At 39.1% G+C, this 144,179-nt stretch overlaps 7 protein-coding genes, 2 long non-coding RNA genes and 1 pseudogene across 13 annotated transcripts in view; 8 read left to right on the top strand and 2 right to left on the bottom strand.

The window, feature by feature from the left end:
• Positions 1–21,792, top strand: part of thbs4b (thrombospondin 4b) — a 24,174-nt gene extending 2,382 nt beyond the window's left edge. The window contains exons 2-22 of the mRNA XM_047373643.1: positions 4,690–4,890; positions 5,735–5,985; positions 6,086–6,188; positions 6,345–6,427; positions 6,512–6,563; positions 6,645–6,796; positions 9,918–10,055; positions 12,970–13,047; positions 13,156–13,308; positions 13,402–13,506; positions 13,581–13,688; positions 14,445–14,604; positions 15,404–15,522; positions 16,603–16,655; positions 16,734–16,927; positions 18,102–18,280; positions 18,985–19,033; positions 19,118–19,314; positions 19,406–19,578; positions 19,812–19,951; positions 21,010–21,792. Coding sequence (XP_047229599.1) covers positions 4,690–4,890; positions 5,735–5,985; positions 6,086–6,188; positions 6,345–6,427; positions 6,512–6,563; positions 6,645–6,796; positions 9,918–10,055; positions 12,970–13,047; positions 13,156–13,308; positions 13,402–13,506; positions 13,581–13,688; positions 14,445–14,604; positions 15,404–15,522; positions 16,603–16,655; positions 16,734–16,927; positions 18,102–18,280; positions 18,985–19,033; positions 19,118–19,314; positions 19,406–19,578; positions 19,812–19,951; positions 21,010–21,068 — 2,747 coding nt within the window. The 3' untranslated portion in view covers positions 21,069–21,792. The remainder of the gene's footprint in view (positions 1–4,689; positions 4,891–5,734; positions 5,986–6,085; positions 6,189–6,344; positions 6,428–6,511; positions 6,564–6,644; positions 6,797–9,917; positions 10,056–12,969; positions 13,048–13,155; positions 13,309–13,401; positions 13,507–13,580; positions 13,689–14,444; positions 14,605–15,403; positions 15,523–16,602; positions 16,656–16,733; positions 16,928–18,101; positions 18,281–18,984; positions 19,034–19,117; positions 19,315–19,405; positions 19,579–19,811; positions 19,952–21,009) is intronic.
• Positions 21,793–26,148: 4,356 nt separating this feature from the next.
• LOC124873024 lies at positions 26,149–45,201 on the top strand (annotated as a pseudogene).
• On the bottom strand, positions 34,840–38,218 carry LOC124873132. Its single transcript, XR_007039451.1, has 2 exons — positions 37,915–38,218; positions 34,840–36,109 (listed from the first exon to the last, which is right to left on the bottom strand). It is a non-coding gene; the product is annotated as an uncharacterized LOC124873132 (long non-coding RNA).
• On the top strand, positions 38,366–40,687 carry LOC124873133. Its single transcript, XR_007039452.1, has 2 exons — positions 38,366–38,651; positions 40,457–40,687. It is a non-coding gene; the product is annotated as an uncharacterized LOC124873133 (long non-coding RNA).
• Positions 45,202–56,616: 11,415 nt separating the features above from the next.
• Positions 56,617–60,084, top strand: zgc:122979 (uncharacterized protein LOC641576 homolog). Its single transcript, XM_047373654.1, has 4 exons — positions 56,617–56,913; positions 57,418–57,676; positions 57,890–58,437; positions 59,188–60,084. Exons 1-4 carry the CDS (start codon positions 56,806–56,808, stop codon positions 59,419–59,421), a joined length of 1,149 nt encoding a protein of 382 aa, XP_047229610.1. The 5' UTR covers positions 56,617–56,805; the 3' UTR covers positions 59,422–60,084.
• A 1,283-nt stretch (positions 60,085–61,367) lies between these two features.
• Positions 61,368–66,711, top strand: hwa (huluwa). 2 transcript variants are annotated; one of them, XM_047373656.1, is made up of 3 exons: positions 61,368–63,675; positions 65,224–65,419; positions 65,669–66,711. In XM_047373656.1, the coding sequence occupies exons 1-3, from the start codon at positions 63,085–63,087 to the stop codon at positions 65,833–65,835; spliced, it is 954 nt and encodes a 317-aa protein (XP_047229612.1). In that variant the 5' UTR covers positions 61,368–63,084; the 3' UTR covers positions 65,836–66,711. The 2 variants fall into 2 exon arrangements, with proteins under 2 accessions (XP_047229612.1, XP_047229611.1); XM_047373655.1 differs by having other exon boundaries at positions 62,781–63,675; positions 65,221–65,419.
• Positions 66,712–70,107: 3,396 nt separating this feature from the next.
• On the bottom strand, positions 70,108–76,773 carry atp5fa1 (ATP synthase F1 subunit alpha). The gene is given in 12 exon segments (XM_047373651.1): positions 70,108–70,340; positions 70,415–70,565; positions 70,644–70,788; positions 70,859–70,966; positions 71,045–71,156; positions 71,158–71,240; positions 71,351–71,651; positions 72,372–72,538; positions 72,646–72,819; positions 72,990–73,159; positions 73,256–73,331; positions 76,620–76,773. Coding segments are annotated over 12 exon segments (1,626 nt in total). The 5' UTR covers positions 76,680–76,773; the 3' UTR covers positions 70,108–70,261.
• Positions 76,774–77,232: 459 nt separating this feature from the next.
• LOC124873129 (homeodomain-interacting protein kinase 1-like) lies at positions 77,233–85,317 on the top strand. Of its 2 annotated transcripts, none has more exons than XM_047373653.1 (9): positions 77,233–77,279; positions 77,974–78,186; positions 78,267–78,449; positions 78,560–78,738; positions 78,888–79,011; positions 81,283–81,393; positions 81,634–81,717; positions 81,810–82,150; positions 84,955–85,317. In XM_047373653.1, the coding sequence occupies exons 2-9, from the start codon at positions 77,995–77,997 to the stop codon at positions 85,268–85,270; spliced, it is 1,530 nt and encodes a 509-aa protein (XP_047229609.1). In that variant the 5' UTR covers positions 77,233–77,279; positions 77,974–77,994; the 3' UTR covers positions 85,271–85,317. The 2 variants fall into 2 exon arrangements, with proteins under 2 accessions (XP_047229609.1, XP_047229608.1); XM_047373652.1 differs by lacking the exon at positions 77,233–77,279 and adding an exon at positions 77,753–77,886.
• A 16,412-nt stretch (positions 85,318–101,729) lies between these two features.
• On the top strand, positions 101,730–117,076 carry c8h18orf25 (chromosome 8 C18orf25 homolog). Of its 3 annotated transcripts, XM_047372582.1 has the most exons (5): positions 101,739–101,968; positions 104,711–105,596; positions 112,761–112,931; positions 113,339–113,450; positions 113,542–117,076. In XM_047372582.1, the coding sequence occupies exons 2-5, from the start codon at positions 104,786–104,788 to the stop codon at positions 113,729–113,731; spliced, it is 1,284 nt and encodes a 427-aa protein (XP_047228538.1). In that variant the 5' UTR covers positions 101,739–101,968; positions 104,711–104,785; the 3' UTR covers positions 113,732–117,076. The 3 variants fall into 3 exon arrangements, with proteins under 3 accessions (XP_047228540.1, XP_047228538.1, XP_047228541.1); XM_047372585.1 differs by lacking the exon at positions 112,761–112,931 and having other exon boundaries at positions 101,742–101,968; XM_047372584.1 differs by lacking the exons at positions 112,761–112,931; positions 113,339–113,450; positions 113,542–117,076 and adding an exon at positions 107,562–109,919 and having other exon boundaries at positions 101,730–101,968.
• Positions 117,077–120,213: 3,137 nt separating this feature from the next.
• Positions 120,214–140,231, top strand: rnf165a (ring finger protein 165a). The gene is given in 9 exon segments (XM_047371766.1): positions 120,214–120,630; positions 120,633–120,869; positions 130,556–130,859; positions 130,937–131,062; positions 131,207–131,333; positions 136,276–136,380; positions 136,534–136,629; positions 136,742–136,842; positions 138,381–140,231. Coding segments are annotated over 9 exon segments (1,302 nt in total). The 5' UTR covers positions 120,214–120,542; the 3' UTR covers positions 138,499–140,231.
• Positions 140,232–144,179: the final 3,948 nt, after the last annotated feature.

Below are 144,179 nucleotides of genomic sequence, written 5' to 3'. Positions count from 1 at the left end.
TATTTAACATCTGTGTATTTGTTAACACCTGAATCCAAACACCTGTGGATGTAAGTGTGAGCACTCTTGTGTATATAAGGTTTCTCCATAGAAATATGCAATAGCGAGTGTGAGGAGCCACAGACCTGCCTCCTGACCCGAGACAGACATGGAGGAGATTTGAGCCACAGACATCCAAAGGCCCCCTGAGAGCAACACCTCCCCGAGAGAAGAGCAGAGGAGAGCCCCAGGAGAACCACTCAGCCACAGTGCAGAAGTCACAGACCCCACCAGCAGCCATATAAGCCGGAGCGGATTCACCCATGGATGCAGAGACATGAGACCCTGGGGCACATCACTCCCCAAGCAAAGGCCCGACAGAGCCAGGGGGCCCAGGCCCCGGCAAGCAGCCAGTGGGCCCAGCCCCAGACGTCGAGAACCACCAATACACCAGCGGGCAGAGACAGCAGCCACTGGCAGGGAGTGTGGCCCGGAGGAAATAAGCCCTACATTTGGTGGGGTCCTAAACTGATTCAGGAGAGGGAGCAGCCCAAGACCCAACCTGAGACAAAAACAGGCACACACAATGACACAATCCCACCCTCATGCGTACACATAAAAACACACCCACATACACATAAAAACACCCACACACCCGACGTAAAGACACATAACAATGAACGTCGTACACTCACTCCCCATACATACTCTATACTACCAGGTCCAGGTAACCAATACCCCACAGGGGCAACCAACTCCTGGACCCAGGATGTGGTCCCCTTCCTTCCAGGGTGGAGACAGGCACACCGCCCCAGCACCAACCCAGACTAGTGCAGGCACCGCCCGAACACGAGCGGCCCAGACCCCAGCCCACAACGACCTCCATCCCTATCCTGAGAGGGGACTACTTACAAAATAGGGGTCTAGCTGGTCCAAACGAGCCTGCCAACCAAAACCGTACCAAAATGAAACAGTCCTAACCCCCCAATGAATTCCGATCTCAACCCCATGAGCCCACCACCCTCCATGAACCCCAACATGAATCCCGCCACAGGGCCACCCCCAACCAGGACACAGATATCGAGCACATGCACACAAACTCAAATGCCATGAATTCCTTCCCCACAGGGGCACACCCCGACACATGAGCTCCACCCTCGAAAAGCTAATGAAAACACATCCACACAGCGCAAGCTCCACACACAACCCTACTCGAAGCATTCAATCAACATCAATCCTTAAGAGAAAGGGAGATAATCTAAGTTGTGGCAACTACAGAGGAATAAAGTTGATGAGTCATACAATTATGCTATGGTAAAGAGTAGGTCAGAAAGACATCAGAAGTAAGCATCGGTGAGAAGCAGTATGGTTCTCACTGATGCCAAGACAAAGTACTGCAGATGCAATATTTGCCTTGAGGATGTTGATAGAGAAATACAGAGGTCAAAGGGGGTTGCATTGTGTTTTTGTAGATCTGCAGAAAGCATATGACAGGGTGCAGAGAGAAGAGCTGTGGTATTGTACGGAGTAGCAAAGAAGTATGTTAGAGTGGCACAGGACATGTATGAGAGCTGTAAGACAGTAGTGAGGTGTGCTGTAGGTATAACATAACTATTAGTGATTTCTAGCTACCATGAAAACAAAACTTCAGCAATAAGTTACTGCCGTCAGTTTTATTCTGAAAAGTTAACATCACAGAGTTGTTATAAACATATACATAGGTAAAATCAATTATGACCATATTCATCCTTTAGAACATCAGTGGTGAGCTTAATGATATCTATTTTAAAATGTCAATTTTTAATATACTAGGGTGGCAGCTCTCAATAAAAAAGCTACAAATTAGTAAAAATGTAACTAGTATATGTATTACCAGGAGGAATAAGGAAACAAACTTGATTTTTCTTTACAGACCTAAGTTAAAATAATTTTTTTATTTGATCTATTTTCATGCATATTCTATTCAAAACATTCAGTGAATGTAATGAGATCTGACATTTCAGTTCTAGTTTGTTGGATGACCTCACCCAGAAAGATGCAGATGTAGACCCTGCATGCTAAAATATTAATATAAGGCAAAAGTTAATGCATTAAAGTCTCTTGGCTGGACCCTGTAAGTAAGTGAATGTGTATTTCCCACAAATTTTCACAAAAGTGACTTAACTCTGACACTTTCGAGCAAAAAAGTGCAAAAGACAGCCTAGAGTTTTATATCACGAAATACATTACAGTCCATTTTCATTGGCCAGGCTGGTAATTGCCTAACAAGATGTCGCACAGTTTATGAAAAGTGTGATTTATTTCAGTCATTACAGTTACAGTGTGACATCATTTTAAGAAAAAAAAAAGAATAGAAACAATACAAATTTATTTAATTCAAAAGCTCAAATAGTCCCGGCCCTGAAACACTGGACCAGCTCTACACCCTCTACAGGGTACTCGAGGGTTCATTGGAGTTTGCCCAACCGGTCCACATGTGTTTTGTGGACCTGGAGAAAGCATCCGACTGTATCCCTCGTGATGCCCTGTGGGGGGTGCTCCAGGAGTATGGAATCGGAGGCCCTTTATTAGGGGCCATCCGGTCTCTGTACAAGCGGAGCAGGAGTTTGGTTCGCATTGTCGGCACTAAGTTGGACCTGTTCCCGGTGCATGTTGGACTCCAGCAGGGCTGCCCTTTGTCACCGGTCCTGTTCATAACTTTTATGGACAGGATTTCTAGACGCAGTCATGGGACGGAGGGGTCTGGTTTGGGGACCAGAGGATTTCGTCTCTCCTTTTTGCAGATGACATGGTTCTGCTGGCCCCCTCTAGCCAAGACCTACAGCATGCGCTGTGGCGGTTCGCAGCCGAGTGTGAAGCAGCTGGGATGAAGATCAGCTCCTCCAAGTCCGACGCCATGGTTCTCGACCGGAAAAGGGTGGCTTGTCCTCTTCAGGTTGGAGGGGAGTTATTGCCTCAAGTGGAGGAGTTTAAGTATCTTGGGGTCTTGTTCACGAGTGAGGGAAGAATGGAGCGGGAGATCGACAGACGGATCGATGCGGCTACCACAGTAATGGGGGCGCTGTGCCAGTCCGTTGTGGTGAAGAGAGAGCTGAGCTGAAAAGCGAAGCTCTCGATTTACCGGTCGGTCTACGTTCCTACCCTCACCTATGGCCATGAACTTTGGGTCATGACCGAAAGAACGAGATCCCGGATACCAGCGGCAGAAATGAGCTTCCTCCGTAGGGTGGCCGGGCACTCCCTTAGAGATAGGGTGAGGAGCTCGGCCATCCGGGAGGGGCTCGGAGTAGAGCCGCCTCTCCTCCACATCAAGAGGAGCCAGTTGAGGTGGCTCGGGCATCTATACCGGATGCCTCCTGGACGCCTTCCTCGGGAGATGTTCCAGGCACGTCCCACCGGGACGAGGCCCAGGGGACAGCCCAGGACATGCTGGAGGGACTATGTCTCTCGGCTGGCCTGGGAACGCCTTGGGCTCCACCTGGAGGAGCTGGAGGAGGTGTCTGGGGAGAGGGACGTCTGGGCATCTCTGCTGAGTCTGCTGCCACCGCGACCCGGTCCCGGATAAAGCGGAAGACGACGAGTACGAGTACGAGCTCAAATGCGAAGAATTAGGCAAGCAGTAAACTGAACTTTTTTTTCTATTTGCTTTCTTAATAGTAAACTAACCATGCCTGATTTATGTGCCACCTCTAAGGGAAGAACATGACTGGATTGCTTTATAGCTTTGAACTAATGTTGTTTTATGGAGCTTGAAATCTGAGGTTAATCGGTGGGGGAGAAATGAGGTACTTTCTTGGCGTGTCTTGTAAACGATACCACTGACCCTCCAGTGCCTTCTGTCTGGAAGACTCATGAACAACACAATTCTGTGCATGATGCGTGTAGATGTTTATAGTGTAGAGTTTCACTAAAGGCCAATTGCATACATTAATGTTTCTTTGTTATTTTATTTTGTTAGCCTGGTTTGATTCTACCATAAACAGCTTTTTCACTAGATTTTCATATACAGAAGTAACTGATTTTTCCTAAAAGGTTATCAAAATCATACATTCAGCAACTTAGTGCTGTTTTGTGGCATAGATATCTGTACCATGGATTAGAAATATATGCGTGAAAGAAAAAGAGAGAAGAGAGTTTTCATCCAAGAGAGTCGGTAAAATATTGGCCAGACTCTGAGACCATTTGGGAGTAATTTTGCCCCCACACAACGGATGCCCTTGTTGACATCTTTATGGTACTTGTGGATTCATGATGTGTGCAGATGGTGGACTAAGGATTCAGTGCCCATCCTTCTGTGGTCTACACAGCTCCCAAGTTACTTTATTAAAAGGAAACTCTAACCGGAAACATACGTTTCAATATTTTATTCTTTGTCTGCATTGTTTTCCAAATTCTGCTATGCCTCTGTCTGTGCATTAAAGAAACATTCTAGACCCAGGAAGTTTTATTAAAGACCCGCCATTAGATAGTTAAAAAAAGAAAATGATTTGAGTGAACAGCTGGATTTGCTTTAAGCCCTATCTTTATGTGGTTTCTTTGATCCTGCCAGGTCAGAAACCACAGAAAGCTCAGAAAGCAACAAACACCGTGTCATTTTCCTCAAATTCTTGTCGACTCAAAAAGTGTTTACAGCTGAATGTGGCTGCAGGTTGCAAATATTCATACCTCATCATCTACTTCTTCCTTACTTCATTTCTCTTTCTCTGTCAGCAATCTATGATCTGCTCACCTCGCCTGACTGCTTGCCAGACCTGCTGCAAGGAGGTTTGGCTGAACAAGGGGTGAACGAGGCTTTCATCTTAACCACCTTCAAGATGCAGCCAAAGACTGGAACCACTGTGTTTGGCCTGTTCAACCCAAGAGACAACAGCAAGTATTTTGAGTTCACTGTCATGGGGAAGCTCAACCGAGGTAAGAAACAGGAGCTTACATTGTAAAGCTGCGCCAATCAATATTTTTTTATAAATAATTTAAATTGTTAGACTTCTAATTCAATAGTTTCCAAACTTGTATCTGTTGACCCAGATATTACAACAGTAAAAAAGACTTGTAACCACAACTATCAATTGAATACTGTTTGATTAACCACTGAGCCAATAAGAAAGTGGGTAAATGCAAAACAAACACCGTCAACACAATCACCTCTTGCAACATTTATAGCAAAACAACAGTTTTGCCACTATTATTTGTTATTTAATTTGGTTTGTCAAGGGGCTCTCAAGACCCCACACTTTCTTTATTTCTTACCCTAATATAAGGAACTGCTGCTCAGCGTAGTATAATATACACATAAAAAAATATTTTTTTCTTTAAATTGTGAGAAACAAACTTCAGAATACTTTAAAAATCTGAATCAAAGACCAGAAAGAAAACCTGGTACAGGCAATTTTAGCCTTATGCTTAAGGTTAAAAGTAGACCTCATTTAGGCATGAGCCAATGTTGTTTAGCCATGAATCTTATTTTGTCATATTTTATTTGTGTTTAAATAAATAAACCTGCTTCATCTAAATGGGTTCTGAGCTAATAATTACATTTCCATCTATCTATCTATCCATCCATCCATCTTTAGCAAAATGTGTTGCTTTAGCCTATGTGTCTATTGACAGCATATTTTGATCATTTGTAGCATAAACAAAGAGGGAAAAAAAGTAAATTGTGCAACATGTTGGCATCTTACTGCTGTTGTATGAAAGTAAATTATCTCATATTTTCTCCTCTTTTTTCTGTCTCTTACTCTGTTGTTACTTCTCAAAGCTGTGTTACGTTACATGCGGACTGACAAAAGAATGAGCTCCATTAGCTTCAACAACTTGGTGCTGGCGGACGGCCAGCAGCACCGGCTGTTGTTCCACCTGAAGGGGCTGCAGCAGCAGGGGCCAGGTGGGGTGGAGCTACATCTGGACTGCAGGCTGGTAGAGACGGTCCGGGATCTTCCTGCTGCCTTCCAGGGTTTGCCAGCGGGGTACGGTATGGTGGAGCTAAAGACAATGCAAGCCAGGGAGCAGGTGACCTGTCACTTACCATAACTACACACCATAAACGTTCTCTCTCAAACAAGATTAAAGACAAAAACAGAAATCAAAACCTTTTATTTTGCTCTAACAGGAGAGCTTAGACGAACTGAAACTCGTGGTTGGGGACTCGTTTGAGAATGTTGCATCATTACAAGACTGTCATTTTCAGCAAAGGGATTCAGTTCAAACTTTAGGTAAGAATCTATTTCTGTAGTAATTGCCCATGAAGAGGTGCTAAATAATTCCCTTGGCAAGATTCTTGGTAATAAATACAACATCCAGGATTCAGCTGATGAGCATATCTCCAATTGTTGTTCCAGTTAAGCAAAATAACAGTCTCTTTCTCATAGGGGTCAATACAAAGCAGCTGTCAAGTCAAATGCTGGAGTTAACAAAGGTGATAAATGAGCTGAAAGATGTGCTCATTCAGCAGGTAACTTATTTCAAACAGTCCCTACAAGTCTTCTTCATCCCTGAATACCTGCAGCTGACCTTCTAATCTGGCAATATCTTTCAGGTGAAGGAAACAACTTTTCTTCGAAACACTATTTCAGAATGTCAGGCTTGCGGTAAGAACATTTCCAATCAGTTTCAGTTATCAACAACAGATATAGTGTGATACCACTGTTTGTTTTGAATGTTATTTCAAGGTCTGGGTGGAACAGAGGTGGTGAAGCCGAGATGTGCTCCGGGTGTCTGTTTCCGGAATGATATGTGTATAGAGACAGAAAACGGCATTGAGTGTGCACCCTGTCCAGATGGATACACTGGAGATGGCTTTAACTGTGATGATGTTGATGAGGTAAAGTTGACCAAAATTGTTTGTCTGTGCCTCTTCCCCTTTGGAAAGGGGCTTTAGTTTTGCCCAGCAGAATAAGGTTAAGAAGCTGTTGAACAAGGAAAGGGCCAGCCACCGGTGTCAAGGTATCAAAATCGCAAGACTTTTTCTGAATATATGGACTAGAGACGGATGCGATGCTGCACCCTTTTTTTACTCTTTTACATTGCACTTGAATTTATTAAAATAAGTTAATATATTTAAATAAATTGAAATAACAATAAATATTGGGTAAATTTATTAAAGTGACATATTTTAGCAGCCATTGCTTTTCTGTTGTGATCATGTTACACATTGTTGTTTAGATTTCCATCTAAGTACCATAATTTTGTGAAACAAAGTATTATTACACCCCTTGTCACACTATTGTCTATCTGCCTTTCATTTCAATGGTGTAGAAAGACATAATGACATAGGAATATGATGCTGAGGCATCACTTACCAAGCATTTAACACTATACCATATACAGTATACTATATATAGGCTGCCACAAATATTTTGGACATGACAAAGAATTCTGCTGTATTAGCACCACAACTCTTAATGTATACAGCATATGTGCAGTTGTGCACCACTGCTACAAAACTGGAACAAACTGTGGCTCAGATATTACACAGTGACCTAATGATAGTACAATGCTAGATGCTGCAGATGCTTTACTTACCTCTGAATGCAGGATACTTGAAACTGAGGGTGAAACTGACAAGATGACCTACCTTATGATCAGTTTGGATTCTGAGAATCTTATACTGGCTCATGCTTGTTGATTACATTCTGGTTCCTTCACTATTATCATTTTTGTAGGTCTTTATATCTATTACTGATGCACGTAAACAAAAAAATCACCTTAAAATAGTAAAGAGTAAAGAGTTAGTGCTTAATCCACTTAAAGGGTCATCCATATATCAAAGCAAACACCTTAATAGTCTTTCTGGTACCAGTATATTATAAAAATAAATTAAATAAATAAATAAAAATAAAAAAATAAAAACAAATATATATATATAAATATGTTGTGACTATGAATCTGAATATATTATTTAATATTTAATATTAATACTTTAATATTTTATCAAATTATATTTCGGTCTGTTAATGGTTGTCCTGTGAATACCAGCCAAATAAGGCGATGGTATTAGGACAAAATTGAAAAGGGTGAGCCAAGCTCTGACGTTATTGAACAGCAAAACTCCGCACACACATGGAATGAATTCACACAATTTCTTAAAATACAAGAATTTATTAACAAAAATAAGTCAACTCAAGATCAAACATATTTCAATCAACAAACTCTTCTCCTTGCTAAAACAATCCAACTAACTACCAAGCAGAATTAAAGAATAAAGAAGACTAATGGGCTATGTACAATATAAACAACTGGATTAAAGATGGTTGAAACCATGACCGAAAAAGTGATGCAACATTACCATGCAATGTTTATGTTTGAGAACCAAGAATTATCTTGAAGAATCTGGAAATGAAGTTAAGTTCATCTTGGAACTGACTTAGGCAATAATCAGTTCACCTTTAGACAACCATTCACAATGCAAGATTAGATAAAATATTTTAATAAAAGAATGTTTAAAAGAATGACCTGCTGAATAAAACCAACCTTCTGGATGACTAATTCTCAACGGTGTCTCATTAGCTGCCTTTATTTATAAAAATAATATTTAAAGAAATATTATTAAGGAAATAGTAAAATATTTAAGGAAATATTTTGGAAATGAGCCAAATCTTTTTGGAGAAATGGGGCTTAATGGTGTTTACTTAATGGGGCTTAATGGTGGTTATCAAGTTTAGTAAAATAATGTTAGGTAACTATTATTTACTAGATTGAAACTAACAACCTTTCTTGGTAAATATTCTTTAGCAGGCAAGCAAGTGTTCTTAGCTGTTAGCAGTTAAAGCTAACAAAAGAAGCTGATAAAATACCGTTAATAAAAGGGTTAAAATGCATAAGTGCGGACAGCGCGTTATGATATATTTTCTGTGTTTAAAATCACCCTTTAAATAAAGTTTTTCTTAACTTTCAAAACACAAACACAGAACGCAAAAGTGAGCACGTGTGCTGCAGATAGCCTGCTAGCACTAAGATAGCAGAGTTTCACAAAAAAAAAAACTTCATAAAATGAAAAACGTTTAGATCCTTTCATCCTAAATCACTTCTCTCTGCCCAAACCTAACCTCTGAACCATGCTGAGGAAAAGCTGTCCAGGGTCAACAAAAGGTTAGCTACAGCTAACCTCCTCAGCTGTGGGGAGTGGCTGCCGTAACCACGGAGATGCGGCTCCTGTTGTCCTCCTTTCAGAAACTGCTTCACTGGGCTTGAGAAAGTCAAGCAACGCTTGTACCTTAATTTACCCCTTTTTATGAATGAATACCGGATACACGAACAGTAATTCATCCGTACTTAACTTAGTGCATATGATTGATGATCACACCCTTGGATCCAGTTGAAGAGTTATGTCTGTTTGCCAGGAAAGAGACATTAGCACGCTGTCTCTCCTGCCAGCTCCGCAGCGGGGTCCAGATGGAAGAGACAGGATGTAGCAAGAGCGGTGCTTTTATTTGGACAGTGACGTCACATGAAGTCCGCAGTTACCCCGTTTCCTGGCTGTGCCGGAAGTAGGTTAATGCATTTTATTTGGAAAGTTCCAGAAATGTCTGTAATGGCCTTTCAAGTTGCAACCATGGCTGTAGTCCCAAAACACACACATATATATATATATATAAGTAAATGTATTTTTTTGGACATATTAAGGTACTCTTAAAGGGAGGTAGAAACAGAAACTGTTTAGAGGAACATCAACATGACACATAAGGTCTGATGAGACTTCAAGGTCCCTAACATGGCTTAGAGGTAAAAGTACTGGAAAAAGATGGAAGTTCTGAAATCTTCTGAACATGAGTAGAAGAATGTGTATGTGTTTCCCTGTTTCTGAGGGCTGGCCCCCTCAGCCTCTTTTTTTCCCTTTCATTAGCAAACAGGTCATTGGGTCCAGAAACGTTTAGAGAGAAGCCCTGTGAGGAACACACACATTTCTGCTGCTACAGCAGACTTCATGTCCTCCTTTTCTGCAGTGCCAGTTTAACCCCTGCTTCCCTGGAGTAAAGTGCGTTAACACCGCTCCTGGCTTCCGCTGCGACGCCTGCCCACTGGGTTACATCGGCCTGCCTGTGGAGGGCGTGGGCATTGTGTTTGCTCAAACCAATAAACAGGTATGGATTAAACATGGAGGGACTACCTAAATTAACAACCACTATGTTTTAAGAAAAGGAGTGTGCTTAAAAGCAAAGCAAAATGGAAAATTGAAAACTTGAAATAGGTTTCCTAAGTTACTGTGCTTTAGAGCTCTGTGTAATATTTACATGTATTTATTTTGGTTGTTATACTTCATAAACTTTGTGAATGATGTCTTGAAATCTAAAATCATTGAAAATGCTCAGGTTTTTGTTATTGCAAATCAGTTAAAAGTTGAGCTGAGCTGTGTTTTTAAGAATTTCGGTGCATTGTAGAATTATCCATTGCAGGTTTGATTAGTCTAAGTATTTTAGATTTTGAACAATAAATATTCAAATGCTTTCAAGGCTAAAGCAAATTGTGAAAAAGATTTGTGTTCAACTGTTTTGATAAGTTTAACACTGACATGAAATTCTAAAACAGTTGTCAGCTTTAACATTAGCAGTCAACTCTTACCCAGTGACAGCACAGCACAGAGTTTACGACTCATTCATCTCTTGTCTGTCACTGTTTCTTGATGTGTTCTTGAAATGTTGCCAGATAAACAATATTAAAGTGTTGTAAGCCTTTGTAACTGAGTGCTGTCAGCCGACCTGAAGAGAAGTCTTTACTCTGTCAAGACAACAGGACAAAAACTACTTCCTTTGTTCGTTCAAAATATGAGTCTCAAACATAGGTTATGTACAGGGTTAAAGCCCTTTCTATAGCACTCAGATACACATCATACTCATATTAATAGCTCACGCTTATTTAACAGACAATGTCATGATGTCAGTAACTAGCACTTGCAAGGTAGATTTCACTTAGATGATAAATATTGTGACATTTTAATATCACAGGATCTCATGCCATCTCAATACACCCCTCTTTCTCAGTATGGAAACCTTTAGAAAGAACTACATTACAGTCAGCTGTCTGACGATGACTTAATAAATAAGACAGACAAACAACAGCTTTATCATTTCTATAATAAAGAACATTTTCTGGTTAACAATCCGAAACTCATAGTAATGCATTGATAGTTGAAGTACTGTTATTGCTACTATGATTGTTTTTCTGAATTGTTTTAATAGTATCACCCGGTACTGCCCTTAAGACAAATTCAAGGTTTGGGGCACTTTTCATTGGCTTTGCTTTTCAAACATGGAGGCTACAACAACCATCACACAACAGTAATTGATAGACATAATTAATTTTTTTATGGAGGACCTCGCCCATGTTGAGGGACCTTACATTTTCAGGTAATCAGTTTTTTCCAAAAAATAAACTGAACAGAGTATAATGATCATATTTTAAAGTCTAACTACTACTGTACCTCACTGAACAGTTTTATGGATGCAGCTACCAAAGATGGAAAAAATGATCACAGTGATGATGAAATATCCGGTCAGAATTTTACATTTGGATTTAGAAACAGAATGCAGTACGACTGTAAAATTAAATAGTAGGTATGGTGTTCTATCACTAAAGACAGATAGAGTTATTACATATCTCTCTGTGACATTTTTCTTAGACTACAAAGATGTAGACTAAAGAGACGATTTGCAGCTTTGTGCCAGTTATTGCTATTATTCTGCAAACTTTATAAGTAATGACATTTAAAATGTTTTAGTTGCTTAATTATTATATTGTAAAGATATTAAATACAACTGCGTGTAAAACCAGCGATCACTGTTTAGAATTAAAATGAACTGCACAAAACCTAAGGAGAAACCTTTTGGGTCCGAAAAGAATTATTTTGTCTTTCCTGCATTGAGATGAAAAAAAAGTCTGACCCATAGATATTTTTAACACATAGATTCAGTGACTGTAATGGACTATGTTGAAGTGATTATACTAAAATATAAAGCTGTAGGTCATCAACATAGATCCTGAGAGAAAAGTTATAGTTCTCCATACCTAGGAGGCCCATGTATATCTAGAATAAAAGTGACCTGAGAATGGAGCCTTGAGGGACCCCTTATGTGATCTTTGTTTTTTTTCTTTTAAATGAAATGAGCAAAAAACACAAAGTGGTCTCTAAACCAGTTTAGGACAGTACCAGACAATCTTACCCACTTTTGAAATTGTTCATAAGAATGATATCAGCTGAGTCAAACCAGGCACTCACATCCATTAAAGCCAAGGCAGAAGTTTGTTATGCTTTTCTGTCAAGGCATGAGTCATTTAAAGCCAATACCACAAACAGTGGTATCACACTATACCATGTAGTTTCAGTATTGCAATGTGGTCAAAAACCTGAACAAAGGCATTAAAGAGGTTGTTTTTTATTATAAAGGAGTACAATTGTTTATAAACTGCTATTTCAATAACCTTTGCTAAAATTGTTTGGTTAGATATAGGCTTGTAATTCCTTATTATAGAGGCATTAAGGTTAGACCTCTTAAAAAGATGTATGGTCACTGCAAGGGCATGTGGAAAATGTTGCAAACAAAGATATGCAAACTTTCTGTAATTTCATATGACGTCAGTTAAAACAATTTATATCTTTATAACACTAAATAATTCGTTTTTGATTAGCCATTTGTCATTTTAAAGACTGACTTCTATCCGATTAATGTATGCAGCGGCACTTGCATTTGGTGTTACACTTGTTAGAGTAAGGCCAGTATTGTCAGAAATCAAACCCTAACACACAAGTTACGCCATTTTTAATCGAACTGATATATGTAGCCATATTATAATATAAATCTGGAGCTCAAATATTTATGAAGTTCTGTTTTGAATATTAACTCTGTAATTTGTTATTTGCTGACTCAACATAGGGGAATACTTTTTCCTGAGCATTTTTAGACGCATTCATAACTGAAACAATGCATTTTGTAGAATCTGTCACAAGACCAAACACTATAATTAATTTCAGACTCATTCAATTTATTCTACCCAATTCAGGTCTGCGATGACATTGATGAATGCAAAGGACCTGACAATGGTGGCTGTACTGCAAACTCAGTCTGTCACAACTCTGTTGTAAGCCTACACTCCAACCAATACTTCTGGATCATGCTGGAGATTCTCCTCATTTTGATTTACTCTTCTGTTAGAAGTCATTCAGAGTTGCCCTGATTCTCTCCACAGGGCTCCTATTACTGTGGCAGCTGTAAATCAGGATTCACAGGAGATCAGGTGAAGGGCTGTGAGCCGGAGCTCAGCTGTGGAAACAGCCTGACCAACCCCTGCGACATCAATGCAGAGTGCATTCGAGAAAGAGATGGGTCTATTTCTTGTCAGGTAGGATAAAAGCCCACTTTCTTACTCTCAATCTGTGTGACCTGTTGGCATATTTGGTGGTCTTTCTGAAAGGTGTTTCATTTGCTTTGTCAGTGTGGAATTGGCTGGGCAGGCAACGGATACCTGTGTGGGAAAGACACAGACATTGATGGATACCCAGATGAAAAACTCAAGTGCAAGGATACAAACTGTAGAAAGGTTTGTGAAGTGGACGTCTGTTGCAAGTAACAGGAAGAAACGTATACTACTATTTAACTGTTTTGTCTCTGCAGGATAATTGCATCTTCATTCCTAACTCTGGTCAAGAGGATGCTGACAGGGATGGTCAGGGAGATGCCTGTGACGATGATGCAGATGGTGATGGTATTCCAAACGAGCAGGTCAGTCAAAATGTTGCTGTAATTCATCTCATTAAACAACCATCAGCATTTTTTTTTACAATTCATTAATGCCCCCTTTACTCAAATACCTGTAAACTAAATTTGGTGTTAACCTATTATCTGAAGGACAAACTTAAGTCACGAAGCAGCCAAGAACCTCATTGTAAGAGCAGCAAGAAAAAGCAATTGTTGAAACACAGCAATACGAAGTGCCTTATCTCCAGCATGGATGGTTAAGCTGGTCAGAGTTGACAGGAATGTGGATGAAGCTAAATACAGGGCAGTACCAGAAATTATTTCTTACCTGTAAGACATTAGAACCTAAACAACAATGGCCAAGTCAAACTCCAGACCTAATTCCAGTTCTGAATCTTTAAAGTATCTGTTCATAGACGCCCTCCATCCATCCAGCCTGACCAGGACTGAGCTATTTTGCAAAGTAGAATGGGCAAACATTTTGGTGTCTCGAAGTGCAAAACTGTTAGAGACATATACTGACTGACTTATGACAATACACACCACACTTTTTCTCATTTTATTTTATTTTATTGTAGTCCAATGAAAACTTTATTGGTCTATCTCATAAAATCCCAACACAATATAATTGATATTTGTGATTGTAACCCGGAAAAATGTAAAAACCATTCAGGTAGGGGTAGGAATACTTTTTGGAGAGAATTTAGAACAATAGAATTTTTTTAACAACTGCTGTTGAGCTCAAGTCAATGAGACCTCCATGTGCTCTGTATGTCTCAGGACAACTGCCGGTTAAAACCCAATGTGGACCAGAGGAACAGTGATACAGACAGCCACGGCGATGCCTGTGACAACTGCCGCATGGTAAACAACCCTGACCAGCGGGACACTGATGGAGACGGCAAGGGAGACGCCTGCGATGATGACATGGATGGAGACGGTATGAAGAGAAATTACATCACTTACACATACGCTTGCATTATATAACTAACATCACTGAAGGCTCTTAATGTAATCTGCTCCGTCTTCCATGTTCCCACATAAATGTTCTAACATTAATTTATGAAGACAAAAACATGCAGATATGGTTGTTCCATATCTCTCCAAATAATGTTGTCTAAATGCGTCACTGGAGAGTACTATGTGGGATTCATAAGCAAGCAGAGGCGGAAGAGTACTGCAAATGGGGAAAAAATAAGTCAAATCCAATTGCAGACTGACCCAAGAGCAAAAACACACTTTGATCATTCACTGGTATGATTACACCTCAAAAACCCCTGCAGGACAGAAGATAGCTTGTCTTCCTCTACTGCTGTTTGAGCTGCTTGACCTTTGTAGGTTTGTGGTGCAGCTGCTGCCTCCCTGCGATGAATAAAAATATTATCAGACCACAAACTGCATAAACTTTACAGCAAGTGCACCAGTGCCCCCAAGTGGTCAACATACAAAGAACAAGATAAACTATTTGGACAATATATAACGTGAATCATTTTTCAGTTAATTTTCCTCTTTGACTTACCAGTATGGCTTTCCCCCCAAATACATGCTTATAACTGCATGAGTGAAATCCATTCAATCCATAAATCATTGCAGCTTTGTGCTAAAGATGATTTAATTAACATTTCTTTTAACATATTTATGACAAGGATTATATTATTAGTGAAATTTATTTGACAGAGAAGGTGTTTTTTTCAGGCTGTAAAATTATGTGAATTTTACTGTGTGTGATGGGTGATTAGGTCTGAAGAACTTCTTGGACAACTGCCAGCGTGTTCAGAACAGAGACCAGCTGGACCGGGATGGAGACGGAGTTGGAGATGCTTGTGACAGCTGCCCTGACATCCCAAACCCAAACCAGGTTGAGTAAAGTCGGATGGATATGACCCATAGGGCAACTAATTCTTCACATAAAATCCAAAATGCCTGTAGTGTAGAAGGTCATTTCATATAAAAGCATTGGATATTTTGTCTTGTTACAAGCACACACTTTAATGTATTTTATTTGTATTTTATGTGGAATATCAACACAAATTACTACTTAATTGTGTATATAAGACTTACAACATTTTTACATTAGTGCAGTAGTACTGAGCACCTATTACTGTGAAATCCAATTCTACCAAAAGCTGTCAGAAATCACCCAGTTAGTAATGGAAGCAACCTGTGTATCATTTAATCTCGGTATAAATGCAGTTTTCTGTGATGATCTGTGGAGGTAATCTAAAACTGCTCGTCAGCTTGAGCACACCATTTAACCCACCATGAACAGTATTAACAGGACTGAGTTGATGGGAAAATAGATGGAGCTAATGACAGGGTAATCACTGAAAAAAAACTGTTAGAAGCTGAAAAGGACTTGACTGCAGTGGAGTTGTAGCTTCCAGCAGCACAGTCTGAGCTACAATGACATAGCTTAAATAAATGTGTCAGAATGACCTAGTCGAATGCAGACCGATATCCAATTCAGAAGCTTTTACAGATGTTCTCCATCCTGTCTAACTGGGCTTGAGCTATTCTGCAAATAAGAATGAATAAGCGCCTCAGTCTCTACAGTAGATGTGCAAAGCTGATGGAGACATAGACCAAAAGACTTGCAGCTGTGAATGCTGCAGGTGTTTTTTCTACAGTTAGCTGTACGCAAGATTGGCTCACTGGGGCCGAATACAAATACATGCCACAATTTGCAGATTTTTTGTTGTAAAAGTATGTTAAACATGTGAAACAATGTATCATTTTCCCTTCCACTTCACTGTTATGCACTACTTCTAATGGTCTATCACATGAAATCTTAATAAAATACATGAGTTTGTGCATTTATTGCAAAAAGGTTTAAAGGGTATGCTCTGCTTTTGCAAGGCACTGCATCAGCAACAGGGGTCCTTTTGATACAGAGGTAGTGTGTTATGTGTCGCATTAAAACCTTTTCTTTCTCTTTCAGTCTGACATTGATAATGACCTGGTTGGAGACTCATGTGACACTAACCAAGACAGGTAATAACCCTGTCAGAATATGTGCTTCTATTAGGTTTTTATTTTATTGTTATTAATGTCATGTCACTTCTCCTGTAGCGATGGTGATGGTCACCAGGATACCAAGGACAATTGTCCACTAGTAATTAACAGCTCCCAGCTGGACTCTGACAAAGACGGGCTAGGAGACGAATGTGACGATGACGATGACAATGATGGGATCCCAGACATTTTACCACCAGGGCCAGACAACTGCAGGCTGGTGCCTAACCCTGACCAGATTGATGACAACAGTGAGTCTCAGCAGATGACAAATAATGCAGTTCACAGTGAAATCAGTGCAGTCTTTAGATTGGTATGGCATCCTAATAACCGTGTTTCTGTTCAAGAAAAGTTTAACATGCTTATCCTTCCTGAAATGTAGCTGGTTGCCATTTTTTGTTCCTTCCTCTGTGCTCCAGTTTTACACCCACACAGATCAGGCGCTGGCAGCCTTGAGCATATTAAGCTGCGATTAAGCAGGAGTAAGAGCACAGTTTTTGCACCTCAAATATTTGCCAATTTCATAAGTTGCTGTGACATTAGTCTCGTTAAGTGGTCTTCGAGAGGAGCTGAGTGTCTTAAAATTAAATGGGTCAACAATGTTTTGATGGCAAAGTTCAGAAGTGCAATGCAGACAGAAACTTTGAAGATGTTCTCTAGCATTCGAACAATATTCTTGAATTTAGTTTGAATCACCATCTGGCCCTAACACATTAGCTTAGCTTTTATTGCATGTTTTTTATCAGTTCTAATCTCAAGAATAAAGACTTTGGGAAGTGCTGAACATATTTTTTTGTTTTTATGTGAGAACAGCTACATCAACTAAAAGATGCAAAGGTAAACTCTGGGCTGCGTGCAACACTGCACATCATAATAACCCCCTTCAAGCACTGCCATGTTTTAATCAGCACACTTCACAGATTCTAATATGACTTTGTTTTTGTTACACTAAGGCGTCCGAACACGTCCAAACTCTCGACAGATGTCACTGAGTAATCTGCGCGCATGGATTGCAAAACTGAACGCACAATTTATCAAACCATGCAGACGGATTGCAGAAACTGAGAGCACATGTTTAGTAATTTGTGCGCACAGATTGCAAAACCGAGAGCATAGTTTAGTAAAGCGTGAGCACAGATTTCCACCGGCTTAGATTTTTTTTACCCGCTGACACTTGCCGGGCTCTGTACTATTACTATTACTGTACTATTGTATTGTCATAAACTGTGATAAACTTAAAGTGGCTGAATAACATGTCACTGTATCCTTCCTGTCTAATTGAACCCCTGCAATTGATACCAGTCAAACATCCTGATGAGAAAATTCCTTTAAGAAAGAAATTAAGAGACAAACTCATCTTGAGGATTGTCAAGCAACAGTTTGTGTTTTTTTTACTTAATTTCCCTCCCTGCTGATGTTCATCAGATGATGGTGTTGGAGATATCTGCGAGTCTGACTTTGACCAGGACAAAGTGATTGACCGGATTGATAACTGCCCTGAGAATGCAGAGGTCACCTTGACAGACTTCAGAGCCTACCAGACGGTGGTGCTAGACCCTGAAGGAGATGCCCAGATTGACCCCAACTGGGTTGTCCTCAATCAGGTGAGGTTGTTGTCTTTGGAGACTCTTAACGTGGTCTAAATTAAAGCATCCTTATTGGTATTGCATTATAAGATTATGCTGTTGGGGAAGGAACTGTCTTGTAGTGAAGGATTTGCAAAAACAAATGCTTGTTGAACGGACATCTCCTTTCTTCATGTTCTCTCTTTTACTAAAAGCTGCATGAATTTTTGGTTAGGACTGATTATGTTTAACATGTGCATTCTCTGTATGTCTGAACTAAGAAATATGGTTGAAAGAGAGATGCCCTTTCTTCCAAAGAAAAGAAAACATTTAAGTCTGTCACAAAACTCTTTGTAAACGTTTATGGCAGAATTTGTTATGGTCTGATGACATCAAACTTGAACTTTTGACCATAATTCTGAAAGGAAACACAAACAAGTGTCAACTACTGTCTAATATTGCCAAGTCAATGATGTGTGATGCTGACAGACTCCAACCAAAAAAATAAAAAATGAATGCTGAATCAGAGACCAATGGTCCTTCAACAAATTATTAGTTTTAGGGTTTGCAAGCTAATAAGGCCAAGTTGTTCCAGTTTTTTTGCTTTTCTATATTTTTCCCTCTGACAGATTTGTTTGTTTTTGGTTGAATTGAGAATATATATATCTATATAGAGATATATAGATATATCTATATATAAAGATATAGTGACTAATAATCATATCTGCCTTGTTTCTACACAGGGAATGGAAATAGTTCAGACCATGAACAGTGACCCCGGACTTGCTGTTGGTAAGATGCACATACTTTCTAAGTTAATGATAAAATCCCATCTGAACATGAATAGTATCTTATTTCATTATGTTCTTATGTCAGGGTACACTGCTTTTAGTGGAGTCGACTTTGAAGGGACCTTTCACGTGAACACAGTTACTGATGATGACTATGCCGGCTTCATCTTTGGCTACCAGGACTCGTCGTCCTTCTATGTAGTGATGTGGAAGCAGACTGAGCAGACTTACTGGCAGGCAACCCCTTTCAGAGCTGTGGCTGAACCCGGCATCCAGCTTAAGGTGAAAGCAGAGGCATCATACAGTTTTTCAACTTTTGTTGTGTGTCTGTGTGTCCGCTCTCATGTCTGTTATCATTATGACTGTGTTTTAGGCTGTAAAGTCTAGATCTGGCCCTGGGGAACACTTGAGAAACTCACTGTGGCACACAGGAGACACCAACGACCAGGTGCGTCTGCTGTGGAAGGATCCAAGAAACGTCGGTTGGAAGGATAAGGTTTCCTACCGCTGGTACTTGCAGCACCGTCCGCAAGTCGGATACATCAGGTATGATGAACATTTTCTGGTTTTGTGATAGAATCTTTTATTATATTTCACTTTTTTCTGTGAGAAACAGAAGAATACCTTTGACATAATAAAGCTCTTTTGATATCACAGTTGTAGACGCAAAGTCATGTAATTGGTTGTCTGGACAGAAATATATATTGAGCATTCATATTGATGGGACAGCCAACATTATCATGTGTCAGTCAAAACATTTATCCTTTTCTCTTGCTCAGAGTGCGGTTTTATGAAGGAACTCAGCTGGTTGCAGATTCAGGTGTGACTATCGACACGACCATGAGAGGAGGGCGACTCGGCGTGTTCTGTTTCTCACAAGAAAACATCATCTGGTCCAATCTGAAATATCGATGCAACGGTACACAAATACATACACTTATACATTATAGGTTTTCTGTAAGTTTATGTAATAGTACACCCAGGGTTACTATACATTCTGAAAAAGTCTGGAAAATTTTTAAATAAGCTTTTTTATTATTATTTTTTTACTAACTTTACAAATTAAAGTAGATTTAAATTGTGAGTTATTGACTGAGAGATCACAGGTAAATTAACACTCATTCAAAAGTAAAAAAGGACTAAGTCACTACTTTGTTGGCCTCTAATCTCACTGAGATAGAGGGTTTTACACTAAATCAGTGGTTCATAAACTGATTTAGATTCCAGACGCAGCCTTCAAACTGCTATTTTTACAGAATAAACGCATTAATGGTATCACGCGGTGCCTAAAAGAATCTTTATTTAAAGTACAATAATCTGGTCAGGATTTAACATGCCTAAAAGTCAATTTCGAAGAAGCTCTTTTTAAATTAGTACTAATACCAAAGCAAACAAACAGAAATGCCAGGGAAACAGGGTATTAGTCCTTCACCCCACTGATCAGGCTAACTTGATCGTTGTGTTTTTTTATCATTTCTATAACATAATAAAACCAAACTAGGTATTTTTTTTAACAAATATGCAGAATGTTTTAAAATTTGAATTTCAAAATTTGAGTCTGGAAAGGTATGGAGTTTTGAACTGGAAAATATGTAGGAACCCAGAATACCATAAACCGATATAATTCAATTCAATTTATTAATACAACACAAAAGCACATAAATATCATATCAAGGCACTTTATAATGCAAACATGTCCATGTACAGTAATACAATAGAGTTTAATTTAATTAACAATACCAGCTGGTATGCATCTAAGGCAGCCCAGCAGATTGCTTTGAGTCATTACATTTCTTTAGTTGAACTTTTTGGTTTTTCATTTTCTAAATAGCTTCATAGCCAACACCAATGCTCTGCTCAGCAGCTCCAACATACCTTTTTCTTTGACCTGTGTCTGAGAAAGTATTTTGTCTGATCTTGCTTCAAAAAGACTATTTTCAGCTCCCCTCATGTTTTGTGCACTTACGTTTCCTGCAGATACCATCCCAGAGGATTTCCAGGAGTTCAGCGCTCAGCACACTGTTGACCCAATTTAAAGTCAAGACTCATAGATGCCTCCAAATCTTAAAAGAGTGCATTTCTGTGATGTTGTATCTGTATGTATATGAGCATGGTGACTTTTGTGTGCCTGTGTATTTTTTTAACTATGTTGCAGATACAGAAACACGTATGACTACAATCTTGTCCTGTATGTTCCTATCGTTATGCCCTTTTTTTCAAATCTGTATCTAAAATGAGATAAATGTTTGTATTATTAAGAATGATGCAGTTTATACTCTTTGCACCAAATATCAAAAGAATAGAAACATGCCCCAACTAATTTGTAAAGCTGTACTTCAGAAGAAATTACAAAATATGCTGCATAACCACATTTTGACCTATTATGAACCACATTATGATCCTTTGATTAAACATTATTTTATCAACCACTAGTTTTTCTTTAATATACTGTATCTTTGTCTCCAGCGGATGGCAGGTGTAATTTGTGGTTGTGCAAGAATATTCCACATAATAGACCATTTTCCCTTGGCCTTCCTTTTCAAAACGTGACAAATGAAGTTCAAAATATTACAATACACCCCGCCTAGGGGCATTAAGCTTTTTTCATTTTCAATTGTACATTCTGCACAATGGAACAACATTTTTTTTATTAAGTAACACTCAGCATTTTGTGGGTTGCTCCACAAAAAGAGAAAGGTTGTCGTGCGTTAAAAGGTCAAATTCCCAATAAAGTACCTTGTTTCAAGAGGGTGATATTCACTCTGCTTGTCATGATGTAGAGTTGTTTGGTCTTTGGTTTCGGGGTTGTTCCTCATGTTTTTCACTGTTCAAGTTTTGAATCATGTTTCTGTTTATTTTCCTGGTCATGCTTTTGTTTTGTCGTCTTGTTCATGTTTTGTCAAGTTTGGTTTTCGGATCTGGTTATGCTTTTGCTTCATGTTTTTCTAGTTTGTGTTCAAGAGTCTCTGTTTTGCTCCAGTCACGTTTTGTTCTGTTAATTAAGTTTATTCAGTTCACCTGCTTCAAGTTAATCTGTCTCCTTACTCCACCTGGTTTTCACGCCATATATTCACACCTGTTCTGTTTGTCTTCGCGGAAACATCTTGCTCTCATGCTCATGTCTTATTTTTTGATCATGCCATGCCTGTCTTGCCTGCCCGTTTGTTTTGTTCCTGCCTCCTGTAGTGAGTGAGTTTTCGTTATTAAATCTTTTTCCCTTACCATCACGCTGCCTGCTCGTCTGCATTGTGGGTTCCAATTCCAAGTAAACCGTGACAGAACCGTGACACTGCTTCTCAGATGTGCTTTTGTTGTTCTCCTGAGTCCTACTTTCCTACGCTGCATTTTAACCATTCTGATACGGCCACTGTCTTGTTTGTCATATGCTCACAATTACTTTTTAAATGAAATGGTAGGCTAAAAAATGTTATCTAAAAATTACAGCTAGAACCAGATATTTACACGTGACTATTTTTCTCTCATTTTCGGACATTACATCAGACTAAACCTAATGTGCTTAAGGTAGTTAGGATTACCTTTTTATTTCAATTGTTTTCTATTCCCTATGGATTGAAGTGTTTTGCCTTTGTGACCATCTAAATGTTTGAAGGAAAAAATCGGAAACTTGGAAGCCATAGAACACCATCCCCACTGTAAAGCATGGGAGTGGTAGCATCGCGTTGTCTTGTCGTTTTGCTGCAGGAAGAACTGGTATTCATCACAAAATAGATAGCATCATAAGGAAAAAACATAATGTGGTCATTTTTAGGTGACATTTTAAGACCTCAGCCAGGAAGTTAAAGCTTGGGTAGAAATTAGAGTTCTGAATGGACAATGACCCTGAGCATACCTCCAAATTAGTTACAGAGAGGTTTAAAGACAACTAAACAAATGCCTTTGAGTGACCATCACAAAGTGCTGATCTTAATCTTATAAAACAAATATGTGGCCAGAGCTACTGTAAACATTAGCATAGTAAATATGTTTACATTACTTACAAATGTGTGTGTTATCCTGGCAGCAATGGGGTTTGTCTTGCCTTGTTCTAACCTTTTAATCATCGCTCTGGCTTGTAGCGAGCATCTAATGATTCATGTTAAAGACTTGGTGACCTCAGTATGTCACTATTTCAGCATTTAACTAAGATTGAGCTTTGGATATTCTTTGAACCTCATTACCATCTTCTGCACTGTGGGTGCAAGGCAGATAAGCCTGGGTCCTCATTCAGCTTTGTTTTTTTAAACTTGTGGCGGTTTAAAACTTTCAACGACTGCTGTGACTGAAGATATGGGCAAGCTCTGGCAAGCAGCTGTTTTTTGTAACCCTATCCTGACTTAAGATCAAAACACGTTTACCTTAATGAAATGGCATGTTCTCTGGTCTTTCCAATTTTGAAGTGTGGCTAAAAAAATTGTGCCTCTCTATTATATTTAAACAACATATAAAACTGAGTCATGTCAAACTAAAGGCAGTTTCCATAATATTTTGAATAGCCTGAAGAACTATAAAGAAATAGCCATTGCTAGGTCAATAATGTAGTAAAACAAACAGCTATTAGTGGGTTGCCCCCAGCTCCCCCACCACCCCCACCTCCACCCCACCCCAGTGAATAACTTTAATGGTCGATTTATTTATATATGTTTTCTGTGTATTCTAAGGCTTTTTACTATAAGGTATTTACTATAAATCCAAGTGTACTGACCAGTTAATGAAAAAAATGTCCTAGAGCATCTCTTTAGTCCCAGTGGGACTATGGAAACAATAGCCACTGCTTTGCTTAGTCAGGATATCCTTTTAATAGCTGATTATCTGCAGCATGGACCTACTTTGTTTTCAGCTTCTGGCAGGGATTGTACAGAAAAGAGGCAACAATACACAATCTTGAAATTAGCTGATAGTTAAAAGACCTGTATTTTCATCATAAACAAGAAAAAGGTAAGGAAGAAGGTCTGTTTTGGTTTTTGACATGACACTGACAGAACATACACGTATGCTATTTTTTCTAACACCTTAGAAATTGCTTTGTAACCATTTTCAGACCAATGGATGTCAATGACTTTGATTCTTATTTGTTCTTGAATTTCTTTAGATCAGGGAATGATATATTGCTTTTTGAAGCATTTTAGCCTAGTTTGCATTGCCAGATGGGCTTTATTTAGGTATTTTTTTTTTTATTCTACAGGTTTGATAGTAAACTAGACTGGGAATGGCTAGTGAAACTGAACCCAGCTTTCCAAAGAATTAGGTTAATCATAGCTATGGCCAGGTTGGTTTGGATAGCTTTTTTCCTCTGATAAATGAAAAAAATAATCTGAAAACTTCTTTTTTTGTTTAATCAAAAAAATCTTTGTCTGACATTGATTTTTTTTTATAATGTGAAACATTTATTTGTGAAAAATAAAAAACATCATGAGAATTTTTTTCCCCAGCACTATATTTGAATGAGTAGTACCCACTCTTTCTCACGTGACTCTGCTGTATGTTTTAGATATTTATCAACTAATAAATCAGACTGGCTTCATTTTGTGAATATGAACAGAATGTTTAGATCAGTTTCATATTTACTGGTACAGGTTATTAGATCACTTAGTTTTAGTCAAAAGTTAAATTAATGCTGTTATTTTAAGCAAAGCACTGTCTCAAATACTTATTTTGAATTTAACATAATTGAACATAAACATGTAAAAAAAATCTGCAACAATAACCCAGTCTCAATTTAATAGTAAAGTTGTCTGATATTTTGCTTGTTAGAGAACTGTTCATCAGAGCCACTTATGATCATACCATTTTTATCACCTTTTAGAGAGTTCTGTTGAATAGCTGCCATATTTGTTGACTCTGGATGGATGTTTTGCGCTGTACATCAAGAGGTTCACTGCTCCTTGAACACACACAGTTTGTGTGCAGAAATCTGTGGCTGAGGATGTAGCAGTGCGAAGCTTCCTCAGAAAAGTGCTTTGATCATTCTTCAAAATAAATCATAAAATAAATTAAAATCAAAAATAGGACAGAAAGGACTGAGAGAAAGAAATAAATGCAACAGATGGGGCCAGAGGTTCGGATTCCAACACACACTTCTCCGCTGGAGTCATTTCTACTTCAAGGAGCATAAAGGGAATGATCTTCACACAGAGTGTCCCAGATTGTGTGCACTTGTCAACTATTTGAGGAATACATGGGGTGGATTAGACACTTTGACAACATCTGGATATCTGTCTGTCCGTCCGCCTTCTTTCCTTCGTCCTACACGTGGGATCACTCATACCAGAGTGTTAACTGAATAAAGTTTAAAAAAAGTATATATAAAATAAAGTCCTCTTATTTTCAATTAACTAATAAGGAAAGTATTGTTATTTAATCTGTTTTGTTTTGTTTTTTTTATCCCACTGGGAATGATTTGTTTAATTGCATTTTTATATGTCTACATTTTAAAACAAATGTATCAAGGTTAAAAATTGCATTGTCAACATTGTCACTAATTTTATTGTGATGTTTTAGAAGCCAAGAGCCCCATGGTATCTCTACAGGAGCTGCAGAGATCCATGGCTTAAGTGGTGCTAGAATCTGTTGATAGGACAACTATTAGTCATGGACTCCATAAGTAAGACCATTATGGAAAATAAGTAGGAAGAAAATCATTGTTGAAAGAAAGCCATAAGGAGTCCTATTCCCAGTTTGCAACAAGGGGACACAGCAAACAGGTGGAATGTGGTTCTCTAGTCAGATGAGACCAAAATTAAACATTTTGGCCAACCTGAAAGACAGTATTTGTGGAGGAAAACTAACAATGCACATTACCCTGAACACGCAATCTCCATGGTAAAACATGGTGTTAGTATCATCATGCTCTGAGGATGTTTCTTTTGCACAGGGACAGGAAAGCTGGTCAGATGGATGAATCTAAATACAGGACCATCCTGGAAGAAAAATCTGTTAGTCTGTAAAAGACATGATACTGTGTCCACCAGGTCTATGACGCTAAACATACATGCCAGGGCAACGATGGAATGCTTTAGATTAAATGTGAAAGGTGGTTTTGGAGTATATTGATCTGCATCATTTGTCACGTTAAAGAGAACTGCTATGAATACAGTGATCGTATCATATCTGTTGTATATGGGGTAAGAACGCTGTCAAAAACAATGTGTATGTAAAGAAGGAAATGTGTGCATATTAGTCAATAGTAAGTAAACTCCAAAAGAGGTATTGTATATTTTCTCTATAAGAATACAAAATAAAATGTTACAGCTTCAAGAAATTACAAACACAAAGTTCAAGTTGTGGATTATTCTTTATGAATACAATATGCTATAACAGTTTGTGAATACGATTTCTTTTCTTTGAGAATACGAATTTACATCAGCGACTTGGCGTCACGTGATCTCAGGATGGTTAGTGGAGCGTAATTCGATTTGCGTTGCGTATGCACTGTCACACTCCTCACTGCCATTAAACGTAATGCCGGAATGGGAGGTAATTCAGTCTAAAAGGAATATTAGGAACAGAGGGGAGATAGGGAGGAAATCAAGAGTATTATAAATAAAGCATTGTTCCTATTTTTATGAAATACAAAACTAAATTATAGAATATAGTGGGTGGAGTTATACAATGATGTACAGTAGGTGGCAGTATGCACCTCTGAATTTGTTGCGAACCGCCAGCAGAAGAAGAAGAAGCAGCAGCACTAGCGCCAAAAGAACGGACCAAGAAACTACGGTACAAAGCCAGGTAATGTTAAAAAGTTTATATATGTCTTAATGTCGTTAATGCTCTTGGTCCCTTCTTTTGGTGCTGTACAGTACAATGTACAATGATGTACAGTAGGTGGCGCATACTGCCACCTACTGTACATCATTGTATAACTCCACCCACTATATTCTGAGCCTGAGATCACGTGACGCGAAGTCGCTGATGTAGATTCGTATTCTCAAAGAAAAGAAATCGTATTCACAAACTGTTATAACATATTGTATTCATAAAGAATAAATCACAACTGTAAACTTGAACTTTGTGTTTGTAATTTCTTGAAGCTGTAACATTTTATTTTGTATTCTTACAGAGAAAATATACCTCTTTTGGATTTTACTTATGCACAATTATTGACTAATATGCACACATTTCCGTCTTTACATACACATTGTTTTTGACAGCGTTCTTACCCCATAGTTGTACTGCACTGCTGTTTGGTCTCAGACCAGTCAATGTACCTTAAAGCCTATTAAAAGGCTTTTATAACTGGGCCTGAAAAATGGTTGATTTCATCACTGTTACATTTTAAGTAAATATAAATTATTCTAAATTTCAGCTATATTAAGTTGATTTTAAAATGTTTAATTAGACTTGCACCTGAGCCACTTTGTCAATTTGTTGACAGACTGGAAACCTCCAGTCAACAACAGCTGCCACATGTGGAAACTGTAAAGTTCCAATTGTAAAACATATTTTGCTAAAAAGTTATTTTCTGTGAAAGGAACCAACCTGTGGAATGGTCTTCCTGCTAATACTAAGACTTTGACTAGACTGTCCACTTTCAAAAACCAAACAAAATCCTGGCTCATACAGCAGTGTGGTCATGTCATATGAAATGCTCGCGTTTGTTTGATCTTGAGTGGATGTGTTAATTTTATTACAATGACTTTATTAGTGCTAACTGGTTTCTGGACATTCCTGATTGTATTGTAATTGTTTTTACTTTTTACTTATTTTAACTGTTAAAAGCCCTTCAAGGGACAGGTGTTGCGAATTAGCCATGGGTATAAGCACTATGATACAGGCATCAGATTATTTTGTATATAATGATCTATGTTTATTGTATCTGTCCCTACCAAATAAATAAACTAAACCATAGGGAGGCGATTTTTGCAGGGCTTCATGGATACAATGGAACTTTGGTTAGTATGCCGATGGCTGTGTTTTCTCCCAAGTCAAACTGGTACTGGGGGCTTTTAGTACTAAATTTGTTCATGTCCATGTTGTGGTAAGTTAAGAAAAAAATAGATTTTCTGCAGAAGGAAAACGGAGAGTGGAGAAAGTGAGAAAAAGAAATATAACTATGCACAAATATGTGTGTTTTGGTTTCAAGTTCAAGCATTGTATCAGTCTTTAAGATTTTTGCATAAAGTTCCACCTTCCAAATCCAATTTAATTATAAAGCACATTTAAAAACAGCAAGTTTACCAAAGTGCTGTACATACTAAAATAAATGAATAAAAGATAAAGCAAGACATCCAACATACATTTAAAACACAAAAAAATATAATAGATACAATAGAAGAGCATGCCAACTCACAACTGATCAAATGCTATTCAGAAAAGAGGCTTAAAAATAAGAAGCGAAGATGCCTGTCTGACGTTTAAAGGCAGTTCATTCCAAAGTTTGGGAACAATTACATAAAACAACAACAGCAATTACAGGCTAGATCTCCTATAAATTGTTGCTCCGTTTTTAGGACAACTAAAAGTAGCTGGTTGGCTGATCTAAGCGCCTGCGAAGGAAGATGAGACAGGAGAAAATAGCTTCTCACATAAACATTCCCATTACTAAAGCTGTATAGTGATCCAAAACATATGGCCAAATGAACACAGAAATGGTTCACCACATAGAGAATCAACTTTTTGCATTGGTATTTCAGTACCCTGACCTAAATCCTTTAGAAGACCTGTGGGGTGGTCAAAGATCCCTCTCTCTGTATACTCCGACCTTGTGACACGTTATAGTACAGTACTATCGGCAGGGGTGAAAGTAGTTTTAAATTCTTGCCGGTACTCAGGGGCGGAGCTGGAGGGGGGCTGGGGAGGCACTGGGGGCATATATATATATATATATATATATATATATATATATGTGTGTGTCCAGGTCAAAGCTCAAACTAATTAAAACGTATCAATATTTTACTTTACTGTATGCTGTCTGTATAAGGCAGAAATTAGAATAACTTGACAATGTAGAATATATATATATCAATTGTTAAAGAGCTGCCATGTATGAAACAATGATAAACCATTTTCTGATTCAGAACTTCTTCAGTTTCTGTCTTTTCTTTGAGCAAAGAAGTTATTGTTCACTGCATTGGGGTCAAGTTTTGATTTCATTTAAATTAAATATTTGACAGTTTGGTTGTTTTCCCGGTTTTTATTTAAAAGTCTGTAGATGGTAAGTGATATATTGTTCGTCCTGTCCTAATGCAAGGGGCGTTTTTGTATGTCTGTGCACCACCTGTGTAAAATTTCCCAGTCCATTAAATCTAACGCACCGATCTCCTTGGCAACCGTTCTGTATTGGGGGTAAGTGCGCATGCGCTCTCGTGTAGTGTATGTGAAACCTCTGGTCATAAGCTGTGTTGTTGTAATTCAGCAAAATAATATGAAACACAACTAGTTACTCTCCCTTTGCTTTTAACTGGGTTAAAAAGCGAAAATATTCGGCCCCCTTGAACTTTTCAACCTCTTGCCACATTTCAGGCTTCAAACATAAAGCTATAAAATTCAAAGTTTTTGTGAAGAATCAACAACAAGTGGGACAAAATGGTGAAGTGGAATGAAATTTATTGGATGTGTCAAACTTTTTTAACAAATAAAAAACTGAAAAGTTGGGCGTGCAATATTATTCGGCCCCTTTACTTTCAGTGCAGCAAACTCACTCCAGAAGTTCAGTGAGGATCTCTGAATGATCCAATGTTGTCCCAAATGACTGATGATGATAAATAAAATCCACCTGTGTGTAATCAAGTCTCCGTATAAATGCACCTGCTCTGTGATAGTCTCAGAGTTCTGTTCAAAGTGCAGAGAGCATCATAAAGACCAAGGAACACACGAGGCAGGTCCAAGATACTGTTGTGGAGAAGTTTAAAGCTGGATTTGGATACAAAAAGATTTCCCAAGCTTTAAACATCCCAAGGAGCACTGTGCAAGCAATCATATTGAAATGGAAGGAGTATCAGACCACTGCAAATCTACCAAGACCCGGCCGTCCCTCTAAACTTTCATCTCGAACAAGGAGAAGACTGATCAGAGATGCAGCCAAGAGGCCCATGATCACTCTGGATGAACTGCAGAGATCTACAGTTGAGGTGGGAGAGTCTGTCCATAGGACAACAATCAGTCGTACACTACACAAATCTGGCCTTTATGGAAGAGTGGCAAGAAGAAAGCCATTTCTCAAAGATATCCATAAAAAGTCTCGTTTAAAGTTTGCCACAAGCCACCTGGGAGACACACCAAACATGTGGAAGAAGGTGCTGTGGTCAGATGAAACCAAAATCCAACTTCTTTGACCACAATGCAAAACAATATGTTTGGCGTAAAAGCAACACAGCTCATCACCCTGAACACACCATCCCCACTGTCAAACATGGTGGTGGCAGCATCATGGTTTGGGCCTGCTTTTCATCAGGAGGGACAGGGAAGATGGTCAAAATTGATGGGAAGATGGATGGGGCCAAATACAGGACCATTCTAGAAGAAAACCTGTTGGAGTCTGCAAGAGACCTGAGACTGGGATGGAGATTTATCTTCCAACAAGACAATGATCCAAAACATAAAGCCAAATCTACAATGGAATGGTTCACAAATAAACGTATCCAGGTGTTGGTATGGTCAAGTCAAAGTCCAGACCTGAATCCAATCGAGAATCTGTGGAAAGAGCTGAAAACTGCTGTTCACGAACTCTCTCCATCCAACCTCACTGAGCTCGAGCTGTTTTGCAAGGAAGAATGGGCAAGAATTTCAGTCTCTCGATGTACAAAACTGATAGAGACATACCCCAAGCAACTTGCAGCTGTAATTGCAGCAAAGGGTGGCGCTACAAAGTATTAACGCAAAGGGGCCGAATAATATTGCACGCCGCACTTTTCAGTTTTTGTTTGTTAAAAAAGTTTGACACATCCAATAAATTTCATTCCACTTCACGATTTTGTCCCACTTGTTGTTGATTCTTCACAAAAAAATTTGAATTTTTTATCTTTATGTTTGAAGCCTGAAATGTGGCAAGAGGTTGAAAAGTTCAAGGGGGCCGAATACTTTCGCAAGGCACTGTAGCAGCGAGCAGACAGACATTTAACGTAGCGGTGCTCGTTTTATACCCTGGCTGTTCACAAAAACCTCAAGCTCCGAGGGGAGAGAAGTAAAGCAAGAGCATTGAGGCTCCAGCATAGCAGAACAGTTCAGAAACAATTTGGAATGAGGGAAAAATAACTATATTTATGTTTTAGACTGGCTTTTGGTAGCGGATCTGATGTTCTTTGTGTGCTCGTGAATTTTTGCAGCCCTAACTGGTTCTGGATGACGGCTTCAAAGCAAACAGCCATTCTTCCCTCTTCCCGGTACTGCGTACCGGCGCAGAATCTTTTAGTGGTACGCAGTACCGGACCGTACCGGCTCACTTTCACCCCTGACTATCGGTAAATAGGGGTTGTACCAACACTTAACATCTGTGCGGAGCGCCGTCCATACTTAGTGACAAGGCGCCACTAAGTAGCCTATGGATGGCACTTTATAAACAACTAGGTCATGTTTTGACCACTTTTGTTTCTTTGTTGCCAGCCCTGTGGTCTCCAGTACTTTGACCTACATTGCAACCAAATAGGACCTCCCAGTATTCACTTTGCCCTTTAATATTTTGACTTGCTTACACATCGTAGCAACAGAAGCCACTCACCCATATTTTCCCGAAGTATGTACTAAGCTCACTATATGCGTATAGCTGAATTGTCTCGGATGGTCTCTATTTTAAAAGAAAGTGAAACTCTTTTTGCACCTTTAGGTAAAAATGCAGCCAAACGTACATCTGCATCATAATGACATACTTGAAAACCTTAATATACCACAGGTAGATAAATAACTGCACATAATCTAAATTACTTTAGCCATTTTGTCGAATCAACTCGGATGCACAGTTTTTGTTTTTGCAGCTACTATTGTCAGTGCCAATTGGCATTGGCCAGGTGTTTGCCTGCAACAGTCCCTGAACTGCATGTCTCATCCTCCTGGCCCTGCTGCTGCAATGCTCTCCAGCTTTCTGTTTAAATACCATGTTGGGCTCTGCTGCTGGCCTGTGCACTGGTAAATTATGACTCTGAGTCATTTACAGAAATCTTGATGAATGGTGTAAAGTTTGGTGTAGTGAAATACACCAAAATCTGTTTCCTCAACATGTGTAGAGTGCATTTTTATTTTATAAACATACTTTCAATAGAGTATGAAAGTTACAGTACCTTGCAAAAGTAGTCATATCTCCTTCACCTGTTCTTGTTTCATTTCAACTGGAAAACGTCCAGTTTATTTAAAATAAAGTTCTGTTGTATTTAAGTCCTTTTTTTGTTTTTTTTTTACATAGACCAAAACAAAATATTTCATACTTATGAAGTCGATGGAAAAGCAAACTGTAACGGATTGTACAGAGGACCAGAAATTCCAGCCGGACACAACAGATCAAAATCAAAAGGTTTATTGAAAGCTCTGGGTGACGTTTGGCAGGTAATCACCAGCAGCAGGATCAGGAACCTCTGAGGGTTCAGAGCCGGGAAGACTGATTCAGGTGACAGGATCTGAGAGAGAGGCTTGAATCGGTGGTCAGGGCACGGAAACAATGTCATGCACAGGAGAGAATTTAAGTGCACCCTTCCATCAAACATTTTGACAGGTGGGCGGGACTTCCGGTGAGGGCGGGACTTCCGGTGGGGGGCATATGGGCGCCATGTGGTTGCCATGTGGGCAGGGGGGGTGTGTCCAAGGGGCGTAACAGTGGATGTTGATTGGTTGTCGTCATTAGGGGCGATACCTTAAATGAGTCAATTAAAACACAGGGGTGTGTTTAAGGGTGTTACGGGGAAGGCCTTAAATGAGCCAATTAAAACACACAGGGGTGTGTTTAAGGGTGTTATTAATAATCTGTATGTTTTTTTCAGGCGTTAATACATCTAAAAAACAAAACAACAAAAAAAAGACATGCATCCTTTTATATTTTTAAAGGTATAATCAACTTAATGTTGACCTATCACATGAAATCCTAATAAAGGAACTGTGTAACCTGACAGAATTGTAAGTTAATTTTTGCTTTACAGCAGGACCTATTTGTTGAATATATGAGCCAGTCTAAATCCGTTCAAAATAGAAAAGACCTAAAAAAGTAAATAAAAAAAAATTGTGCTTCACTACATCGATGGAACGAGAAAAACCTTCAGCTTCTGCGTCAACATACTGGAAAAGCAGCTGAAATAGGTAAGACGAATATCAGATTAACAGAAAAAAAAAAGAACATCAGTATACTGTTTCCAAGTTATAAATTAACTAGCAATGATGTGTTTGTTTTGAATAATGAGAGACTCCATTTTAGGAAAAAGGAATGATAATTTAAGTTACCTGTAGCTTTTCTAAAAAACATTTTACTTTTTCATCTTAGAGTTACAGGGGGTTACAACTGTTAGGGGCAATGTCAGGAAAGGGGCAGTTACGTCTGTTTCTTAGATAACATATCACCTTTGAACTCAAGAAGGGTTTTGGTCTTAAAAACATAGGCAGCTGAAATAGGTAAGACGAATATCAGATTAACAGAAAAAAAAAAAGAACATCAGTATACTGTTTCCAAGTTACAAATTGACTAGCAATGATGTGTTTGTTTTTTGAATCATGAGAGACTCCATTTTTAGGAAAAAGGAATGATAATTTTAGTTACCTGTAGCTTTTCTAAAAAACATTTTTACTTTTTCATCTTAGAGTTACAGGGGGTTACAACTGTTAGGGGCAATGTCAGGAAAGGGGCAGTTACGTCTGTTTCTTAGATAACATATCACCTTTGAACTCAAGAAGGGTTTTGGTCTTAAAAACATAGGCAGCTGAAATAGGTAAGACGAATATCAGATTAACAGAAAAAAAAAAAGAACATCAGTATACTGTTTCCAAGTTACAAATTGACTAGCAATGATGTGTTTGTTTTTTGAATCATGAGAGACTCCATTTTAGGAAAAAGGAATGATAATTTTAGTTACCTGTAGCTTTTCTAAAAACATTTTACTTTTTCATCTTAGAGTTACAGGGTTACAGTTATTCTATATCCCAACTGTTAGGGGCGATGTCAGGAAGGGGCAGTTACGTCTGTTTCTTAGATAACATATCACCTTTGAACTCAAGAAGGGTTTTGGTCTTAAAAACATAGTCTTTGCAGTTGAGAGATAGAGGGGAGTACAAATGTTTCTGTACCTCTTAAAAAATCCAGATTGTCGTCATCCTCAAGCATTGACAGTGGATCAAAAAGGTGGTTTCAGGTTTCCAAGACTTGAGCTATCACCAAAAAAGTAATAGTAAGATCATTTAAACCCTCTAATATGCACTCAAACACAATCTCCTAAAGCAGTATACATTTCAAACTATGGCTCTATTAAATTTAATAGAATATGCATGGTAATCTCTGTTTAACTATAAATGACTTTTTTAAAGAAAATGAAATTGGAGTGCATCAGATTGTTAAAAAATTCTTCAAACTGTAAATAAGATAAATGTATACTATTAATAATGAATATTGTTTTGTACATAGTCCAGATTTATTAATCTATTGCATCACACAAAAGCAGAGGTCATTACAAGTTACTTTATTCTTTTAAATGTTTTTGTTTTATTATTATTGAATGGTTGTTGCATAGTCGTAACCAGGGTCTATTGAAAAGAAAAAACATTATAGTTGTTTTGTAGACAAATTCTTTTTATACACTCAAGCACACAATTTTAATCAGTTATCAGTTTTGTATCAGTACAAGGATGTTTTTTTCTATGCTTCAATAGTACTCAGTGCAGAATTCTGTTTTTGCAGTATAATTTTGACAACATTCTGAAGATTCGCATTCTTGTACATAGTATAATTGCAACGACAATCGTTTTGGAAATTCTTTGAAATGCTGTGTGTACTGATTGCTGTCGCTTCATTTAAGAAAAATTGTATCTGCTAAATTTCTATGTCACTGACAATAAACATTTATTTACTTTGTGTATTTTAAACTGGTTTCTTATTCCTGTCATTTTTACATCTTTACAGTAAGTAATCCTCTATATTTAATTTCATTTTGAAACTTTGTTTTGTATAGACACCAACTTTGGTCATGTTGCAGTCACTTTGTAGTGTCATCTATTGTCAAAACAACTTCTGTGCATTTAGAAAGTTGTATACAATTGATTATATTTCATAGAGTGCATAATATTTTGGATCCATGCTTTTGTGTGCATTCTGCTAAGTAAATGCAATAAACAGATTTCTAGAGTTTATTCTTGTTTTTAAACTTGATTTACAATAACTCAATTGACTGTGAGAGTCAGTTGAGGTATTAGTATTTTTTAATGCTATTACAATTTCTTTACACAACTATTTAGCATACACTAAATTGCTAAGCAGATATATTAGAATGCACATGCAGTACTTTTACATAACACACTGGGATTTTAAAAACAAAACAGCAACCCACACATGGCTTAATTCTTCCCTCTCAAACTTTTAAGTTCTAAGGTTTTTCATATTTTGTACATATCTAGTAATTATGGTGTATGTTATTTTTCAAACTTTTTCACTTTGAATTAATATTTGTTTAGTAAAATCAGTGGTCTAACTTTTTTACGATTAAGGTTAGATTTCAATTCAATTCAATTTTATTAATTTTAGGAATATAGCACCAGTTCAGAGCAAATGTCATCTCAAGGCAGATGATAAAACAGAGAGTTCTAAGCATGTAGCTACAGTGGTAAGTAAGGACTCCATATTAACAAGAAAAACCTCTAGTAGAACCATGCTCAGTATAAGTGGCCATCTGCTGTGATTGGCTAGCTTTAGAGGGCAGAAAGTAAACAGAAAAAAAAAACACAGAAGCACCAGTCCAGGAGTAGTTTATTTGGGAAAGAATACAGCACACACCGTTAGTGACATCACTAATACCATTAGTAGTTCCATCTAAGAAACACAATAAAACAAGAAAGCACTGAGCCAGTAGTAGTATCAATGGGATAAGAAAATTAAGAGTAAATACCTGCAGCAATAGCTCACTGGCATTATCCTTGAAAGAGACAGTTAAAGACAAAATCCCTAGGCAGAGTGTATCTTCTATGAAAACAACAAGAATGAGAACATACACTTTATTAGATTATGACACACAACACAAATACACCACACAAAGGTTTCTATTTACTCCTGCAATTTCTAGTTATGATTAAAGTTCCTTGTCAGGTTAAACACAATTTTGTGGCCTCACACATTTAAGATAATAAAAGGAATAGAAGTGTTGCACATATATTTATTCTGAACTTTTGTTATTTTATTTAGAGAGCACTCACATGTTGCATTTCTAATTTAACAAATAAATATTAAAATCGTTTAGAATTTCTTCCTTTAGGAATTTCTTTCTTTAGGAAGTGGCATAGAGAAACACTTTTAGAATTTTGACATTTTCTTATGAAGAGATGGTAAAAAATATGAGGACAAGTAGAAGGAAAACTGCAGAAACAGAATATCCACATGCTCTTTCTAGTATTTTTTTAAGGAAACATTGAACTAAAGCAGAACCATCTGCTGGAAGAGGTATGGACAGTAGAGGCAGACAAGCCATTTGGGTGCTTTCTACCAAACTGGTTTGTGTGGCTTTAAAAATGTTTTTTATTGTTGGCATTTGCCCTTTGCTTAGCTAGATGAAAGAACAATGAGCAGGTTAATGGAGACCATTAACATATAAAAATATAGTGACAAGCATGTTCATGTTATTTTTACTTGTAACTGTTTTTTTTTTAAGATGAACCTAATAAGCTATTAAAAACAAAAGCAATTCAACATAAATATAATGTCAAATAAACATTGGTATAAGACAAAATTATTGTCTCTTGTCCAACTGCTGTTTATTTCAATGCCACTTACCTCATAGTATATATATGTCAATAAACTGATCTACACTTCAGAGTTGTGCTGATTTCAGTTTAACCTTCTTGCTCATCACCAACATTGGATATTTTGAAACCTTATGAAGTTAATAAATACTACTTGAAAAGGTGTGTGTTACTCTTCTGCAGTGTAGTTTGACATTTTTAATCAAAATGTTATAAAAGCCGATAAGTGGTGTTCTCAAACGGCACTTGTGAGTTGCTCAGTAACAAAACCAATTACTATTTCTTAATTCTATTTAGAGTTACCTTCACTGGTATGACAAAAACGTGTTTTTATTATTGAAATGTCATTAGTTCTTGACTAATTCTACAAACACATTCTGAAGTTTCAAATAATTTCTATAAATGAAATATACAACATTTGCTTACAGTTAACTGACTACACACCAGAATCAGGACATCTCTTCATAGCTTATAATGTTAGGCATATGTTGTACGCAGACCATGTCAATTACTATTTTCACTTAATATTAAAAGTTCTAAAAATTACATTAGCTTAGGAATTACCCTAGCTAATCAGCAACATTCACATTTGCCAAGTTATTTCTTCGTAAATAAGAATCATGAAAATGTGTTTTTTCAAAGATATCACACCTTATAATCCCATCACACTATTGAGTATGAGCCTTTTGTTTTTATTGCGTTAGAAGACATGATTCCACAATAAAATAACACTAACCAATCCTCTTCCTTACAGTTGGGCCAAAAATTATTCATATCCTGGAAAGTATAGATGTATATTTTTTTTCATTTAACTGAGAAGTTTGTTTCTCACATAAAAGGAAAAAGGCATCTCTCCAATGACAACAAAATAATTAAAATCTTTATAAAAAAATTGGCATGTTAAAATTTTTTTATGTTCTCAGTGTACATCCACAATGCTGAAAAGGAGTGTTTAAAACGTGGCAGAAGTAGTGGCAGAAGACATTTTGATGTATCCTAAAATCTCTTTAATGGCCTCATGTTTAGATTTACCTATCACGTGAATAGGATCCCACTACGGAGGCGAGAGCTGGTGTAAAGCAGCTGGTCTCCAAGCACTCTTTCTTCTCTGCCCCTCAATGTGTTGCAGTAGCAGGGCTTGTAAAACAAACCAAAAGTGTCTGAACCAATATAATCAGCACCTCTCTGACAGCATTCGTTTTTACTTCACTGTATGGCCATAAAAGTCGCATCTGAATTTGAACACAGCAATAGTGAATGACATCCGTGAATCAGTAATTCTGTGTTTAATTAATCTGTGGTTTCAAGGACTTTGATGTGTGACACAAAAAACGGAATTTTGAAACTGGAATTGAATTTTGGAATAGAAAATGAAAGTTATCAAATGGAATTTTCAATACATAGCAAAGCAATTTTCAAAGCAAACAAATTCAGTTTAAAAGCCAAGGAATTCAGTTTCAAAATTCCGTTTTTTTGTGTCACACATCAAAGTCCTTGAAACCACAGATTAATTAAACACAGAATTACTGATTCACGGATGTCATTCACTATTGCTGTGTTCAAATTCAGATGCGACTTTTATGGCCATACAGTGAAGTAAAAACGAATGCTGTCAGAGAGGTGCTGATTATATTGGTTCAGACACTTTTGGTTTGTTTTACAAGCCCTGCTACTGCAACACATTGAGGGGCAGAGAAGAAAGAGTGCTTGGAGACCAGCTGCTTTACACCAGCTCTCGCCTCCGTAGTGGGATCCTATTCACGTGATAGGTAAATCTAAACATGAGGCCATTAAAGAGATTTTAGGATACATCAAAATGTCTTCTGCCACTACTTCTGCCACGTTTTAAACACTCCTTTTCAGCATTGTGGATGTACACTGAGAACATAAAAAAATTTTAACATGCCAATTTTTTTATAAAGATTTTAATTATTTTGTTGTCATTGGAGAGATGCCTTTTTCCTTTTATGTGAGAAACAAACTTCTCAGTTAAATGAAAAAAAATATACATCTATACTTTCCAGGATATGAATAATTTTTGGCCCAACTGTAAGGAAGAGGATTGGTTAGTGTTATTTTATTGTGGAATCATGTCTTCTAACGCAATAAAAACAAAAGGCTCATACTCAATAGTGTGATGGGATTATAAGGTGTGATATCTTTGAAAAAACACATTTTCATGATTCTTATTTACGAAGAAATAACTTGGCAAATGTGAATGTTGCTGATTAGCTAGGGTAATTCCTAAGCTAATGTAATTTTTAGAACTTTTAATATTAAGTGAAAATAGTAATTGACATGGTCTGCGTACAACATATGCCTAACATTATAAGCTATGAAGAGATGTCCTGATTCTGGTGTGTAGTCAGTTAACTGTAAGCAAATGTTGTATATTTCATTTATAGAAATTATTTGAAACTTCAGAATGTGTTTGTAGAATTAGTCAAGAACTAATGACATTTCAATAATAAAAACACGTTTTTGTCATACCAGTGAAGGTAACTCTAAATAGAATTAAGAAATAGTAATTGGTTTTGTTACTGAGCAACTCACAAGTGCCGTTTGAGAACACCACTTATCGGCTTTTATAACATTTTGATTAAAAATGTCAAACTACACTGCAGAAGAGTAACACACACCTTTTCAAGTAGTATTTATTAACTTCATAAGGTTTCAAAATATCCAATGTTGGTGATGAGCAAGAAGGTTAAACTGAAATCAGCACAACTCTGAAGTGTAGATCAGTTTATTGACATATATATACTATGAGGTAAGTGGCATTGAAATAAACAGCAGTTGGACAAGAGACAATAATTTTGTCTTATACCAATGTTTATTTGACATTATATTTATGTTGAATTGCTTTTGTTTTTAATAGCTTATTAGGTTCATCTTAAAAAAAAAACAGTTACAAGTAAAAATAACATGAACATGCTTGTCACTATATTTTTATATGTTAATGGTCTCCATTAACCTGCTCATTGTTCTTTCATCTAGCTAAGCAAAGGGCAAATGCCAACAATAAAAAACATTTTTAAAGCCACACAAACCAGTTTGGTAGAAAGCACCCAAATGGCTTGTCTGCCTCTACTGTCCATACCTCTTCCAGCAGATGGTTCTGCTTTAGTTCAATGTTTCCTTAAAAAAATACTAGAAAGAGCATGTGGATATTCTGTTTCTGCAGTTTTCCTTCTACTTGTCCTCATATTTTTTACCATCTCTTCATAAGAAAATGTCAAAATTCTAAAAGTGTTTCTCTATGCCACTTCCTAAAGAAAGAAATTCCTAAAGGAAGAAATTCTAAACGATTTTAATATTTATTTGTTAAATTAGAAATGCAACATGTGAGTGCTCTCTAAATAAAATAACAAAAGTTCAGAATAAATATATGTGCAACACTTCTATTCCTTTTATTATCTTAAATGTGTGAGGCCACAAAATTGTGTTTAACCTGACAAGGAACTTTAATCATAACTAGAAATTGCAGGAGTAAATAGAAACCTTTGTGTGGTGTATTTGTGTTGTGTGTCATAATCTAATAAAGTGTATGTTCTCATTCTTGTTGTTTTCATAGAAGATACACTCTGCCTAGGGATTTTGTCTTTAACTGTCTCTTTCAAGGATAATGCCAGTGAGCTATTGCTGCAGGTATTTACTCTTAATTTTCTTATCCCATTGATACTACTACTGGCTCAGTGCTTTCTTGTTTTATTGTGTTTCTTAGATGGAACTACTAATGGTATTAGTGATGTCACTAACGGTGTGTGCTGTATTCTTTCCCAAATAAACTACTCCTGGACTGGTGCTTCTGTGTTTTTTTTTTCTGTTTACTTTCTGCCCTCTAAAGCTAGCCAATCACAGCAGATGGCCACTTATACTGAGCATGGTTCTACTAGAGGTTTTTCTTGTTAATATGGAGTCCTTACTTACCACTGTAGCTACATGCTTAGAACTCTCTGTTTTATCATCTGCCTTGAGATGACATTTGCTCTGAACTGGTGCTATATTCCTAAAATTAATAAAATTGAATTGAATTGAAATCTAACCTTAATCGTAAAAAAGTTAGACCACTGATTTTTACTAAACAAATATTAATTCAAAGTGAAAAAGTTTGAAAAATAACATACACCATAATTACTAGATATGTACAAAATATGAAAAACCTTAGAACTTAAAAGTTTGAGAGGGAAGAATTAAGCCATGTGTGGGTTGCTGTTTTGTTTTTAAAATCCCAGTGTGTTATGTAAAAGTACTGCATGTGCATTCTAATATATCTGCTTAGCAATTTAGTGTATGCTAAATAGTTGTGTAAAGAAATTGTAATAGCATTAAAAAATACTAATACCTCAACTGACTCTCACAGTCAATTGAGTTATTGTAAATCAAGTTTAAAAACAAGAATAAACTCTAGAAATCTGTTTATTGCATTTACTTAGCAGAATGCACACAAAAGCATGGATCCAAAATATTATGCACTCTATGAAATATAATCAATTGTATACAACTTTCTAAATGCACAGAAGTTGTTTTGACAATAGATGACACTACAAAGTGACTGCAACATGACCAAAGTTGGTGTCTATACAAAACAAAGTTTCAAAATGAAATTAAATATAGAGGATTACTTACTGTAAAGATGTAAAAATGACAGGAATAAGAAACCAGTTTAAAATACACAAAGTAAATAAATGTTTATTGTCAGTGACATAGAAATTTAGCAGATACAATTTTTCTTAAATGAAGCGACAGCAATCAGTACACACAGCATTTCAAAGAATTTCCAAAACGATTGTCGTTGCAATTATACTATGTACAAGAATGCGAATCTTCAGAATGTTGTCAAAATTATACTGCAAAAACAGAATTCTGCACTGAGTACTATTGAAGCATAGAAAAAAACATCCTTGTACTGATACAAAACTGATAACTGATTAAAATTGTGCTTGAGTGTATAAAAAGAATTTGTCTACAAAACAACTATAATGTTTTTTCTTTTCAATAGACCCTGGTTACGACTATGCAACAACCATTCAATAATAATAAAACAAAAACATTTAAAAGAATAAAGTAACTTGTAATGACCTCTGCTTTTGTGTGATGCAATAGATTAATAAATCTGGACTATGTACAAAACAATATTCATTATTAATAGTATACATTTATCTTATTTACAGTTTGAAGAATTTTTTAACAATCTGATGCACTCCAATTTCATTTTCTTTAAAAAAGTCATTTATAGTTAAACAGAGATTACCATGCATATTCTATTAAATTTAATAGAGCCATAGTTTGAAATGTATACTGCTTTAGGAGATTGTGTTTGAGTGCATATTAGAGGGTTTAAATGATCTTACTATTACTTTTTTGGTGATAGCTCAAGTCTTGGAAACCTGAAACCACCTTTTTGATCCACTGTCAATGCTTGAGGATGACGACAATCTGGATTTTTTAAGAGGTACAGAAACATTTGTACTCCCCTCTATCTCTCAACTGCAAAGACTATGTTTTTAAGACCAAAACCCTTCTTGAGTTCAAAGGTGATATGTTATCTAAGAAACAGACGTAACTGCCCCTTTCCTGACATTGCCCCTAACAGTTGTAACCCCCTGTAACTCTAAGATGAAAAAGTAAAATGTTTTTTAGAAAAGCTACAGGTAACTTAAATTATCATTCCTTTTTCCTAAAATGGAGTCTCTCATTATTCAAAACAAACACATCATTGCTAGTTAATTTATAACTTGGAAACAGTATACTGATGTTCTTTTTTTTTTCTGTTAATCTGATATTCGTCTTACCTATTTCAGCTGCTTTTCCAGTATGTTGACGCAGAAGCTGAAGGTTTTTCTCGTTCCATCGATGTAGTGAAGCACAATTTTTTTTATTTACTTTTTTAGGTCTTTTCTATTTTGAACGGATTTAGACTGGCTCATATATTCAACAAATAGGTCCTGCTGTAAAGCAAAAATTAACTTACAATTCTGTCAGGTTACACAGTTCCTTTATTAGGATTTCATGTGATAGGTCAACATTAAGTTGATTATACCTTTAAAAATATAAAAGGATGCATGTCTTTTTTTTGTTGTTTTGTTTTTTAGATGTATTAACGCCTGAAAAAAACATACAGATTATTAATAACACCCTTAAACACACCCCTGTGTGTTTTAATTGGCTCATTTAAGGCCTTCCCCGTAACACCCTTAAACACACCCCTGTGTTTTAATTGACTCATTTAAGGTATCGCCCCTAATGACGACAACCAATCAACATCCACTGTTACGCCCCTTGGACACACCCCCCCTGCCCACATGGCAACCACATGGCGCCCATATGCCCCCCACCGGAAGTCCCGCCCTCACCGGAAGTCCCGCCCACCTGTCAAAATGTTTGATGGAAGGGTGCACTTAAATTCTCTCACAGGGAGGCAGATTTAGGCAGGCGGATCCGAAAGAGCGGTAGTCAGAAGCAGAAATAAGGTCGATGCCCAGAAATTAGAAGCCAGGGAGATATCCAACATCGGCAAGGCAGAGCAGAGGAATCCAGGAGGCAAAAACTGGATCAGGATCAGGCAATCAGACAAGGAAGGAACGCTGGAGGAACGCTGGACATGTACTCACATTAAGGCTTTCAATAATCTGGCACTGTTTGTCTGCCAGCCAGCGTGCTGTTTATAAAGCCAGGTGAACAGGTGGAGTGGGTGAGGTGTGATTAGGGAGCTGGCTGAGAAGAAGCAGGTGAAAGCAATCATCAGAATAGCTTCAGCACAGAGATGATCAGCAGGCAGACAGAGGCAGTGCAGACAAAACAGCCCAGAATCATAACACAACTGAATATTTTACACATAAAATACCTGAAAAGCATTGTCTATAAATATGTCTGCCGTGCCATCTTTGGCTGCAATTATATCTCTACCAGCTTTGTATGTCTAGAGACTGAAATTTCTGCCAATTCTTCTTTGCAAAATAGCTTAAGCCTTGTCAGAGAAGACATATCTGTGAACATTACTTTTTTAAGTCTTGCCCAGATCCAGAACCGAATTTCAGTCTGGACTTTAACTGGGACATGCATATTGTTGTTGTTCTGCTAGAAGCTTAACCTCTGTCCCATTTTAAAGGATTTGTTACTTGGTAACAGATTTTCTTCCATTGTCATCTTGCATTTAGCTCCATCCATTTTCCACTTAACTGTAGAAAAGCATCCCATCAGTACAACCACAATGGTTTCCAGTGGGGATCGTGTGTTAATGGGGATGTGCAGTGTAAGTTTTCCTCCACACATGGTCTTTGGAATGGAGGCTTAAAAGGTTACTTATCTGACCAGAGCACCTTTTTCCACATGTTTGTTACATGTCCTGTAGCACGTTTTATACAGGATTTCATATAAAGTCCATTCAAAATTGCATTATTTTTGCCACTCTCCCATGGAGGTTGGAGTGTGCTAATAGTTGTTTGCAGATTTTCCACTTGAGATTTGAATGTCTGCTGCTCCAAGCCCCACCTTTCAAATTTCTATGAGTGAAAAATTGGTAAAGGTGCCCAAAAAGACTTGCTGTGATTAAAGCAAAAAGGGGGTTCTGCTAAATATTCATTCAGGGGGCCTGAATACATTTGTGCACAATGCTTTTCAAGCAATGTACTACTTTGTGTTGGTCTTTTACAAAAAATCCCAATAAAATACATTGACGTTTTTGGTTGTACCAGGTTTGATACCTTTGCAACGTTCTTGCAGGACTTACATCAGCTGCTTCTCACAAGGACATCTACTCGGGACTTTGTGGACATTACAGTGTGCTGTCCTGCATTGCTGTTGGAGGTATCTCTTATGGTTTAACATGGGAGACATATACTGGCTCTAATGTGGTAAGACTGAAAATTATGTTTATTATTCTTCATCAGGCATATAAGTAGAAAACGATATAATAAAATGTGTTTTTAATGTTTCTTTTTTTAGCACTTTTCAGTGCATATGTGACTTCAGTAATCTCAAAACTAATGCCTGTGGTAAGTTAGAACGTTTCTTTCTTTTGGAGACTACCCACAGACTTCCTCTGCAGATGTCTCTAAAACAATGTGTCATGCTCTCCCACTTCTGTCATATCCTATTTCAGCTTGCTTTACCGCCTGCACGTGGCCTTTCTGCCTGTCAACTCTCATCTTCCTCCTTCTTTCCTCTGAGAACCCGGCCATCTGCAGGCTGCCTCGGTCTGCCATTTCTTACCCTGAGGAAAACCGGCACTACCTGAGACAATTAAAGATGCCAGAAAAGGCTATGAGGAGCAAGCAGGGAGAGCTTACACTGGAGAATGGAGGAACGAATTGTTAGCCAGAAGTGGAGAATGATTATAATGAATATGTATAAGAGACGTTATTTTACATCAGTAGGAATGTAGCTGTAGCTATTGTGTTGTTCAGATTTTCTTCTTACATAACCAGATCAGTTACATAAAAATGAATGTTTTATAGAGGAAAAACTGTTTTGCACACAACACAATACATCTTCTACGCTGCAGGGGGAGGCACACACCAACAGAAACTAGATAGAAACTGGATAGAAATTTTGCTGACTATAATAGCAAGGGAAATTTAAATATTATATGTAAAATTATTAACCACAAATTGTTTTCATTAATTTAATTGAGCAAATAAAGTAATTTCTATTATATGCAAAAAATGTAATATATATATATATATATATATATATATATATATATATATATAAGGCTAACAATAGGACAGGAAGTGTGAGCATTCGTCTGCTCACAAGAGCACAGTTGTGGTGGTTGCCTGTAGAAAATATAAAATTCAGTGTTTCATCAGTGCAGACAGTAAGCTGAAGAGGAGATTTTCCAAATTGCTCCCCCTGCAAAAGCCCCTTCTCACTGCCAGCTAATCCATCACCGCCTTCTGTATTCCTATTTGTCCTCTTGTTTTCCTGTCATTTCTCTTTGTCTCTCTCTCTCAGTTCAACCAGTTTTTAAGAACCCTTTGTGTCACTTTTCGTTTGTCATTTTCTTTATCCATTATCTGTCTTCCTTTCATCTCCTCTGATGATAACAATCCATCTTCCTCTTTCAAGGAAAACAAAAAGATTTCAATCTTTTTGAAAAGAAGATGACAGGCAAGATGACATCATGAGCTCTGTCTGGGTCAGTGTTTGCCTTTATATTTGCCTGTGCATGTTTATGTGCTATCTGTACCGCCATTTGGCTGTCTGTCTGTGCACCTGGTGCACCGAGATGCACAGCTGAAGTCTGGAGAGAGTGAAATATCAGAGCCAGTCACACTTACAGAAATGTGTGGGAGCTGCAGCATGCCTGGGGGAGAGAAGGTGTCAGACATAACAAGGGGATGCAGTTGAGCAGCTTATTTTGTCTGTCTAATATATGTTATTCTCTTTGTGCCATTTTAAACGATGTTTGATTTATTTGTTGCCCTTTGAAGGGCAGGGTGAGGGTTGGGAGTGAGATGATGTTGGATGAGGTCGGTGTCACATACTCTGTGCCCGTGCTGTGTTCTCACAGCAGGGTAAGTCACTTTTTCCGAGTCCCCTGTAGGAAGCACTTGCTGTACCCACAAAACATAACAGCAAGGTATGACACCAGTCTGCTTAGGGATGACCCTTCTTCATTTACAATGTCACCCACATATTAGTAGCTACAACAACTGATGTATTCTCATAGAGTTTGTCTGCTTCACTTTCTGTCAAGAATAGTATATAAAAAGAACGGGCAAACCATTGCAATGTTAAAGACAAAACAGCTTACAGGGGTTGGACAATGAAACTGAAACACCTGTCATTTTAGTGTGGGAGGTTTCATGGCTAAATTGGACCAGCCTGGTAGCCAGTTTTCATTGATTGCACATTGCACCAGTAAGAGCAGAGTGTGAAGGTTCAATTAGGAGGGTAAGAACACAGTTTTGCTCAAAATATTGAAATGCACACAACATTATGGGTGACATACCAGAGTTCAAAAGAGGACAAATTGTTGGTGCACGTCTTGCTGGCGCATCTGTGACCAAGACAGCAAGTCTTTGTGATGTATCAAGAGCCACGGTATCCAGGGTAATGTCAGCATACCACCAAGAAGGACGAACCACATCCAACAGGATTAACTGTGGATGCAAGAGGAAGCTGTCTGAAAGGGATGTTTGGGTGCTAACCTGGATTGTATCCAAAAAACATAAAACCACGGCTGCCCAAATCACGGCAGAATTAAATGTGCACCTCAACTCTCCTGTTTTCACCAAAACTGTCCGTCTGGAGCTCCACAGGGTCAATATACATGGCCGCGCTGCTATAGCCAAACCTTTGGTCACTCATGCCAATGCCAAACGTCGGTTTCAATGGTGCAAGGAGTGCAAATCTTGGGCTGTGGACAATGTGAAACATGTATTGTTCTCTGATGAGTCCACCTTTACTATTTTCCCCACATCCAGGAGAGTTACGGTGTGGAGAAGCCCCAAAGAAGCGTACCACCCAGACTGTTGCATGCCCAGAGTGAAGCATGAGGGTGGATCAGTGATGGTTTGGGCTGCCATATCATGGCATTCCCTTGGCCCAATACTTGTGCTAGATGGGCGCGTCACTGCCAAGGACTACCGAACCATTCTTGAGGACCATGTGCATCCAATGGTTCAAACATTGTATCCTGAAGGCGGTGCCGTGTATCAGGATGACAATGCACCAATACACACAGCAAGACTGGTGAAAGATTGGTTTGATGAACATGAAAGTGAAGTTGAACATCTCCCATGACCTGCACAGTCACCAGATCTAAATATTATTGAGCCACTTTGGGGTGTTTTGGAGGAGCGAGTCAGGAAACGTTTTCCTCCACCAGTATCACGTAGTGACCTGGCCACTATCCTGCAAGAAGAATGGCTTAAAATCCCTCTGACCACTGTGCAGGACTTGTATATGTCATTCCCAAGAAGAATTGACGCTGTATTGGCCGCAAAAGGAGGCCCTACACCATACTAATAAATTATTGTGGTCTAAAACCAGGTGTTTCAGTTTCATTGTCCAACCCCTGTATATGCTCTGTGATGGTCACATATAAATGTGAAGCCAGCTGTTTTCTTATTGGTCTGCTTGTTTATGATTGAACTTTGACTGTTCAGTTTCAGGAGTAGAGGCAGAAACATAGTTTGTTTTTGCTGTTTCAAAGACACATATATTGTCTTTTTCAAAAGTATTCATCTGCATTCACACACATACACTACATACCTCTGGCAAATTTAGATTTATTATTATTTATTATAGGTCTTTGAAACTTGCTAGCAAGTAAGACTCTACTATTTCGAAGAATCCTTTAATCCAAAGTTGACTTCAATCTGATGTTAGTATATCCGTCGGTGGAAGAACAACCAAAAGTTAAGTTATAATCTGGTGTGAGTGCATCCAGTGTTAATATCACGGGGGTGATTAAGACAAGCTGTCCTAAACTTTCTTTCTGAGCTTCGGCAGAAAAGGAATCTGAGCCTTTCCCCAGAAGAGACAATGTCTCTAATCACGTTGAGTGAAGCGGTTCCTACTTCCACTGCCCCGAGAGTAGATGGCATAGGAACCACAGCATCACACACCTTCCAGCTTGCTGGTCCGGAGAGCATAAGCTTCCCCAAGCTGCTATTGTGAGCAGTTTGCTTTTTTTATTGCCTTCACCATGCAACCCAACTTCTTTGGACCTTCTTTACTTCCGTTCATCAGAACGGTTTTCCCAAGAGGTGGTGTCTGGACAGAGAAAATACATTTAGGATAAAACAATCTAAATATTTGTAAGAGAATGTGATTATTGATTATAAATATTTATCAAAAATATTATTTAAAAATCATAATTCATAAGAAATAAATTCTAACCAAAAATCATTTCTTTCAAATAGCGATCAGAGATACACTCTTTTGGTATGATTATTGATAATTATTATGGTTTTCCTGTACCTTGCTTAGGGACAAATATGCAAATATTAGTGTGAGTACACGTACCTGTGAAAGTGTTAGCCCCTCTACAGATTTTGTTTGTTACCTTTTTGTCACATTTCACTCTTTTTAGATCATAAAACTAATTTTAGAATCAGACAAAGATAACCAGATAAAATACAAATGCAGCCAAATTATTATTTATGAAGGGAAAAAAAGTTATCCAAACCGTCCTGGCTTCATGTGGAAAAGTATTTGCCCCCTAAACGTTTTTTGAGCCATTCATCAGTAGTGTGCTTTTGATTCTCAACCTGCTACAAAATTCACTTGTGTTTGAGTTTAGGGTTATGAACTGATGTCTTGACGTTCGCCTTCAGGATTTACTGGTAGAGACCAGAATTCATTGCTCCATTAATTACAGCAAGTCATCCAGGTCCTGAAGCAGCAAAGCAGCCCCAGACCTCACAGACCCACCACCGTGTTTGATAATTAGCATAATGTATAATTTTTCTGAAATGCTTTTTTAGTTTTATACTAGATATATTGGGAGGCAGAAAAAAACAATTATTTGTAGAAATCACCTTCAAACCCTTTGCAGAGTGACATATGTCAATTAATATGTTTCTCACATGTTCTTGAAGGTCTTTATATAAAGATGTGATGATTTTTGAAATCTTTCAGCATCTTTCATCTGGTGAGACGGGTTCTAAGTGATTTCTTGATTCTAAAACGGCTTCTTGCTTTTACTCTGGCTTTCTTTGCCAGATATGAAGTATTGTTTTATGTTCTAAAAGCAAAAACTGTATGTAAATATTTGAGCTTATGTGTATAATTTTGACCCTCTTGGGATAAAGGCAAATCAACATTAAATTAAACTTCTGAACGCAATTCCTGTCTCCCTTTTTTAATTCTAAGAAGGGGAAACTCTGAAATTAGCCATTTAGTCAGTGTATTCATAACTACTTGGCAACCATTCTAACCAGCTGTTGTCTCATGGTTTTCATGCCTTGCTTTTGTCTCATTTTTTGAATACATATTTTTTTTTAAACTGGTGAAATGTATAAATTTCCCTATCTTAAATCAAGGGTTCAAAAATTGATGAGTCATACAAAATAGGTCAAATAATTGGTACAGTTCACCTTACAAAAAAACTCAAATTCAATCTGCTGATGTGCCCATAATAAAAACATGAAATGTGCTGTGAGATTTAATTATAACAATAAAAGAAATTCTAATTGATACAATTTGTCTATTAAGTATTTTTTCTGTGGATATGAACTGGAAAAATATGTAACTGTGAGTGTCCAAACATTGTCAAAGTGATTTACTAAATAATGTTTTTAATTTATGAAGTGTATAAGCTAAACAGATTTGGTTTGATTAGATAAATACAATTACAGCTATGTTCTCGGGAATAAAAAAGTGGAAGAACAATCAAACAAAAATTGGAGCCTGTCAGTGCTGTGAAAACAGAATGTGTGAGAACAGTAAACATGATGAGAACAACAGGATGCATGTGAGCCTTCTCACCACCCAACAATAACAGTGTCACTGCAGCTTGATGCTTTAAGCGGCATTCATTCCTGTGAGACTGACAGGACACTTTGTGCTTCTGCGAGAAGGAACGAGATTGTGTGAATGTGTTAAAGGAAAGGGAAAAAAACAGGCCAAATGCAGCCAAACGGTTCCCGTGGGCTGAGAGAATAAATGTCGCTCGTTCTGATTCACTCCATCCTTCTCGATCTGCGAATAGCATCCGAGAGCTGCTATCTGGCGCATGACGCTCCGGGCTGATCATGTTTCAACCAAATTTGTCTGCTGTTTCCTGTAAGACGAAAGGAGAATCCCCAGGAAATTCCATCTTCCATTGGAGGAAGCTTCACGGAGGAGGAAGTATTACCATTTATGTATGCTCCCTGTGACTATGCCGCTCAGAACCATGACTATGGTACAATGTGTGTCATAATCCTGTAGTATGTGTAGTGGTGCCTCAAATAGAACTGCAGACTTCAATTGGAGTAAAATGGCACCAAGGTAGAAGCTGCATTTTATCAGTGTGTGATTTTCATATGCTGACAGTTTTATATTTATCACAAAATGGTTTATTCTCTATAATTTACTTGTGTTGGAACTTTTGCTTCAATTAAAAACCGTAACTGCCACTATTTCATTATTCATGCTCCAGTATTTAGTATTATTCATTATTTTTTGACATTATTTTTGCACAATGGACTAAGAAATAAGCTGATTCAAGTCCTATTTACCTGACAGATTACAAAATATGCAAGTAAATGGCACATTGTCATCTTCTGCTACAGTGAATTATGGTGTCCCTCAGGGTTTTGGCTTAGGTCCAACTCTCCCCTCACAGTGGAATTGAATTGAACTGACATGAATTAAAGGAGTATAAAACAAGACCGATACTGAGGTTAGATCTTTTTATTACAAATGATTCAAAAAGGATAAATGTTTTGTGTTGGGTTTTTTTGTTGCAAGAATCTGATGATTGTTGTATAAAGAGTGAAAACAACCCTGTTGAACTGCAAGAGTTGGATATTTTTTCTAAATTAAATAGGATATCTAACTACAGGATTGAGGATCTCCTTAATCCTGCCATCATGCATTCCCTGGTGGAAACAGAGGCTGGGGACTCGGGGTTGGACTCTTTCATCACCCAGGCTGAAATCACCGAGGTGGTTAAAAAGCTCCGCGGTGGCAAGGCTTTGTGGGTGGATGAGATCCACCCTGAGTACCTCAAATCTCTGGATGTTGTAGGGCTGTCATGGTTGATACGCCTCTTCAACATTGCGTTGAAGGGTGACCGGAGGGTGTGTTCCAACTACAGGGGGATCACACTCCTCAGACTCCCTGGTAAGGCCTACGCCAGGGTATTGGAGAGGAGAGTCTGGCCGATAATCAAACCTCGGCTTCAGGAGGAGCAGTGTGGTTTTCGTCCCGGCCATGGAACACTAGACCAGCTCTATACCCTCTACAGGGTACTCGAGGGTTCATGGGAGTTTGCCCAACCGGTCCACATGTGTTTTGTGGACCTGGAGAAAGCATTCGACTGTGTCCCTCATGATGCCGTGGGAGGTGCTCCTGGAGTATGGAATCGGAGGCCCTTTATTAGGGGCCATCCGGTCTCTGTACGAGCGGAGCAGGAGTTTGGTCCGCATTGCCGACACTAAGTCGGACCTGTTTCCGGTGCATGTTGGACTCCGGCAGGGCTGCCCTTTGTCACCGGTCCTATTCATACCTTTTATGGACAGGATTTCTAGGCACAGCCAAGGGCCGGAGGGGGTCTGGTTTGGGAACCAGTGGATTTCATCTCTTCTATTTGGAGATGACGTGGTCCTCTCTAGCCAAGACCTACAGCATGCGCTGTGGCAGTTCACAGCCGAGTGTGAAGCGGCTGGGATGAAGATCAGCTCCTCCAAGTCAGAGGCCATGGTTCTCGACCGTAAAAGGGTGGCTTGTCCTCTTCACGTTGGAGGGGAGTTCCTGCCTCAAGTGGAGGAGTTCAAGTATCTCGGGGTCTTGTTCACGAGTGAGGGAAGAATGGAGCAGGAGATTGACAGACAGATCGGTGCGGCTGCCACAGTAATGGGGGCGCTGTGCCGGTCTGTTGTGGTGAAGAGAGAGCTGAGCCGAAAAGCAAAGCTCTCGATTTACCGGTCGGTCTACGTTCCTACCCTCACCTATGGCCATGAACTTTGGGTCATGACCGAAAGAACGAGATCCCGGATACAAGCGGCTGAAATGAGCTTCCTCCGTAGGGTGGACGGGCACTCCCTTAGAGATAGGGTGAGGAGCTCGGCCATCCGGGAGGGGCTCGGAGTAGAGCCGCTGATTCTCCACATCGAGAGGAGCCAGTTGAGGTGGCTCGGGCATCTATACCAGATGCCTCCTGGACGCCTTCCTCGGGAGGTGTTCCAGGCACGTCCCACCGGGAGGAGGCCCAGGGGACGGCCCAGTACACGCTGGAGGCACTATGTCTCTCGGCTAGCCTGGTAACGCCTTGGCCTCCCCCCGGAGGAGCTGGAGGAGGTGTCTGGGGAGAGGGACGTCTGGGCGTCTCTGCTGAGTCTCCTGCCACCGGAACCCGGTCCCGGATAAGCGGAAGATGACGAGTACGAGTGATTAAAAAATTAAGACAGAAATTGGTCAGGATGCCTACCAGGATCCTGAAGGATCTGCAGGATTTTCTGGTTTGTACTGGTTGTGTTCTACATGTCACAACAGTCACCGGTGTTCTCAATATGACGTGGAAGGATTTGTAATGATCAGAAGAAACCAAGGTTAACTGTTGGTTGCGTTTCCACTGTGTTGTTTGAGGCACAACAAAGCATCACTAAAAGAATACCATTCTCATAGTGAAACATGGTGGTAGCATCATCATGCTCTTTGAGGAGTTTTCCTCATATACAAAAACTTGATCTTTTTGTCAAGGTAGAAGAAATCCTGAATAGTTCAAAATTTCAGTCAGTTTTGACAGAAAATCTTCAGATGTCTGCTACAAATCTGAAGATTTCTTTTTGAAATGTCAGTCTCTGTGACTGTGACAAAACAAGATTTTTTTACCATTATGGTGAACTCAAGCATACCTTCAAATCAACAAAAGAATTACCTGCATGAAAGTAAACTTTTACCAGAGTTTGCCAGAGTTCAGACCTAAATCTGACAGAAAATCTGAGAAATCACCAGAGGAGGAATCTGGACATGAGCTGTTGTCCCAATCAAAGAGATCTGGAGAAGTTTTGCAAGGAGGAGAGGGCAAATATTGCCCAATCTAGATGTGGCATGCTGATAGATGCCTACAAACAAACACCGACTGATGAAGACTGAATGCTGAAACTGAATCAAAGGTGCTTAAACAACATTTTGTTAAAGGATATGAAAACTTATGCAACCAGATTGTTGCAACTTGCAATATTTCTCTCTAACAGATTTGTATGTTTTTTGTGGAATTTTGGAGATTAAATGTCACAATAAAGATGAAAGTTTTGAAAAGATTTATCATGGTCTTATCTACAGCATTTACTCCACAGAAACCTTACATTTTTAACATGGGTGTGTACAGTTTTATGTGCACTGTATATAGTTTTCTTCACTTGTAAACCCCTACTGAATTATGCAATAAAACAACTAATGTAGAGTTAAGTGCATCAGTGGAAGTTACCCCACAACATATGGTCTATTCCACCCAATCCTGTGATTGATGAGATTGTAATAATTGTGCTGACATTCCTGTCTGCTCCTCTGCCAGTATTAATATCTGCTCATTTTACCCTCCACCAACAGCAAGAACATTTAGGTGCTGTTTATAGTTTTTTTTTACATTGATTTAAAGTAAAATTGAAATGCATGTTTCTTTTTTTCCTACACAGTTCCTAATTTTCATGAGCTTAACATTATTATGTCTGGAATACATTTAAATTAGTTTGCACGATACCTGTCAGCATCTCAAAATTTCACACATCACAAAATGTCCACATTAACATCACCAACCAGTTTTTTTTTTAACACATTGGGTTAGATAACATGGAGCTGGCTTTTTACTCCTACAGCTGCTTTTTGTCAAGTGGCCCGTGTGCGTTGCTTTGCCTTCATTTTCATCCAGCAGCACCATTTTATGCTGTCTCTCGTAGGCGGGAGCATTTATATAAACACCTGCTTGATCCATTGCTTTCTATGAGAAGCTGCAAACTTCAATAGCTCATTTGAGCTGCAGACAATAGACTTTCATTTTTGGTGACTGGAACATTCTAACATTCTAATTCAATTGTGGTTTTTGTGTGTGTCATGAAGTCCTGGGGATAATATTAAATCTGATTTAATCCAGGAAAGTCTTTTCTGACACATTTCGTAAAATTATTTTTTTTTACATCTATTAGGCTTATTCTGGGGTTATTCTACTGTGTTTACGTCTACTGATGCACACTGTTCTCCTGGCTTTAAAATGTATGTTATGCCTTTATGTTGCACTTAAGTAGCTTGTTATACCTCATAATACAATTGTTTTGACTTAAAGAGCTTTTACAGAACCAGTTAGTGGCACATATCTGATTTTCTAACACTTATTTTTATCATCATTCAGAGAAAAGGTATAGAAATAGGTAAATCATTGCATAACCCCTGTTTTTTTTTCTAGCTTGCCATTTATAGTGAGAAATTGTGAGGTGAAAGCTACAAGAATGCATAACAATTTTGCCAAGGAAAAATAGCTCATTCTCAACAAACCTCAAACTTTATTCTTGAATCTGTATTAATCTAACAATATTGTATGTGGCAAATTAACACACACTCAGCTGTCATTTTGTCAAGAACACCTGTTCAGTGATGATAACTGCTCTTCTAAATACTATGGGGCTGTGCAAAGTATTGGGAACACTGTCAACCACTACAGTCTTAATAGTAATTAAAAAAAGATTCTCTAAGAATATTACAAAATCTGGAAGTGCACAGGATTTGCAAAGGTAGGCAATGATTTACTACCACTTTGGACCAACGGTGCATGTGTTCTTGGTGAGTAGTTGGATTTCTTATTTAGTGCATTGCAAAAATATTCACATCTTTAGGGTTTGTTTCTACCAGCATTATAGAGACCAAGGGTTTTGCCTATGATTCTTTAGAAAATTGCTCAAACTTGGACAGAGAGCATCCACGAATAAGCAATAATCAAGTCTTGCTATAGATTTATGGTTGGATTTAGACCTGGCCTTTGAGTTAGCTGTTTAAACACATAAATGTCCTTTGATCTAAACCGTTCCTCAACATATAGCCAGGACCTAAACAAGCAGGACTGTATGTTTATGGTTGTTGTACTCTCAAAAGGTGAACTTCCACCCCAGGCTTAAGCCTCTAAAAGGTCTTTTTCTAGGAGTTGCCTATATTAAACTCTATCCACCTTCCCTTCATCTCTGACCATCTTTGCTGTCCATGCTGAGGATGCTGAATTAGGGTGATGTGCAGAGTCAATTTTCCACTACACATAGCATTTTACATGTAAGTCAAATATCAACTATTGTGTCTTAAAATTAGAGTACCTTATTTCACATGTTACCCGTGGTCCCAATGAGGCGTGTGATATACTACAGATGGGATCTTCATTTTGTTTTTTAACAGTTGCTACCTTCTATCATCATTATCCCATCTGAATGATCTGGTTGATCTCTGCAGCTCTTCAGAGTTACCATGGGCCTCTTAGATTTTTCTCTGATTACTGCCCTGTTTGTTTGGCCTATCAAATTAGGCAGCTGTCACCTCTTTGCAGGTTTGTACTTGTGCCATCTTTCTTTATTTGTTGATGATGGATGAAAAATAACTCTGTGAGATGTAAGACTCTATGCCTGACTTGTCAGCTGTGTTCCTCGGACTTCATGGTGTTTGTTCACTAATATTCTCGAAAAAACCTCTGAGGACTTCACAGAACAGGTGTATTTGTACTGAAATAAAAGTGTATGCAAGAGAACTCTATCAACTAATTAGGTTACTTCTAAAGACAGTTGGTTGCGCTGGGGATAATGTCAGCATAGGGACTCCCGTCTATGAAATTTTATTACTCAGGAACTGTCTGTGCAGACACAGTGTTTCCTTTTTTTTCTCCAGTCTGTTCTATCTAAAGAAGAGGACTCGGTGTACCGAGTCGTGACTGTCTGCTCCGGTCTGCCTTCAAGAACTCCGGAAGCAAGTCTCGAGAAGGGAAAGGAGGCTGCAACATCCGCCTGATCATCGCGCGAGCACCAATGGCCTTTCACCGAGCACACTGAGCACACCGGCATCCCGTGAGGAAATGGGCGGTCCCGGGAAAGCTCGACCGGGCTGCGTGGGCGGCGGAGGGGACGATAAAAGGGAGCTGCGGCAGCGGTATTTAAGACAGAGCCGATCAGATCTCAGACAGGACGGAGCTTAGAGAGCCCGGAGCAAACCGAGCGATTTCAGCACCACACAGCCAGTGGACAGCGACACGTAGCAGCCCTTAAAAACAAACAGCAGAAAAATCTTTCCATCATGGTTCTCATCTGGACCCAGTTCGGTGTGAAGCAAAAGAATGGAAATGTCAAGTGCAAAGTGCGAGTTATGCACAGGGGTGACAGCTCCGGATCGTCATCATCAGCGGTAAGCACAGTTTTTACAAAGTTTATTCCATGTATTTTAAAGTTGTATGTCATTCTCTGTCATAGTCAGTACTCCACCGGCATCTTTAGGATATGCTGTCATTTCATTCACTCACATGCTAGAAACGCGGATTCCCCAACAGCCAATCGCTGCAGAGATTCTCCGTTGTTGGGGGAAAGTCTTTTGCTTCTAACGATCCCCTCACAAGATTTACCCCCCTCTTTCTCACGTTGGGTTGAGGATCAGCCTATGAAATTCATGTATCTTCCCAGTAGCACGAGATAAGGGTGTTTCCCCTCAGTTATTGCTAGAGGTGATTTTCTGGATATTTATAGATTATACACTGCGGTTTGCATCAGTTATTCAGTTTGGAATTATAGTTCATGGACAGGTATCATTAACCACTAGTCTTATAAATAAATCAAATTAAACGTCACTACACACACATCAACATAGAAGGAATGGCAAAGTGGTCTAAAAGCTTAAATCTTTGTAAATCTGCAGGAGAGCACCAAGTCTGAGCAGGATACACCCTGCCTGTCCATCAAACCCGCAGGCAAGGACTTCTACAAGGTCCTGGGTGTCTTGCCTGAATCTAATGAAGATGAGATCAAGAAAGCCTACAGGAAGATGGCCCTCAAATTCCACCCGGACAAGAACAGTGACCCAGATGCAGAGGAGAAGTTCAAAGAGATTGCAGAGGCTTACGAGATCCTGGCCGACCCCCAGAAGAGGAGCATTTATGACCATTTCGGAGAAGAAGGTGAGCAGATGTGACTTGATGTACATTTTTGAATAGTTTCAATCAAAACTGCCATCAGAGTTTATGGATAAAACTTTCATGCGCAACATGTGCGTAATAACAGCTGTGAGAAAATTTTATTATTCAAGCTGCAAAAAGATGTCTCTTCTTGGTTTGGCAGAAAACATGTTTTAAAGATTTGTCTTAACTTCTTCTCTTTTCTATTTCCTTTAGGCCTTAAAAATGGAATTTCAGCAGGCCAAGGCAACATTTTCCGCCACAATTTCCAAAATGATCCCCATGCCACCTTCTCCTCCTTTTTCCACAACTCCGACCACTTTGACATCTTTGGCAGCGACCCGGATGGCGATGACGACCTCTTCAACGCCTTCCGGCGGTCCACCTTCACTCACCTGGGTGGCTTTGCCGACAATGAGGCCGGCCTGCGGAAGGGTGCAAGGCACCTGTCTGGCGAGGCTGTGGTTCACGACTTGCCGGTGACCTTGGAAGAGGTGATGTATGGCTGCACAAAGCAAATGAAGATCACACGCAGCCGCCTTAACTCCGATGGCCGGAGCCTGCGGACCGAGGAGAAGGTGCTGAACGTTGTGGTGCAGAAAGGCTGGAAGGCTGGAACCAGGATCACCTTCCCCAGGGAAGGAGATGAGACACCCAACAGCCCCCCTGCTGACATCACCTTCATTCTCAGGGATCAAGACCACCCACAGTACAAAAGAGATGGGTCCAACATCATCTTCACAGCCCAGATCACCCTTAAAGAGGTACGTTTTCTGTTAGTTAGAGTCCACATAAACCATATTCTAAAACACTCAACAACTCAAAGAAAGGCTACAATCTACCACCTTTTGTTCTTGAAATTTTAAAGAAAACAAGAACTGACAATCATCCTTAGCACACAAACCTTAAACCACTCTTAATGCAGTCCAGAGACAGAACACTGTGTTCCATTTTGGGCATCTGAGCCCCCCACTCACAGTTGGCTGACAGACCCACACAAACCGAGTGGCGGCAGTCTACCAACACTTCCGTTACCTCAGCAGCCCCTGCAGAGTGAGAGGGAAAAAAGAGCTAAATTTAGCCTGCTTGCTGACTGCAACCACAAATCGCACTTCAGCCTCCCTTACGTTCGCTGCAGCCTCAACAAGCCAGGGAGAGAGAGTAAAAGAGACAGTTCTACAGCCTCGTTCTTTCTCAGCCTCTCAGTTCCACCAACCCACGCATAGATTACCAGAGCAACAGTCACAGAGACTGACATTTCAAATAGCTCCTCCGTCCTCCCTTGGCTCCCTATCAGTCACTGAAACACTTGACTCCCACACACAGGCGCAAAATAGAACGTCGATTATAACATCTGTACTACTGTTGTATAACTCAGAAAATCCTTTCACAAGTACACATACATAATATTGATCAGTTACGAAACTGTGCATGCTCCCCTTCATTGATTTGGAAGCTAATATTGACAACAGGCCTCCAGAACTAACTTTATCTCTCCCTTGTTTTCTCTCCAGGCTCTCTGTGGATGCACACTCAATGTCCCAACACTAGACAACCGCATGATGCCTCTACCATGCAGCAACATTATCAAGCCAGGCGAGGTCAGACGACTGAGGGGCGAGGGTCTCCCACTACCCAAGAGCCAGTCCCAACGGGGCGACTTGGTGGTGGAGTTCCAGGTGCTTTTTCCTGATAGAATCCCACCGCAGTCCCGCGAAATCATCAAGCACAGCCTAGGACAGTGCTAGCCTGCTCCACTTCTATTTGACACAACCTCACTATGTGTCTTTCTCAATTCTCTAACACACCCTTGCCTACGGTGCTAATATCAAAACCAATCACAACCTCTTATTGTGTTTTGGAAAAGCAAGTAGAGCTCAGTTGTAAGTCAAACTGGACTTTGGAGAGGAGACTTTCTGTACTCCTAGGACAATGCACAAGTTTTGGTGCCACATGAGTGAAAGTTTCTTAGCTGTGTGACGCAAGCATTCATTCAACAGCCTTCTCCTAGATGAAAAGGTGTACCTGTACTGTTATACTTGCAAGCTTATGGCAGGATATCAGTGTGTGATTTAAGTCTGTATGGACTTTCTTAAACCTGAAAGGTAGAAACAAGTGAAGAAAAAAACACCTTTCTTCTTTTTCTTCTTCTTATTCTTATGGTTATATGGTGCTCATATGACTGATATTTTGCATTGATTTATTACAATAGCAAAAACTACTTGTGTGCAAAGTTCTACTTTGTGTACAAAATGAAAACATTTTGTCTCTAAAAGAGATTCTCTTGTCAAATGTTCTATTGAATGACTAGAAACGTTTGTATACATTCTTCAATAAGAGCTGCTGATGTGTTCCTACTTTTTTCTTCAGCATGAAAAATAAGATAAAATAAAATAAAATAAAAACACAAACATGACTGTTGTTTTCTATTGTTGTGTGTACAAGAACCTAAATGACTTACACTATATTGCCAAAAGTATATGTCTTCCTGCTTTTACATGTATGTGAACCTTGATCACGTCCTATTCTTAATCTATAAGGTCCAATTTGTTGATGCACCCACCATTGCGAGCAATAACAACCTTAACTATTCTGTAAACATCTTCAACAAGGTTTAGGAGTGTGTTCATAGTTAAGTTGAGAAATCAAGAATTGCAGCCTCTGTTCTAATTCATCACAAAGGTGTTCAAGAAGGTGAAGGTCAGGACTCTGTGCAGACCAGTGAGGTTTTTCCACACCAAACCTCATTCAATGGCAGCCATGGAAATGATTGTAACAACATAATTCATTGATTTGGAGGTGTAACCCAATACTTTTGGCAATATATTGTATATAGGCATAGACTTATAATACTTCTTCATGCTCCAACAGATTAAGTCTATAAACAAATGAACATGGAGACCTCCTTCTCTGTTCACCAAAACACATTCATGTCAATGTTGTAAATTAACTTAGACCTACAGTACAAATATTTAGATTCAGTTTTAGGGCCTTAATACATAAACCAGACATGATTTAGAACTTACAACTATTTACAGGTAGAGTGCTCCTTTTTTAGACCTCCAATGTATTTGCACAAATACTTTATAAATAAACCTTTAAAGTCAATCATAAACACTTCATTGCAAATTATTTGAAACAACTACTACTTTAAATGAAGAACCCAGAGACATCACCACTGGCTTTTATTGCTTTGTCTGAACTCTTTGGGCTACTGCCTTCAGTCGCCATTTCTTAATGATTCATTGACAACTCCCAGAGTGCTTTTGCAGTATATTCTGTGTTATTGTCAATTTTTAATGGCTCTTGGTTTTTCCAAAAATCTGGCAGCTGTGTCAAATATTTTCCACTTGAAAATAATCTTTCTCAATTTGGAATTAGGACTTGAAATTTTATGGAAATTGCCTTATAACCCTTCCCAGATTGATGGGCAGCAACAATTGCTTCACTATAAGGTCATTGCTTACATATTTCTATATTTGTGTTGTGTTAGTGCATAAATATATGCTCCAGAGCAGTGGAATGCTATAACTGCTTTTATAGAGGTGATCAAACCTTCTGATGATAAATCAGTTAAGTGCATTTAAGCAACATCTGACTGTTCATAGTAATTTTGAAGGAGCTGTAGAGATCCACAGCTTAAGCAGCAGAAACTTTTAATAGAAATATTGGCTTTATGGAAGAGAGGCAGGAAAATGTATAGCTGATAGAAAGTTGTATTAACAGTTTCCCACAAACCATGTAGGGGACACAGAAAACATGTGGAAGAAGGTCATATAAATCAAAATTGGGGCAAAGCATGGATCAGCAGAAGAGCACACACATATAGAGCCTATCGTCCTCGACACATCTGTCTCGGGTTTGATTCCCATCCCTGCATTTACTGCAAGTCTTCCCCTTCTTTCTCTTTCCTTCTTCCTGTCAAGCTACTGATAAATAAAGGCCACTAGTGCCAAAAAGAAATACATTTAATAAAAAACAAAATCGAACTCAAGTGCAATTTGCCATCAGTGGGGGAAACTAACACTGGCGCATGACTATGAACACACCATCCGCACAGTTAAACATGTTGGTGGCACTATCATGCTGTGGGAATGCTTTTCTTATGCAGGGACATTGAGGTCTGCCAGGGTAAAAATGAAAATGGATGAAGGTGAACATAGAAAAAACCTTGGGGGAAAAAGATGTCAGGGGCTGCAAAAGACTTGAGACTGGTATGGATGTTTACCTTCTAGCAGAACAATAACATTGACTATACAGTCTGAGCTATAGGTGAATGGTTTATATCTGTGGTGTCTGCAGTCAGTCCTCAAGGGCAACCGTCTTCCATATTCTGTGTTTTGCCTTGATTCCAGACATCTAAATCAAATAAATGGCCAATTTCCTGGCCTCTGCTGAACTTGAAGAGGTCATTTAGGTATTCAACTGAGTTGGAGCAAGGACACAGCTAAAAGATGCAGGGAACTATCCTTTGGGGAGGTGGACACCCCTAGTTTAGATCAAGCATATTCGTGTGTTAGAATGGCCCAGACCTAAATCCCAACTTTCTACATCCAATCCGACTGAGCTGGAGATTTTTTGTATATTAGGGAAAAATGCCAGTCTATAGATGTGCAAAGCTGATAGACATACCCCCAAAGACTGTACATGGACCTTGTATTGTTCTCCTTTGTATAATACCTGATTTTGTATTTGTTCTTGAGGTTTATGAAACTTTTGCATCTTCTGCAGTTCCAAATTTTCTGTCCTCCCATTATGGTTTCCCAGATGTTGTCTTCTGTATAAATCTGGTCATTTCTATGAAACATGTCATTATTTGGGTCAATGTCTAAATGGAAACGAATGTAATAAAAGCCTTGCGACCAAAAGAGATGTGGTTTTTGAGATTATTTCTGGCAGGTCTGATTACTTGTAGATGTTGTTGGCCATTGTGACATTTATAACATAAAACAGTTTTAATCATATACAATATTTCGGGCGTTTGTCCTATGCCTGATACTGCAAATCCGTTTGGTGGAAATTCTACACAGTGACATTGTACATAAATATACAGTAACACCAGAGCTGTTGAGTTTCAAATATGTTGAAAGTTTGGATGCACTTGCTGCCATCTAGCGGCCGATGATTGTTGCAACAGTATCTTGCAAACAAGATACACCTGTTGAACTGTTGTTTATAACCGTTTTAATTAATGGCTGCATCCTCACTTTTGTCACATTCATATGAATAACAGTTTTCATCCACGGCGATGGAGATGCATGTGATGAACATGTGTGTGAATTTCCCTGATTAAACTTAAAGTAATCCTCACTGATTGGAACATCAAAGCACCTGAGTAACCTTAGACTGGCTGAAGAGCCAACGGAGATTTGCGTTTCTTTAAATTTACCCGCAATGCGTTCGGGAATGAAATGTCGCAAATACGTCAGAGCTCCCCACAAAATCTGACTGAAAGTTACCCTGTGACAAATCTGACTTTAGCTGTCCTCCTGCTCATTCCCTGTGTTGTCATTCTCCTCCTGCTGAATTGCTTCTTTCTGGGCTACAAGATCTTGGTCCTGTCAAAGAAGACCAGCAGACAGAGGCGAGAAGACACGGAGGAGATGCTCCTGCGGTCCACCCTGTCGAGACTCAGACTATCCGACGTGGCCTTTTCCCCGCTGCGGGACGGAAGGGCAGCCTACATGTCCCTTTCGGAGCCCGTCCTTGCCCATCCCGTTACTTCTTCAAGAGCGTCGTCCAGAGACGGGGCCGGGCTGACTCACAGGATCCGGCTGCTGAGGCCCGACGGTGCGACCGCCTCAGGGTCCCTGAGGGCGCCGAGAACCAGGCGTGCAGCGTCCTCCGCGCAGGGCTTCACCCCAAAGCTCCACATTCTTCCCAGCTCACGGACTTACAGCATCAGTAAGCCGGACTGGTGTCGGAGTGCACCGGTTGCACTGCAGTCCAGCGATTCAGAGGCTGAAACCAGAGTCAACTTGGTTCCGCCAAACTCTCCAATGGTGAGTGAGTTCTGTGTAAGAGAGAGAAGACAGTTGTGCAAATATTAGTTTAGAGTGTTTGGGACTTTGAATGCTTCTCAAGATGTTTAGATCAAGATTCACATTTCACTTAGATTTTGCTTGTTTATTTTCCAATAACCAATATCCATATTGCCAAACGTATTCACTTGTCTGCCTTCACACACGTGAACTTTAGCGAGAACCCATTTTTATTTGTCCATCTGCGTCGTCTTCTCTTAATAGTTTCCATGTGTGTTTGGGATAATTTCCCTGAAGAATTTGGAAGAACTCCTCCATCTTTATTATTCCACCCAGTTTGTGTAACCACTGGCAGTAAAACAGACACTCAGCATGATGCTACCACTGCCATACTTGACAGTTGATATAGTGTTCTTAGGCCTGAGAGCCTCACATTGACTTGTACAGTATTTCTTCTTGTCATTGAGGCCAAATAATTCAATTCTTGTTCAAACCTTTCTTCAGAAGGCATTGAGCTGGTCCTGTGAGCAACTGATAATTTATATTGATCTTGAAGGCAACAATTTTGGAGCACTTGTTTATATTATTGGTCACGACCCTTTGAGCCTATGCTAATGTAAAACTGGCTTCACTGTGAACAGGGTGATTAGTGTTCCAGTATCTTCCAGTTTATGATAGGTTTGAGTCATTGTGGTTTTGGGTTTTTCTCATACTGACTAATTTCCATTAATCCTAATCTGAGGGTGACTGTTTATGTCAAATGGTGAAGAAATGAAAATATCTTGGTGTTCCAAAAGTACAATAATCCCAAAACACACATGCAAAATTGATTTTATAATGGATGAAGCAGGCTATTTTAGGCTTCTGTAATGGCTCTGATCAGAAACATATTTAAAATTTGTGAACTGTGCTTATAGGCTTGGTCTTTGCCTGTAAACCAACCAATTTATATAACCCCAGGCTCAGTCCTGGCAAGGAGAATGGTCCAAAATCCAGCAACAAGTATGCCAGAAGCTTGTTGATTGCTACAACAGTATGTGGTCTCTCTGCAACTTTCTCAGAAACCTTAGCCTTAAAAATAAGCAGTAGTGTGTGTATATATTTGAGTCTGTTTGTATAATTTAGATTCTCTCAGTCAGTCAGAAATTTCAAACTTGTGCAACCTGCCCCAACAAAAAACAGGTTCAAGTGCATAATTAAAAGCCCAAAATGAATATGCGTCAGTCTACATACTAATCAGTGTACGTAGACTGTTAGTCCAATAAATCTCACTCTGCAAGTTGCTGTATTTATACACTTGTATTTTCCAATTTTGCTTAAGTATCAGTTGCAGTCAGCATAAGCCTATGCAACAGCCATAAAGTCATTGAGATTAAGGATCAGCTGTTGTATCTTTTCATCAAGAACATTTGAGTTATTGCCTTTTAACAATGCTGAATTTGAGAATCATAGGAACTGAGGAAAAATCAAAGGAACTACAAGAAGTGCAATTCTGCAGTCTGTAGCTGGGGATTATGTTTGTAACATATCTGTCAACTTGTCAGTTTCTTTTTCCTTGATTCACAGCAGGAAACGGAGCATTTGGATCACATTCGTCGCAGCAGTACTTTGGAGAGGTTGACAGAAGTGAACGCAGTAACTCTTGTGCATCCGTACGACAAGCTGGTCATGGAGTGTGAACACATCAACCCAACGTCGGAGGCATCCAGTCTGAATATGTCCACTGTGGGTCCTGGACTGGACAGCGATTTTGGAGCAAGTGCAGGTACAAGAGCCTCCTGCACCCAGCCCTTATTCAGTGTAACTGTCAAGTCAATGTACATTTCATGTTAATCTTCCTACTTACAATATAGTTCAGATAACATGGCACCTAACATTCAGTATACGAGGAACTCTATATGATGTTGCACTGACTCGGAAATTTTATGCATGAAGCAAAATGACAACATTTTATTACAAGCAGTTATGTTTGTTCATTGTAACAATGCAGGGCTGTGGACATTGTCTCTTCCAGGTGTCTCCCTGCGCATTTTGTCAGCAGATAGTGACGGGCTGTCCAACGGACTGCTGTCCTCAGCGCTGGAGTGGGATTATTATGATCCTTGTTACGTCAGACAGAACAATATACCCAAACATGATCACCACAGGCCTGTGATGCACACAAAACAGTACTGGGTGTAGTTAATTGTTGTATTAATGTAAGTTTTACATGGTTAATCTAAATGGCATACCGGTATGCATGTTTTAATTTTGTGTTTTTGTCTTAAAAGTAATCACTTCATTTAAACATGTTTCCTTGTACACCTCACTCTGCCACTAACTCTGTTCATAATGTGTTACATTAACACATGGCCTTCACTTAAGTTACTATTGTTTAATCAGCATCCTTTAGTCGTCTTTTGAAAAGACTGTCACTATTTTCATTGTTTTCACTACTTCTAGTTGTTGAGTTGGCTTTAAGCTTCACACTTTTTTGCTTCACATAGTTCGTTTCACTGTGATAGAGGTTGGTATTCAACAATTTATAAAGGCTTAAGAATTTAATAAAGAGTTATATTTTAATAAAGTGATACTATAGTATACTATATATGTTTATTCAGAAACTGCGGTCTAAAGTCCAGTGTGAAAGTTTCACCGTAGGTGATGATTTAGAGTGCCATGTTATCAACAGTGTTATCTGATGTCCACAACCAACGCAGCCATCTACCAGGACATTTCTGAGCACTTCATGATGCTGATTTCATTTTCCGGCAGGACTTGGAAACCTATCTAGAGTCCCAAATGTGCCAAAAGCTGGTTTAATGACCAAGGTGTTGCTGTGCTTTATTGGCCTCTATGCCATGCTGCATTGATGCAGTAATTTATGCAAAAGGAGCCCCAACCAAGAATGGAGTGCGTAGAAATTAACATACTTCTCAGACGCCTGACATTTCTGTTTAAAAAATAATTTCTTATTGATCTTCTGTAATATTATATCTTAGACACTGGACTTTGGGTTTTCATTATCTGTAAGCCATAATTATCATGAGAAATAAAGGCTTGAAATTTTTCACATTGTGTAATGAATCCGTTTTACTTTTTGAAGTACCATCAAATATTGAACTTTTGCAGAATGTCAAAATTCTTCTAGGTGTACCTGTAGATCCACTGAGTCAGTATTTTATAAAACCAACATTTACTGCAAAAACAACTAAGTCTTTTAGAGTATGTCTATCAGCTTTGCACATCTACAGACTCAAATGTTTAGCCTACTCTGCAAAATAGCTCAGATTGTGTGGAGAGGGTCGGAACAGGAATTATTAAAATCTTCCCACAGATTCCCATTTAACTTTAGGTGTGCTCTGTGTTGATCTAAACCATTGGTTTTAATAGCTACTTGCCTATGGTCCATACTCTGCAGGAAAGTGAAAATCCTCCATAGTCTTATGTTTTGCAGGTTTTAACAGATTTTCAAGATTGCACTCTATATTTCTCCATTGATCTTCACATCAATTCTGACAAGCTTCCCAGTCCCTGCAGGATGCCCCACAGCATGATGCAGCAATGACCATGGGAAAGGGTTGGGATTGTTTTCCACCACACTTTGCAAGTAGGCCAAAAAGTTCAGTTTAGTCTCATCTGCTGAGAATATTGTCTTCCACATGTTTCCTGTGTATCCGATATGGCTTGTTGTTAGGTCTGCTTTTGAACCCTCCATTTTTAGATAAGTTGACATGTCCAAGCCTGGGATATTTGTTTTTTTTTTCTTTACATTTACTTATTAAGTGACTTCTGAAGGCAACTGGTTGCTTTGTTTTAGATTTGTACGGGGAAAAAAAGCATTTTAAACCTAGTATTTTTCTTCTATTTGTATATAATTTTGATCCATCACATTAAATCCCAATAAAATACAATGAAATTTGTAGATGAACAAATGTGCTGAGGTTCAACAGTTATACTTTTACAAGGCAAGAAACTCTGGGCTTGGTCAGCAGAGGGCACAGTACCCATTACTGTTAGGGTCGCACCTTGAGCCTTCATATTCAGATAAACTTAAAAGCATTAAAAGCAGATTTTGCATTACCTAAATGAAACTAAAACTCATTGTTGGTAAAAGCCAGTTTTTCCTACTTATGTTTACAGTGGCACATGTATATTTTTAAAATTTACTTTATGAATTTTATTTAATTCAATAACAAAATAAATATAACATTTAATTTGAATGAGACTGAAAAAACTGAATGAAAGAAGAAAAATGTTATCTATCCCTTCTTTGCAAAGATTTGACAATTTACTAAAACATAAACTAGGGAAACCAACAAAACACATCTTTGGACAAAAAGCAAGCAGTAAGGAAAGAAGATATATTTTATAATAAAGCCCTCCACTAAGTCAATATATTTCATTATATCTTGGCAGCATAATATATTTTATTATTTTCTAAAAAATAAAAATTGATCCATTCTTTGTTTTTTTTTAGACCAATTATTCCACAGATTAATTCAGTAAACAGAAATACATTAAATCAGACTAGTTCTGACATTGTTAATCTCTGATCCTCTCAAAATATTAGCATATTGTGATAAAGTTCATTATTTTCCATAATGTCATGATGAAAATTTAACATTCATATATTTTAGATTCATTGCACACTAACTGAAATATTTCAGGTGTTTTATTGTCTTAATACAGATGTACAGTTATGCACTCAATACTTGGTCAGGAATCCTTTTGCAGAAATGACTGCTTCAATGCAGCGTGGCATGGAGGCAATCAGTCTGTGGCACTGCTGAGGTCTTATGGAGGCCCAGGATGCTTCGATAGCAGCCTTTAGCTCATCCAGAGTGTTGGGTCTTGAGTCTCTCAACGTTCTCTTCACAATATCCCACAGATTCTCTATGGGGTTCAGGTCAGGAGAGTTGGCAGGCCAATTGAGCACAGTGATACCATGGTCAGTAAACCATTTACCAGTGGTTTTGGCACTGTGAGCAGGTGCCGGGTCGTGCTGAAAAATGAAATCTTCATCTCCATAAAGCTTTTCAGCAGATGGAAGCATGAAGTGCTCCAAAATCTCCTGATATCTAGCTGCATTGACCCTGCCCTTGATAAAACACAGTGGACCAACACCAGCAGCTGACACGGCACCCCAGACCATCACTGACTGTGGGTACTTGACACTGGACTTCTGGCATTTTGGCATTTCCTTCTCCCCAGTCTTCCTCCAGACTCTGGCACCTTGATTTCCGAATGACATGCAGAATTTGCTTTCATCCGAAAAAAGTACTTCGGACCACTGAGCAACAGTCCAGTGCTGCTTCTCTGTAGCCCATTTCCTGCACACGCCTGTGCACGGTGGCTCTGGATGTTTCTACTCCAGACTCAGTCCACTGTTTCCGCAGGTCCCCCAAGGTCTGGAATCGGCCCTTCTCCACAATCTTTCTCAGGGTCCGGTCACCTCTTCTCGTTGTGCAGCGTTTTCTGCCACACTTTTTCCTTCCCACAGACTTCCCACTGAGGTGCCTTGATACAGCACTCTGGGAACAGCCTATTCGTTCAGAAATTTCTTTCTGTGTCTTACCCTCTAGCTTGAGGGTGTCAATAGTGGCCTTCTGGACAGCAGTCAGGTCGGCAGTCTTACCCATGATTGGGGTTTTGAGTGATGAACCAGGCTGGGAGTTTTAAAGGCCTCAGGAATCTTTTGCAGGTGTTTAGAGTTAACTCGTTGATTCAGATGATTAGGTTCATAGCTCGTTTAGAGACCCTTTTAATGATATGCTAATTTTGTGAGATAGGAATTTTGGGTTTTCATGAGCTGTATGCCAAAATCATCCGTATTAAGACAATAAAAGACCTGAAATATTTCAGTTAGTGTGCAATGAATCTAAAATATATGAATGTTAAATTTTCATCATGACATTATGGAAAATAATGAACTTTATCACAATATGCTAATATTTTGAGAAGGACCTGTATAAACATGATTTCTTTCAATAAATCTTCGCACATTTTCTGATATATTATACATTTTAAATGTAACTTGCCAAATTCGACAGTCCAAGTCATAAAATGTCATCAACTTTAAAATAGGAAACAGTGGATTCAGTGGATCTCTGCACTTTCAGCTGTTTTTTGGAAAACAGAAAAGGAACTAGTAGATGTTTCACAAGCATTCCTCCAAACTTCTCCACAATAAGTCAAACGAGGAAGAATCAGTGAATTATATAAAGTAAACAAAACATCATCATTCAATGAGTCTTTTACTTTTGCAATAATACAATTCTCTTTGACATTTTCATCTTTAAATTACTCGTGTGGTTTCCAGTTGGTATTTTCATCAAGAATTACATCTAAAAATTGAATCTCTCTCACACCCTTAATAACATCAATCAATATATCATTGGGAATCTCACCCTAACCCTATGTAATTGTGTAGAAAAAAAATCAATAGGGAAAAAAACATAAGTACTGCAAAAATTTGCCAATGTGACTTAGAACGCTTTATTCTGCTTTAGGAGATAACGGTACATTAAAAGTCAAGTGCCTTACATTTTTTTTTTCTCAAGTTTACCGAACGTGTGACAAATGCTTTACAACGCAAACAAAGTCAGGAAACCAAATAAACATCACTTTACTCAAAGCTGGAGAGGAAATTCAAGACAATTTGCTTGAGTTTAGCATCAGAAGCTTCAGATATTTTCCCATCAACCCTGCAAAGAAGAGCAAATCTATTACAACACATTCCACACAAGAAGAAAATACAATATTTAATGTTTTTACTTACCTTATAGCTGCCAGCAGGTCTTGTTGCTGGCTCAATATGTGCTGCAGGAAAGCCTTTTCAAACTTAGTGATCTTGCTTGGCTCCATCTTGTCCAGGTGGCCTCTCACACCGGCATAAATGACTGCTACCTGTTCTTCAATAGCCATTGGAGCTGAAAGATACAAGCAATTTGAGTTGAAAATGAACTCATTCGCATGAAAACCAGCTACAACTAGCAACTAACACTCACAGTACTGTCCCTGTTTAAGGAGTTCGGTCAGACGAACACCACGGTTCAGCAGTTGCTGCGTGGCGGCGTCCAGATCGGAGCCAAACTGAGCGAAGGCAGCCACCTCACGGTACTGGGCCAGCTCGAGCTTCATTGTTCCAGCCACCTAATGAAAGACAGCCAAAGGTTAGTTAAAGTGAAACATTTGAAGTGAGAAGATCTCAGCAAGGACTGACCTGCTTCATGGCCCTGGTCTGGGCAGCAGATCCAACACGTGACACCGACAGACCGACGTTGATGGCCGGACGAATACCTTTGTAGAACAGCTCCGTCTCCAAGAAGATCTGTGTGAGGAAATTGCATTTAAGGAACAGTTCAAAACTGGCCATATCAGCATCAAGCATGATAAATCAGCAGCTCGCCTGTCCATCTGTGATGGAGATGACGTTTGTTGGAATGTAGGCCGACACGTCTCCAGCCTGTGTCTCGATGACAGGAAGGGCGGTGAGGGAGCCGCCGCCGAAGTTGTCGTTCATGCAAGTAAAAGACATCTCCAGGGTAGGCCTCACGACCGGGTGGACGGCGAAGCAGCAAGGACATCTGACGGTAGGCGACAGCCTGCAAAGATGATCACCGAGGTTTGATTAATTGCCTGTCATTTTCACATAACTTCCAGAACCTGAAATCTATGCTTTTCAAACACCTCCAACAGGAGATGGAAGTTTCACCTGCTTGGAGAGATCATCGTAGATGATGAGGGCATGCTTGCCGTTGTCTCTGAAGTACTCCCCCATGGAGCAGCCAGAGTAGGGAGCCAGGTACTGCAGAGGAGCGGCGTCAGAGGCAGTGGCAGAGACCACGATGGTATACTTCATGGCTTCAGCATCAGTTAGCCTCTTAACCAGCTGAGCCACAGTGGATCTCTTCTGGCCAATAGCAACATAGATGCAGTAGAGCTTCTTCTTCTCATCAGTTCCATCGTTGAAGCGTTTCTGGTTGATTATCGTGTCAATTGCGATGGCAGTTTTGCTGCAACGCAAGTGTGGATACATTAGCTGACAGCGAAAATATGGCTCTCGTGTTTGCACTTTTATTGATGTGTTCCTTACTAAACCAGCATGATACACATTGCCTTGTAAAAGTATTCCCCTTTCTATTTTTTGTTGCCTCCCAACCTGGAATTAAAATGGATTGAGAGTTTGTACCATTTCTCTTACAGAACATGCCTGCCACTTTGACAATATATTATTTTTATTTTGAAGCAATATAACAACAAATAGGACAAAATAACAGAAAACTTTAGCATGCATAACTATTTTTTTTTTTACTTCACGATTACGTGCAACTTTATGGCCGAGTATCACATTAAACCCAAGTAAAATACTCTGAAGTTTGTGGTTGTACCTTCACAAAAAATTAGAGTATTTAAGAGTTTGACATACTTTTTCAATGCACCATCTAATTTACTGCCTACCAAAAGAGATGAAAAATATATATGGTCAGATTTGTTTACATTTGAGCAACTTCCTCTGAATAGTGACAAAATATATAAAACTGGATGGCGAACAGCTCCTGTAGCCCTTAAATTGGTAAATCACAGCAGTAGGAAATTAAAACTTATCAATGAAATTTAAAGATATGTGGAACCACAAATCCAACATCAACTGCTGCAAGGGCATTTCAAAAAACACTGCAAATAACATCACCTGCTGTGTGCTAACATATTGTGTTTGAGCAGCATCCTCTTACCCTGTCTGCCTGTCTCCGATGATGAGCTCACGCTGTCCACGGCCGATGGGGACCAAACTGTCCACAGCTTTGATGCCAGTCTGCATGGGCTCCCTCACAGAGATACGGGGGATGATGCCAGGGGCCTTTAGCCCCACGCGTCTACGGATCTTGGAGCCAAGAGGGCCCTTGGGAGAAGACGGAGAATCAACAAAGTCACTCTGTTGCTTTTAACTTCTAAGAATTTGGAGAACTATTATTAGAATAACTCCTAAAGACGACAACTCAAAATTACCTTCCCATCAATTGCATTTCCCAGAGCATCAACAACTCTGCCGAGGAGCTCTTCACCAACAGGCACGTCGACGATAGCACCAGTTCTTTTGACGATGTCACCCTCTTTGATGAGCTTGTCATTACCAAACACCACAACACCAACATTGTCAGGCTCCAAGTTCAGAGACATACCCTGGAAAATAGAATATTTGATTTGAACAGCTGTCACCTAAAACCCAAAAAAAACCAGATGTATCAAAAACTGGTGCAAAGGTTCAACACTTAGAACAAAAGATTGACTTTGTTTATCAAGTGAACACAATAAAATTTCTCCAGGCTAACAACTGCATTTATGGTTTTCACCTTCAGACCAGAGGAGAACTCCACCATCTCCTCGGCCTGCACGTTCCTAAGGCCGTAGACTCTGGCAATACCGTCACCAATGGACAGCACACGGCCAGTCTCCTCTAAATCAGCGCTGATGTCAGCTCCCATGATCTTCTCCTCCAAAATGGATGACACTTCAGCTGTGCCTTTATGGCATAAATGATACAAAACAATTATTTGATGAATACAAATAGGTAAAGATAAGAATCCATGAAGACCTAGATCAGCTTTGTGACACAGACCTGTTTTCTGAAGCCATGGCTGGGCAGTGTGCAGATTCTTTGCTCCAACACATGCTGCAGCAACATTCTTAGATACCTTTAGCACAGAAAGAAATAAAAAAGGAATTAGATATTTATAGTCAGCCAGCATAAGCTGGTTATCTGTTTGAAGGTGTTGAAGTTAGGTTTCAAAACTGCAAAAAGTGTCCATTATGCTTTTCCTACGGTTTAAAATAATTTTAATGAGATGCTAGAACATGCAGGAAGTGACCCGAGTTTTCCCTGGATGTATTTGAGTTAAGTAGCACTTCCCCCTTCCTTAGATGTTGCTTCACTCTGCCAGCTAGTTGATTTTAGGAAGGGTACTACAATTTTCCATCGCATAAAATAAGCAAACAACTTCAGCTGTCTAGAAATATTTCTGAATGCGGAAAAACACAAGACAGTCCTCATGTGGAACCTAAAGGGTACACAACAGTCCATAAATGAAGAATTGTTGTGCACTGCCAATCAGCTTGCTGAAAGGAGGCTTATACACATTTTCGCTAGCTTCAAACTAAACATTTTGGCTGTTTGAAATATTCCTGGTCACAAAAAACACAGGCACTCAGTAAATATTAGAGGTAACATTAATATAACTGAAATAATCAATTATTTAAGCAGGTTTAGGGAAAAATATTGCTTCTATGTTTTAAATACTAACCAATTAGATAATATTAAGCATTTCTTTTAAATGTATGTGTCAATTAGGAACCCCAATATTACTACTAACGGTTACCATCCCTTGAAATTTTCATTAAGGCCAGTGCCTGGCTTCTGGTTGTTATCATTACTGCTGCTTTCATTGCTTTTGTTTTGTTTGTCAGGGATGTCCATGTTTCACTTGCTCTTCCAACCCATCTTTATGCATTTGAAATGGCTTTGGGCTGTCCAATTTGCTGCCTGAACCACAATACGGCCCCATAGAGGCACAAAAGTTCAACAGGGCCAATGTCTCTTGAAGCAACCACTTCACTCTACAGGTCCTTCTCGAAATATTAGCATATTGTGATAAAGTTCATTATTTTCCATAATGTCATGATGAAAATTTAACATTCATATATTTTAGATTCATTGCACACTAACTAAAATATTTCAGGTCTTTTATTGTCTTAATACGGATGATTTTGGCATACAGCTCATGAAAACCCAAAATTCCTATCTCACAAAATTAACATATCATTGAAAGGGTCTCTAAACGAGCTATGAACCTAATCATCTGAATCAACGAGTTAACTCTAAACACCTGCAAAAGATTCCTGAGGCCTTTAAAACTCCCAGCCTGGTTCATCACTCAAAACCCCAATCATGGGTAAGACTGCCGACCTGACTGCTGTCCAGAAGGCCACTATTGACACCCTCAAGCAAGAAGGTAAGACACAGAAAGAAATTTCTGACCGCATAGGCTGTTCCCAGAATGCTGTATCAAGGCACCTCAGTGGGAAGTCTGTGGGAAGGAAAAAGTGTGACAGAAAACGCTGCACAACGAGAAGAGGTGACCGGACCCTGAGGAAGATTGTGGAGAAGGGCCGATTCCAGACCTTGGGGGACCTGCGGAAACAGTGGACTGAGTCTGGAGTAGAAACATCCAGAACCACCGTGCACAGGCGTGTGCAGGAAATGGGCTACAGGTGCCGCATTCCCCAGGTCAAGCCACTTTTGAACCAGAAACAGCGGCAGAAGCGCCTGACCTGGGCTACAGAGAAGCAGCACTGGACTGTTGCTCAGTGGTCCAAAGTACTTTTTTCGGATGAAAGCAAATTCTGCATGTCATTCAGAAATCAAGGTGCCAGAGTCTGGAGGAAGACTGGGGAGAAGGAAATGCCAAAATGCCAGAAGTCCAGTGTCAAGTACCCACAGTCAGTGATGGTCTGGGGTGCCGTGTCAGCTGCTGTTGTTGGTCCACTGTGTTTTATCAAGGGCAGGGTCAATGCAGCTAGCTATCAGGAGATTTTGGAGCACTTCATGCTTCCATCTGCTGAAAAGCTTTATGGAGATGAAGATTTCATTTTTCAGCACGACCTGGCACCTGCTCACAGTGCCAAAACCACTGGTAAATGGTTTACTGACCATGGTATCACTGTGCTCAATTGGCCTGCCAACTCTCCTGACCTGAACCCCATAGAGAATCTGTGGGATATTGTGAAGAGAACATTGAGAGACTCAAGACCCAACACTCTGGATGAGCTAAAGGCCGCTATCGAAGCATCCTGGGCCTCCATAAGACCTCAGCAGTGCCACAGGCTGATTGCCTCCATGCCACGCCGCATTGAAGCAGTCATTTCTGCAAAAAGATTCCCGACCAAGTATTGAGTGCATAACTGTACATGATTATTTGAAGGTTGACGTTTTTTGTATTAAAAACACTTTTCTTTTATTGGTCGGATGAAATATGCTAATTTTGTGAGATAGGAATTTTGGGTTTTCATGAGCTGTATGCCAAAATCATCCGTATTAAGACAATAAAAGACCTGAAATATTTCAGTTAGTGTGCAATGAATCTAAAATATATGAATGTTAAATTTTCATCATGACATTATGGAAAATAATGAACTTTATCACAATATGCTAATATTTTGAGAAGGACCTGTATGTGCCTAAGCTGCTAGGACAGGTTATTATTTATTTCTATAAATAGAGAAAGTAGATTTTTGTGACGTGAGTATTTAATACAAGCTCGACTTTTGGCTGATCTGACTCAGACATTGAAAAGGTAACAAAATCTAAACAGTATAAATATAATAAAATTGTCCCTTTAACTTTGACATAAGCCTAAAACGTAAATAGTATAAAAAGGAGCGATCAGATTTTCCACTACAATTAATACCCAATCATGTGAAAACCCTGGTTGATTACTTCTGGTTGTTAGGTTAACACAGAAAAAGCCCTCAGTCATCATGATTTCGCAGCAGGACTGGAGTAAAATGTGTAAAGTTTTGTCTTAAGGGGTGAAAGTCCACAGTATATTGTAGTTTCTACCTAAAAATCTGGACAAGGTAGACTTTTAGATCCACTGCTGCGCTAGCTAGCTAAAGGAGAGCCGACCCTAACGAGCCTTTCATATAATTATTCAGCCGTCATCGCAACAGAATCGCTTACACACCTCTGCTAAAAGTTATAAGTCCAGAACACAAACCTATCATTTAAACACTGTCAGTAACATGTTGCAATATCCTAAAGCTCTTTCATATGTAGCATAATATCAACAGAGGGGACTCGGAATGTGAAGGGCTCTGTGTCCTCCAATCTAAAGACGACGGAACAGCGGCGAGTTTGTGTGAAAATACCCCATATTACATGTCCGGGTTAAAGAAAAGCACAGCAGGAATAAGTTAGGGGTGCTTACAAATCCAGCTCTTCGTGGTAAGTTGCGAGCAAGAGCCGCTGCGAGCCGAAGTGACAGCATGTTTGAAACCTGAGGATCTGTCCTGCTCCCGGGGCAGAGAGAGAAGGATGGCGGACAGGGCGGAGCTTACGGAGGTCACAGCGACCCGGAAACACTTGGCAATGTAGCACAACAAATGCAGACAGATTTTTTTTTATATACATGCAGGGTTCAATGTGTCAAATATTATTTATAATTAATTCGGTCTTTTATTTAACAAAATAAGAAACTAAATAAACATCAGTATCCATATGCTGCCAGCATCAATAGGCCTATGACGCAAAATGTTCAAAATCAAAAATAAGCAAAAGAGCTCTGCTTTTACAGCATTTGCCTATAAAATTATTCAACTGTTTTTAAACATGTTCCCCAAAGTTAAGATTAATTCCTCAGACAGACCTAATTGAACGCTTTTAAAGCCATATTTACATTGACCTATTATTGCAAGGACCTTGTGGATTTTTGAAAAAACACTAACCACAGTTCTATAGAAGTGAGAACTTATTTGGCATTGCGTATTTTTTGAAAAATCAGTTTGAAATGTTCCTTAAATGTATCTGTTAACCGACAAATTAACTGATTCAAGCACCCAACCTGTAATGTTCAAGCTGCAGGTGGCTGGTAATTAATTTATTTGTTTATTCTTATTATCACTATTTTTAAAGTTGTTGTGTATTTATAATTTCAGCATCTGTTTGACTTTCTTTCGATCCTATATATAATTTCAAACAATGTAGCACAACAAATGCAGACAGATTTTTTTTATATATATGCAGGGTTCAATGTGTCAAATATTATTTACAATTAATTCGGTCTTTTATTTAACAAAATAAGAAACTAAATAAACATCAGTATCCATATGCAGCCAGCATCAATAGGCCTATGACGCAAAATGTTCAAAATCAAAAAAAGCAAAAGAGCTCTGCTTTTACAGCATTTGCCTATAAAATTGTTAAACTGTTTTTAAACATGTTCCCCAAAGTTAAGATTAATTCCTCAGACAGACCTAATTGAACGCTTTTAAAGCCATATTTACATTGACCTATTATTGCAAGGACCTTGTGGGTTTTTGAAAAAACACTAACCACAGTTCTATAGAAGTGAGAACTTATTTGGCATTGCGTATTTTTTGAAAAATCAGTTTGAAATGTTCCTTAAATGTATCTGTTAACCGACAAATTAACTGATTCAAGCACCCAACCTGTAATGTTCAAGCTGCAGGTGGCTGGTAATTAATTTATTTGTTTATTCTTATTATCACTATTTTTAAAGTTGTTGTGTACTTATAATTTCAGCATCTGTTTGACTTTTCCAGCTGCCTGAAACACCATCCACAATGGGGAACAAATGTTGTACACCTTTACCTGACCCTGGTGTAGAGGCTCTAAATCCACTGCCACACAGATACGAAATCCTTAAATATCTGGGAGAAGGAGGCTCCGCAGTTGTCCTCAAATGCTTAGACAGACACACACACAAAAATGTGGCTGTGAAGTTTGCCAAAAGGAAAAACAAGTTGAACCATGAGGTAAGACGCTAGTGATAAGTGATACTGTGAACGCTAAGAAAATCAGAGACAAAACGTGTGGATATTTTATGTCGTTGCAGGCAGCCATGATGAACTTTCTCATGAAGTACAACTTGGATCAGCATAACATCATCAAGTTTCACCACAGCTCCAGCTCAAACTCCTGTCTGGTGTTTGACATGTGTGACATCACTCTACATGACTACTTTAAAAAAAGAAAGACACCAATGGATTTACAAGACATTGGAACAGTTATACAGCAAGTATGGCATCAACTAAAAAGAAAAAAACAACAAATCTAAAAAGTGATAATTCAATGTAGAACTTGATTCCACTTTAATTTCACTTTTACTATTTGTGATAATGTTTCCAGTTGGCTGTAGCTTTACACGCACTGGAGAATTTTGGCATCATCCACTGTGACCTGAAAACAAACAACATCATGGTGGTGAATCAAAAGAGAAAACCATTGAAGGTCAAGCTGATTGACTTTGGCCTGGCCGTCTTCCCCCATCAAGCAAATCAGACAATCAATCAATGTCTTTTTTATAAGTAAAATCTGAAGAAATGTTTTGTTTTTCACTAAACAGTTGACTTGTTTCAATGAACCTGCACTTCATTGAATACGTGCTTAATAGTGATGCAGTATTGTAAACATGTTACAGTCTCTCCTGAATAATGACAACTTTTCTTATTTTAAGGGCTCCCGAACTCATATTGGGGCTCCCATATTCTACAGCTGTGGACATCTGGTCACTGGGATGTGTGATGGGAAAGATGCTTTTAAACTGTGCACTTTTCCCAGGGGAAAGTGAATATGAAACTGTGAGTAATTAACTGTACTTGGACAGTTTCTTTGCTCAAAATTACATTCACACGATATAAATAATCAGTTTACGTAGCAAATTGTTCCTTAGAAATGCCAGTATAGGTATTATTTTTATACAGTTCCCATTTAGCTTTAATTTGCCTTTTTTAGTGCTTAATTTGTCAGCATTAGTCAAGTCTGGTGGAGAGAGAAGTAAGTTTCTGAAGCTATTGGCTTGGTTACTGGTATAAAGGTTTTAAACAGTTATAAATTAGTTCACAGTTATAAACAGTAGATATCAGAGGTGTATTGAGTACATAAACAGAGGGTACTGCCTCTCCCTCACCTGTTGCTGTGCACTACTGGTCACCTGGCTTGAAGATGGTAACTACACTTTTCCCTTGCTCACAAATTACATTTGCAAAAACTACTCATGACTCTATTGCTATTTGGAAAACAAAAGTAAAGGGGAATATATAAAGCTAGCAATATTGCACAATATTGGAACTACCAATCAATTTTAGAAAACTTTAATGTGGTTTGTAATCTAAAATTAAATCAGTCTCCTGACTAATTACTACAATTTCCTTTATATTAAGCATGACTTGCACTTTTCCATTAAACTTTTGATTCTTTACCCGTAAAGATGAAAAGTGGACTTCATTTTCATGAATATTATTTATAAAAAATTTGGAAAATCTAACATTTCACCAATGATTGTAGAGAATAAAAAGATTTAAGATGGACATAAATTGCAATCTGTAAGACAAATTAATCGATTACACATTCTTTCATGAGCAAAGTAAATCTAAAGACAAATGCTTATCTTTTAAGAGTTAAGTTGACTACAGAACTAAATGTTCTCCAAAATTTGTTTGACTCTCAGGTATCAAGATGAAGACAGCTGACATTCTAATAAGCAGTTTTATTACCTAATTTTAATCTAAGGAGGCAAGATTTGTTTTTATATTTATTGCAATAAGAATAAAAGTGACAATAAAAACATATTAAAAAAGGACTGTAAAAACATGTTACTGCAGTTAAAGCTTCACAAAAATGAAAACTATTCTTAAAAAAACATACCTATTATCAAATAAACTACCTCACGACACATCAGCTCAATTATGTAGTGGCCATTTGCAAACACCATCAATTAGATTTTATCTCATTAAAAATTAAAATCTTATCACCATAATACAATTTTTACAGTCATGATAAACGGTACAATCATATCCCATTCATTATCTCCCAAGGACGAGGAAAATACATTTTTGGGTCAGACATGTGCTGTATCTGCTCCTCATGTGACGGCCTGCATCTCTACAGCCATGCGGCTCCCTTTTGTGACTCTCTCTTTGGCTTAGAGACAGACCTGGATGCAGACAACAGCTCTGCTTCTCTTGGACACCAAGATCACTTTCAGATAGGACAGCAGTGGTTGTTTCTTTTGCTTAAGATTTGCATGTGTGAAGGGTCTTGACTATTCACTTAGCAGAACTTCACTCAAAATAGACAAATTAAAAAAGGAATCAAAACAAACAATTATGGGAACCACAGTCCAACAAGGTGACCTATAGTTAACCTGTTTGGGTCCAGCTTCTCTGATTGATGAAAGCTTTCTGAGAGCTCAGCTCAGAATAGATCTTCGACTGGGACTTGTCCTTCTGCCTGGACCTGGACCAGCAGGTCTACTTGAACCAATCACACCCACTATTTTCATCTAAATTTGTTATTGAATCTTACAGGGATCAATCATGGATTCATTTATTTAAAAGAAAATAATGAAGGTTGACCATTTTCAACCTTCATGATTATCTTCTATCAAAATAAGAAGAATGAAGCAGTTTGTAATTTCTGAAAATTACATTCATTATTTTGAGGCCAACTTATTGTTCTGAGAAAGATGCTTTAATTTGTTATTAAGTAAAACGTAATTTTGTTTAAATAATGGCATCCAGCAGGCCATTTGAAGTATGCAGGACAGCAAGGAGTCTTAGCATTCCAAGCATTGGTTTATGCTACAGCAATAAACATGTTTACTTTGAAACCTATTACTGCTTTCCTTTTTTATATAAATGAAATTAGGCTGTGTGTTATGTTTTTATTTAGAATGTTTGTGTAGATGCCATAATACTGTTAAACCTTGTTTTTTTTACTTAAGGTTATCATACCACAAGAATCTCATACCAGCCCATTCCTAAGTTTATTAGAACTTAATTTGCAATGATAGATGTTCTTTCATTCTAATTGTTAAACCCAAAAATGTATATTTGGTTCTTTGTTTTAAGCTGTGCTACATAGTTGATCTTCTGGGACCACCACCAGACCATCTAGTTAATGCTGGCAGGAAATCAGCACAGTATTTTAAACGGACAGTCTCCAACCAGTGGGTACTGAAGGTACAACGAACAATGATCTCCATGTGTTTAGAATTCCTAGACGGCAAATGAGTTTCCTTTGTTATTTCTTGAAAAGTTGGTTTAAAGAACATAACAATAATACTACAAAGATAGCCCAAATGCCTTTTATTAAATCAGGTCAAATTACATTTTTTTTCTTTCAGTTGATGTACAGTGGTCAATTTAACATTCCTACCTTTGCACATACAAGTTGTATTTTAAAGACAACCCTTTTCGCAGACACCTGCAGAATACTGGAGAAAGGATCAACAACTGACAAACAGAAAGTCCTACAAGGCTCGTTTTTGGCATCGAGCAAGAATGGTAAGCCTTTAATTTGCTACAGCAACAATGGGCATCATGGATAGTCTTTACAATCTCTCTGATGAATTTGTGCTGTTTTCTTTTTAAATAAGAGTCATCTGAAGTTTGAAGAACTGGCTGCAACAGAAGAGAGGAAGAATTGTATAACACTAATTAAGGCAATGCTTCAGTGGGATCCAGAGAAGAGGATTACTCCCAAAGGCATCCTAAACCATTCCTTTATTATCAGGAATTGTTGCAACCGCAGCAGCTCCTGTCTTCTATCTATCACTGCACTGGGACAGGAAACTAACACCAACAAAGACGCTGGTTCTTCCACAACCATGGCACATCCCACCAGCACAAACCAGGAAAAGAAAGTTTTCAACTGTGTGGTCAATCTACTCCAAGAAAGGAGATGTACATTTGACATGTTAGTGCCACTGCAAACCTGGTAAGATTATATACATTCACTGGGCACTGTATTAGTTACATCTGTTGTTTTGCTTGTTAACCCAAGTAGAAAATCAGTTAATCACATGGCAGCAACTCAATGCATTTAGGCTTCCAGACAAACTTAGCATTAGAATGGGAAAGAGATAAGATTTAAGCAACTTTGAATGTGGCATGGTTGTTGCTACCTCATAGGCTGAGATGTTAACAGAAAAATAGTTCTTGGGTTTACATAGAATGGTTCCAAAAAGAGAAAATATCCACTGAGGGGCAGATGTGGGGATGAAAATGACTCGTTGATGCCAAAGGTCAGTGGAATCTAGGCAGACTGGTATGAGATGATAGAAAGGTAATGGGCCCTTGGTCACAGTACTTATTACAATCAATGTATGTGGAATACCATCTCTGAATGAGCAACCCATTGAACCTTGAAGGCAATGGCTCTACAGCAACAGAAGATCACACCGGGTGCCCTTGTTGACAGCCAAGAAGTAGAAAGTGAGGGGAAAAATGTGGCTTGGAAAAATGTTGCCCGGTTTCATTAGTCTTGATTTGATCTGCAACAATCAGATGGTAGGATATGAATTTAGCAAAAAGAAAAATTAAGTATCGATCCGTCCTTCCTTGCATAACATTTGCGGTCTGGTGGTGGTGTGATGGTGTGGGAATACTTCCTTGACACACTTTAGGTCCCTATAATACAAACTGAGCATTATTCAAATGTCACGGGCTACCTGAGTAGTGTTGGTCACTATGTCCATCCCTTTATGGCCATCCCGCATCATGTCACATAGCTTTAATCCTCTCAAACTGGTCTCTTCAACATGACAATGAGTTTCCAGTGGCCTCCACAGCCACCAGACCCTGGATGTTGTGGAATGGGAGATCTACAGCATGGATGTGTAGCCCACATACAGGTCCTTCTCAAAATATTAGCATATTGTGATAAAGTTCATTATTTTCCATAATGTCATGATGAAAATTTAACATTCATATATTTTAGATTCATTGCACACTAACTGAAATATTTCAGGTCTTTTATTGTCTTAATACGGATGATTGTGGCATACAGCTCATGAAAAGCCAACATTCTTATCTCACAAAATTAGCATATTTCATCCGACCAATAAAAGAAAAGTGTTTTTAATACAAAAAACGTCAACCTTCAAATAATCATGTACAGTTATGCACTCAATACTTGGTCGGGAATCCTTTGGCAGAAATAATTGCTTCTATGCGGCGTGGCATGGAGGCAATCAGCCTGTGGCACTGCTGAGGTCTTATGGAGGCCCAGGATGCTTCGATAGCGGCCTTTAGCTCATCCAGAGTGTTGGGTCTTGAGTCTCTCAACGTTTTCTTCACAATATCCCACAGATTCTCTATGGGGTTCAGGTCAGGAGAGTTGGCAGGCCAATTGAGCACAGTGATACCATGGTCAGTAAATCATTTACCAGTGGTTTTGGCACTGTGAGCAGGTGCCAGGTCGTGCTGAAAAATGAAATCTTCATCTCCTTAAAGCTTTTCAGCAGATGGAAGCATGAAGTGCTCCAAAATCTCCTGATAGCTAGCTGCATTGACCCTGCCCTTGATAAAACACAGTGGACCAACACCACCAGCTGACACGGCACCCCAGACCATCACTGACTGTGGGTACTTGACACTGGACTTCTGGCATTTTGGTATTTCCTTCTCCCCAGTCTTCCTCCAGACTCTGGCACCTTGATTTCCGAATGACATGCAGAATTTGCTTTCATCCGAAAAAAGTACTTTGGACCACTGAGCAACAGTCCAGTGCTGCTTCTCTGTAGCCCAGGTCAGGCGCTTCTGCCGCTGTTTCTGGTTCAAAAGTGGCTTGACCTGGGGAATGCGGCACCTGTAGCCCATTTCCTGCACACGCCTGTGCACGGTGGCTCTGGATGTTTCTACTCCAGACTCAGTCCACTGCTTCCGCCGCTCCCCCAAGGTCTGGAATCGGCCCTTCTCCACAATCTTCCTCAGGGTCTGGTCACCTCTTCTCGTTGTGCAGCGTTTTCTGCCACACTTTTTCCTTCCCACAGACTTCCCACTGAGGTGCCTTGATACAGCACTCTGGGAACAGCCTATTCGTTCAGAAATTTCTTTCTGTGTCTTACCCTCTTGCTTGAGGGTGTCAATAGTGGCCTTCTGGACAGCAGTCAGGTCGGCAGTCTTACCCATGATTGGGGTTTTGAGTGATGAACCAGGCTGGGAGTTTTAAAGGCCTCAGGAATCTTTTGCAGGTGTTTAGAGTTAACTCGTTGATTCAGATGATTAGGTTCATAGCTCGTTTAGAGACCCTTTTAATGATATGCTAATTTTGTGAGATAGGAATTTTGGGTTTTCATGAGCTGTATGCCAAAATCATCCGTATTAAGACAATAAAAGACCTGAAATATTTCAGTTAGTGTGCAATGAATCTAAAATACATGAATGTTAAATTTTCATCATGACATTATGGAAAATAATGAACTTTATCACAATATGCTAATATTTTGAGAAGGACCTGTATCTGCAACAACTGCGTGATGCTATCATGTCAATATGGATCAAAATCTCTGAAGCATGTTTAGACACATTGTATATGCCTGTTTTGAAGGCTAAAATTGGCCCAACCTGGTACTAAGACCTAATAAAGTGTAAGATAGACGTTATTAGTAATAATGGTTGTTTTTCATGATCACAGATAAAAATGTTAAATATGCTTTATTGGAAAAGTACAGAGTGGTTTGATTGTAGACAGCTTTACTCTTGCCATTTCTATTAATTATGCATGCCTTTATTCAACAGTGCAGACCAGCCAATGGATTCTGACAAGAACTTGCTTCAACTACCACAGATAGACCGGCCACCCTGTGAACAGTTGGGTCAGCCTGCTCCCACAGAAAACAGATTTCTCTTAAGGAACAGAGATGGCGGGAGACCCATAACAGGGCCAAGCTTGAAATCCACCATCAAACAGGAAGAGCAGAGCCCTCTTGCTGATGTACCAGCCACAACAAAGGAAAGCTACAGCCAGACCACCGAAGATTGCAGCAAGCCAAAGCAGAAGTGTTTTTTGCAGAATATGTGTCTTGGTTGGGTGCAGAGTAGAAACAAACATTAGTTGCTGTCTAGAGTTTGTGTGGTGTAATAAAAAACCTAATTGCAAAACGCCAAGGTCCATTTTTACTAAGCCAAGTACTTTTTATATATCAACTTCATATAACAGTAAGCTGTTCTGAGAGTACGCTTCAGACACAAAAATTACCAGCTTATTTCCAGTACTGATAACAGAATCAAATACTGCAAAAGTACAGTATTTCAAGTCAGGGCTGCAATGTCAATATGTTGTGACATTTTCAGGCATTGCAAATAAATTCCCAGAGCTGGAGAGCTATTAATAATTTCTACAACTTCTAGCATTTTCCCCCATATGACTCAAAATACATCAGTAGGCATTTATTTGCACCTCTGGTGAAGATGTGTACAAACATTTAAAATAAATGCATATGCTATCACTGTAGGGAAATTTCCACACAGTAAAACCAGCCATTTAATTCCCCTTTGGGATTAATAAAGTATATTTGAATTGAATTGAATTGAATTAATTTGAGTACATTTATTATAATAAATAATAATTATATTATAATATTATGATAAATAATTCTTCTTAACAAAATCATAGGTAGCAAAATTATTGGTGTCCTTTTAAAATAAATATAACTGAAGATTTGTTTTCATTTGTAGGTTACTTTTTTGAGCTGATCAGTTTCTACACTCTTCTGATGAATAACACATTAATTTTTGCTTCTTTAGAGTATCAATATGACATAATACTGATTTATCTGGCCAATTTGGCCTGGACCAGGATCCATATTTATCTTTCCAAGCATACTGAGTAGTATTTCAAGGAATGTAAAAAAAAATATCGACAATGTCCAAAAAATTGCATTTTGGGGTGACCAAGTCTCCATAACAACTATAATACTCAATGCAAATTGTTGAGTGACGTTACAGAAAAGCTTTCTTTGTCACATCACAAACCCTCCAGGAGATTCTGGAGTGAAACAAAGGCTGTACTACATGGGAAATGCCCACTGTTACATATGGTAGAGAATCTGTAATTCTGGTTTCTCTTCCAAAGGCCCTGGCAATCTTGTCAGACATCTTCACATCATTAGTTATTTTAAGTACAAGAAGATTTTAAAGACAACATGATGGACTCTACCAGTAAACTCAAAATGGTTGTTTATTGGCTCATTTAGCAGGATAAAATTTATTTTGAGGCTTTGTGCATTTCTTTACTTGGGATGCAAACAGTGTGGTGGACACGCCAAGTCTGAATTGTTCATGCATAAAACCCCTACCCCAAATGTTTGATTCATTAGGCCCGAGCAGCTAAGCGCTGCGAAGGCCTATTGTAATGCAAATGTTTATTATTTTTCTCCGAGCAAATGAATTTCCTTTTTGGGGGCCTAAACATATTCAAAAACTCACCAAACTTTACCCAAAATTGTCCCCCTAGTGAAATTTAAGGTTTTTAATGGAATTGAAAATGGCCAAACGGCTCTACAGCGCCCCCTAAAATGAGATAGGCCAACTGGTAAGTCCTTGAAAGTTGAAATTTAGTGCATAGCTAGATCTCCCCAAGTCATGAAAAAAAGTCTCTTGGGGGTATGCCCTAAAACTAACAGGAAGTCGGCCATTTTGGGTCAAAGTGTCATTTTTGGACGTTTTTCACTTTTCACACATGTCTAACTTTAACGAACTCCTCCTAGGGATTTTGAGCTACCGGCTTCATATTTGGTCAATAAGCAGTTAAGGCATTGGGGATTAAAAGTTATCAAAAGCCTTTTGATACATGAAAGCGTGTGGGCGTGGCCACGCCTCAAAATATGACTTCTTGCCATAAAAGACGAAATTGATATAGGTCCTACAAGGAAAGTCACAGAGACCTGAAACCTTCTGAGATTGATCTGCCTCTGGCCCTGAACAATATTCACTGATCAGATGCTGACATCATCAAAGCCCCACACCCTAAGAACAGGAAGTATCACGTTTTCCTTTAGAGAGTTCGTTTTTGATATTCTTCACCTAATCAATGTGAAACTGTCCCAAGTAACAGATAACATGATGGTCTAAGACAGTCGCCAGTACTAACTGCTTTAGCTGGAGGGTGTGGATATGATGGCGTGGCGAATTATGATGTCATGCCACGGCCATACGTTGGGCTGTAAATTACACATGCATGATCCAATTTACTCCAAAGTAAATAGGGTTGGTTTTTGTCAACTCCCAAACAGCTCTATTGGATTACATTTAAATTTGGATCAATAGCGCCCCCTAGGACACTTCAAGGGTTATATCTCCCTCATACATCATCGGATCCACTTGAAATGTATTATACATGATCATGAGTTAATGATGGACATGTTGACAAAGTCAATTGATGACACCATTTTAGCCCCGCCCACTAATAAACAAATGAGTATAGTGTCCATCAGGAAGGTCCGATTTGCTCCAAACTGAATATGGTTGATCTTTGTCAGCCCCTAAACAACTCTATTGGATAACATTGGAATTTGGATCAACAGCGCCCCCTAGGATATTTCAGGTGCTCTATCTCCCTCATACATCATCAGATCTACTTGAAATGTAGTATATATGATCATGAGTTAATAATGGACATGTTGAAACAGTCATCACTTTAGCCCCGCCGACTAATAAACAAATGAGGGTAGCTTCCATCTGGAAGGTCGGATTTCCCCCAAATTTTGAATACTTCTCGCCAGACCAGAATTATGCAGTGAAGATCATGACATGTTGCTCAAAGCGCCACCTAGAGGCGAAATGTGGAATTGAACGGCGGCTTCGTTGGTGACGTGCAGCCGGCAATACCAGGGTCCCACGATCGCTGCACAGGCCGAGTTGCGCTGAGGTGCGAGGGCCTTCAGTGCTCCTTACAGCTTTAATTAGGCCCGAGCAGCAAAGCAGCTGCGAAGGCCTATTGTAATTCAAATGTTTATTATTATTATTCAGGCAAGAAATGAATCGCCTTTTTCGCGGCTTTAACATATTCAAAAAGTCTGCAAATTTGGCGGAGCCATCGGTCGTGGTGAATATTTACGTATTTTAAGGGTTTCACGAAAGTCGCAATAAAAATGGCTCAACAGCGCCCCCCTGAAATCTTCAAAAAAGCCTCCGCATTGACCTTAGTTTATCGTACAGTTATGAAATTTGGAACTCTTGTAGAACTCCCCAAGACTTAGCTAAAACTCTCTTGCACCCACGTCCTAAAATAAAGAGGAAGTCGGCCATCTTGGATTCAAGTTTCCATTTTGACCCCATTTTTGCTGTTTACAGCCTTCGTATTTGATCGAACTCCTACTACAAATTTTGATCGATCAGCTTGAAATTTGGTCAGTTTGCTCAGAAGGGATGGGGGATCTAAAGTTATCAAAATTGTGAGTTTTTGAGCATGCTGAGGGGGCGGAGCTAGGCCTTAAAGTTTGTCGACTCGCCAAAAACATTGAAATTGTTATAGCTCTTACAAGGAAAGTTGCAGACACACAAAACATTCTGGTATTGATCCACATCTGGCCCTGAACAATATTCAATGGTCACATCCTGCCGTCATCTAAGCCCCGCCCCCTCAGAACAGGAAGTGTCATGTTTTACTGTGAAAGTCCAAATTTGACCCCCGGTACCTAATCAACACGAAACTGTCCCTAGTGACAGATAACAAGATGGTCTAAGTTGGTTTGGAACAAAGAGACTTTAGGCGGGAGGGTGTGGCCATGGCGGCGTGGCGAGGACAGACATCACGCCATGACCTTACGTTTGCCTGTTATTTCCACATTTCTAAGCCGATCGCCACCAAACTCAATAGGATTGATACTGGTCCAGCCCCCTAAAGATTTCCAGTCGTAAAACTGGTGGGCGTGGCCTAATTGCTCAATGTCAGCCCCCAAACAGCTCTATTGGATTACATTTAAATTTGGATCAATAGCGCCCCCTAGGACACTTCAAGGGCTATATCTCCCTCATTCATCATCGGATCCACTTGAAATGTAGTATACATGATCATGACTTAATGATGGACATGTTGACACAGTCAATTGATGATGTCGTTTTAGCCCCGCCCACAAACAAACAAGTGAGTGCAGCTTCCATCTGGAAGGTCCGATTTACTCCAAATTATGAATGCTTTTTGCCAGACCGAAACTCTGCATGACCGAAGATCATATGACATGTTGCTCAAAGTGCCACCTACTGGCGACGTGTTGAAGTGACGCGGTGTCATCATATGTGGCGTGTATGAGGCGATGCCAGGCTCCTGCGGTCGCTCAACAGCCCGAGTTGCGCTGAGAGGTGCGAGGGCCTTCAAAGCTGCTTGCAGGTTTCTAGTTATGTTTGCTATTCTCACCTCAAGAAGGCTAATCCTTCCAGTTCTGACCAGATTGACAAGCACATTGCCAAACTCAATACAAGCCAATATTTGGTATTTCATACCACAATCTGAGCAACCTTAGTTTAATTTCTAATGTTATCCTTAATCAGATACTCACCATTGTCCTTCGATCCCACACTATATATGGTGAGACTATTTAGATATCCCTATCTGGGAAGGAGAGGTTACCAGCACATCACTTCCGTCAGGCATCTTCAGCATGCCTGTCCCTATCTGCAAAAGAGAGATTACTAACAGGTCACTTCCCCCAGACATTTTTAGGATATCTCCTCCTTCATAGAGAGGAATGTTTACAATCACCTCATTAAATTAGGAGTCAAGATTATGCCTCCCCCTATCTTGGAAGGAGAGGTTACAAGCACATCACTTCCATCAGGCATCTTCAGCATGCCTATCCCTATCTACAGGTCCTTCTGAAAAAATTAGCATATTGTGATAAAGTTAATTATTTTCCATAATGTCATGATGAAAATTTAACATTCATATATTTTAGATTCATTGCACACTAACTGAAATATTTCAGGTCTTTTATTGTCTTAATACGGATGATTTTGGCATACAGCTCATGAAAACCCAAAATTCCTATCTCACAAAATTAGCATATCATTAAAAGGGTCTCTAAACGAGCTATGAACCTAATCATCTGAATCAATGAGTTAACTCTAAACACCTGCAAAAGATTCCTGAGGCCTTTAAAACTCCCAGCCTGATTCATCACTCAAAACCCCAATCATGGGTAAGACTGCCAACCTGACTGCTGTCCAGAAGGCCACTATTGACACCCTAAAGCAAGAGGGTAAGACACAGAAAGAAATTTCTGAACGAATAGGCTGTTCCCAGAGTGCTGTATCAAGGCACCTCAGTGGGAAGTCTGTGGGAAGGAAAAAGTGTGGCAGAAAACGCTGCACAACGAGAAGAGGTGACCGGACCCTGAGGAAGATTGTGGAGAAGGGCCGATTCCAGACCTCGGGGGACCTGCGGAAGCAGTGGACTGAGTCTGGAGTAGAAACATCCAGAGCCACCGTGCACAGGCGTGTGCAGGAAATGGGCTACAGGTGCCGCATTCCCCAGACCTGGGCTACAGAGAAGCAGCACTGGACTGTTGCTCAGTGGTCCAAAGTACTTTTTTCGGATGAAAGCAAATTCTGCATGTCATTCGGAAATCAAGGTGCCAGAGTCTGGAGGAAGACTGGGGAGAAGGAAATGCCAAAATGCCAGAAGTCCAGTGTCAAGTACCCACAGTCAGTGATGGTCTGGGGTGCCGTGTCAGCTGCTGGTGTTGGTCCACTGTGTTTTATCAAGGGCAGGGTCAATGCAGCTAGCTATCAGGAGATTTTGGAGCACTTCATGCTTCCATCTGCTGAAAAGCTTTATGGAGATGAAGATTTCATTTTTCAGCACGACCTGGCACCTGCTCACAGTGCCAAAACCACTGGTAAATGGTTTACTGACCATGGTATCACTGTGCTCAATTGGCCTGCCAACTCACCTGACCTGAACCCCATAGAGAATCTGTGGGATATTGTGAAGAGAACGTTGAGAGACTCAAGACCCAACACTCTGGATGAGCTAAAGGCCGCTATTGAAGCATCCTGGGCCTCCATAAGACCTCAGCAGTGCCACAGGCTGATTGCCTCCATGCCACGCCGCATTGAAGCAGTCATTTCTGCAAAAGGATTCCCGACCAAGTATTGAGTGCATAACTGTACATGATTATTTGAAGGTTGACGTTTTTTGTATTAAAAACACTTTTCTTTTATTGGTCGGAAGAAATATGCTAATTTTGTGAGATAGGAATTTTGGGTTTTCATGAGCTGTATGCCAAAATCATCCATATTAAGACAATGAAAGACCTGAAATATTTCAGTTAGTGTGCAATGAATCTAAAATATATGAATGTAAAATTTTCATTATGACATTATGGAAAATAATGAACTTTATCACAATATGCTAATATTTTGAGAAGGACCTGTATATCTTTCTGAACCACTCTGCAATGTTCCCCAGATCCACTTCCAGCATATCTTCTGTTTGAAGAAGAGCTGATGATGGACATGTACAGTTCCTACTCATTATATGACCCATATCTCTTGCTTTACTCTCCAGGTCAGATGTGGTGCTGTAATGTCATGTATTCTGAGATAGTCGCAATCAGTACAATTTGTAGTTTTGTAGAGATTATGGTGTCTTGGCATTACCAGAATTCTGATTGTTAATGGTTCCACCTCATTTCTTTAACCATGAATCTTCCATCGCTATTGGCCCTCTTTGGGTCCTTGGCTGTATGCCTACAGCATGTGCCTTTTTCTCACTCATGATGACTGCAAATGTCCATTTACCTGACAAGACTTTCTTGCCAGGTATTTCACACCATAATTATGTTTGCTATTCTCACCTCAATAAGCCAAATCCCTCCAGTTCTGGCCTGATTGACAAGCACATTGCCAAACTCATTACAACCCCATATTTGGTATTTCATACCATAATTTTAGTTACCTTGGTTTATTTCTTCATGTTACTCTTACTCATATGCTCGATATTATCCTTAAATCCCACTTTCACACAATATATGGTATGACTATTTAGATATCCCTATCTGGGAAGGAGAGGTTACCAGCACATCACTTCCGTCAGGCATCTTCAGCATGCCTGTCCCTATCTGCAAAGGAGATATTAGTACTGGGTCACTTCCCCCAGACATCTTTAGGATGCCTTCTCCTTTATAGGAAGCAAAGGTTTCAATCACCTCACTCAATCAGGAGTCAACAATATGCCTCGCCCTATCTGGGAAGGAGAGGTTACAAGCACATCACTTCCATCAGGCATCTTCAGCATGCCTCTCCCTATCCTTAGGTTGTTTCTGAACTACTCTGCAATGTTCCCCAGATCCACTTTCAGCATATATTCTGATTGAAGAATATCTGTTGATGGACATGGTCAGTTCCTACTCATTATATGTGCCATATCTCCATCTTTAGTCTCTAAGTCAGATGTGGTACGTCATAATTAACTGTCAAATATTCTGAGACAGTCACAATCAGTAGAAGTCGTAGTTTTGTAGAGATTATGGTGTCCTGGCATTACCAGAGTTGTGATTGTCGAAGGTTCCAGCTCATTTCTTTTTGAATCTTTCATCGCTATTGGCCCTATTCAGGTTCTTGGCTGTATGCCTACAGCACATGTATGTTTCTCACTCGTTATGACTGTAAATGTCCATTTCCCTGGCAAGACTTTCTTGTTATGTTTGCTATTCTCACCTCAAGAAGGCAAATCCTTCCAGTTCTGATCAGATTGACAAGCACATTGCCAAACTCAATACAAGCCAATATTTGGTATTTCATACCACAATCTGAGCAACCTTAGTTTAATTCCTGATGTTATCCTTACTCAGATATTCACCATTATCCTTTAATCCCACACTATATATGGTAAGACTATTTAGATATCCATATCTGGGAAGGAGAGGTTACCAGCACGTCACTTCCATCAGGCATCTTCAGCATGCCTGTCCCTATCTGCAAAAGAGAGATTACTAACGGGTCACTTCCCCCAGACATTTTTAGGATATCTCCCCCTTCATAGAGATGTACGTTTACAATCACCTCATTAAATCAGGAGTCAAGAATATGCCTCCCCCTATCTTGGAAGGAGAGGTTACCAGAACGTCACTTCCATCAGGCATCTTCAACATGCCTGTCCCTATCTGCAAAGGAGAGGTTACTAGTAGGTCACTTCCCCCAGACTTCTTTAGGATGCCTCCCCCTTTATATTAAGAACGGTTACAATCACCTCATTCAATCAGGAGTCAACAACATGCCTGTCGCTATCTTGGAAGGAGAGGTTACTAGCACGTCACTTCCATCAGGCATCTTCAGCATGCCTGTCCCTATCTGCCAAGAAGATATTACTAGTAGGTCACTTCCCCCAGACTTCTTTAGGATGCCTCCCCCTTTATATTAAGAACGATTACAATCACTTCATTCAATCAGGAGTCAAGAACATGCCTGTCGCTATATACTCGATATTATCCTTAAATCCCACTTTCACACTATTTATGGTATAACTATTTAGATATCCCTATCTGGGAAGGAGAGGTTACCAGCACATCACTTCCATCAGGCATCTTCAGCATGCCTGTCCCTATCTGCAAAGGAGAGATTAGTACTGGGTCACTTCCCCCAGACATCTTTAGGATGGCTCCCCATTAATAGGAAGGAGAGGGTACAGTCACCTCACTCAATCAGGAGTCAACAATATGCCTCGCCCTATCTGGGAAGGAGAGGTTACTAGCACATCACTTCCATCAGGCTTCTTCGGCACGCCTCTCCCTATCCTTAGGTTTCTGAACTACTCTGCAATGTTCCCCAGATCCACTTCCAGCATATCTTCTGTTTGAAGAAGATCTGTTGATGGACATGGTCAGTTCCTACTCATTATATGTGCCATATCTCTAGCTTTAGTCTCTAAGTCAGATGTGGTACATCATAATTAACTGTCAAATATTCTGAGACAGTCGCAATCAGTAGAATTGGTAGTTTTGTAGAGATTATGGTGTCCTGACATTACCAGAATTTTGATTGTTGAGGGTCACTGTAAACAAACAATGCTTTCAGAAATATCAAAGATAATTGTTTATTTTTATCAATTTACAAAATGTCAAGTTAGCGAATCCAAACATACAGCCAAATCATTAAGATCTATCTTCAGCTTAAAGAAGAACAAGAAATACTGGAAGTTATGGTATGGCCCCCACACAACCCTGATGTCAACATCGTCAAGTGTGTCTGGGATTACATGAAGAGACAGAGGGATGTGAGATAGCCTACATCCACAGAAGATCTATGGTTAGTTCTCCAAGATGTTTGAAACAACCTACCAGCTGATTTCCTTCAAAAACTGTGGGCAAGTGTACCTAGAAGAATGTATGCTGTTTTAAAGACAAAAGGTAAATATTGATTTGATATAGATTTCTCTTTTGTTCATTCACTGCATTTTGTTGTTTGATGATAATAAATGATTAACACTTCCATTTTGAAAGCATTCTCTGTTTACAGCAGTTTTTTTCCACCTGCCTAAAACTTTTGCACAGTACTGTATTTATGTATGTATGCATGTATATGTATGCATGTATGTATGACTGTATATGTTTGCATGTATGCATATACATGTATGTATGTATGTAAGTATATATATATACATATATATATATATATATATATATATATATATATATATATATGTATGTATGTATGTATGTCCAATTTCGGTCGTGGTATGTATGTCAAATTTCCTTTCCCCGTTCATGTTACTTTGCCAGGGGATGACAGAAATTCACTAATTACATTTCAGAAAGATCATCTAAACTAACATGAATTTATTTGGATGTGGGGGGAAGCCAGTGCACCTGGAGAGAACCCACGCATGCATGATGAGAACATCGGAATTTGTTCCCATCTTGCGGCCCCAAAACTCTTTTTCATTTTTAGTTCAAGCAGAAAAAGATTGAACCATGTTCATATGAATTTTAATTTGCTGCTATGCACTGTGAATTGCCAATTGTATAACAGATTAATGTATTTTTATATATCTTTCTCAAATGTTTTCTGCACTAGATGTATTTCTTATGCATCATTGGTCTTAATACCTTAAAATTTAGATCAGGAAGACTTCTTAAGACTCCCTAAGTGTTTCTTGGCACAGGACACAAGAATTTCATGATAAAGGCTTGGTTCTTTGTCTAAGTACAAATAGTCCAGTAGACTGAATGAATTTTTAAATATTTTACAAAGGTCTTTCAAAATAGCCGTGTCACAGTTTTCAATCTTTTCTGGGTCAATATCTAAAAGTTCTCCTTCAGCTTCTGACCACATTTTGCTAAACAGGGGCTCCTCAATTAAATCAAATACATTCTGACTGCACATGTTTCCTGATTCTTCTATGCAATGAGAAATAATTTTCCTGACAAGCACCCGCACAGCATTTTTAGATTTTTGTGCTTTTTCTCTTGCAGCTTCATATTGATCTGCCCCCTGCATGACCGAAAACTCTGGAGAAGTCTGTGTGCCTACATTCTCTTGGGTCTTGTCTACTGTTGACATTTGAGACAGGAAGGTGTCTGGGACAACCAGCTGTGGTAATGGGTCAACAGCTAACTGAATGGCTGCAGCCTTTGATGGGTTGGAACCAAACGTTTCTGCTAAAAAAGTCCTAAACCTTTGCCATACTATTTTGCAGAAGGGTTTGGCATCTTTTGATGGAGTTTCTTCTTGGTCGGTAAAGATGCTAAAAATATCTGTACGCTCAGAATCTTCATCTTTATTTTCATCTTCTGTCACATCTAGGCAAAATGTTTGGTAAATCTTACTTGGATAAAGGAGTCCAGGGATGTCCTTGCTGGATTCCTGGTGGGAATCCAAGTCTTGAGAGGAACGTTTCTGTTGTTGCTCAGACTGCACACCAGCAACAGGGATGTGTTCTGTTGATTTTTTCTTGGTCTCTGATACTTCTGGGACATGCATTGATGACAGAGGAACCTTTCCACAACACTTTATACAAAAACCCTTCGTGGTAAACTTTTTGAATTTGGGTTTTGCACCCTTTGATGGACTTAGTAGTGAAAAAGTGTCTTTCTGTGTTACCTCTTTCTCCTTAAAGAAGTTGAAAACATCCGTGCTCATTGTGTCTTCATCTTCGGTGACATCCAGGTTCCATTTTTGGTGAACTTGTTGAGTTTGGGAGTCAGATAATTTACCTGGATGCTCTTTCTGTCCAGGGCTGTCTTCTGGAGGGTCCTGCTGAGAATCCAAGTGTTGAGGGGAGCTAATTTCCCGTTGTTCCTCAGACTCTTGTTCTGTTGATTTTTTCTTGGTCTCCGATACTTCTGGGACATGCATTGATGACAGAGGAACCTTTCCACAACACTTTATACAAAAACCCTTCGTGGTAAACTTTCTGAATTTGGGTTTTGCACCCTTTGATGGACTTAGTGGTGAAAAAGTGTCTTTCTGTGTTACCTCTTTCTCATTAAAGAAGCTGAAAACATTTGTGCTCATTGTGTCTTCATCTTCGGTGACATCCAGGTTGCATTTTTGGTGAATTTGTTGAGTTTGGGAGTCAGATAATTTACCTGGATGCTCTTTCTGTCCAGGGCTGTCTTCTGGAGGGTCCTGCTGAGAATCCAAGTGTTGAGGGGAGCTAATTTCCCGTTGTTCCTCAGACTCTTGTTCTGTTGATTTTTTCTTGGTCTCCGATACTTCTGGGACATGCATTGATGACAGAGGAACCTTTCCACAACACTTTATACAAAAACCATTCGTGGAAAACTTTCTGAATTCGGGTTTTGCACCCTTTGATGGACTTAGTGGTGAAAACGTGTCTTTCTGTGTTACCTCTTTCTCATTAAAGAAGCTGAAAACATTTGTGCTCATTGTGTCTTCATCTTCGGTGACATCCAGGTTGCATTTTTGGTGAATTTGTTGAGTTTGGGAGTCAGATAATTTACCTGGATGCTCTTTCTGTCCAGGGCTGTCTTCTGGAGGGTCCTGCTGAGAATCCAAGTGTTGAGGGGAGCTAATTTCCCGTTGTTCCTCAGACTCTTGTTCTGTTGATTTTTTCTTGGTCTCCGATACTTCTGGGACATGCATTGATGACAGAGGAACCTTTCCACAACACTTTATACAAAAACCCTTCGTGGTAAACTTTCTGAATTTGGGTTTTGCACCCTTTGATGGACTTAGTGGTGAAAAAGTGTCTTTCTGTGTTACCTCTTTCTCCTTAAAGAAGCTGAAAACATCGGTGCTCATTGTGTCTTCATCTTCGGTGACATCCAGGTTGCATTTTTGGTGAACTTGTTGAGTTAGGGAGTCAGATAATTTACCTGGATGCTCTTTCTGTCCAGGGCTGTCGTCTGGAGGGTCCTGCTGAGAATCCAAGTGTTGAGGGGAGCTAATTTCCCGTTGTTCCTCAGACTCTTGTTCTGTTGATTTTGTCTTGGTCTCTGATACTTCTGGGACATCTACTGATGGTGGTTGGACCACTCCAAAACACCTTGCCAAAAACCGCCTAATTCTTTGGATAAAGCCCTTTTCCTTTAGGTTTTCACAAATTTCTGGATTTGTGGAGATAGAAAGTATTACATTTTTTGACACCTCATTGTACATAAATTGATTGAGAACGTCTGTGCTCGCAGAGGTAATGTCTTGGGTGCTATCATCTTCCTTTGCAAAATGTTTTAAAATGTGGTCAGTTACAGAGGTAACATGTCCTCTTACTACATCCAAAATCCGTTTTTTTGTTTGATCATGTAGATTCCCTGATCTCAAACACGTCAACTCATCATTGGTCAGCTCCTGAAGACAATCAATAATATTGGCTCTAAACTCCTCACGGTTAAAAATCGTCTCATTTTTAAGGTGTAATTGGCTTTTCTCTGCCATGGTGACTCTGAAAGTTTTTTCCAGTAAAATCAGGTTAGAAAACTTTTCTTTCCTGTTTGGAATCACTTCACACACAACACTCACCTCACCTCTAAGAGTGAAACTAACTCTTCACTTAATAGAATGTTGCAAATAAAGGCAAGCTGTTACATCATCAACATTAAAGGCATAGAACAGAAACAAAGAACGCATGTGGGCAGCTGCCTGTGATGCGCTTGCTGCCTAGCAACCATAACAGGAAGCTGAAATGAATCAAAAACACACAAACAAAAACTGTATATAAATAACTAGACATACAAATAGAAATGTTTTGTTATTATTGCTACAGCTCCCCCTGCTGTTTGTTAGTCAGGACATGATGCAGGTGCTGTTTCCCTTGATCTGGAGGGAGAATGCCCATTGTCTTGTCTATATCTTCAGAACACGATAATTTTGTTTTGACATATGAAATGAAAATAACCTACTTGTAACCTACTTTATATAAAAGTATAAAGGCAAACATGCCCAACCTCCAATCTCATTTGTGGCATTGGATTTCTTACAAATATCCATAGTCTAAGTTTTATATGATTGTCTAATATGTTCTGTTTACTTTGCTTTATTAAACTTTACTTAAATATCCAGTTTAGAAAAATCCTTTCCCAGTTTTCCCAGAAGTCATCTTTCATTTTGTCATACCAAATGGAAGATGTTACAGGTGTTGTCGAAAGCGGTGAAAACAACACTGCCCCCTGCGTAACTGAAGAGTAACTGAGCTACGTGCTGCTGTCTGTGCTTATGAGGCTCAACACTGCCCCCTATCAGTGCGACACAGTACTATTTGTCTCAGCCTGTCCATTTCTATTGCCGTTTACTGGAAAGATTTAATATGTTACTCACATTCATTAAATATATTAGGCAGACTGTGGAACATCAGCATGTTTAGTACATGTGTAATCCAGCAGGTATATTGGCAATAAAAAGAGAGACAGCACCTTGCGCATTTTTACACCTGCCTAAAACTTTTGCACAGTACTGTATTTATGTATGTATGCAGCGCCTTTCTGCCATGTATTTGACTCGGCAATGCGTAAATTCAGCGACTTTGACCATACAAATGTTAAAATCATTCAAAAAACAAATTTATAGAACAGTCAAGTCGGCAAATCGATTTTCTCGTATCATTGCTAGTATTATACTTGTCATGATGGCAGGTGAGGCCTCCCCTGACTGCACGTCACTGCTGTGGAGACGCTGAAAGCGTAAGTCCAAGCTTTTCCGTAATTAAATATTTTCACCAAGGTTGATGAATTTTATCAATCTATTTGACTGTAGACTCTGTATAGAATATTGTTTGTCCTGTTATATCATGAAAGCATTATAAAGTCGAACACCTTGTGCTGAGAGATGATATTTTTTCAATTGATTTGCACCACATTTTGTGATAACCTTTCATCCCAAAAATAAAATGGTTACAAAGTTTAGGGATGTGATTTGTTTTATTGCTTCACTGTGATGATATTCCAATAAAGAAAGCTAATGAAGACATTTTGTTACATTTGTTGTTGTAGTGGTCAGGAATGGATCTTCTCAGCCCTGCAGGTCCGCTGTCTGTATTGTTCCTCGGGGTGAATTGTTGTCTTCAGTATGAAGATGACTATGAAGAACTGAATAGAATCTTAATAACATCTCTGTAGCACACCTTGGAGTCTTAAATTACTGTATGCAGTTTTCTTTCCAGCGTGGAGGTTCCAGCAGCTCTTTCACAGCCCTCAAAACCAAGGATGAAGTCTCTTGATTCCACCTGGTTTAAGGAAAGTCAGAAAAAAAATCAGTTAGATTCAACAATAAACTAATTTCTTCATCTTTTCATCCCTTATTGATGATGTTGCATAAATAATAAAAGTGCCATAGAAGAAAAAAAAAATTATTGCCTATTAGAGTAAGATTTCTTTCAGTAGAAAATATTCCCATTATGATTTTTGATATATAATGATTATAAAAAATATTTCAATAATTGTTTCTTTGAAAATGATTTCCCTTTGGTAAAAGTACTGAAGGTCTAATAACAAACATCTCTTTGTAAAGAAATTCTCACTCTAGCATTATATGTGAACTTTTTGAGCAAATATTTCTGCCAAATAAATATGCATTAGTTGTCTTTTAATGATATACAGGGGTTTGACGATGAAACTGAAACACCTGTAATTTTAGTGTGGGAGGTTTCATTTCTAAATTGGACCAGCCTGGTAGCCAGTCTTCATTGATTGCACATTGCACCAGTAAGAGCAGAGTGTGAAGGTTCAATTAGCAGGGTGAGAGCACAGTTTTGCTCAAAACATTGAAAAGCACACAACATTATGGGTGACATACCAGAGTTCAAAAGAGGACAAATTGTTGGTGCACGTCTTGCTGGCGCATCTGCGACCAAGACAGCAAGTCTTTGTGATGTATCAAGAGCCACGGTATCCAGGGTAATGTCAGCATACCACCAAGAAGGACGAACCACATCCAACAGGATTAACTGTGGATGCAAGAGGAAGTTGTCTGAAAGGGATGTTCGGGTGCTAACCCGGATTGTATCCAAAAAACATAAAACCACGGCTGCCCAAATCACGGCAGAATTAAATGTACACCTCAACTCTCCTGTTTTCACCAGAACTGTCCGTCTGGAGCTCCACAGGGTCAATATACACGGCCGCGTGCTACAGCCAAATCTCGTACTCGTCGTCTTCCGCTTATCCAGGACCGGGTCGCGGGGGCAGCAGACTCATCAGAGACACTCAGACGTCCCTTTTTCCAGACACCTCCTCCAGCTCCTCCGGGGGAAGCCAAAGGCGTTCCCAGGCCAGCCGACAGACATAGTCCCTCCAGTGTGTCCTGGGCCGTCCCCTGGGGCTCCTCCCGGTGGGACGTGCCTGGAACACCTCCCGAGGAAGGCGTCCAGGAGGCATCCGGTATAGATGCCCGAGCCGCCTCAACTGGCTCCTCTCGATGTGGAGGAGCAGCGGCTCTACTCCGAGCCCCTCCCGGATGGCCGAGCTCCTCACCCTGTTTCTAAGGGAGTGCCCGGCCACCCTACAGAGGAAGCTCATTTCAGACGCTTGTATCCGGGATCTCGTTCTTTTGGTCATGACCCAAAGTAAATCAAGAGCTTCGCTTTTCAGCTCAGCTCTTTCTTCACCACAATGGACTGGTAAAGTGCCCCCATTACTGCGGCAGAATCTTTAGTTTCCAAATTAGTAATGTAGTAGAAAATAATAATAATAATAGTACAACTGATTTGTAAATATACTTGGGTTTTCTATATAACCATAAGAGATAGCTCTAACTGGTACAAGCCCAGAAATGTAAGCCATCATTGTTTATGTTACTTAAAAACTATAAAAGATAGTCAGAAAATCAGAAATTAATAAACTGGTTAAAACTTTCAGACACTTCCTTTTATTTCTGTTTTGACAATTAATTAATAATTGAAGATGATTGAAGGGAAGATTTCCAAACTAACTGGGATGAAATGTTTCAGAGTATGTCATGGTAAAATAAAAAAAACATTATTAGTCAGCTAATGAAACTGTCTGATTTTTGAGCTTCTCAGCACGGATGGGAACAGAAAGGAAGATTTCAACTTGCAACAAAAAACAACTTGAACTACACTTCCTGTAGTACCTATTTACATCCTGCGGGAGGTACAAGCACGACGACGGGCCGGAAGTCCAGCATATAGCGATGGAGACATTTTAAAAAAAAAAATACCAGGCTGACTGCTAACAGAGCTGCGAGCGCACTGCGTCAAAATACACAGAAATATCTTCCATTTATAAATATAGAAGTCGAATACAGCTGTGTGCTCTGTTTGCGGTGCAAATAAGAAAATTCGAAGATTTCCGATAATGCCAAAAAGCCTGACCTCGATGTACGAATAACTAACGCTGTGGTAAGTCTTAACCGATAGATTGCTATGTGGAAGCTAGCACTTTGGCTGCTAGCATTAGCTGCTAGTTGCTGGCTTGACCCTGCAACCTGCCTAGTCTCACTCTGGCTGGGTAGATACCGTTTCCATTTATAGGATCTTGCAGTGCAGCTGTCCTGCAACCTGATTTTTTAACGACTTGTGCTTTTCCAGTCAAGTTTGCGGAGGTTAAGGTTTTGACCAAGCTAAGCTTCACTGCGCAGCTAAAAGATTGCGTTAGCCTTTAGTCAAAGACTAAACTGACGAAAGTAATTCTACAGGTATTAATATTATTTTTGTTTTATTTTAACGGGATCAGAAAAGTGAATACGCGTATTAATGTGCGCTTCAGTGTAAGTGAATAATGTGTGTTTGTTTGCTTGTAGGTATGATTATGATAAAGTAGACTTTTGCTTAGCGCTAACACTGTATATGAAGAAAATGTCTATTTGAGTGAGTGATACGATAGCTTTAAGGGCACGACAAATGAAAAGTGCGGGTAGATTGTATACTTTGGGGCTCACAACTTCCATTTGGACATTTTGAAACAAACTTAAAAACACCCCGTCTTTAACTGCTTACACTCACAATTTGATATGCTCAGTAGCAGATGCTTTTTTCAAATCTGCAGATTTCCTTTAAAAACCTAAATACATGCTGTATTTATTATAAAATTATATACCGTCTAATAAAAATTATAAACACATGGTCAAACAGAATAACATTTAGAGCTTGCACAAAACATTGAATTTGTGCTCAAATTGTATATGCAAATATTACCCTAGAATATTTTTGCAAAAAAATGCACAAAATGTGACTAAAAAAAATTTGTAAATAAAAATGTCTATTTTATTAACAAATAGCATATTACATTACTTTACTATTACGTTTTTCATGGTTACATGCTGCAACACATAATTGGTAAGAAGGTGATTGGCTGTGCAGGCTAACCAATCAAATGTAAGGCTCTGCTTCATGAGCTGCAGTGACCATTTAAATAATTTTACGTGACACAACCATGAAATAAATCTATGTGTGTGTGTGTATATGTACAGTACAGACCAAAAATTTGGACACACCTTCTCATTCAAAGACTTGTCTTTATTTTCATGACTATAAATATTGTAGCTTCACACTGAAGGCATCAAAACTATGAATTAACACATGTGGAATTATATACTGAACAAAAAAGTGTTAAACAACTGAAAATATGTCTTATATTCTAGCTTCTTCAAAGTAGCCACCTTTTGCTTTGATTACTGCTCAGCACACTCTTGGCATTCTGTTGATGATCTTCAAGAGGTAGTCATCTGAAATGGTTTTCACTTCACAGGTGTGCCCTGTCAGGATTAATAAGTGGGATTTCAAGCCTTATAAATGGGGTTGGGACCATCAGTTGTGTTGTGCAGGAAGTGGATACAGTACACAGCTGATAGTCCTACTGAATAGACTGTTAGAATTTGTATTATGGCAAGAAAAAAGCAGCTAAGTAAAGAAAAACGAGTGGCCATCATTACTTTAAGAAATGAAGGTCAGTCAGTCCGAACAATTGGGAAAACTTTGAAAGTGTCCCCAAGTGCAGTCACAAAAACCATCAAGCGCTACAAAGAAACTGGCTCACATGAGGACCGCCCCAGGAAAGGAACACCAAGAGTCACCTCTGCTGCGGACGATAAGTTCATCCGAGTTACCAGCCTCAGAAATCACAGGTTAACAGCAGCTCAGATTAGAGAACAGGTCAATGCTACACAGAGTTCTAGCAGCAGACACATCTCTAGAACAACTGTTAAGAGGAGACTGTGTGAATCAGGCCTTCATGGTAAAATAGCTGCTAGGAAACCACTGCTGAGGACAGGCAACAAGCAGAAGAGACTTGTTTGGGCTAAAGAACACAAGGAATGGACATTAGACCAGTGGAAATCTGTGCTTTGGTCTGATGAGTCCAAGTTTGACATCTTTGGTTCCAACCACCGTGTCTTTGTGCGGCGCAGAAGAGGTGAACGGATGGAGTCTACATGCCTGGTTCCCACCGTGAAGCATGGAGGAGGAGGTGTGATGGTGTGGGGGTGCTTTGCTGGTGACACTGTTGGGGATTTATTCAAAATTGAAGGCATATTGAACCAGCATGGCTACCACAGCATCTTGCAGCGGCATGCTATTCCATCTGGTTTGTGTTTAGTTGGACCATCATTTATTTTTCAACAGGACAATGACCCCAAACACACCTCCAGGCTGTGTAAGGGCTATTTGACCAAGAAGGAGAGTGATGGGTTGCTGCGCCAGATAACCTGCCCTTCACAGTCACCGGACCTGAACCCAATCGAGATGGTTTGGGGTGAGCTGGACCGCAGAGTGAAGGCAAAAGGGCCAACAAGTGCTAAGCATCTCTGGGAACTCCTTCAAGACTGTTGGAAAACCATTTCAGGTGACTACCTCTTGAAGATCATCAACAGAATGCCAAGAGTGTGTGAAGCAGTAATCAAAGCAAAAGGTGGCTACTTTGAAGGACCTAGAATATAAGACATATTTTCAGTTGTTTCACACTTTTTTGTTCAGTATATAATTCCACATGTGTTAATTCATAGTTTTGATGCCTTCAGTGTGAAGCTACAATATTCATAGTCATGAAAATAAAGAAAACTCTTTGAATGAGAAGGTGTGTCCAAACTTTGGGAATGAATTTGATTAATCTGATCGTTCAGTGTTTTTATTTGTTTTTATTTCCAGCTGGTGAGTTCCTGTCCAGGCACATTGGTCCATATTTCTTGGACCTTTGGGCTCTGGTCTTAACTTTCTCAAGAAATGGCTGATTCCGAAAAGGCAGAAGAATTTTTGGATGCTGCATGCCCACCTGAGTGTCTTGAAGAAGCACAGACAGCTACGGCTTCTGCTCAAGGAGAACAGGATGAACAACTGAAAACAGAGACGACCACGAGTACAAGTTCACCCCCCAGGGAGAAGGAAGCGGACAGCCCCTTGAATACTGAGGGAGAGCAAAGTCTCCTATCAATGCCATGCCTAATGAAGGAGCTTCGTCGGGACTCCCCAGAGTCTCAACATGCCTCTACAGGGAGTGACAAGCCTGTTTCGCGTCACATCTATGAAAGCGACTCCTCGAATCCCTGTATGTTGTCTCCTTCTTCCAGTGGCCACCTGGCTGACTCAGACACACTTTCCTCAGGGGAAGAAGGTGCTGCTCCTCCTGTCGGAGAAGAAGAGGGTAGTATGGAAACTGCAAATGATCCTGGTCAGTCAGAAAAAAGAGAGACAGCTTCAGGGGGCAGAAAGTCTCGCCGATCACATTCGGAGAGTGAAATGCCTGCTAACGCAATGGCTGCAAAGAAAAACCGCTGCCAGTCAACAGCAATGGCACCAGGGCAGGAAAAACAAACCAATGGCAAGTTGGGAAAAGTGAAAGGTCATCGGAGTCAGAAACACAAGGAGCGCATACGTCTGCTAAGGCAGAAACGAGAAGCAGCGGCTCGGAAGAAGTATAACCTGCTGCAGGACAGCAGCACCAGTGACAGTGAGCTCACATGTGACTCCAGCACCAGCTCCTCAGACGATGATGACACTTCTGGAGGAAGCAAGACAATCAAGACAGATATTCCAGGTAATCTCGATGACCCTACCACATGCACATAGCACAGCAATATACTTGGTTAACAGTACCAACTATTCAGATTGCATGTGTAAAATACTGCCATAAAATACACAGTGTAACAGAAAATTAGAGCACATAGGAATTTGTAACTACTGGTTATCAATCACACGGGTTAACAATGAGGGGTTCCCTGCATGACAGTACAGATTTAGTCCAAATGTATAGCAATGTTTTACATATAATTGATATTTAGTTTATACTGTCAATGTATTGCAAAGCTTGCTTTTTGTGCTTGTTTTATCAGTCACCATGTTTTCGTTTTCTATTGTTTTAAGGTTTTTTGTTTGTTTTTTTTGTTTTTTTTTGCCATTCATCATCTAAAGTCATTTGTGTCATCTTTAAATGCATAGCTTAGTTAGATGGCCTACATCCAGTGTCTTTTTTTACTTTTCATGTTTTCTCTGTTCTTTCCCATCAATGCATGCTGGAAGTGTAGTCGGCATTGTTCAACTCACTGATTGATACTTATTTAAAACGTAGGTGCTATCTGCAGTGTTAACAAATGAGTCAGAGATACTTTCACCCTCTGTTCCAAACTGACTTTACTGAAAATCTTACTGCGTTAACGTAAGCCATTGACTTTTATTTTTATTAGGTTTTGCCTGAAAATGCTATTTCTAATATTTTTGATTTAGGAGTCACTGAATGTCTACATCACTACAAAACAGTGTTAGTGGTTAGGTGTAACTCTCAAAAAGTCATGTTGCCCTTTTTTCTATTAGACGACAATCGATGCAAACACGCTGCTGAAGATGTTGTGAGCTAAAGTAAGGTGTAAAAATCCTGCACTGATCAAAGCCCTAAGTTAATCAGTAGAAATGCACCAATTAGAATTTTGTGGCTCATACAGTTTTGACCTGCCAGTAGCAATTTTAGGCTGATTCCAATTTCTCTCTAAGAACAGTCATATAAGAATGGCATTTATTTTTTTTCTAGCCTTCCTGTTGTGAGCGGTCAATAAATGTTGATATTAGGAGCAGATGGGGACGTCACACTGATGTGAGAGGGCATTCACTGTAAAACGGAGGTTTACTAATATTTTAGAACAGGAAAATTGACTTGGAGTTTATATTTTTTACAACTTTTTATGATCTTCTATTATTGAGTTGATGCATTAGTTTGGCTAGCATTACTTAAACAGTCTCTGTAGAAATCATGGAAAATGTAGATCCTTACCATAAATCAGAGATTTCCAAAAGACTGCCAACAATTCCAAATCCAACATATTACATAGCAGACCGGAGTTAAAAGATATATAATACATTCAGTCTTCCTGTTGTCTGTTGAAAGTCTCCCTCTGTCTTGCTGCCTGAATAAACGGCATATGTTGTAGAAGATACAGTTACTATGTTGTCGGCACAACAGTATGGGGCCTTCACTGGTCGGAAACAGATCAGATTTTTGAGTTTACAATAGGCCAATCACCAGGCAGGGCAGGACAAGCTGTAAATCTGCCAATTCTGGTCACCAGCTGATTTCTCAGTCCGTCTGTAGTAGACGCTAACACTTGTAGTTTTTCTGTTTTAAAAAGCTTGTATGAGTTGAAGTGACCAGAATCATTTGCTAACTAGTATTCAAAAACTTTTCTTAAGCATTTCTGACTCCAAAGATTTGCAAATAATTTCTTTTAGATGGATGAGTGTATTCCCCACTCAATAATCCCTGAATTGGTCACCAACACATCCAGTTTTCTTCCTCTAGGTATCTCTTAGTACATGAATCTTTTCAGCCATTTTTTACATCCCGGAAACAATTTGAGTGCTTCAACTGCATGATGTAGTCCATCAGCATGAACGAGTCGATCTGCACGTAACCCAAAACAGACCTTCATGTTCTCTTTAATACACAAGTCCACCTCCGAAGCATGAAAGTGCTACTGTATTTTCTTATGGCTTGGCCTCAATGTCTTTAAAGCTGGCTTCAGACGTGCGTCGGAGAGATCCAGAGTGGGAGCCCAGATTCATGGGCTGCTGGACACCAGTTCGTGGGACAGGAACGGCATCGGCAGCGTTCTGGAGGAGGCCATGACACGTTTTGCTGTAATGCAGCGCCAGACTGAGGAGCGCTTCCGCATCTGGATGGAAAAGCTGGCTCACCTCGACTCGGACAACGATTCGTCCAAGCGCTCAAGTGACGCCCCTGAGGGGCAGCAAGTGGCTCAGCTGTCGCCCCCAAGCTCTTTTTTGCCATCGTCAGAGTCTGCAGAGACTATGGCTGCCTACATGCTGGCACGAGAGAGCAACAGTCTCACTCCCACTCCCATGAACAACAATAACATCCTCCCTGAAGCTGTCGCTCAGAATGGGAATTTAGGTGTTCCAGATCCTGGTCTCTTGAATGTTTAGAGTCTGCTTCAGTTCCTGTAGTTTTATTCACAGAATCTAGAAACTAGTTGATGCTAAAAAGCGTGGCTGTCCGTTATAATAGTTAAATGATGTGGGGGTCTCTTAGCAAATACACGAATAACAGCATCCAGACCTGAGCTGGTCATTGGAACTTGCCTCTGTGTAGACCTTGTGCTCAGTGTTTCTGTTGGCACTGAATCACTGTGAGATTTGACATTCAGAGTTATCCAACTCAGCTGTTTGATTTCTGCTGCTTCTGTGACACGGTCACTGACTCTTTTACAACACTGATAAATCAATCAGGGCTGTTATTCCAATATAGGTTGTTTGGCTTGCTTGTTCTCATTTATCAGCTGTTCAAACACAAAGTATCTAATTCATACTAAAATGCGCATTACGGCACCTGGGCAGAAGGTATTACAGTACTAGGCGGGGTGCTGCTGAGTAAATGGCATGTGCCTTGTCATAAAGCATTTCAGTGCTGTTTCTGTAGCAATCAGGTTTAACACTCCACATTGTTCATGATTTATTTGCCTATTTGCACCAAGCTTGCAAATGGTTCAGGAAGCTCTTGCAACAGCTCTTTATCTTGGTGGCATAGCTTTACTAACAGCAGAACATTTATCATAAATTTTCCTATAAATATAAATGCAATATAATTACCATAAATGATGTTTTCTGCTTGTAAGCTATTTTAATGTTGGCCTTTCTGTTACATTTGTTTCAATTGCTGTTTTTTTGTTTTTTGTAGCAACATGAAGCTACTGAGGGAGAAAAGTTATTTACTAGTTTTTTGTTTTTTTTGTCAACCTTTACAGACTGTGGACTTCAGAAAAAGTGCTAGATAATTGTGTGGCAGTTAGCTGCAAGGTCAGGAGTGTCAAATTGTCATTGATGTATTTGCCTTGTTGTGTTTGGTTTGCACTGGCTTTGCCTCCAAGCTTGGCCTTGAGCTCCATGAGACTGTGTTTAAGTAGCTTCAACCTTAGGATCAACTGAAGTGATAGAGCTGCAATATGGAGCATGATAATGTTTACAGATTATTTCTAAAAAAGATAAAGGGAAGGAACAACAGACTGATCTGAATTATAATGCGGCCACCTCTGGTTCGTCTTCTGTGGTCTTATGGGAAACACTCCTCAAAACTTTTCTTACACTACACTGAATAACGTACAGTGCCTTGTAAAAGTATTGAAAACCATTGGATTTCCTGTTTTCTCATGGCCGCAGGCCTTATTGCATTTTAATGGGATTTCATGTGATAGACCATCAGAAAGTGGTGCATAAATTTTGAAGTGGCAGGGAAATGATACGTGGTTTAAAAATCTTATTACAAATAAGGTAAATGTCTTAACTAATTATGTAAACGTGCCTGCAACAGCTTTACACATCTAGAGGTTGAAATTTCTGTCTATGGCCTTTGGCACAACGGCTCAAGCTCAGGTAGATTAGATGGATTTCCCAGTTTTTAAATCTTGCAACAGATTTTCAATTGGATTTAGATCTGGACTTTGGCTAGGTCATTCTAACACATAAATATGTTTTGAATCCAGTCCAGCTAGACTGTATGTTGGACGTTTTTGCGAGTGAGCCGCCACCTCAGGTGTTCTTCTGGGAATACCCTGTATATAGCTCAATCTGTATTCCCATCAGCTCTGACAAGCTTTCCTTTTTCTCCCTTAGAAAAGCATCATCACCTACCATGTTTTGAAATGGGACCGGTGTGTTAGGGTTAATTCTCTGCCACACACATAACACTCTGCATGTAGGCCAAAAAAACTGTCTTTCTATCCAGTCTGACGGGTTTCATGCCCCCCACCCCCACTGCACGATGCTGCCACTGCCATGTAACACATTGTCTGTTTTTTGTTAAGACCATATACAGGTCCTTCTCAAAAAATATTAGCATATTGTGATAAAGTTCATTATTTTCCATAATGTCATGATGAAAATGTAACATTCATATATTTTAGATTCATTGCACACTAACTGAAATATTTCAGGTCTTTTATTGTCTTAATATGGATGATTTTGGCATACAGCTCATGAAAACCCAAAATTCCTATCTCACAAAATTAGCATATCATTAAAAGGGTCTCTAAACGAGCTATGAACCTAATCATCTGAATCAACGAGTTAACTCTAAACACCTGCAAAAGATTCCTGAGGCCTTTAAAACTCCCAGCCTGGTTCATCACTCAAAACCCCAATCATGGGTAAGACTGCCGACCTGACTGCTGTCCAGAAGGCCACTATTGACACCCTCAAGCAAGAGGGTAAGACACAGAAAGAAATTTCTGAACGAATAGGCTGTTCCCAGAGTGCTGTATCAAGGCACCTCAGTGGGAAGTCTGTGGGAAGGAAAAAGTGTGGCAGAAAACGCTGCACAACGAGAAGAGGTGACCGGACCCTGAGGAAGATTGTGGAGAAGGGCCGATTCCAGACTTTGGGGGACCTGCGGAAGCAGTGGACTGAGTCTGGAGTAGAAACATCCAGAACCACCGTGCACAGGCGTGTGCAGGAAATGGGCTACAGGTGCCGCATTCCCCAGGTCAAGCCACTTTTGAACCAGAAACAGCGGCAGAAGCGCCTGACCTGGGCTACAGAGAAGCAGCACTGGACTGTTGCTCAGTGGTCCAAAGTACTTGTTTTGGATGAAAGCAAATTCTGCATGTCCTTCGGAAATCAAGGTGCCAGAGTCTGGAGGAAGACTGGGGAGAAGGAAATGCCAGAAGTCCAGTGTCAAGTACCCACAGTCAGTGATGGTCTGGGGTGCCGTGTCAGCTGCTGGTGTTGGTCCACTGTGTTTTATCAAGGGCAGGGTCAATGCAGCTAGCTATCAGGAGATTTTGGAGCACTTCATGCTTCCATCTGCTGAAAAGCTTTATGGAGATGAAGATTTCATTTTTCAGCACGACCTGGCACCTGCTCACAGTGCCAAAACCACTGGTAAATGGTTTACTGACCATGGTATCACTGTGCTCAATTGGCCTGCCAACTCTCCTGACCTGAACCCCATAGAGAATCTGTGGGATATTGTGAAGAGAATGTTGAGAGACTCAAGACCCAACACTCTGGATGAGCTAAAGGCCGCTATCGAAGCATCCTGGGCCTCCATAAGACCTCAGCAGTGCCACAGGCTGATTGTCTCCATGCCACGCCGCATTGAAGCAGTAATTTCTGCAAAAGGATTCCCGACCAAGTATTGAGTGCATAACTGTACATGATTATTTGAAGGTTGACGTTTTTTTGTATTAAAAACACTTTTCTTTTATTGGTCGGATGAAATATGCTAATTTTGTGAGATAGGAATTTTGGGTTTTCATGAGCTGTATGCCACAATCATTCGTATTAAGACAATAAAAGACCTGAAATATTTCAGTTAGTGGGCAATGAATCTAAAATATATGAATGTTAAATTTTCATCATTACATTATAGAAAATAATGAACTTTATCACAATATGCTAATATTTTGAGAAGGACCTGTAAATCCTTTGCCAGATACAACAAATTTTTAAACCATGCATAATTTTCTCGTCAGTTCACAAGTATGCTCTGCTTTATGTTTGTGAATCACATACAATTCCAGTAAGTGTGTAAAACTTTGAAGGACTATGAATACTTTTGCAAGTTACCGTATATGACCATTAGAGTAACCTCTGTAACACACAACACTGCTAACAACATGAAATATCAGACGGTTGTGATTGGAATCCTTGGCCCATCAGTTTCCATAGCTGGGATTTTAAGAAATGTTTTGTATGTAAATGACTGTCCCATCTGTTTGCATGTGATTATATAACTATGTAGTGCAAGGCCTAATTAGTTGTCATCAGAAGCATGTGTGCAAGGTATATCTGCGCTTAACGCTGATACGAATGGTGACTGACGGGACATTTTATCACTTGAATTGTTTCTCCTTGCCCTGTGGTTTTGTTTCAGATAGTGATGAATGTGGTTTTTAAGGTAGGACTGCATCCTTTTTCTTTTGCTGCTTTGGATTTAAATGGATCCGGCATCTTCCTTTTTGCCGATTTTGCCAACACAATGAGGAAAACGTGGTGCATACAATCAAAATGTGCATTGAAAAGACTAAAGGACAGTCCATTGTTTACCAAAGAGACTCTCCTGGTTTACATTAGTCCTTTTTGTATAATTAAAACATGACCTTTATATTTGGAGGAGCTCTGTTTCCCCGGTTAACACGGTAGAAGTATATCTTCCTACTGTCAGTTATTCACAACTTCTCTCATTGTACATGTGGTCCAGACAAACCTGCTGAAACACCTACACCAATGTCTGGATAACAGTGCACATCACTCTAAGGGACTCTCTTTACAGGGTTGATTAAAGACGTGCTCCTGCTCTTCCACAGTTACTCTTTTGTTGTTTGGCTATTTATCATCTTAACTGTGTTTCATTCAGAGCAAGGTTATTTTTAGGTGTTTTGTAAAAACTAGTGTAGTTTTTATGTGGATGGCTGTTATTTTAAAACCAATAAATAAATACAAAAAAACGCTGCTGCTGCAGACCGTTTATTTGTGCTAACATAAATGCACAACTAATAATCAATAGTTTAAGTTGTGCATATTTAACAGCACAACAGCTGCTTTCAAGCATATGAGGGGGGGATTTTAATTTTTATGGGTTATTTTTAATGCAACTTGAAGATGCTGTAGATGCAGCGTCCACTCGGTTCCAAGCTTAACCCAACTATCCCCTAAAGGCATGGTTTGAATAATGAAGTGTTTTCTTTGTCTCCTGCAGACGGGCCTCCGGTAGTGGGTCACTATGATATTTCAGACACTGATTCTAACCAGGAGAGTATGAGTGTGGAGACAGTCCGGCCTACGGTGATAAGGCATGAGCTAAAAACACACAGAGGCCAGGACATGGCAGCACTCTCTGGGTGTATAAGAGCTCTGAGCTCAATCTCAGGTCAGTTACAAACCCCGGTGTATCCGAACTGATAATTTCCTCTCAGTGAAGTGCGGTGACTTTAAAAGGGGGCCTGGGTGTCTTCCATAAGCAACGGTGGGGAAACGGGGCTTTTTTAATCTCGGTGAGAGGCCTTTGAAGTACACTTCACCCCACACACGAACAGCCCTGGTTTATCATTTGATGTTGCTAAAAAACAGATGCGCTGCTTCCTCAAAGCAAGAATTAAGTCTTCCATCTGCTGATTTGCTTCCTCTTATCCAATCAGTTTTTGAAAAGCAACTGTCTCATTGTTTTGTTTTTGTCTCTGTCAAAGCAGCCGCAGTCTTCGTGTTGTCAGCAAGGCCTGAAGCCCTCTACTGCTTTGATCCTCCTCCTGATGTGTCTGTCCCTCTTATATATTTCAGGCCATATGGAGGCAGAGCTATCGCACAAGGAGAGCTTTCAACACAAAGGCCAGATTAAAGTTGCTTCCTCAGACAGTGAGGTGGAAATAGTCGGAGTACAGGAGAATGCACGGTAAAGCAGAGTTGTTTCTTTTTCTTGTTTGCTTCAAACTGACCCCACACTTGATGCAGTTTTGAATTTTTTTTCTCTTTTTCATATCCAGATGCGCCCATCCATGCGGAGGGGTGATAAAGAGTTTGTCTTCCTGGAAGGAAAATTCAGTGGATCAGTTAAACAGCACAAATCAATCACAGCTGTGGACTAATGTCTCCCCTCGCCCTAACTGGGTCTCCCCTCCCGAAGTGGTGGACCTCACATTGGACGAGGACGCTGGGCACAAATATCTACTTTAAAACTGTTCATACCCCCTGCCTAGTGTCATTTAGGCTGAAATCAATAAATTGCAGCCTCTCCCTTACCTGCTCATAGACTCCTTGTTCTCTTGGACTCCTATTTTTAACATTCTGTTTATCAAAGCCATTCTACTGATGTGATTCCCCAATCTCTGCTTCTCAAACTATGATCTAGCTGTAATGAAATGGCACAGTGCTGTAAGTGCAAGTTGAAACTTACAAGAGTGGGGTTATCTGTTCATGATAGCAATATCCTCCCATCATTTATTACCTTCATGTCTCAATACCCGAGTTGGGTAGATAATTTGTGCTCGCAAGTTAAAGCACTTTGCGCTGCTGCTTTTAGATTTTGTCAGGTTCACAACAGTGCTGTTGACTTCGAGTGGGATGTTTTAGACCTGATTTTTCTTTGTCAGCGGCATTCAAAATCAAGCTTAATCTGGAATGGTTTTTTTTTTTTTTTTTGGTTTTGGTTTTTTTTTTTGGTTTTAGTGCAGCACAACGTAAATGTATGGTAACAGTAACCGATCGAGATGGGGTGGGGGGGGTTCTGCAGGTTTCTTTTTAGAGGTCTCCACACTGGATGTGCGTTCAAATCATTTAGCATTCATAGTTTGCTTTGCACAGTGTCCAAAAGAGGCACCACCTGCTTCCATCCTTTCAGGGAGGGTTTTAGTTGTATCATAAGGGAAATGTTACAAAATTGGTTAAGAGTTAAATGAGAGAAGAAATAACGCCATGGATCTTTTGGCTCTGTCAGATTTACATCCAAGTGTCATGTCTTTAAAGCTCACTAATCAATAACCCACAGGACATTACCATTTCTTGACTTTTCATTAACAAAACAAATCGAGTCATTATTAAATAGTTTGACATGACCAGTTTTTTTTAACTGAGCTTCTAAGATATAAAGGAGTGATAATCTGCTGTAAACTCAGACATTTGTATAGAAAGACAAAGTCGCTGTTCAGACCTGAACTAAACATCTGTTCTGATTGATCCAGATGTAAGTAGACGAGGTTTGGCAACGGCGGTTTACATCAGGCATTAACATCCATCCTGAGCGAGCTCTATTACCTGCTTTAAATGTAACCAAACGCTCAGCCAGGTCAGAGTTGGCTGCCTGCTGAGCACCAAACAACTTGTCTGCTGATGTTTCTGTAACAACAGATACATTTAATCACTTTAGCAATAACCTACTTCATTATGGTTAAGGTTCACCTGAATCTAATTTTTGTTGAGTCGTTTGATTTATGACATTTTTGATGTGGATAGTTTTGTAGCTTAAATACGAGAGAAGTAGAGGTGAGCAAACAATGTAGGAGTCTACAAAGGTCAGCATCTTAACTGTATGCACAATTTAATCGGCCAGAGATCGGAATCAGCCGGTTTTTACTTGACCGTCTTAGATCTGTGATTTTTGGGTCTAATGGAAAAAATAAAACATTTTTTTTCTTTACATTGAATGCATCAAAAAGAAGAACTCGAATGCTTTTTGTTTTAAACTCATCAACCAGCAACATGTACATTGATGCTCTGTTTGGTTTTAGTTTAATATAGATCAGATAAAGGTTAATGACATATACTTTGATACACAAATGGTGTTAATGCTGTAATTCCTTCATTTTCTGTTGTGTTCAAGTATTACCTCTGTCATAGAGCCTGCAGCAACTTTTTGCTCTTTTGTGTGTTTATATGTAGGAGAAAAAAATAGAATAGGTCAAACTCTTGAGTCAGTAGGCTATACCTCTATGAAAACCTGTAATCTGTGTCAGGCAGGAAACGTTTGTTCATTGCATCGCTAATTTTGACCCCTCAGTAAAACGTCTAATTGCTTTTGACTGCGCACAGATATCCTGCACGCACAGCACTACGTGAAAATTAATCATTTTATATACCGATGCAGAATACAGCATATGCTTCCATGAGTTAAATTATAATCCAGTTGATTGGATCACTCAGGATGGATGCTAGGGCCAGATGTGATTGGGGTGGAGCATGTCTTAAACCAGCCCCGACGTTCCTTTTATAACATATTTACAGGTTTTTCTGCTGTTACATCTGTACCACAAAGGACGAGTGCAGTGCTGGTTTTAGTTCCATCAGTAAAACATTTGGTTCATTTCCACATATAAATGGCAGGTGGAGCCTGTGAGCTGGCAAAGAATCCATTCTTTTAGTTTAGTTTTGAGTTGTAATGGAAGCTGCGTTTTCATCTGAGAGACTTGTTATCAGTGAATGTATGACCTCGCAGTGCTGGCTCTGTTTTTACTGTTTTGCATGCTTCTCTTGAACGGGTGCATACTCCTTAAAGAAAAAAAAAACTCTGGGAAACCCTTTTTAAAAACAGGAAATGTTTCTTCCCTTGAATACAGCAAAGCAAAATGGTCTAATTGCCTTGAAATGTGCACTATTTTCTTTTTAAGAAATGTACAAAGCCTGTTATTTTAACTTTACAGAGCAGTAGATTTTGCAGTCTCAACCACAAATATATTTTAATAATGGTTATAAATTAAGCACATATATAAATACGTATAAAAAAGTAAAAGGGGTGTTGAGTTTGTGCTCATGTGTGAGGCGTTGTGAGACATTTGATGTGTTTTTTTTCCCCTTCGGTCTCAGGGCCTTCGTGCTTCTTCCCTGCAATCATACCTTGTCCTCCACACTGGACTGCAATGAAGCTGGTGAATTTTAATCAATAGACAACTTTTGCTAACTTTTTTTTTTCTGGTAATGCATTAAATAACATTTACTTTCCTACGCCATGTTTGAGAATTTATAAATGAACTTTGGCTAATAACAGAAAGGGGAAATAAAAAATTTTAACAATCTAAACCAAAGTCTAAATGGAATTTATGTTCTTAGTTTGTTTCCGTTTTAAGTCAGTTTATGCATTCAAGTCTAAATTTGGAAATACGCTGTTTTGGAAAAAAATATGATAGATTATTGTTTTATAGAAAATTTTTTGTTTTATTTGGCCAGTTATTTCCACTTATCGCAGCTTCTTTATTTTTTCTGCTTGAAAAATCTTTCTTTTAGCTTGTTAGTGAGACATTACACGTCATTAACAGTATCATCAGACTACATGGCAGGGATGCCCGACTGTGATTTTACATTGCATGTTTAACAAGACTTTTTTTTTTTTATCCAGGTCAGAAATTTTGCTTATTGTAGCTAATTCAGCTTTGCTCCTCTGTTGTTTTTATTCAGTTTGACTCAGTATTTTTCACTAGCAAGAAATGTTTTTTTTCTCCTTGTTGCTTCTGCAAGACCCTGACTTCCGTGACATTGTGTATGTAGAACAAAAAGAAACTATTTTAAGAGTAAATAAATAGTATTTAATGATCTCTTGTACATGCATTGTTTGCTTTTACGCAACTCTCGCTTATTTCATTTCTAAAGACATTTTTGTATTTCATATAATGAATCAGAATGAGTATAAGAAACATGTCTCAAGCCTGAAAAAGGCAAACTGGTGTTATGTGGCTTTTAGTTGTAGTTTGAACAAAATTGCTCGTTTTAGCAAGAAAACCGTAAACTGATGACTGACATTCAGGATCTGTTTTTCAATCATTCAGGTCATATGTTACAAAGATTTCTGGCACTGATGTATAAAATTCAAGGTTCCTTAAAAAAAAAAAAGTATGGACTCATTTTTGGGTCTGGATAAGTATAGGAAAGGAAAAGAGTAGTAGTTGAAGAAAGTTCATGTTTTCATTCTCATTGTCTACATGTTGCATATACAGGATATATTTCACATTGAACATGTAAAAAGATATCAAATTATTCATCCTGGATTCTTTTTTTTCGTCTCAAAACTTTGTAATTTCACAAGGGGTGTGAACACTTTTGGGTGCCTCTTTATGAGTGAAACTATTTCCACTATCTAATTTAATGAGATGTCCCAATGATTTAAGCAGTCTAGACAACTGGGAACAATTCATCTTTAGCCTAACACACCAATATGGCATGCTGGGTCAGGGTTCATACTGCAACACTAGCCACTAGGGGGACATATGGAGTTCACCTAAAGAGTACAATGAGGCAGTGGAGCAATGCAATGCAGTCTTTGGGGCCCTTTTTCTTAAACTAAAGCCCCTTAGCTGGGTCTTTTCACCCCTGGGGTAGAACATCAGCTGTATGGTAATTTATTTTAAGCAAGCAGTGGACTTCCAATGAATGGATCCTTGGAAGAAAGTGTCTTCCTTCCTCTTGCAGATGGCTGAATGACGCCACTCCAAGTTCTGTTCTGCACATTTGCTGCAAGTGATTTCCACAGTTATTCAAAGTGAGAGCTAATTTGTTTGGCACTGCTCTAACCGCCACCAGAGGGTTATGAAATAAAAACCTTTTGTAATTTTACTAGCTTGTTAACTTTTTACTTTTAATCTTAAACTCACATTTAAGGGATCTCAATATCAGATATTTTCTACACCATATCTAAATATTCTGAATGAAATAAGAGTAAAGCAAATAAAGAATGATAAAGAGAAACTCTTAAGGCTGATAAAATTTACTGTTGTGTTAGAGTTTTTGTTAGTTCAAGAACATGAAATTTAACTTACAGTGATGAAGCATAATTAAAGACCCTTTGTGTTTCACCCCAGGCTTGAAGCATTATATGGTGAGAACTGTGGGAGATGAGATGAGAACATATGGCGCTGAAAGTTTTGTGACCCTCTTAGCCTCCCCATGTCCATCTGTTCCTTCATCCTTCGGGGTTAACACTCCAGGCGGGGACTTTTTCAGGACAGCTTTTTGCTCTGCAGACAAATGGTCCACATGTCTCTTAGGGGTCTGTTGAAAACATAGTTAAGATGGAAGATATTTTAATTTCAGAGGCATCCCTTGGACTTCATACATTATCAGTAGCGATAACTAAATTCCTGGGGAGTCCTACAGCCTATATGCAAATGTTTAGCTTTCTGTGGCTCCATAAGAGGTGCACTACATATGAATGCATACATATGCGAAGTAAACTGCATGTTCAGAACCATGAAAAGGTCATACCAAAACAAGACCACTGTATTGTCAACTGAAAAATGTCTTACATTTCACAAAGTTCAGGCTTGCTGTAAAACAAAAACCAAAAAACTGCCAATCAAATTATGTTTGAGTTAGATGCCTAATATGCTGGGAGGGGAATAATATACATCCATTAATGTTTAAAGCCACCTTCATTAGTTTTTTTTTTAAATGTTTTTTTCATGTTACAACCACAAACCTCAATGCAGATGCTCATTTAGATGTAGGTCTGGACGTTGACTAGGTCATTCTAACATATAGATATGCTTTAACATGTGTATAACGGTAATATACACTCTCCGGCCACTTTATTAGGTACACCTTGCTAGTACCGGGTTGGACCCCCTTTTGCCTTCAGAACGGTACTGGAAACATTCCTCAGAGAGTTTGGTCCATATTGACATGATAGCATCACACAGATGCTGCAGATTTGTCGGCTGCGAATCTCCCGTTCCACCACATCCCAAAGGTGCTCTATTGGATTGAGATCTGGTGACTGTGGAGACCATTTGAGTGCAGTGAACTCATTGTCATGTTCAAGAAACCAGTCTGAGATGATTCGTGCTTTATGACATGGAATGTTATCCTGCTGGAAGTAACCATCAGAAGATGGGTACACTGTGGTCATAAAGGAATGGACATGGTCAGCAAAAATAGTCAGGTAGGCTGTGGCGTTGACACGATACTCAATTGGTACTGAGGGGCCCAAAGTGTGCCAAGAAAATATCCCCTACACCATTACACCACCACCACCGTTGATACAAGGCAGGATGGATCCGTGCTTTCATGTTTTTGACGCCAAATTCTGACCCTACCATCCGAATGTTGCAGCAGAAATCAAGACTCATCAGACCAGACAACGTTTTACCAATCTTCTATTGTCCCTAGAGATGTTAGTGCATGAAAATCCCAGTAGATCAGCAGTTTCTGAAATACCCAGACCAGCCCATCTGGCACCAACAACCATGCCACGTTCAAAGTCACTTAAATCACCTTTCTTCCCCATTCTGATGCTTGGTTTGAACTGCAGCAGATCATCTTGACCATATCTACATACCTAAATGCATTAAGTTGCTGCCATGTGATTGGCTGATTAGAAATTTGCGTTAAGAAGCAGTTGGACAGGTGTACCTAATAAAGTGGCCGGTGAGCATATATGTTTAGAGCGGTTGCCCTGCTGGAAGATGAACCTCCTTTGTTATGGTTGGGTTTTTTTTCCAGGATTGCCTCATATTTAACATCATCCATAGTCCTATGACTACTGACAAGCTTCCCTGTTTCCTGGAGGAAATCATCTCCTCAGTATGATGCTACCACCACCATGTTTTAGGGTGAGAATGGTTTGATCAGACTGTTGTGTTATTTTTCCACCAAACGTAGCATTTTGCATGCTGTTTCTTTTTTGTTTTTTTTGCATGCAAAATGCCACTTCCACTTCACAGTTATGCACTACTTAGTCATTGTCTATCACAAAAAATCTCAATAGAATATATTAAAGTTTGTGGCTGATGTTCCTTCATCAATGCAGATCATTAAAATGCCCATGCTTATATTCCTGTTGTAAAATAAACCCTAAGCTGTATTAGTGAACTGCTGATCTTGTTTACTCTCCAGAAACAAATGTAGAAAATCCCACACATTCCAAATTCTCAGGTATTTTACAGTTGAAGTGTATTGCTGCCAAATCATTACAAATAACTGTTTAATGTTCAATCTATAACTACACACAGAAAAATAATATACAAAGATAAAAACATATATGTGACTCTGTGGTGCTTAATCCTGAATGGTCCTGTCATGGAGAGGCGGACTGTCCAAAATAAGACACCCCTGCCCAGACTCTGATTCCATTGGTGGATCGGGATGCCAAAGCCGACTGGTCCTGCTGAAAGGGGTGTGGTGACTGGTCGCTGTGGTGTGTGTGTGTGTGTGTGTGTGTTTACAGCTGAGCCTGTCCGTTTGACTGAGCAGGAGAACGGAGGGGGGCTACAGGGGATCATTCCATGGACCATCTGTCTTGCTGGCTGCACTCACAACAAAGAAGGACCCAGAATGGTGTTAGTCCATGTTGGATATCTGGTTCTCCCTGTCTTCGGCTCAGTTAGAAATAGAGGTATGACTAGATTTACGTTGTTTTTTTATGTTTTATACTAACCCCCGGTACATTTTCTCGGCGTTTTCTTCCCGTTAGTATCGATAAAGATGATATAAACAGAGCTGACACTTTAAAGCTTAAAAGAACCGATGGAGACACAAACATTAGTCGTCCTGCTAACTGCAGCAACGCTTAAAAAAAAAAAAAAAAATCCGCTATAATGCACCTATATCTGAATGCAGGCAGCTAAAGCGAAAAGAGTCAGGGAGGTGTTGTTTTATGGCGCTCTTAGGCCCGTAAACCACAGCTGTCAGATTTTCAGGCTCGCTTTGTTTTATCCTCAGCGGTTAGCGCAGTGCTGTCTGCTTTATCTGCGCTCTGTTTACGTGCGTGATTTTGTGCCTTTTTTTGTGCCTTTTGTCGGACGTATAGAAGCTCAGCTTAACCAGGAATTAATTGAACTCTATTGTAGTTTAGCACGATCCAGGCCGACCAAGGATTCGTATCTAAAAACAAACCAAAAAATCAGTGTGACGTGGGGCTGTTTAGTCCTTTGTGTTGATGAATTGCGTAAAATTTTCTGCGCATGTTTTAATTTCACTTTTAGATTAAATAATGTGTCTGACAGTAATATCTGTCGAGTAGATAAGTGTGGTATAAATGTTGTTTTTTTTTTTTTTCTCCAAAACCTGAAATTTCAATGGAGGCACTCAATGAATAAAATGTAGAGCATCAAATGTAATGATTTTAGCTAGTTAAAAAAAACCTCACATATATGCCTCATAATCGGATTGGAATAGTTAAAAAATAAAATCTTTCATTGGCTCAAAAAAAATCCCCAGAAACATACCTCTTGAATGTCTTCAGTTGTCCATAAATAACCGGAAATATGCCTATAAATTGTGATGATTTGGCGAAAAAAATCAACAAAATAAAAAATATGCTGTAAAATCGCTGATTTAAAAGCTGAAAAATGTTTATTCAATCTGTTTAACTGGCTTTAAAACAACAACATATGCTTTTGAAATATGTTGATTTAGCCATAAAATAATAATAAAAAATGCCTCTACATTGTCAGTCATAAAAAAGAAAAAAAAAAAAAAAGAATATGCAGCTTTAGAATTGGTCATTTAAAAAGTAGCTGAAATTTGAAATTTAAATGTGTGATTTGGCCATTTAAACAGAGAGATATGCCTCTTAAATGCAGCAGGCTATCTGTGTTGATTATGTAATAATAATAATAATAATAATGATGGTAGTTGTAGCAGTAATTATTTTGATTGTTAAAACTACATGCAGTAGCACCAATGATTTCATTGTGCTTTTATTTGTGTTCTTTTTTCCTGTTCCATAGTATCGAGGCTGGCTCTACATTCCGCATTTCTCAGACCTTTGTCCCCCTCCATTGTGTAGCTAACGATCATCTGCTGCTGTCTGCCGTAGCCTCTGCCTGTTCTCTGCATCTAGCTGTATTGTGAACCCCCTTCTTCCTCATTTCCTCTTTCCATCTGAAGAAGACATTGGCATTAAAACAGACAAACAAACCGAGTTCCCACTCATACCGTATCCTTCTGTGTAACAGACTAAAGAATAACACTTTTTCTGTAGGAAAACAGTTTGTCCTTATTTAAACTGTCATGTTGCTCTTTAGTGAATAACCCATTGTAGAGTTTACTACAGGCTGTCATTGTGATTCTCCCATTCAGTGTGGATAGACTGCATTCTGCTGTAAATTTCTGTAAAGTGGATACATTTTGATCCTCCTGGATTCGATTACAGCAAGGCTTGATCGAACTGTCTGATTTCCGTCTCCATCCCGTATTTGCAAAAGGTGCATTGTACCAGCATTTTTATGCTCTAAATGAGGTGCTATATTTATAAGACTATTTGTAATCCAAATTATAAATTGGACTTCATTCTATAATGCTGAGATCACAATTTCAGTGAGGTTATCTTTCACCCTTGATGGTCCACTGCACCTGTTAAAAGTGCCGTCCAAACAGCTGGTCATAACCCTGTCCATGTGTCCGAGCCTGTGTTCCTGCTAGCCGAATTGATTTCACAGTAAATTGGCGAGATGCGGCTCTAACTCATTGTGCCATTTTGAAAATAACCCACTATCATGCCCCGCCCCTCCTCCTTTTCAAATCCTCCAGCACCTCCAGAATGCTATCCATTTTACAGGGATGTGTATATCCTGCACTGCTGTAGAACTCCTTTTAGAACCAAAATGTCTTTTTATTCTTTGGTTGTGGTTTTTTACCTTGTTTTTTTTTTATATTAGAACCTAATGCATGTTCGTTTTTATACTTTTGTTTTTTTTTTTCACATTGAACAGCAGATTCTAATGTAATCTTTGTGTAGAGATGTCCCTGCTGTACTGAAATGTGCTGTAAGCATACACATCTACTCATTGGATGCTGCTTCTCTTCTTTTAACCCTACAGAAAGCATGGTTAGGCCTTGTCTTTGGTCTTATTTGCATGGTATTATAATAGTTTTGTAGGTTATATATTATTATTACTATTTTCACACAGTGCCACTCATACTAATATTTCCCAATAAAGACTTTAGTTCTCTTCTTAACCTTCAGTGTGCTTTTTGCTGATTTCCATGTGTCCCCTCTCCTTCTTCCCTTGCCCACCGTGCTGTCACTGAGACAGTCCCCTCACTCTGTGTGTGCTCTCATTTTTCAGCCGTCTTTGACAGAGTCTCCTCAAGTTGCTGACTTGGCTTATTTTTGGAGCCAGGGCAACCTTTTATCCATTAAACAAAAAAAGACAGTACTGATATTTCCTTTTCTATTACATCATCAACTTAAATCATTTCCTATAAAACTAAACACTACCTCCTTCACATCAACTCATTGATTTTTATTGGTGTTACATTACAAAAGGAATCACTTTAAAGAAAAAACTCACTATATTTGATTTTATTTACCAGATGTAGCCCCCTTCTCAATTATTGGTTAAATAATTGAATAACTTTTTATCGCATTAGTAGGGAAAAATATCACTTTAGGAAATATATTTTGTATTTTAAATTGATGGCAGTTGCACTGTTAACACATTGTACAATGCCAGTTTTTGCCAATAGGAAAGGACTTGCAAAGCTAGAGCATACAGAGGAAGGGGCACTTTCCACATCTGCTTTTGCAGAATCTCTTAAGACCATCCACCATATCTGAGGGTCCTGGTATTTTAAAATGTTCATGATACCATGCACTTTTTAATGATTGCTAAAGCCTTTGGAAGAGAATCAGGCCCACAGCATCACACCTCCTCCACCATACTTAACAGTGGGTGTGAAGCCTTTTTTCATGTACTCAAGTTTGTTTCACTTTAAACTCTTACGTGAAACTTGGACTGCCGGTTTCCAAAAGAAGCTTTTAGACTCATCTAACCATGGTAGATCATCCCAGATTGTAGACCTAACCATGGTACCGGTTAAAGCTCAGTTAGGGTTCAGAAAAGTAAACACATTTATGTTGGTGATGGTAGGACAGAAAAGACTTTTCCTGGCACGTGTTTACTACTTTTCTTACCATCCTTACAGTACATGCTGGTTAAAAACAACTTGGCTGGGACTTCATCTTTTCTTGATAATCACATTTTCAGTTGGCTTAAACCTTTTAGTTATTGCTCTCACTATAAATTTACACAAGTGTGTGCGAGTACCTTAATTTCTTGCCGCTTTATTCTGACTTTTGAAGATCAAAACATGTCTTACTTGAACGGTATGTTTTCTCGTCTTTCCCATTTTGAAAAGAGACTAAAGGAAATTCTCTCTGTGTGGCATCGTATTTATGCATGTACATAAATTGAGGGTTGAAGTGTCACATTTATTTGATTTATTTTGAATTTATTTTAGTATTTCCAACATATTTCTACCAGGGGGCAATAACTCTGGCAGATGCTGTACCTGTTGGTCTAATTTCCTTTTAAAATAGTTAGAAGATGTTTGCAAATACATTAATACACTCCCCTGAATTGCACAAATTACTCTATTAAAAATTCCCTGGCAAATTTCCTATATTATACTAAAAATATTAGTTTTTTTTAAACTCCAGTAAGGGCAATATTTTCAATTCACATTTAAATGTACAGAATGATGTTTTGAACATTCTTTTAAACGATTGATTACCTCTAAACCTTTAAAGACATTGATTTCTGTGTAGTTTTATACAACGTGCTGTAATGAAAGAAAAGAAGATCCAGTTTAGGCTTATTGGGGCACCATATGTCTGTTCCAGAAATCAAATAATCCAATTTTATGAATTGAGGTGCTAACCTTTCAAACTGAACACGTCCAAGGTAATAAGAAGGAAGTTATCTTTGTTGATGCTTTAATACTGGGATTCATTCATTTTTTGTAGAAGGAAAATAAGCAGTCAGACAAGTGAGGTTTCAGCTTCCAGCTTTCATTGCACCTTATGTTTTTTAGATATTTTTATTTGTAATATGTGAAAAATGCAGGCAATAGTTGTTGAAAATGGAAATATGAATCAAAAATTTAATTTGCAGATTTGCAAATCTGTGATTTGCAGCCTGAAAGGTGCCTGGCTTCAAACTAAATCAATAAGATTTATTGGCTATATTTCCTGTGTCAGTATTTCAGTATGAAACAGTGATCACAACCATAATATACAATGAATGTGTCAGTGCGACTGATAGTCAGCATCTCTAAGGCTGCTAAAGTACAAAGACTCAATATTAATTATGAATAAAAACGGTTTGTCTTTGGTTAATCAGATTATATCTTTGTTCTTCTTGTCTTTCTGAAAGATGCAATGAAAAGGGCTTATCGACAGCTACTTAAGGTTGAAAATAATACGAAGGTATTCACACACCATGAACTTTTCCACTTTTTGTCACCTTACAACCACAACCTTTCATTCCTTTCAATGGTATATTATGTGATATACCAACACAGTGTAATAGTGTGTAGTTGTGAGGTGGAAGGAAAATGATACATGTATTTCTTCAATATCCATTGCAATTACAGTTGCAAGTCTATTGGACATTTTACAGATTAAAATGTTTTGACTATTCTTTTTTGTAAAATAGTTCCTGCTCTGTCATATTGGACGAAGAGCATGTGTGAGCATAAATTTTCAAGTCCTGTCACAGATTCTTTATTCGATTTAGGTGTGGACTTGGACTGGGCCGTTCTAATACATCCATATGTGCTTTGATGTAAAGCCTTTCATAGTGCCTCTGGCTATATGTTTAGGGTTGTGGTCCTCCTAGAAGGTGAGCAACCACCCTAGTCTTATGTCTTTTTCAGGATTGCCCTGTATTTACCTCCATTCATCTTTCCATCAACTCTGACTAACTTCCCTGTACCTGCTGAAGAAAAGCATCCCAAAGCATGATGCTGCCACCACCACGTTTCACCACGCCGAAGGCGTGTTCAGGTTGATTTGAAGGTTTGGTCTCATCTAACAAAACCACCCTATTGATTTGTTGGTCTATTGCATAAAATCCTAATTAAAATACATTCAGTTTTATGGCTGAAATCTGACAAAATGTGGAACAGTTTAATGGGTATGTGCATTTTGCATAACATTGGGTTGCATCTAAAAAGAAATGAGGAAAACTTTGTGTATGAAAGACACCTCTCTGTGGTTGAAATCCAGGTATACAAACAAGTAAAAATAGTTCACAAGTTCGCATAGCTTAGGTACACAACAAAAAACGAGAAGACAGATCTGTGTCAGTGAATGTCTTACAATAACATTTGGATAAGACGGTTTTCTCAAATATCTGATAAATCAAAGAGTGAAACTCGTAAAATTGGAAAACAGTGGATTTAATGTGTGTGAAACTTTTATATTTTGTTTGGGTGTTAAGAGAAACTCACTTCTCACATCCAACCCTCCTTCAAAATTATTAGAACAGACCATGTCACATTTATAAATAAATTCATCAACTGCGAACCAGCAGGATGGTGCTTGCAGTTTTGGAAGATGAAAATAAGTAAGCAAAGCACGTAGTGTATATTGGCAATTTAGAAAAGCAAAACCCATTAAGTATAAATTAGACCACTTGATAAGGCTTTCAATTATACATTGTTAAACATTAAGTAACCTTTAATTTAAACCGTAGAAGCTAAAATGGTGTCTGCAGTATTTCATTACACAGTCTGACTGTAAGTGTTTGTCTCACTTGGAGCACAGCAGAAAATTCATGGGAGAAATCTTTACAACATGCAGCACAGACTGTGGTGTCGCATTAATACCAAGTAATTTGATTTGTGGCTCTAAAGTATTTTGAGTGCGCATCTAAATGGAGATTTAATACAAGGAGCAATCAAATATTTACCGTTCCCGTTAGTTCAGGGCTTCAGAAATTATTTATGTGCAGACAGACAGAGCACTGGAGATGCAACCTTGCAAGCCTGGCACATTTCTCCACAAACTCCAGCGATAGAGATTTAAATAACTCAACAGCTGAAATGCATATACTCCTCTGCACTGGCTCTTCTCCAACAGTAAAACTATAATGTGTCCTTATTTAACCAGCAGTGTGAACAGTGATGCAGCTTATGCCTGTGAGTTTACTGATCATTGAGCTCATCAGGTGAGGTAATCTTAAGAGTGTCACATGATGGATGGAAGGTATACAGGAGAAGATTATGTTAGAGAGGAGGTGTGATTTGGGAAATCTGGAGGAGATGAGGCAGGTTTCCTGTCGCAAGTGGGCGGGTCTTATCAGCTGTCACTCACACTGGGAAACCATGCTGCAGCCAAACCGTGGGGGAGGGGCTGCCTGTGCAACTGCTCTGGGATGACAAGCTGATTTTCTGAGGCTGGCTGGCTGGGTTTCTGGGTGGATGGTTTGCTCTCTGCCAATATAGGATTTTATGTCTGTAAATCAAAGCACAAATGTCACATCAGCGCAGCTATTCCTCGTAGCTCTGCATCATGTCAGATTCAAACAGGAGCAGGTCAGGCTATAAAAAATTTTTTATAATAAGCTTCAGTCAGAGACCAATCTTACAAGGTCACAGGGCCCACACAAAAAACTGATGTACAGCAGGCAGTAACCAATCCAAAATATCAGTCATTTATGCTCTACTTCCTCAGCCAAATGTTTTGCTGTGCCTTTCTGGGTTCACTGGCTTCTCCCTTCTTGAGGCTAAATGCACTGAAGTGCAAGCGCGCTTATATGTCAGCAATGATAAAACAGAAAGTTTGTTATTCTTTTGAAACACTTGCGTATTTGCTTTTGCTCAGTTGCTTTTACCACTCTATCTTAATATGAAATAACATCCAGCAGCTAATTAGCATAGCTTAGCTAAAATAGCTTGAGCACAAATGATCAAATATACCTTAAAAGCTAAAGGGTTTGCGCTTCTTTGTTTGATATTTTAAGAAAATAAGTCATCAAATTATAATTTCTCATGCTGTTGAACTTCTAAATTGTTTTACAATGTCCATTTTATACAGATCAAACAAACATCATATTGTTGCTGTCTAGGCTTCTTTCCACAGAGAAATCTTGAAAAGGCCCACCAAGGACAGGCTTGGGCCCTCTATACTACTTGTTTCTACAAGAACTAAAGTATATATACCTTAAAAACAAAGGTCAAAATGACAGAATTTACTAAAAATGAATATATGTACCAGGGCAATGGTAAAGAGCAGCAACAGAACTGCAAAGTAACAATTTAAACATTCACAGTCTTACATATCACATTTGGAGCTATGTGAGATTTTATACACATTAAAACTGTTTAATTCTATAGGAATAAATGTGGCACTAAGGTAAAGGTTGGAGAACAAAAATATTAAATCCAACGAATCATGGTGATGCAATACAAATACAGACATAAGATACCTAACAATAAAAAACACACAAAAAAATAACACTAGGCAGAAAATAACATCTGTAAATCAAACCCAACATGGTACAAAATATTTAGAATTAGTTTCTATTAAGTGGCTTAATGCTTGTGCAGGTCATTTCTCCTCCCCACCATTTTGTCATTATTGAGTTTTGGTTATTTCATTCCTGCCACTTTCAGATACTAGAAGGAAACCCTGGACATTTTGTACCAATCATATCTGTGGGGGGACGTTTCATATTTGCACTGACATTTAGGGACAAAACTAAAATGTTTACCAGCCACTTTTTGATGTCTAGGTCACTCTTAAAATAGATTTTTAATCTCATTGAGCTTTTCTCTGGTTAAATAAAGGCTAAACATAAAAAATATGTGTAAAACACACTTGTGTAATATTTGTTTTGATCACAAAAAATGTATAACCAAGTAAAATTTGTTCATTAAAAAGTCTTATCATTACTTGTTCTAATTCTCTTAAAATAATTGTACTGTAAAATAAATACTGCATAATTTATACCATACGTGATGATCATAAATGTTCTTTTTTTCAAATTCATTTTCTTTTCCAAATTTTGGTTTTCAATTTCTTATTTTTCTGACTTCCATATTTTACAATCTAAAACACTTTTCTTTTACCTTAAAAGTTTCTATAATCATGTGACTAACATAAAATATTGATAAAGAAGCCAAAATAAGCCCAATCGATTGGAATGTGTTCTTAAGAACCACTGTATACACTGCAAACCCGCCACTATGTATTGTGATCAAATTTCCACAATTTTATAATTCTACCTGTATTAGGCCAAAAGAGGGTGCTAAGTTTCCCCCCGAATTGACAACAGATGTTTTAAAATGATTTTCTATATTCTGTTTTAAGTTTACTTTGAGGAAATGTGATTTTTTGATTTCAATAATAACAGTGTCTTTATGGAAAAGAAACTGAAATAGGAACAGACGGAATGTCAATGGATGGGTGTGCAAAGATTGTATATTGGCTATTAGCAGGTCCTAAACAATGTCTTGCTTTTGTTGTAAACATTGAACAAAATATGTATTCTACACATTTATTCTATTACCGTTCTACTGTTAAATTAATTTGCAAGCAATTATGAAATGTATTAGAAAAAATAACTCATAAGCAAATCCTCCATCTTGGACACATTAGACACACATTGTCTCTTTACATTACTGTTTAACAGATTATTATGGGCTATTTGAGCATAAAACTGTGAAAATCAGTTTGATGGTAGAGCACACCATCCTGAACAGTCTGCCCTCCAGATCCCACTGGTCCAGAAAGATTGAGAGCTGTAATTGGAAGTTGAAATAACATTTCTTTTAGTTTTTTACTTTAAGCTCTGTTCAGTCCCTGTTTCTCTGTGCTGAGAGTAATTTGTATTGTTAGACTTTGATGCAATCTAATGGCTTTGCTGTCTCTGATATTAAGAACCGCGGGAAAGTGGAAAGGGAGGCACGTTATTTTTTCTTCTAACTTCTGTGGTGCCTCGCTATTATTGCATTATTATGAATAAGGAGTTTAATGTTCCTTCAAATAGCTGGTATAATAGAGAGCTCAAATTCATTCAGTTAACTACCCTTCCACAGCAGATAAGTGTGGTCCCAAAGCTTGTCTTTGAAAAATCCCAGCCAACATGAATGATATGTTGGCCCTGAAGGGTGTAACTGCAAGTGGGTTTCGATTTTAGTCTTCTGAGTCCTGATGTCTCTTATTCTGAGTCATATTTCTTCTGTTTTTGTAGTCTTGTGTTGATTTTATATTTATTGTGAGGTCTCTCTGTCTCTTTTTAAAAGATTGCAGGCCTATTTTCTCTCATCAATTGCATTTATTTCACATAGGAGCACACTTCAACAGGCATCAGCACAGCCATGCTACCTCCTGCCGACACTTTCACCTGGGCACTCCCCAGGCTCCCATCTCAGCAGAGTTCCCTCTTGGACACGCTGGCCAGCCCCCGCAGGCAGGCCTGGCCGCCCACCTACCCCCCGCACACCACCCAACCCTCACTGCCCTGCCTGCACCCCCTCAGTTTCAGGACATGCCAGGGCCTTCATTCCTACCTCAGGCCTTACACCAGCAATACCTCATCCAGCAGCAGCTCTTTGAAGCGCAGCACCGCAGGATCCTTCCTCACTCATCCAGGTAGTGATGGTATTGCATGCAAATACATGTGCATACATTCAGAAATTAAACTCCAAACCCTTTTAATTCAATTGCAGAAGAACCCAGGAGCGTATTCCTCTGAATTCTCACCGATTGCGTTCAGGTTATGAATACTCCCCTCCCATCCATGTTCCTCAGCCAATAACACAGCAGCCACGGTACCTGGCTGAAGGCACCGACTGGTGAGTCACATCTGAGACTAACAGGAATCCTGCAGAGTTGAGAAATTATCCCATCTATTCCTCTCTGTACCCATCTGTCGTCTGTCACGTTGGCTGGCACGAGTAATAATGCTGATTTAGTCCCACGCCTGTCTCTCACTGCAGGGATCTCAGTGTAGATGCTGGTCTCCCTCATCAGTACCAACTCCAGCAGCTTCCACAGCACTATCAGCATTACCTGACCTCCCCACGATTGCACCACTTCCCCAGGAACACATCATCTGCCCAAGTGGTACGTTGTGTTATTCTTTGTTAATCTCTTTTTTTATGTTATAGGTTCGGGATGTATATAAAGGATGTACAGAAACCCTGAGATCCAAAACAACAGATCAGTATTTTTTTATGTCCTTGATACCAATTGAAGTGATTTAAGATTAGGCATTTCCCGATACCGAGGCCCAGTCCGATCATTCATTAAAATCAAAGGTGTGGATTGGCAGTAAAATAAGACTTTTTGTTTCATCAGTACTGCATGGTCTACATTACATAAAATTGTGTAGCACTTAAATTACTCAACAGTGACGTTCCAGTGCCTGCCGTCTCTCTCATCTGTTTTCTTGAAAGCTTCAAAATGCTCCTCCAACTGAGGGCTACCTTGGTGAAGAAGCTCCTATAACTGGCATTGCTTTATTATTTGTTTCTGAAGAAACAGTATATCTGACTAAATACTTACAACTACATACTGCAATAAATCCATTGCTTGCTGACAGCGTTTTCATGCACAGCAGTTTAAAAGTGGTTAATGCTAGGCTAATGCTAAGTTTAGTCTATTCTGGCTGTAATATATTTCCATCTAGTTATTTGTGTGCAGACAAAACCTACATATAAACTTGTTCTCCTCCTTCAAAAACCTGTTCCTCCTTCCAGAAGTGTTTGTTTAGAACATCATAAAATGCAATGACTAGTGTTTCAGCTGCTTTTTTTGTGCTTCTTGCCTTAAACAGCTGTCAATAGCTGAGCTGGTCACATGATGAAAGAGACAGACAGGGACCTGCAACAGAGTCAATACTAGGGAGTGGATTGAAATGTCCAGAATAATACAAAAATAAAAGCAAGTTCACAACTCCAGAACAAACTAGTTTTTGCTTGTACCACCTCAAGTAATCAAAAAACAAAATCTCAGATTTTGGTTTAAAGTAATCTTTTAATTTCACGAAAGTGTTTTTTCTGATGTGCCCCAGCATCAGTCCAGACTTAAATCTGGTAGAGAATCTGTGGGAGCTAAAGATTAAAGAATTCTAGAATTGCGCCGCTCAAGGTTTCAGCTCAGTTACTTTTGATTCTGATTTATTCTTTTTTGGGAACTCTTCCTCTTGTGGTGGATACAATTGATTTTTTTTGGACGACTGTCCTCCCCAGTGTCGGATGCTGTGCAGCTTGGAGAATTTTTCCTAATACTTTTCTACTTTTGGAAATTTGTTATGATGCATTGCCATGGCAACGGGGTTGTTTCTTACAACCGGGAGCAGCTGATTAATATCTCAAAAGCTCAAATAATACTTCAACTACAACCCCAAATCCCTGATGAGTTGAAAAGGAGACGCCGTGGATGCAGAGCAGGAGCTAAGAGAAGAGAGAAAAGGAGGAAGTTCAAACCATCTCTTCCGTCGATTATGATGGGCAATGTGAGATTGTTGGGAAACAAGTTGGATGAACTCCAAGCCCAACAAAGGACCCAGCCAGAGTACCGGGCATGCAGTATTATGTGTTTTACTGAGACATGGCTGCAGGATCATATCCCAGACTCCAGCGTCTCTCTGCCGGGCTTTTTAACCATACGAGCAGACAGAGATTTAAAGAGGAGGTGGACTGGCAGAATTTGTGAACAACAGATGGTGTAATCCAGGACATGTTACTGTGAAGTGTTGTCTCTGCAGTCCAGATATTGAACTGTTGGCAGTAAGCTTTCGTCCATATTATTTACCCAGAGAGTTCACCAGTGTTATTTTGGCAACAGTTTACGTTCCACCTTCCGCTGTTGCCGACACTGCATGTGAGGTCAATAGCTCAGTTGTTGCTAAGCTACAGACACAAAACCCCAATGTTTTGTGGCAATTTCTGGTGATTTTAACCATGCTTCACTCTCTGCTACACTTCAAACGTTTCAACAGTTTGTCAGCTGCTCTACCAGAGAAAACAAAACGTTGGATTTGTTTTATGCAAATGTCAAGGACTCATACATCTCTACAGCAAGACCTCCTCTAGGCAAATCAGATCCCAATCTTGTTTTTCTCTGCTTGAAATATGAGCCCCTTGTTCAGAGGCAACGTGTAATAAAGAGGACTGTGAGAAAATGGTCACAGGAAGCTGAAGAAGCTCTGCAAGGTTGCTTTGAGGCTACAGACTGGGACACACTGTGCCAGCCACATGGAGAGGACATCAATGCCATGACTGAGTGTGTAACCGACTATATAAACTTCTGTGTGGATAACATCATCCCCTCCAGAACCGTGAGATGCTTCCCCAATAACAAACCTTGGATCACCAGTGACCTGAAGGACCTGCTTAACAAGAAAAAAAGAGCCTTCAGAGATTGAGACAGAGAATTATTGAGGAGTTTACAGAAGCAACTTAAAGTCAAGATAAGAGACAGCAAGGAGGTGTACAAGAGGAAGCTGGAGAGCAAGCTCCAGCAAAACAATCTCAGAGATGTGTGGTCAGGGATGAAGAAGATCACAGGCTTCAAGCAGAAGGATGATTAGACCGACGGAGGTCTGGACAGAGCCAATGAACTGAACACATTCTTCAATAGGTTCAGTTCAAAAACAAGCTCAGCATCCTCCTCTCCTGCTCACAGCCAAACAGACATCCCACCCTCCTTTGACCCACAGGACCCACAGCTGTCCAGTAACAATTCAAATGTTTTATCTTCCACCTCAGCCCTAGACCCTTCTGCTTCTACATGTTTACCTTCAACCATATCAGAAGATGCTGATGCTTCCTTTGCCACCACCTTCCACCTGTGTGTCTCAAGAAGTCAAGTGAAGATGCAACTGGAGAGACTGAATCGGAATAAGGCTGCAGGTCCAGATCATGTCAGCCCTAGAGTCTTGAAAGCTTGTGCAGAGCAGCTCTGTAGGATTCTGCAGCACCTCTTCAGCCTTAGCCTGGCCCAGAAGAAGGTTCCGGTGTTGTGGAAGACCTCCTGTCTTGTCCCGGTACCAAAGAAAATTCACCCATCAGTCCTCAATGACTATAGACCTGTTGCCCTGACATCCCATATCATGAAGGTCCTAGAGAGGCTCCTGTTGGCCCACCTGAGTAAACAAACAATAAACTATCAGGACCCCCTTCAGTTTGCTTATCGCTGTGGAGTTGGAGTTGAAGATGCCATAATACACCTGCTTCAACAAACCCAGTCATCTGGACAAAGCCAGCAGCATTGTGAGGATCATGTTCTTTGATTTCTCCAGTGCATTTAACATAATCCAACCTGATTTGCTTTGTCAGAAACTCCAGAAGACTCGGGTGGAGGCCTCAACAATTGCTTGGATCAAAGACTACCTGACAAACAGACCACAGTTTGTGAGACTGAAGGGTTATGAGTCTAACCAGGTAGTCAGCAGCACAGGAGCACCACAGGGGACTGTACTCTCACCATTCCTTTTCACTTTGTACACCTCAGACTTCCAGTACAAGACAGACTCCTGTCACCTGCAGACATACTCGGATGATTCTGCAGTTGTGGGGTGGATCAGAGATGGACAAGAAGATGAGTACAGGAAGGTGGTGGACCTCTTTGTGGCATGGTGTGGAAACAATCATCTCATCTTGAACGTGACTAAAACAAAGGAGATGATTGTAGATTTTAAGAGAAACAGGAATAAGTCAAAAACTATTTCCATCATGGGAGAAGAGGTGGAGATGGTGGAGGAGTATAAATACCTCGGTGTTCACCTGGACAACAGACTGGAGTGGAGATGCAACTGTGAAGCTGTCTACAAGAAGGGACAGAGCACACTGTACTTCTTGAGGAAGCTTAGGTCCTTTGGTGTTTGCAGCAAGATGCTGCATATCTTCTATATGTCTGTTGTGGAGAGTGTGATCTCTTCTCCATCATCTGCTGGGGAAGCAGCATCAGAGCCAGGGACTTAAAAAAACTCAACAAGCTGATAAAAAAGGCTGGCTCTGTTCTGGGGACTCCTCTGGAACATCTAGAGATCATTGTGGAAAGAAGGATTCTTCATAAAATGAAGAACATTATGGAGAACACTGAGCATCCTCCTCATTAGACTGTCCTACAATAACAGAGTGTCTTCAGTCAGAGGCTTCTTCAGATGTGCTGTAAGACAGACCGCTACAGGAGATCCTTCCTGCCCACAGCATCTACAACGGCTCTTCGAAAAAACCTACATAATGAGCTACAACAACATTTAATTTAATTTTGGGATTAATAAAGTATTTTTGAATTTGAATTGAATTGAATTGAATTGATTGTTATATCTTAAAATATAGGTAATGTGAATCTATTGAGCAGTGCCTTTGTTTTCAATTGTTACTGTGATTTCGACTGCTGTACTGCAAATGATAAGCTCTCTGGAGTTCTTAAATTATTTTCTAACGGACTATTTTAATATATCATTTGTCATTTTTCTTTAGTATATTGTCGCTATCACGATGTGTGTTGCTGACTTCTTGGCCAGGCCATCCTTGTAAAAGAGATCTCAGTCTCAATGGCTCTTTATCTGGCGAAATAAAGGGTGATGACAAGGAGGCCTTTCAATTTTAAAGACTTGGGTCTCATTGCTAAAGATAAATTCTTGCAATACCAGTGGAAAAAGGCACAACATGTTGGCAATTATGAAAATGGGTTGACTGCTCTATTGCCAATAAAGATTTTTTCATGAATATTAAGAAAGGTATAAATATTTTTGGCATGTCATTTTTTAAATAAAATGTAAATAAGAACAGATACATTTTTATTGACTTGATACTTCTTTCACATTGTTTTATTATTTTTTGAGAGATGTATGTCTCATGTCTGTCTCTTGTCTGGTTGAATGAAATAGATTTGTAATCAAAATCTGCCAGAGGTATGAATACATTTGGCCTTAACTGTACACAAATACTTTTGTTAAAAAAATGCAAAAGATATCTCCGTTTGCAACAAGCCTCATTTTTAGGTCAACATGATTTCTAGTTTATCTAATCCTGTAAACATTTTGCTTCACCAGGTTGTTCATGAAATCAGAAATTACCCATATCCCCAGCTGCATCTGTTAGCACTGCAAAGTTTAAATCCTTCAAGGCATGCCACCGCTGTGCGAGAAAGTTATGAGGTAAATCCCCTAAGTTTGTAATGTGCTGACTTCTACATCCAATAAATAAATAAATTACAATAAAATAAAATAAAAATTTGTCACACCTTAATGTCCTTTTAGCAGTTTTTTATACTGTGTTGTCATTCTAATGAATATCTGCTGTTTGAACAGGAGCTGTTGCAGCTTGAGGACCGATTGGGAAGCGTCAGCAGGGGGGCTGTCCAAACAACCATAGAAAGATTCACTTTCCCACACAAATACAAGAAGGTACTGCAGATAAAAAGAACTACACAAAGATGCAAACATTGAATATTTTTCAAATTATTTTAGATCAGTTTGAATTGTGTTTTTGTCTCTGTGTGATCTGATCTATTAACAGAGAAAGCCTCTGCAACTGAAGATTGGGGTGGAGGAGGAAACAGATGTGGATGAGAAGTGTACCATCTGTTTGTCCATGCTGGAGGATGGAGAGGATGTCAGGTAGGTGATGCTCTATAACTCAAGAATCAACACTATATTGTCAGAAATGCACTTTTGTCTCTCATGAATTAAACAAGGAGATCAATAGATGACTAACGTTTGCACAGTAGTCCCTGTTAGAAACTGGTTCATTAATCTTACAAATCTACATCTGAGAGCCAAATGTAAACAACTGTGTTGATTAGATGATACATGCAGTGAGTAAAAGTATAAAGACAACAGTTTGCTCAGTTTTCACTGGATGATGCTTTGCTCTAACCCTCTCAGTTGCTATGCAACTACAGTAGTAGATATTGATGTTGCTGACGATGACCAAGTGATGATCCAACTCCTAACCCTCAAATTACAGTCACACTAAAAATTAATTAAACTTTATCTCAAATCCAAGGCTTCATATATCAGGAACAAAATCATCTTGTTCAGACCATGCCTTAAAATGAGGTAAATGCAGCCACAGATGAACAGGTACTGAAATATTATATTAAATATTATATATTATTATCATTGTTTATTAAAAAAAAAAGTAAACCTAACTTGCTACCATATAAGTCTGGGAAATAAATAAGAAGCATGTGTTTATACACTAATGCATTTGATTAACTGGTCAACTGAACAAGTACAAAAATCTTAATGAAATCTGTCTTGATAGTTTGCTCTTCTGAAACATTCAGGTGTGTTAACACAATTAGAATTTTTCTTTGAATAGAGTTGTAGGTTCCCTTCATCACAGAAAGAGTTAAAAAGCTAGTTTTATTCAGGTTGACTTTTTATCTTTATAGGCAAAAAGGTTAATCACAGGTAGAAGCATTGAAATCAGTTTTGGTCTTCTCTAGGCTCAGGCCATGCAGTGCTCTGAAAAATATTCAAGAAATTCCCAAAATCCCAGATTGTTTGTTACATAATAATGTTCAGGACTGTTAAATTGGACAGGACGATTGAAAAGATAAACACATCTTTGGTTACTGAAAAAGAAAGTGGCAGAAGTGCTTTATCCAGCCCTCGTGCTATATGCTTTTGTCAAGCACGGTGGTGGAAGGCTCATGATTTGGGCTTGTTTTGTATCCACAGGACCTTGGCCCTCTTGCAGTTATGGAGCCCAACATGAGCTTCTTTGTGTACCAACTTATTGGTGTTTGATTGGCTTATGCTTTTGAATGTAAGAAAAAAATTTAATATTTAAAAAGAGTTTATTTTATAGACACTGAAAATTGCACATTTTAGAAACCTAAAATTTAAATAAAAGGGATCTGTTCTTTGATCTAAAGAATTATGCACATGGACTTGCACATGTATTTGGGAACAGAAACTAATGGGGAAAAAAACAACACCCTGGGGGGGGGGAGAAAGAGAGTCAGTTTACAACATATGGAGTCTCAGCTGTCTGAGAGGTAAGTGGGGATTGATGACTCAACATAAGTTATCTCTATGCCTGGATGAACAACTGTATCCCCCCTGGTTTTAGTGGTTTCTAACAAGCACATAACTTTTTTTTTAGGACGGTCTATATGAACCCACACTGTTTCCTCTCTCTCCTCTAGGCGATTGCCCTGCATGCACCTCTTCCACCAGAGCTGCGTAGACCAATGGCTGGCTACCAGCAGGAAGTGTCCAATCTGTCGGGTTGACATCGAAACGCAGCTGAACCCCGACAGCTGATGAGATTTGACTCCTTGTGATTCACTCACTTTTGTGTAATTCCTCTCTCTCTTCCATCCCGGCTCGCTGGCCTACCCCGACATGACACAATCCATACGACCCTCCCAACCCCCTTGGTGGGTACTTTGCCAAATGTCTCCAGACTTCACGCAACATAAAAACACTTCTAATTAATGCTTTATTGAGCCAAGCTAGGACTGCACTAGAGGCAGCGAAAGACTCTCTTTATATAAAAGCACATCCTCTGGGGAAGCAAATGACACTGGAACACAAAACCACATGCGTTCTCATGTACACAGGGTTTACTTGTAGCTTGCTGGTTGTGAGTGGGGTGCTGTTACAGTTGTGGTGTTGTACTGTAGGTAGCCACGGGTGGTGTAGCATGTCCTCAAAGCCATGACTTTATGTCTAAAGAGTGGAAAACACATAACCACACACTGAACTCTCTACTGTCTCTCTTTTCTCTCTCTGTCTCTTTCTTACTCTGACACAAACATAAGCTTAACAGATAGTAACCGCTCTGATGCCATGTTTACCTAAAGATCTTTGTGGTCGTAGTAGAGTAGCAGTATCCAACAAGTGATATTCGGTGGACTCTCGCCTTCTTTGGTCGAAGCACTAGCTAGCTGAGTGTTTTGATCACGTCATACAGCTTTGACTTTTTGCAATACAGTTGTACTTTTTACCCTGGGTGGTGTCATTTGAGTGGGTTTCTTTCACTCCTGTGCAACCAGAACCCTGGTGAGTGGTTTTGTGTTTAAAATGTTAAAAATAGGTAGAAAATTGTTTTTTTAAATTATTATAAATCTTTTTTTTTTTTTTACCAAAATGCATTTTATTGCGTTGTAGCTTGGATCTGCACACAGGTTTTGTGTGTGTGTGTATGTCTCTGTGTGTGTGAGCTCTGACCTGGTGTGTTTAACTAAACAAATACGTGTCAGTGGCATGTTGCGTTTGCTTTAAGAGTTAGGGGGCAACACCTTTACTCAGACCATGTAGGTTAAATACTGCAGCCTCTGAAACTCTTAGACAACACAAAACCAAAAAAAGTGATAAGAAAAAAAAGTTATCATGCACTAGGCATGGGCCGGTACGAGATTCTTAAGGTATGATAACTTTGAGTAAAAGTAGCATTGTTTCATGGTATCATGGTAATTACATGAAAATGTAAAATTAAAATGTAAAACATTAACGGGATTATTTAAGACAGAAAATAAACAAATATTCCAACTGCTGCTAACATATTATAACGTATTGAATATTACAGACATACTATTGGTATCAATAACATTTACGACTTTCCATTTTAATTTCAAAACATATACTTGCGTTTATAGAAAAGACACCAGCTAAATTTAATAGTTTTCAAGTACTCATCAAGAAAGCTGCTGTCCTACTCTGTTATTCTGTTTTGTAGATTAACACTAGTATCTATCTTTTTCCTATGTAGATACTTGATTATTTGCAGGACCGGCATTCCTACATGCAAACAAACACTTTCGCAGTCAATATGAATAAAAACATGTAGCAATATTGACTTTTACACCCAGATTTGAATGATTTAATCATTCAAGCTGTAGGATTACCTAAAAAAATGTTCTCTGACCACTTATACTTACCTATTTCAATTCAATTCAGTTTATTTATATAGCACCAATTCACAACAGATGTCGTCTCCAGGCACTTCACAAAAGTCAGGTACATACATTCCAATTAATCCTAATCATTGAACAGTGCAGTCAGATTCAGTTATTTATTCAAATTGGATAAAAAGTTTTTCTGTCTAAGGAAATCCAGTAGATTGCATCCAGTCAGTGACTTGCAGCATTCCCTCCTCCCGGATGAGCATGTAGAGACAGTGGACAGTCACTGGCGTTGACTTTGCAGCAATCCCTCATACTGAGCATGCATGTAACAACAGTGGAGAGGAAAAACTCCCTTTTAACAGGAAGAAACCTCCAGCAGAACCAGGCTCAGTGTGAGTGGCCATCTGCCACGACCGACTGGGGGTTTGAGAGAACAGAGCAGAGACACAAAGAGAACAAAGAAGCACTGATCCAGGAGTACTTTCTATGGTAAGGAAAAGTAAATGTTAATGGATGTAGCTCCTTTAGTCATTTCACATAGAAAGAAAGAACAGATTAACTCTGAGCCAGTTTTCAAGGTTAGAGTCTGAAAGAGAAAATATAGAGTTAGTCACAGTAAAAGCTCATTCAATTGCCATGTCTAGGAGAGAAAAAGGGTTAAACACTGAAAGACAGGGCCATGTGGATCATCGGTAGAGGGTGAGCATTAAGTTGTTGGCAGCAGAAGCTTGGACGATGCCCCTCTCCAGAAAGGTGTCACAGGTAGACACAGATTCAGGCTAGGTGTAGCTTCTAGGAAGGGAAAAGAAAGAGAACAAGGTTAAAAGCTGAAATAACAGCAAATAATGCAAAATTGGAGAGTAGTGTGAGAATGTAGTGAAGAGGGTGAAAGTGGTCATTATATCCTCCAGCAGCCTAAGCCTATATCAGCATAACTACAGAGATAGCTCAGGATAATCTAAGCCACTCTAACTATAAGCTTTATCAAAAAGGAAAGTTTTAAGCCTAGCCTTAAAAGTAGACAGGGTGGCTGCCTCACGGGCTAAAACTGGGAGCTGGTTCCACAGGAGAGGAGCCTGATAACTAAAGGATCTGCCTCCCTCTACTTCTAGAGACTCTAGGAACCACCAGTAAACCTGCAGTCTGAGAACGAAGTGCTCTGTTAGGAAGGTATGGAACAATCAGATCTCTGATGTATGATGGAGCTAGATCATTAAGGGCTTTATATGTGAGGAGGAGAATTTTAAATTCTATTCTGGATTTAATAGGGAGCCAATGAAGGGAAGCTAAAGTAGGGGAAATATGATCTCTCTTTTTAATTTTCATCAGAACTCTTGCTGCAGCATTCTGAATCAGCCGAAGGCTTTTAACTGCATTTTGTGGACATCCTGATAGTAACAAATTACAATAGTCCAGCCTTGAAGTAACAAATGCATGGACCAGTTTTTCAGCGTAACTCCTCGACAGGACATTGCTAATTTTGGCAATGTTCCGGAGATCAAAGAAGGAAATCCTAGAAACCTGTTTAATATGGGATTTAAATGACATGTCCTGGTCAAAAATAACACCAAGGTTTTTTACTTTATTATCGGAGGTCAATTTAATGCCATCCAGGTTAAGTGATTGACTAAGCAGTTTCTTTTTTAAAGACTCCGGTCCAAAGACGACAACTTCTGTCTTGTCTGAATTTAGAAGCAGAAAATTTGAAGTCATCCAAGTTTTTATGTCTTCAAGACATGCTTGTAGTGTATCTAATTGGTTGGGCTCATCAGGATTTATGGATAAGTAAAGCTGAGTATCATCAGCGTAACAGTGAAAATGTATTCTATGCTGCCTGATAATTTTACCTATTGGAAGCATATATATAGTAAAGAGAATTGGCCCAAGTACAGAACCCTGTGGTACTCCACAATTAACCCTGGAGTTTAAAGATGATTTATCATTTACATGAACAAACCGGAATCTGTCAGACAAATAAGATTTAAACCAGCCTAGCGCTGTTCCCCTGATCCCTACAGCATATTCCAGCCTTTCTAAGAGAATATTATGATCGACTGTATCAAATGCAGCACTGAGATCTAACAGAACCAGTACAGACACAAGTCCATTATCTGAGGCCATAAGAATATCATTAGTGACTTTCAGCAGAGCTGTTTCAGTGCTATGATGAGCTCTGAAACCTGACTGAAACTCTTCAAACAGGTCATTGCTGTGTAAATGCTCACACATTTGATTAGCAACTATTTTCTCAAGAATTTTAGATAAGAATGGAAGATTGAATATAGGTCTGTAATTTATTAAGTCATCTCGATCAAGCAAAGGTTTCTTAAGTAAAGGTTTAATTACAGCTACCTTAAAAGCCTGTGGTACATATCCATTTACTAAGGATTAATTAATCATATCTAAAATGGGGCTGGTAATCAGAGGGAACACTTCCTTAAATAATTTGGTTGGGATTGGGTGTAACATACAAGTTGAAGGTTTAGATGAAGCTAATATTTCTGATAACTCAGGAAGCTCCACAGGATCAAAACAGTCCAAACACAAATCAGGTTCTACAGTTACGTCCAATGTTGTCTCACTTGCTGAGGATGAAGTAATTATCTTTGGGAGTATGTCAAAGATTTTCTTTTTAATAGAATCAATTTTATTTATAAAGAATCCCATAAAGTCATGACTGCTGAGAGCAAAGGGAATGGACGGCTCAACAGAGCTATGACTGTGTAAGTTTAGCAACTGTACTAAAGAGAAACCTAGTATTATTCTTGTTCTCTTCTATTAATGATGAGAAATAAGCTGTTCTAGCTTGGTGAAGTGTCTTTTTAAATAACAGTAGGCTATTTTTCCAGATTAAGTAGGAATTCTCTAGGTGTGTAGAGTGCCATTTTCTCTCCAATTTTCTAACATTGTGCTTTAAAGTACGCAGCTCTGAATTAAACCAGGGAGCTAACCTCCTATGAATAATTACCTTCTTTTTCAAGGGGGCTGCATTGTCTAATGCATCACGCAATGATGAACAAGACAATCAATTTGTGGGGCAGAAACAGAATTATTGCCCTCCACTGTGTTTTTCTGTGATAATGAGGAAATTAAAAGTGGAACAGATTCTTTAAAGGTTGTTACAGCATTGTCTGATAATGATCTACTATAATTAAATTTTCTTTCAGGTGTACAGTACTTGGTTAAATTAAACTCAAAGGTTGTTAAAAAAGGGTCAGACAGGACAGGGTTATGAGAAAATATTGTTATGTCTTTACATTCAATGCCATATGTCAGCACAAGGTCCAGAGAATGAAGACAAAGGTGGGTAGGTTTGTTAATGTTTTGAGCAAAGCCAATTGAATCTAAGATAGCATTAAACGCTATATTTAAGCTATCACTTTCAGTGTCAACATGATTGTTAAAATCCCACACTATAATAACCTTATCTGTATTTAACACTAAATCAGATAAAAGGTCTGAAAACTGATCTTAAAATTGAGAGTAAGGGCCTGGTGGATGGTAAAACACAACAAACAGAAGTGGTTTTAGTGCTTTGCAATTTGGATGAGGAAAACTAAGGATTAAATATTCAAAAGAGTTGTAGCTATTGATTGGTCTGGGACTAGTCAATAAATCGGACTGAAAGATGGTTGCTACTCCTCCTCCTCACCCAGTATTTTGAGGAATGTGAAAATTTAAATAATTAGTAGGAGTTGACTCATTTATAGTAACATAATCCCCTTGTTGCAGCCAAGTTTCTGTGAGGCAAAATAAATCAATCTGATTGTCACAAATCAGGTCACTAACTAGCAAAGTCTTTGAAGAGAGAGATCTTATATTCAGTAAGCCACATTTAATTGTTTAATTTCTTTCTTTTAGTCTGAGTTGAGTTTATTTTTATTAGATTTTCCTGATTTCCTCATTTTAGATTATTTTTTAATCTATTCAATTTTGGCCGTGGGCAAGAAACTGTCTTAATAGGGTAATGGGTGGGTAGCAGTACGGAAGCTGCAGAGAGGAGTGTTAAACTACGACCCTGCTTCCTGGTCTGAACCCTGGGTTGTCAGAGTTTTGGAGAACTAATAAATTCGGCCAGATTCCTAGAAAGAAGGT

Source organism: Girardinichthys multiradiatus, chromosome 8 (assembly GCF_021462225.1).
Source record: "Girardinichthys multiradiatus isolate DD_20200921_A chromosome 8, DD_fGirMul_XY1, whole genome shotgun sequence".
Lineage (NCBI taxonomy): Eukaryota > Metazoa > Chordata > Actinopteri > Cyprinodontiformes > Goodeidae > Girardinichthys > Girardinichthys multiradiatus.
Note: the sequence above shows the minus strand (reverse complement) of the source record. Positions and strands in the feature narration are given on the sequence as shown.

Coding starts and splice junctions, on each gene's coding strand:
- zgc:122979 (XM_047373654.1), top strand. CDS start 56,806: ATGGTTCTCATCTGGACCCAGTTCGGTGTGAAGCAAAAGAATGGAAAT. Junction 56,914..57,417: donor CCGGATCGTCATCATCAGCG/GTAAGCACAGTT, acceptor GTAAATCTGCAG/GAGAGCACCAAGTCTGAGCA. Junction 58,438..59,187: donor CCCAGATCACCCTTAAAGAG/GTACGTTTTCTG, acceptor TTTTCTCTCCAG/GCTCTCTGTGGATGCACACT.
- hwa (XM_047373655.1), top strand. CDS start 63,085: ATGTCGCAAATACGTCAGAGCTCCCCACAAAATCTGACTGAAAGTTAC. Junction 63,676..65,220: donor TTCCGCCAAACTCTCCAATG/GTGAGTGAGTTC, acceptor CTTGATTCACAG/CAGGAAACGGAGCATTTGGA. Junction 65,420..65,668: donor CGATTTTGGAGCAAGTGCAG/GTACAAGAGCCT, acceptor TGTCTCTTCCAG/GTGTCTCCCTGCGCATTTTG.
- LOC124873129 (XM_047373653.1), top strand. CDS start 77,995: ATGGGGAACAAATGTTGTACACCTTTACCTGACCCTGGTGTAGAGGCT. Junction 78,739..78,887: donor AATCAATGTCTTTTTTATAA/GTAAAATCTGAA, acceptor TCTTATTTTAAG/GGCTCCCGAACTCATATTGG. Junction 81,394..81,633: donor CCAACCAGTGGGTACTGAAG/GTACAACGAACA, acceptor CCCTTTTCGCAG/ACACCTGCAGAATACTGGAG.
- c8h18orf25 (XM_047372582.1), top strand. CDS start 104,786: ATGGCTGATTCCGAAAAGGCAGAAGAATTTTTGGATGCTGCATGCCCA. Junction 105,597..112,760: donor AATCAAGACAGATATTCCAG/GTAATCTCGATG, acceptor TGTCTCCTGCAG/ACGGGCCTCCGGTAGTGGGT. Junction 112,932..113,338: donor AGCTCTGAGCTCAATCTCAG/GTCAGTTACAAA, acceptor TATATATTTCAG/GCCATATGGAGGCAGAGCTA.